A 144,179-nucleotide genomic window follows, 5' to 3' on the forward strand; every position below is an offset into this window, starting at 1 on the left:
AATTCAAACAGATGAGCCCATGGAAGTCGTTTCTTGTTCAAGGTAGCACGCACCTTGGATTATTATTTTTTTTTCTCCTTTTTGTTAACCTGACACAAATTAGAGTCACTGGGAAGGGGGAAGTTCATTTGAGGAAATGCTCTATCAGTCTGTGGGCGTTCCACGGGGACATCTTGCTGATTGAAGCGTGAGGGCCCAGTCCACTGTTGAGCTTGGGCTGTATGAGAAAGGTAACTGAGCAAGCCAGGGAAAGCAAGCCAGTGAACAGCGACCTTCTGTTTCTCTGCACCAGTTCCTGCCTCCAGGTTCCTGCTCTAGCTCCCTAGATGACGGATTGTACAAATAAACTCCTTCCCCGTTCCCCACCCCGCTCCCCAAGTTGCTTTGGTCAGAGTGTTTTATCATGGCCACACAGAAGCAGACTATTCCATCCTTCCACTGTGTCTCTGATTCCAGCTGGGGATAAGCGGGGGTCCACCTAAATACCCAGGACATATTTCTTACATTAAAGCAACTTAAAAACATTTGAAAAAAAATCTTCTTTTTTGCCAGTTAATATAGAATAATATAGGATATTTTTTGTTTGTTTGGTTGGTTTTGGTTTTTGATTTTTCGAGACAGGATTTCTCTCTGTTTTCCTGGCTGTCCTGTAACTCTGTAAACAGGACTGGCCTCGAACTCACAGAGATATGCCTGCCTTTGCCTCCTGGGATTAAAGGCCTGTGCCATCACCATCCGGCTAAAATTTTTTTTTTTTTTTAATCAAAATCCTTAACCTTATTAACAAGTTCTTTTTTACCAGGAATTGAGGTATGGACATCTTTGGAGGGGCATACTTGCTGCCACACTGTTTTCATTTCATACATTATTTGAAGATTTATCCTTATCATTGTGTGTATCAGTAGTTCATCTTTTTTTTTCTTGCTGAGTAGGATGCCTTTATAAAGACATACCACAGACTTTCCAGTCAGTGGATATTTGTGTTTCTAGTTTTTGTCTGTACTGATGAGGTTACAGCTGTGCAGCATTCTTAAACCTCTGTGTGATGCACATTTTAAGTTCTTTTGCACATGTGCAGAGAAATAAATTGGTTTGGTCACGTGGGTAAGAGTATATCTAACTTTAGAAGAAAATGTTAACCAATTTTCCAACATGACTTTGCCATTTCACATATCTACCAACAACACATGAGAATTCTTATTGTTCTGAACAGTGATTGTGAATATTAAAAGATTTTATTTCAGTGAAGCTCAGTTTCTTTTTTTTTTCTTTCTCTTAGGGTTGGTATATCTAAGGAATCAGCAACTAACCCAGATTCACTAGGAGTTTTACCTTTCATGAGCTTCTAAATTTATTAGACTTTTATCTTTAAGTTAAAGGTCTATGATCTAATTTGACTGAAATTTTGCGTATTACATGAAAGTAACATTTTATTTGCATTATAGGGACATCCAATCACTTCAGCAGCAGATGTTATGAACAGCATCCCTTCCCTTGGCACACCCTGATGAGCACTCTGTGGACCACTTGGATCTGAACGGCTTTCCGACTTCCCTTTTCTGATTCATTGAGCACGCGTCTGCCTGTGCCAGCCTACATGTCTTTGATGATTGTAACTTTTAATGCGTATGTCATCCAATTTAATCCCTTTCTCCTTTCTTTCCTTTAATTTTTAAACAATTGTTTGGCTTTTTCACATGTATTTTAATCAGCTTAGCCATCTCTATCAAAGAACCTGCTGCATTTTGACTGGGATTGCATTGACTCTTGACTCTATAAATTGCTCTCGGAAGAACTAACTCATTAATATTGAGCCTACAAAGCCAGGGTATTGTTTGTATCTCCATTGAGTTAGGCCCTTTGAAGTCTCTTTCATCAATGTGTTGTTAATGTTTTATTAAATTTTTTCCTGCATGTGTCACACTTTTGAATGTTTGCAAATGGCTTTATTTTCTTAGTGTCAATTTTGTTTTTTTAAACCACTGATGTCTTGATTAAACTTTTAAATTTTAGAGTTAATTCACAAAATTGCGATTTCATGTCCATTTTACAAGGTTGTCATGAAGGGTAATTAAAGTTATTTAACTGAAATCACCAACATTTAAAAATTATTCTAGAAACATGCTTCAGAAAAGTGTCTCATTTAAACCTCAAGGCGTCCTTCTCAGGAGACCCCAGGGAGTGAAATGGCGGGTCCCAAAGATGTGTCACACTGAGACACACATGTCCCGTGCATGTGACCTTAGTTGAAAAAATCAGTCTTTACAGATGTAATTAAGAGTTTTAAAATGACATGGTCCTGATTAGTCCAGGCAGTCCCTAAATCCAATGACAAGTGTCCTTATGAGGAAGACACAGAAGAAGTGAGTGAGTAGGAAGAGAAGTGGCAGAGAGTGGAACAGTAGATGGATCCACAGGAAGCCTGAGGTAAGACTTCTCTCCTTGAGGCTTCTGAGGACCATGCATGATCCACTGACTCTCGATTTCAGGATTGTGGCCTCCAGATCTGTAAGAAAATAGCTCTCAGTTCTTTTAAACTAAGAAGCTTCAGGTAACGGTTATGGTGGCTTTAGAATATCAAGGACCATTATTCCATGTTGCCGGCAGGCAAACTGGCACCTTCCCGCTGCTCTTTCTGGTGGCCTCTTCTCAGCATGCACACTTGGAGATGAGGAGAGGGGAGGGGAGGGAAAGGGGAAAGGGGAGGGAAGGAGAGGGGAGGGAAGTTGAAGGGAGGGGGGGGAGTGGGGAAAGGTAAGGGGAGGGAAGGGGAGGGAAGGGGAGGGGAGGGGAGGGGGAAGGGAGGAGAGGGGAGGGAAGAGGAAAAGGGGAGGAGAGGAGAGAGGAGGGGAGGGGAAGGGAGGGGAGAGGAGAAAGGGGAGGGGAGAGGAGAGGAGGGAAGAGAAGAGAGAGGGAGGGAAGGGAGGGGAGGGGAGAGGAGAGGAAAGAGAGCTGTTTCTTTATAAGGACATCAATCCTATAAAAATCATAACCACTAATTGGTGAGTAAACAAGACATGTTAAATCTTCCATCTTTCTGTTTTTCCCTATCTGGTATTTGTTACTTTTTTTGTTAGTTTGTTTGCTTCCAAATAGGAATAATTTTTGAATTGGGGTTTTATTGGCTTTTATTTTATTCTTTTTTTTCAGCTATATGTATGTGTGTGAATCTATGTGTGGATATGTGCACATGAGTGTAGGTGCCTTTGGAGATCAGAAGAGGGCATTGGAGCTGGAGTAGGGGATGGGAATTAATTTCTGATCCTCTGCAAGAGCAGTGTGCACACCTCCCCTAAAGCGTCTCTCCAGTCCCATTTGATTTTTACCCATGCTTCTGTGTTTTCATTGGTTTATATTCGCTGTGTGAAATGGTGGGTTCCATCATCACGTGTTCACATGCACACTATGTCTTTGATCACATTCATACTTCCCACTCCCCTCCCCGGCTCTCCCCCAGACTCTGTCATTCCCTGCAGAACTCATGCTAACAACCCCGCCATTCCAATTTAGTGTTAGTGCTGCTACCATGAGCAATTTCCTAGTGGCCACTTTGGGGTGCAGTTCACTTTCCTTGAGAGACCCTATTTTCAGACAGGGCATTCTCGGAAACTTCCAGCAACGTGTTTGCACCCCACCCTACCTGTGTGCTACAGCTACACACATGTCAATCCTGCGTGCATTATAAACTCTACAGTGCTTCGTCACTTTTAACAGTTGTATTTTTTTTTTAACAGTTGTATTTTAAAGAGACTTAAAACTAGAAAAACATATTTACTCACACATTCACCATACTGGTGCTTTTCATTCATTCATAAAATCCAAGTTTTTATCCAGAATCACTTTTCTTAGCCTGACTTCCTTTTCATTTCTTATAGTACTGGTTTTATGATTAAATATTATCTAAAATTTTATGTGTATGAAAAATCTTAAAAAAAAAAAAAAACTGCACCAGGTTCTGCCCTTCGTTGTTTTTATGTGAAGTCTGCCTCTCATCTTCCCATGGCTGATAGAGCTCTGCCCTCCCCCAAGCCCACATAAACGATATAGTGAAGTCCCAAAGCCAACGTGACTGTTTTTGGACATGGAGTTTGGGGAGAGTATTTGGGCTTAAATAACCTGATGAGGTTTGGGATCTGATTGTCTAGGACTGGTGGCCCTAAAGGAGGGGAACTCATGCCCGTGTGTGTCTCCACGAGTGCGTACTGAGATGGGAGAGCAGCCCAGCACAAGCCAGAAGACAGTCCCACCAGAGCCCAGCTCTGCTAAACCCTGTGACTTCAGCCTCCAAAGGAGACTAATCTCTTGTCTTGGTCACCCAGTGTGGTGCTTTATTATGGCAACCTTAGAAGGCTACTGCGCATTATTTTTCTATCTCACACATTCTTGTCTCCTCTGACAGTGCCTAAGATATTTGCACTTCATTATTTCTAGTGTGTTTACTATAGCATGATGTCATAGTTAACTTCAGCTGCCAACTTGACACAATCATCTCGTCACCCAGGAGGAGGGAACCTCTGTAGCTGGAGTTTTCTCCAGGCCTGCCTGGCCCACGGTCAGGACAAATCTCTCTCACCCTCCAGTCCCGCAGCCGCTCAGACCCAACCAAGTAAACACACAGAGACTTACATTGTTTACAAGCTGTATGGCCATGGCAGGCTTCTTGTTATCTAGTTCTTCTATCTTAAATTAACCCATTTCTGTTCATCTATATGTCGCCACATGTTCCATAGCTTTACCTGCTGCCTTTACATGCTGCTCCCTGGACAGCAGACTTGTGTCTCCTCTCTCCACCTTCCTGTTCCCCCCAATTCTCCTCTCTGCTAGTCCCGCCTATACTTCCTGCCTGGCTACTGGCCAATTAGCGTTTTATTTATCAGTCAATCATAGCAACATATTTTTACAGCATACAGGACATCCCACAGCAAACCTCAACTGAAGAACTGCTCAGATTGGCCTGTGAGCATGTTAGTGGAGAATTTTCTTTTTTTAAAAAATATTTTATTATTATTGAGATTATAATTACACCATTTCTTCCTTCCCCTCCCCCAAAGCCTTACTGTATAACTCTCCTTGCTCTCTTTAAAATTGATGGCTTCTTTTTTTACTAATTGGTACACATACACACATACACACACACACCACACACACACACACACACACACACACACACACACACACACACACTACTCCTAAATACATGAATACAGCCTGCTCAATCTGTGTGTTACATGTATATGTTTTCAGGGCTGACCATTTGGTGTTGGATAGCTGTGCTCTTCCCTGGGGAAGGCTCTTTCTCCTACTCTCAGCCTTCCTTAGTGCCTTCTAGTTCTTTGTGTATGGCTGAGGCCTGTGGGCTTTCCCTTGTCCACTTCAGCATGTCTAGTGTTGTCCTTGTTTAGGTCATGTTTAGGCAGTTAAGTTATGAGACTTTATGTGTATAGCTTCTGACATTACCAGGAGACATAATCTCACAGTAAACTCCTATTTCTCTGGCTCTTAAAATCATTCTGTCTGTCTCTTCCACAGTGATACCTGAGCCTTAGGGTCAAGAGTTGTTTTGTGGATGTATCCACTGGGCTCCACAGCTCTACATTTTGATTGGTTGTGGTTTTCTGAAATGCTATCTATTACACAAAGAAGTTTCCTTGATGTGGGATGAGGACCACACTCATCCGTGGGTGTAAGGACAAATATTTAGAATGCAATTAGGGATTGTGCTGGTTTAGTAAAGTGGTGGTTATAGGCTCTCCTCCCCATGGCTTCACTAGCCCTGGGCAGTTGTCTAGATTTCTAGTACCCACGCATGGTTTCCTTTTTGTTGAGTGGGCCCTAAGTCCAGTTAGAAAACTATTGGCTACTGCTGAGATATACGTGCAACTACTTCACCCTTAGGGTTATGCCATGCTGGTGGTTGGTGTGGTTCCTAGGTGCCACTGCTGGGTAGGACTGTTGGTTGCTTCCCTCCCTTGGAAGCTGGCATAGTGCCTTCTTGTACCATGAAAGCTAGTCCTTGGGGAAGAGGCCTTTAGATCAGTTCCAGCTTGGGGCCTCTGGGTACTGTGTCTAAAGTGCATGTGTCTTCAGCAATAGGGACTCACCTTCCACCTCTTTGAGGCAACCAAGAACAATGGTCATAGCCTGTAATGTTTGGGGAGACTCTTGGCTAACCCTGACCAACAACTCCAAAGAGGGCTTTGAAAATGGGGTGTTTTCTTAAGTGTTTATTGATACAGAGTGCCTATCCACTGTGGGTGGTGTCATTCCTAGGCAGGTGGGCCTCCGCTAGGCAAGGAAGAGAGAGCAAGCCAGTGTGCAATGATCCTCCATCTGGCTTCTGTTTCAGGGTTTGTGTTCAGGCTCTTGCCTTGAGCTTCTGCCCTGACCTCCCTCAATGACGAACTGAACCTATATGATGAAAAACCCTTTCCTCCCCAAGTTGCTTTTGGCCGTGGTGTTTATCACAGCAACGAGAAACAAGCTAGACGTGTGCCTTTAAAAGTTTCCTTCATGTTTTCTGCTTGGGTCTCGGTGAGTTTCTTGAATCTGAGTTTATAGTTTCCATCAAATTTAGAAATCTTTTAAAGTAAATTTTAGGAAAATTTTTTAAATTTGTTATTTTATTTTTATCTGATTATTATTTTTTAAATAGAATTTCTGTTCACCCTTTAACCTAGACTGTTTTTTAGAGAGGAAGAGGAATTGCAATTTCAAGTGTGTTGGGCAGCATGACCTCATTCTACAGTTACTGACATTCTGTTCATATCCTTCCTCTTTTTTCTGTCTTATGTGAATGATTTCCAATGCCAAGCTTCAAGTCCACTATTTTTTTAAAAAAACAATAGATCTTTATTTTCTCATTCTGGAGGCTAGAACTCTGAGATCAAGGTGCCTGGAGGTCTGGTGTCTTCTCCTTGCCTTGTGCAAAGCTGTCTTATCCCCATGTGCTCCCGTTGTCCCTCTGCATCTCTGTCCTTGGGGTCCCCTCGTATGGCCAGATTTCTTCAGCTTATAAGGACACCAGTCAGACTGGACTAGGACCCATGAAATATCCTTATTTTAAACAATTATCTGTTAAAATATCCTGTATCAAAATTCAGTCACATTCTGAGGTCTTGGGGGGTGGGGTCAGGACAGGAGTGTTTGGACTGAGAGGAACCCAGCCCCAGAAATGACCATCTCATTTGTGCTGAGACTGAGGTCGTCATACAGGGTCCTTTGATTTTGCTTATGCTTCAGATCTTTCCTGCTGGTTCAATTTCTGTTTTTCTTTTTCTTATTCTTCTTACCCTGATTGGTCAGCTTTTGTTTGTAATTCCACTCTTTTCTCCTTCCTGAAGATCCCACCTATCAATTATTAAGGGTCTCTTTCCCATTTCTCCCTGCTTACCAGCTCAGGGCTACATCATCAGTAAGAAATCCCCCAAATTTAATACTTTATCTTTCTCCTTCATTATAGCCTACAGGAGATATTTTGGCTTTTTTTTTTCTTTTTCTTTTTTTTCCAGATAAGGAATCAAGCTACCCCAGGATAACCTGGAATTCACTAAGCATCCTAGCCTTGAACTTGTGATTTTCCGTACATGAAGTATTTTAATAGATGGTTTAGTGTTTCTTACCAATCTTATTGGCCTACATAATTATTTTTATGGTTACATTTTTGTCCAGTTTCACATTTCTTTAAAATTAGGAGGCATATCTGATTCTTATAATTAATTCCATTGTGTTAAGAAACCAAAGTCTTTAATGTTGCCAGGACAAAGAGTTATTTGCCATAGAGTCTCAAGGGAATGATCAACAATTGATCACCTAGTGAAATATGAAAACCTATCATCAAATTCATCCTAAAATGGGGGAAACGGTTCTTTGGCATAATTAGACAAAATATATGATCCTATCAGTAGACAGAAAAACTGTCTCTTAAAAGCAGTAACATTTTGGTTATCTGTTTTTCTTCTGCTCTGGCACACACCACAGTTACTAGCCCCCATAGTTTCCCAGGTGTGTGCTTACACCTGTCTGAAGGGGTTTCACTGTCAACTGGCTTGGAGTCAGAGCTTCACTTGCACATGCCTAACATAGCTTCTGGAACGGCACGGATAGCATTTCTTATCTCTGGTTAGTATCTAGTAAGTACTCAATACTTGCAGGCATATTCCAAATTGTTCAGTGAAAGGGGAGCTGCAAGCATCTTCTCTTTTGCGTAAAACCTTATCATTTGGTTACTTGAGATGGAAATATTTGTGTATCGCTTGCTTGAAGCCACCTCCTTTAAGGAAGAGAATGCGTCTTGTGTGTAGCCAGAAACTATGTTGCAAATATTTGTAGAAACACGAGCAGTGGTGGCTGTTTATGTTCAGGATGACCAGACGTTCCCGGATCACTTATTGGAATCTCTAGAGCACAAATGTCTCTAAATCCCTGCACACTTAGCTGAGCATCGGAGGATGCAAAGCCAGTCAAAATGACAAAGGACAACCTGAGGCCAACGCGTCATCAGGGACCCGTCAGCAATGCTTGTTAAAGTCCAGATGCACCATCTGAAAAGGGAAGGGCTTCTGGCAAAAGACTAGCTTCCCTGAGGTGAACTCTTTTACATGAAAGTTAGCATCAACTGTAGGATGGGTTCTCATGATGCACAAAATAACTCACCCAAATTAAGATTGCATTCCATAAGCAGGTCTTTCTTATATGTTTTGTGATTTTATATTTCATTTTGGCCACTTAAAATGTTCACTAAGTCTAAATCTGATTGTCACCATTTGATTATTGCTGTGTCTTCAGTGTTTTATGACCACACACCAAGTCTGAGAGGAAATGACAAATGTTCAGTTAAGTTTTTTTTTCTCTCTGTGTGTGTGCACCACCGCCCGGCCTATAGTTGTATTATTGAGGATTACTAGTAAATGGCTGTGGGGAGTGGATAAAGCCCTGAGCAAATGTGCATTGCTGACTTGAGCGTGCCTGTGTGCATGCGTGCCTGTGTGCGTGCGTGCCTGCCTACCTGCCTGCCTGCCTTCCAAAGACATCAAACACTGACATCGTTTACTGGTGGTCATTTTTTCTTGTTAGGGTTTCAGAGTCATCACAAGAAAAATGAATCCTATGTGAGCTATTTGAAAAATAGTTTACAACAAAGAACTCTAATGTTCCAAATTTAACAGGAGCTAGGCCTTACCTGTAGGCAAAACATGTGTTGTATGCTTCATGGAAAAGAAGAATGATGCTGTTAGCTGTGTATCTCTGAGCAATTGCACCAAAGTGCTAGCTGTGGTTCTGATGAATTCTTGGTCCCGGGATAAGTGAGCAGAATAACTGCTGCATTCAGTTTGCTGTAGATTCTATGTAATTTGCATTGTCTTATTTTAAAACAGAGATGACCTGCAGTGAACTTAAACACTATATTTAAATGGATAGCTTCTTTTTCCTGACAGGATAATTATCTTTATAAATGCTGAGGTTATCTATGTAATTTTTTTCAAAGCATTCTTTTGACAATACTCACTTCATTAATATTGGGGTACCAATTTCAATGGGAAAACATACATATTATTATTTAAAATAAAAGGCAAAGCCCTTGCCATGAAAATACTGTGTTACTTTCTCACAGCACCAGTGTAATTTGACTTAAAAACAAAACAAAAGGAGTTTACACTTAGCCTATAAAAAACCCAAAACAAACAAACAAACAAGCAAGCAAAAATCCCATTGAGACAGGTGATGATACATGGAGACTTTTAAAATGACAGACAAATCAGAGGATATGCTCTTTTGTCCCTCTCTGGTCATACAGCACATCCATTGAGAACACAGGTACCTCGATACTCAGTCCTTCTTGTGATACAGAAATAAATTTATGAGTTATTCTTATAATTAACTTTGAACTTATCACCTCAGATTGCTTTATTATTATTATTATTTTGGTTTTTCGAGACAGGGCTTCTCTGTGTTATAGTCCTGGCTATCCTGGAACTCACTTTGGAGACTAAGCTTGGCCTCGAACTCAGAGAAATCTGCCTGCCTCTGCCTCCTGAGTGCTGGGACTAAATGCGTGCGTCACCACCGCCCGGCCTATAGTTGTATTATTGAGGATTACTAGTAAATGGCTGTGGGGAGTGGATAAAGCCCTGAGCAAATGTGCATTGCTGACATGAGCATAGCCATGTCAAGGCCATCAATGCCTCAGACTCACAGGGATGGCCCAGCCTTCCTGGGGTCAGGCTCAGAGGAATGGCAAGAACTTCCCCTGTATGGATGTTGATGAACAGTAGACCCTCACCTAAAACGAGCATGTGCAGAGAGCGCTGCCCCAGCTTCCTCCTCCTGGATGACTGCAGCTTGAGACCGTTCCTCTACAAAGATCACCCACTGATATCAGCTAACCTACCTCCTTGCCTCTGTGGTAGAGGATAAATTTGCTGAGTTTCTAGGCTGCTGCCGGCAGACTCCACCTGAGCACACAGACTACCCAGTCCTAGCTTTATGTTCCCTATGTCTGTCGTTTCTTCATTCCCTGTTGCTCCAGTCAGATCAAGTCCAAAGCTGTGCAACAAATAGTTATTTCTCCTTTTCAGCAGACAGTTACATTAGTGAAAAGTGCATGATGACTAAACAAGCATACATTTACTTAAAAGATTTCAGGTTAGCATCAAAGACACGTAGCCATATTTTAAGGTTGGGATCTTGGATGGCACCCAAAACCATATGCTAAAGGCTTGTTCTCCAGCCTCTGGTGCCATTGGGAAGCAATGCAATCTTTAGGAGGGAAGGACTAGTGGAAGGAAGGTGTGTCATGTGTGTTTGCCTCTGAAGAGAGCATTAGGACCCTGGCCTCTTCCTTTCCTTGTCTTTGTGTTCCAGACACTCTGAGAGAAACAGCACCCCCCTGCGATGTTCTGACCTGCATAGCCCCAAAAGCAGTGGAGTCAACTGACCACAGGATGAAACCATTATTGTAGTAGAATATTATTTTAAGGTATGTTATTTTGTTTATGTTGCATTTGCTTAACTCTGTGAAGCTGTATTACTATGCCTGTGTAAAACACCTGATAGTCTAAGAAAGAACTGAACAGCCTGTAGCAAGGCAGGAGAAAGGATAGGCAGGGTTGGGGGCCAGAGAATATATATAGAGGGAAAAATCTGGGGAGAAAAAAAAGAGATGGAGAGTAAAAAGATCTAGCAGCCAGGGAAGGAGGAGGACTCCAGGGGCCAGCTACCCAGCTACACAACCAGCAAACCATGGAGTAAGAGTAAGATTTACAGAAGCAAGAGAATGGGAAATGCCCAGCAGCAAAAGGTAGATGTGATAATTTAAGTTAAGGAAAGCTGGCTAGAAACTAAGTCAAGCTAAGGCCAGGTATTCATAAGTGATAATAAGCCTCTGTGTGTGATTTATTTGGGAGCTGGGTGGCACACACACACACACACACACACCCAAAAAGGAGTAAAAAACAATGATCCAACAATTTGATGCCCCACATTGGGTGCCAACATTGTCCTTTTTAAAATGTTTGCTGCCTTTTAAGCCACAGCTGTCTGGATCAGCAACTGCAACTCCACCACTCCCAGCAGTGGTCAGGCCACAAGGGCCATAGCTGGAGGGAAATCTGCTCCCTCCGGCTCCAACTCTTGCAAAGCTACGAAGGGAACTTAACTAAACCTCTCTCCCTCTAAAGAACTCAAGATTCAAAGGGTAAGGTGGAATTCTGCTCTTCAGAGACTGAATAGCAAGTAGCTCAGCTCCTCTCCTTGCTCACATCCTCCAAAAAGCCCTCATGCTTCTCCTAGCCCCTCCTTAAAAACCCTTTCTCACCTGGCTCCTCCCTACCACTTCCTGTCAGCTAGTTGCTGACTCAGCCTCCTGACCTCAGGTGAATTTTATTTAATCAACACATCTTTGCATCATTAAACAAACATTCCAGAGCATAAACAAAAGTAACACACCTTGAAATAATATTCCACAACACACTGTCTCAGATCATGAGCCAAATCAAGTCTTTTCTCCTTTTAAGGTACTTATATCAGGTATAACAGCAGTTGCCATAGACATGCCATAGGGTAAAAAGCAGTCTGAAGTAATGTCTGTATGGGCAAAACTGCCCACAGAGAAGCTTAAAGGATGCCACTATTGAATTATTACTTGAAATGCAGGTAGGATTAAGGCCAAATAAGCCGAGTCTGCAGCAAAACAAGTTTGATAATTCTCCAGTAATAAGATTTTGTTCAAATTAGTGATTGAACAAAAGTGACTGAACACTTATTTCAAATGATGGCTACTTCATTTAATATTTTTTGGCATGCTTCCTTTGAAATCAAAGTTGCCATGAAAATCAATAGATGTGATTTAGTCAAAGGCATCTAGAAAATGTTATAAGACAGGAGCTTTAAGAGGCAGCTCATTGCAACCTCAGAGCAACCCACCCTAGGGAAGTAGCATCACCTTCATTCTACAGATAACAGGACTTCATTCCAGAAAGGTGACTTCCCATAGCCATCAGTGAGCTTTATCCTGCCTTGTCAATGTGCCACACAGCACCAAATACATGCAAGCCATGGCAATGTGGAAGCGAGATACTTACCTTCTTAGTCAGGGTTGCTATTGCTGTGATAAAACACCATGACCAAAAGCAAGTTGAAGGGAAAGGGGCGGATTTGGCTTACACACCCACTTTATCATCAAAGGAAGTCAGGACAGGAACTCAAATGGTGGGAACCTGGAGTCAGGAACTAATGCAGAGGCCATGGAGGGGTGCTGCTTACTGGCTTGCTCATCATGACTTGCTCAGCCTGCTTTCTTATAGAACCCAGGGCCACCACCACAGGAATGTCACCACCCACAATGGCTGGGGCTCCCCATCAATCATCTAATTAAGAAACTGTCCCACATGTTTGCCTACAACTGGATCTTCTGGAGGCATTTTCTCTATTGAGGTTCCCTTCTCTCAGATGACTACAGATAGCGTCAAAGTGATATAAAAGTACCCAGAACACTCACCTTCTTTGTCAGGCTGAGACTATTTAATTTCTTAGAGATTGATTTCTTGCATGTGTATAAGTGTTTTGCCTACATGTATGTATGTATCTGCACCATGTGCATGCCTGGTGCCCTCTGAGATCAGAAGAGGTGCTAGGTTCCCCGGAACTGGATTTACAAATGGTTGTGAGCAGCCACGTGGGTGCTGGGAACCAAATCAGGGTCCTTTGCAAGAGCAGCAAGTCCTCTTAACTGCTGAGTGAATTCTCTAGCTCCAGGCTTGAAATATTTAAAACACCGTTCTTGAAGGCAGAAGAAATCCAGTTTATGGCACAAAACCAGGCCGACATAATCCTAATTGTACATCAAACTGCCCTTTGTTTTTTCTGTTTTGAGGTAGACTATATTTGCCTTTTGTTTCTAATGTTTTTTACCATATCCAGTGGCACAGCACAGGTGAAAGTTAATTTTTCTTCTTTTACAAATAGTTGGATATAAGAGAAGAACACCAGGATAAAAAGTATTTTTAGCATATTAAAAATGCAGGGAACTAATTCATTACAATTGTGTTGAGACAGGTAATTAGACTTAAACAGTTCATGTGAGAGCCGGCCCTCTGGAAGTTGAAGATACTGGACCACCTGATGGTTTCATGTTGCTCTTGATACACCAGTGAATAATTGTAGCCTTCTAAGTAACATGCAGAAACAAACTTAATGAAACAAAAAATAGCCTTATTGTCCGGCATGGTGGTATACACCTATAAACCTAGCACTTCAGATGCTAACACACGAGAGCCATGAACTTGAGGCCAGTCTTAGCTACTTATGAGACCCTGAGAGCTGAGGACATAGCCAAGTGCAAGGTCTTGCAAGATCTTGGGTTCAGTCCCCAGTCCTATACGACAAACAAAAAACTGCTTTATGGAAGTGTAGTTAACATACAATTACCCACACCTGCTTACAGTATGAAATTTGATAAATGGACATACTTCCCTCTGTGGAATCATGAGCACAATCAAGACAATGAACTTAGAGGCTGTAGAGATGATTCTGTAACGTGCCTGGTGTGCAGATGTGAAGACGTTCATCCCCACTGCCCCAGCGAGGTCAACCCCGACGGTGTGCGGGTCGCGGCTGTGAGGGTCGCGGCGGGTGACCATCTTTTCATGTTTGTTTCTGCTTTGTCATCTGTATACTTTTTCGGTTGTATGCCTCAAGTTTATTAAATCCTCTGCCTCCTCTTTCATTTGGTTCTGGTAGTTTTTTTCTACTTGATCTGATAGCTTTCTATTCATTCTGTGCAAGTCCTTCATCAGATGTCAGAGCCCACAGAGAAGTCTACAACTTAGTCCCGAGAACCTGGGCCCATGTTATCTTTCATGGCAAAAGGGACTTTGCTTGTGTGCACATATGTATTTTGGTCCTGGGAATGGAACTTGGAGTTTCCCAGATGTTAAGCAAACTCGCTGTCACTGAGCTATATCCTCCACATCCTGACAATTCTAATTTTTAAAAGTCTGCTAAGATTTTGGTTGGCGTTGATTGAGTCAATAGAGAAATTTCAGAACTAATATCTTTAAAATATTGAGTGTTTTTTTTTTAAGATTTATTTATTTATTTATTATGTATACAGTGTTCTGCCTGCATGCCAGAAGAGGGCACCAGATCTCATTACAGATGGTTGTGAGCCACCATGTGGTTGCTGGGAATTGAACTCAGGACCTCTGGAAGAACAGCCAGTGCTCTTAACCGCTGAGCCATCTCTCCAGCCCTAAAATATTGAGGTTTTTTTTTTATTTCTGAACATTCCTTCTAGTTTGTAAGTGTTATACAGTTTTATTGTTTAGCAATGTTTTACAAGCTTTTTGTTTGTTTGTTTGTTTTTGTTTTTTTTACAAGCTCATGATTTTATTGTCTTCATAACAAGATCAGCTTAGAACTGATCACCCGGCCCTCTCTCCTCTTGTCGCCTCCCAGTTCAAAGTGCTTGCATCTCTTAATAGTCAGCATCCTCTTCGACCTGCAGTTGGGCTCAACACTCAAGTCTCAGCACAGTCTTCTTTGTAGTTTTAGCCTTTTTGTGGAAAATAGGCTTAGTCTGCCCACCGTAGCCACTCTGTTTCCTGTCATAGCGCTGCTTTCCCTGGGCATACAAAGAACCCTCGTCCTTCTTGTCCTGGGTCACATTGTGGGGTCGGTGCTTGCCACATTTCTTGCAGAACATCAGGCAGGTCTTAGAAACGTTCACCATGTTGGCAGGAGCGATATCGGCCTACAAGTTTTTGACATAAGGTGTAGCTCTGACTAGCCTGGAACTCTTTATATAGACAAGGCTGGCCTTGAACTCACAGAGATCCACCTGCTTCTGGGAATACAGGCGTATGCCACCATGACTGGCACCTAATGTTTTATAGTGTATAGGACTTAGATGAGTCGTTTGATATGGAACCCTAAGTGTTCACATTGTTTAATGCTGTAATGAACAATATTTTACAAATTTTAATATCTAATTGTTCATTTCTTGTATGTGGAAAGAAAGTTAAGTTATTTACATTCATATCACATCTTTCAAGCTTGTTAAATCACTCATTAGTTCTGTGTAAACAATGTCTTCTTCAAATGGGGGACACATCAGCTTCTTCCTTTACAATCTAGATACCTTTTTAAAAATCGATTTATGAAATTGATTTTAAACATTCAATATAATGTTAATTAGTGAGAGTAGATATCCTTGACTTATTCATGATTTTAAGGGGGAAAGTATTAATAATTTTACAATTAAGAATTATACTAGCTGGACAGTGGTGGCCCACACCTTTAATCCCAGCACTCAGGAGGCAGAGGCAGGCAGATCTCCTAGTTCAAGGCCAGCCTGGTCTACAGAGTGAATTCCAGGACAGCCAGAGTTACACAGACAAACCCTGTCTCTGTAGATTTTTTATAGATTTTCTTTATCAAACTGAGAAAATGTACTCCTATTTCTGTTTGCTTAGAACCGTTTTATAATTAGAAATGTATGTAGAATTCTTTAAAATGTTTTTCTATGCAAACAGAAATGATTTTTGTTTGTCTGTTAATGCAATATGTTAACTGATTTTAAGAGACCATTTACTTTTACGTGCATTTGTGTGTGTGTGTGTGTGTGTGTGTGTGTGTGTGTGTGTGTGTGTGTGCCCAAGATTTCTCCATAGCCCAGGAGAGATTTTCCTAAGCAACAGTACTTTACATCTCGTGTGTGTGACTCCTGGATGAGGCTTTCTCCCCAGGTCTAAGTGGATACATTGTAGAGAAAGACTCTATCAGCTCAGCTGAGAGCTAGGTCGGTAGTACAGGTAACAGTGCGTGCTATTTTCTTAGCAGAGTGTTTTTCTGTTAAGATGTGTCATTTTAAAAAAAAATTATATTTATTTAATTTATGTATGTGGGTATTTTGTCTGCATATCTATCTGCGTACCATGTGTGTGCCTGGTACCTGTGGAGGCCAGAAAAGGACACTGGATCCCCTGCAACTAGAGTTACAGACAGTTGTGAGCTGCCATGCAGGTGCTGGGAATCGAACCCAGATCCTCTGGAAGAGCAGTCAGATCTCTCCAGCCCTAAGATGTGTCATTTTTTATAATAATGTTGCCAGGCGGTGGTGGCGCATGTCTTCAATCCCAGCACTCACCAGGCAGAGGCAGGTGGATCTCTGTGAGTTCGAGGCCAGCCTGGTCTACAGAGTGAGTTCCAGGACAGCCAAGGCTATACAAAGAAACTCTGCCTCGAAAAACCAAAACCAGGGGAAAAAAAAAGTAAAAATGTTATATAAATAAAAAAAAGAAAGAAAGAAAAGAACACTGGATTCATAGAAATGCAGTGCTGCTGTTTTAGAAACATCTCTGTTTATGGACGACTTCTTCAGGAACGCAGGAGGAGCCTCAGCTGTCCCATGTCTGCGTGGCTTGCAGACACCCAGAGCAAGGTTAGATGGCATCGGAAAACAATGGGCCTATGATTTGCCCACAGACACAAAAAGCTGACATTTTAGTTAAACACTAGAAAATGAAGAAAGAGAACAATTTCACCTCTTGGCCTGTACTCTTTGAGAAATATGGCCTCTTCTGAGAGCCACAAATTGCCTTGCTCCCACTACCAGGCTTGGCTCACCTGTGTTAGGAAACACCTGTCTACCTGCGGGGCAGTCTCTTTCTGAACACTTGGTACAAATTAAAATTTGCCTCCAGGGATTCCAAAGGTTCTTCTGTGTCAAAAGTTAAGAGAGAGGCCGGAACCTGTGATGAATGCTAAGCATTTAAATGTGTGTGCAGCATAATTGCTAAGGAGCCATCGGCAGTCCATGGCTGCCGGGGAAGGGAGAGTCGCTTTTCTCTGGGGGATGGCTACTGGAGGGTCTCCCAGGTCCTAGGGATGGCCCCACACTTGCACACACAGGTAGCACTAACTGGACCCAATGGGTCATTTAAAAATTAAAAGCTCAGCCGGGCGGTGGTGGCGCACGCCTTTAATCCCAGCACTCGGGAGGCAGAGCCAGGCGGATCTCTGTGAGTTCGAGGCCAGCCTGGACTACCAAGTGAGTTCCAGGAAAGGCGCAAAGCTACACAGAGAAACCCTGTCTCGAAAAACCAAAAAAAAAAAAAATTAAAAGCTCATTAAGTTGGAGATGTGATGGTAGGGGCTGACGGCGGGGATTGGAGAATTGGAATTGGGAGTGAATCAAGACGTGATGTATGCATGTGTGAAAATCTCAGAGAATAAGTTCAGCAAACTTGTGCTTGTCTCCCATCACCAAGAAATTCACTGGGGTGGTCACGAGGCTTAGATATAACAGCACAACTTCCCTCTTCCTATGGGCCACAGTCAGGACACAGAGTGCCCCTATCAGGGAAGGGGACGCCTATGCAAATCCCTGACTGTTTGCAAAGCTGCCTCTCCTTTTGACTGACCAATTAAGAAAAGATGCCTTCTCTAGGCCAGGTGTTTGGATCCCCAGGCGAGCAAAGGGAAGACTAGAATTTGGCTTTTTACTTACACCCGAGTGGAACATCTACATACAGAATCTGAAGCTTGTTCTTGCCTCTGTCCTGCAAGAACATTCTAGTGTTAACCAATAGGATTTTCCCCCCATTGGTGGAAGCAGGGCTCCACTGGGTCAAGCTGTGACTATGACTTTCTAACAAAACCCCTGACGAATCTAGATTCCAGTGTTGGTGCTGCACTCAGTATTTACACACACACACACACACACACACACACACACACACACACACACACACACACACTTTCCCCACATATTATCAGATAGATGGCAGAAGATCTGAGGGACTTGTCTGTCATAAGAAGCCCTGGGCAGCTGGAGTCATTTTTGCCAGTACCTGCATTTCAGAGCCATAACTTATGGGCAGAGACAGGAAGGTGACAGTACCTTTGAGAAAAACACAACCCTCCAGTGACCCCTCTGGCAATACATCAGAGGTTCTGCAATCCACCTTCAGGCAACAAATTGGGCCAGGCAGAAATGACTGGAGAGCCTGTGCCTGGCTCGACTAAAACCTGCAGCATAGAGCATGACAGCTGGCTTCTACGTACGTGCATCGAGGCCTCTAAACTGCGTCTGGTTCACAGTCTGGCTGGACTGTCCCTGGGAGCATGCACGGGAGAGCCTGCTTGTTGCAAAACTTTCTTTTGAATCAGGATTGTCTGCAAGGTGTTCCTGGGAGTGGCTCCAGATAAGTGAGAGTCTTCCCAAGCCCGGTTGTAAGTCATCTGAGGCTTGCTGGGACAAATGCTGGGTCGTGCTGTCACCATCGTTGGTAAGAAAACAACCACATTTCTAACTCTTCTTCAGGGTTATTATCAACAGCTGTTTGGAAAGCACAGGACTTGGACCCTCTCTTATCTGTCCTCATTTACCGAAAGTTCACTGAATAAGTAATATTCTCAACAAACGAGAAGGATGATCTAGGTTCCTAGGAAAGACAAAGTACGTTGATCTCTCCCTCCCTTCCTCCCTCCCTCCCTCCCTTCCTTTCGTTCCTTTTTAAAAAACCTTCTCTGAAGTGCTTGTTAGGGTGGGGAGCTGGGGATAAGCACAGATTCTCTTATTGATAGTGGATGTAGATCAAGGAATCTTATTCAGTGGATAGAAACAACGGCTTAGAAACAAGGCCGAACTCAGTGACAGAATGTTTGCCTGGTCAAGGGCTCAGTCCCCAGCCCTGCAGTAAACAAACCAAAAGTGCAACATAACCACACCCAAGGCTCAGGGACAGTGGCAGAAGAGGGGGCGGAGAGACTGTAAGAGAGAGAACAGGAAGACTGAGAGTGTGTCTCTCAGAAATGTCAGAAACTACACCCATGAAGTCTCACCACATGGCTACCTCGGCATGACCTAAACAAGGACACCAGTGGACAACCCAAGCCTCAACCCTACATAAAGAACTACAGGCAACCAAGGAGAGCGAAGAGTGGGAGGAACAGCTTCCCCGGCGAAGAGCCTACCTATCAGATATCCAATCCCAATGGTCAGCCCTGAAAGCACATGCATGTGAGTAACATTATATGGACTAAGGGGGTGATACTTACATATTTAAGAATATATATACATATATACACATACGTTTCTAACAGCAATAATTAATGAAAAAGAGGCGAAAATTTGAAAGAGAGGGGGTGGGTGGGGTAATACATGGTAGAGCTTTGGGGGAAGAAAGGAGGAGAAATGATGTAATTTTATCATAATCTCAAAGATAAAATATTATTTAAAAAAGGAGAAAAGTGTAAAAAGAAATGGACAAGAGAAGGCAAAGTTAGGTGTACCAGGAGGAGAGGACAGATGTGTAAGTGGGATCATTGCCTGAGCTAGCCCTCCAGCCCAGCCACCGTAGATGTTAACACTGTTGCACCACAGATCTTGGCTCACCATCCTGTTCCAGGGGCGGCAGCAACAACAGTAGCAGACTTCTGCCTTTCTCCCCCAGGGAGCCTGGGGGCGCTGGCCTTTAGGGGCCTGTATTTAACAGCCTTTAAGATCAGAAAGAAAGGCTTAAGAAACATTACTTTCAAGTCCAGGTGAGCTACAACTCCCTCTACAACTCCCTACACCATCTTCCTCTAAATCCACCTCGGGAGCCTCATGTGATAGGTCCAAACGGTGATGGGAAGTGGGAGGAACGTCCGGTCCAGGCCTCAGTGAGCTCAGACCCACACACTGGGAGAAAAGAACAGGAGAGCAGAAGAGCGAGCAAGTAGAAGGAAGCTGACAGGAGCTGCGAGGAGGTTTGGCACAGGGGGAGAGTGACATTCGTGAGAGCGTCTGAAGAAAGCTCCTACAGGGCACAGCTCCACTGCTCTTTACAGGAATGGCAACATGATGGGTTTCAAGGCGAATGTGTTGAGAGTCTAAAAAAGGGACTGTTGAGCCGAGTTTCAAAAGAAGAAAGTGACACTGCACGGTAGAGGAGTTTGGGTTAGAACTCGCGTGAGGGTGTGTTTTGAACTGGCACGAGAAAAGCAGCCCAACAGTTAGGCTCAGGAGAGACTCTGAAAGAGTTTGAGCCCCAGACGGAGGGCTTAGAGTTCCACCAGAAGAACAGCATTCCTCTTCCAGTACATCTGTATGCACCAAGATCCATCATGGCATCCACCTCTCAGAGTTCCTGGAGTTCTGCATGTGGTACTGAGAGCAACCCCAAAACAAGGAAGTTAAGATGAAGATTGAGAATGACTCTTCCTGCTCAGTAGGTAAAGGAGACATCACAACTGAATGCTAGCCAGCATGCCTGGCACAGTGCCATAGCTCAGTTGTTAAAAGTCTTCTAGTGATTAGACTTGGAGAGATGATCAGTGGTTAAGCACACTGGCTGCTCTTCCTGAGGTCCCGTTTGGCTCCCCGCACCCACATCAGGTGGCTCACAACTGCCCATAACTCCATCTCTTAGGAATCTGATGCCCCTTCTGGACTCCACAAGCACCTGCACACATGTGACATCACACACATATCCACACTAAAAAAAGACCTAGGTAATGTCCAACAAATGTGCAGAACAATGATACAGACCATTAGGGAATCCCATAAAAGACAGTAGTCATCAGGCCTCCATAGTGAAGGAGATGTGAGACTAGCCCCACAACATGGGGCCTTGCCATTGTCTAGAAGTAATGGAACACTGGAATAACTCTTTATAGGAACAGCTTCAGTGCTAGCTATGAGGCACTAATATGGAGGAATTGGGGACTTCTTTTCAGATATAGAAAATGCGCTCAGTCAGGGAGCTACAGTATTTTTGCGGTAGGCGGAGCACATGAAAACCAGTAGTCCGATCCATTGTTATTCTCATTGACAATGTGTCTCTCTCTTCTCTAGCTCTGGGCCCCATAGACTCAGGGCCCCACTCTTTCCAGGACACACAGCACAGTCACTAGGGGATCCTAAGCCTTGACTGCTCCACGGCTCTCCTAGTGACTCCTGGTGACTTCTGGTGAATATGGACTGACGGGAGATGTCAGTGTCATGGCTAGGATAATTGACCATGTGAGGGAAAGAATCATGAGAACCTTGCTTGCTTCAACCTAAAAAATGATCTATTCTGTTTAGTTAACTCTTTCAACAAAATGGACAATAGTCACATCAGACAGTTTTCCTGGCTGAACATTATTTTGAGACTAATTCCACTCCAAGTCATTTAGGTTTTGTAGGGGAAAAAAATACAAACTCATGTGGATTGGATTGTGGGATATTATTAGTAGTTTAGAAATTAAATAAATTAAAATTAGACAACCAAAGTACAGTCAAAAGTTAAAATTAAAGTAAAAACACAGACTTGATGATACTGACTATCAAAACATGTACATTTCAAAACCGTAGACTAAAAACCAGGTATGTCGGTGTGCACCTGTAACCCCAGCCCCAGGAACTGGATGCAGGAGGTCATTCTTAACTACATAGCCAGCTTGATCCTTGGTTGTATGAAACCCTGCTCAGAAAAACAAAACAAAACAGAAATAGTTTGGGGAATGAGAATAAAATGAGCATGTGGGGAAGTACAACAGAAAAAAGTGCAGAGTGGAAACAAATCCAGAGAACGCCCAACTAATAATCCAGAAGCAGAGCAGAGCAAGGTTGCAGACGGAGATCATAAGTACAGAGCAGAAAGGGTCATGGAGCCACGCTTAATTTGAAAACACTAAGAAACAAATCTCATAACACTGAGCAGGAAGTGGTGGGTTAATGAACAAAGTTGTTCCAGTAGAAAGGAGGGGGGTATAAACAGCACAGCTGACATATTTGAAAATAGAAAGTGCATTTTTTAAAATTAAAATTAGAAAAAATAGTAACATGTTAAATGTAACTCAAAATGTATCTATCTATACATGCTCAACCTTTACCAATGTTAGGAAATGAAAAACTTGGGAATACATCCTATGGGGCAGTTCAACTTTGATGCTGAACCAAAAACAGAAAGGTTCAAGAAAAGAGATCATCAAAAGAAAAGGCAATCAAATTTAGAAATATGATGCAAATTTCTAAATAAAATATTAGCAAACCAAATCTAACATGTCCAAAAAATACATCATGACTGAGTTGTATGCTTATCCCAGGAATGCATGAATTATTATTAGAAAATACATAAATATAAATTACCCAAAAATGTATTAAGGAGGGAAACAATGTGATCATTTCAACAGATGTCGAATAAAAATTTATTAATAAATTATGTAGATCCTCATGCTTACACAACAAGCATTTTTTACCACTGAGCCATCTCACTAGGCTCCCTAAAATATCATTTTAAATGGAAAATATTGAAAATATCTCTTTCAAAATTAGGAACAATACAAAAATATTCCCTCTTATTCATCCAAAGCCAGCACAATAAACCAAGAGTAAAGAGTAACAGAGACAAGGATGGAAAGGACCAACGTCATTTTCATAAATGACGTACATACATAAAAACTCTAAAAAAGAAAAGCCATACTGAAATTACTGAAATCAATAGTTTGGAAAGGTGGTAAAACACAAAAATCTTACTTATTCATATAGACCAACCACAAAGGGAAGATGGCCACTCGATGGCCATTTATACCTCTCTGCGCTTGCAGCCCCTGTGGCCAGACCTGGAAATGATCTGCTTGGCTCTGCCCTGTCTTCCCTCAACCTTCCCCAGGTGCCTAACTCTCTGCCACATCCTGAGACCTTCTCTCGGCATGTGATGATCTGTTCTCTTCAGCTTTGTTCCCAGTTCACCCTGTGCCGTACCCCATCTCAGGGATCTCCCCCAGGTCCTAGTAAAAGAACAATTCACTTTGGCTCAGCACCTTCAGGATTCCCTGAACACCCAGCCCACTGCCCTGCTTAGCAACTCTGACCTTGGAGGCTAAGAACTCACAGCAAAAGATCCAATCAACGACCTAAAAAAGATGTCATGATGCCATCTCAAAAGAGACACAAAAAGAAGATGATATGTCTCCACTGAAATGACTATTTCCGTAGCAATGATCTCTGATGGGAACGATTTAGGTAAAATTCAAGACACAGAATTCAAAATAACAATTACAAAACTATTAAAGAACTCAAACGGGATATAAACAACTTCTTTAAAGACAAGAACAAAGAGCTGGTTGAAGTCCAAGAAAACAAATGAACAGCTAAATGCAATAAGAGATCTTCATTGAACACTTAATTCAATGAAGAAAGAGAAATACTGAAGAAAACTCAGACTAAAATTAAGCTGAAAATGAAAAATTCAGCAAGTCTAATTAAAAGCTCAGGGGAAGCCTCCCCAACAGAATGGATCACATAAAAAATAGAACATGCTGGGTAGTGGTGGTGCCTGCCTTTAATCCCAGCATTTAGGAGGCAGAGGCAGGCAGATCTCTATGAGTTTAAGGCCAGCCTGGTCTATGGAGCAACTTCCAGGACAGGTTTCAAAGTTACACAGAGAAACCCTGTCTCAAAAAAAAACAAAAACTAAAACCAGCAACATTAACAAAAGAAAAAACAAAAACAAAAACAAAACAAAAACAAAAACAAAAAAACCCAGAACTTTAGAGCCTGAAGGCAGAGTAGAAGAACTGGCTCACTCCATTGAAGAAAATGATACATTTTTAAAACCTGCATATGGGGTATACAAGAACTTTAGTACATCAGGGAAAGACCAAATTTTTGAGTTATGGGCATAAAAGAAGGAGAAGGATTCCAGATCAAAAGCATAGGAAATATTTCCAGTAAAATCATAGAAGAAACTTCCTAAGTCTAAAGAAAAAGATGCCCATATATATATGAAGTACACCAAACACCAAATAGACAGGTCTAGAAAATAGGTGACCGCATTATACCATAGTTAAAAGACTAAACAATGCAGAACAAAGAGATGGGATTGAAAGCAGCAATGGAGAAGACTCAAGTCACACAGAAGGCAGATCCATTAGAATATGTCTGGTTTCTCAGTGAAAAGCTTAAAAGCCAGAAGTCTGGAACAACATGGTTCAGGCTCTAAGAGACCATAGATCTGACTGAACCCAACGTACATTACCTGACAGAACTGTCCACCATCACTGAAGGACAAGGAAAGGTTTTCATGATAGACACAGGCTAAGAGAGTTTATGAGTGACAAGCCAGCTCTACAGAGAATCCTGGAAGGAATAGTTCACACAGAAGAAAAGAATAGCTGTTATGCAAAGCGGGCTAAGAAAGCAAACACCACAAAATCAACCACAGGACAGCAGTGAACAGACTCCTCTCAGTAAGAATGCTGACTGTTAGTGGCTTCAATTTCCTAGTCAAAAGACAAAGCTAGCTGATAGCTTAGGAAACAGGCTGGAGGGCTGGCAAGGCGGCTCAGCAGCTAAGAGGGCTTGCTGTCAAGCCTGAAGCGAGCATCTACTTCCTATGCTTTCTTCTCCGACTTCCACAGATGTGCTGCAGCATGTGTGTGCACACACAAATGGCACACATTCATATACACACATGCACATATATATGCACAAGTAAATAAATAAATAACTGTAATTAAAAAAAAGGAAACAGGCTCATTTTTTTTGGTCATTTGCAAAAACCACACATCACTGTTAAGGATAAGCACTACCTTAGAACAAAGGGATAGAAAAAGTATTCCAAGCAAATGGGGCCAGGAAATAAGCAGGCTGCATCAATCTAACATCTGGTAAAATAGATAAAACTAATCAGAAGAAATAAAAAGGTCACTTTATTCTGATCAAGAAAACATTTCATCAAGAGAACATTACAATTCTAAACTTATACTCACTAAACTCAAATGATGACTTGAATATTCAACTTTTGTCAATGAGTAGATCATCCAGAAAATAATTAATAGAGAAACATTAGAGCTAGATAAATCATAGACAACAAACCCAAAAGATACCTACAGAATATTCTACCCAAACACTACAGAAGGCACGTCTGAGAAACCCACGGAAGTTTCTCTAAAGTAGACTACGTACTGGGACACAAAGAAAATCTCCCCAAATTAGAAAAATTGAGATGACTTCATGTATTCTATCTGATCACCGTGTAATAAAGCTTAAAATAAACAGAAAAAGAAACTCCATGAAATACACAAACTCATGGAGATAAACAACACACTACTAAATGGGACATTGAAGAAATCAAGAAAGAAATTTTAAAAAAGTACACAATATACAAACCTCTTGGATACAGTGAAAACAGTCCTATAAGGGAACGTGTACCTCTACGTTTCTACATTTAAAAGTATCAGAAAGAGCGCAAATAAACAACCTAATGATGTGCTTCAAGAAGAATCTCAACCTAAAACAGAGGATGGGAAGAAATAATCAAAGCATCAGTGAAAATTAATGAAATGAAAGCAAACACGATAATACAAAGAATTAATAAAATGAAGAATTAGCTCTTTTAAACTATATACAAGACTGTCAAACCCTTAATCAAATTAACCAAAGGAAGGAAAGAAAGATTCAGGCTAATAAAATTAGAGATGATTAGGGAGACATCACAACAGATACCAAGGAAATGAAGAAAAATCCCAAGGGCATACTTTAAAAATCTATATTTCAATAAGTTGCTAAACCTGAAAGAAATAGATTAATTTCTAGATTCATCTGACTGACTCATGAAAGTTAAATCAAGATGACATCAACAGTTTAAACAGACCTACAACAAGAGAGGGAATTGAAGCAATCATAAAAAGAATCTACTGGGGCTGGAAAGATGGCTCAATGGTTTAGAGCACTCTCTGCTCTTGTAGAGGATCCAGGTTTGATTCTTAGCACCTGTACAGTGGCTCACAACCATCTGTTACTTCAGTTCCAGGGGATCCAACCCCCTTTTCTGGCCTCTGAGAACATAAAGTTTGCAAGTGATGCATATACATATAAGCAGGCAAAACATTCATACATATAAAATAAAGTTTCAAAATCTTAAAAATAATCTACTAACTCAAAAAGCTCAGGTACAGGTAGATTCACATCAAAATTCTACCAGAACTTTAGAGAAGAGCTACACCAGAGCTTCTGAAAGTGTCCTACAAAATAGAAACAGAAGGGGTACTCTAAACTCCTTCTATGAAGCCATTACTACCCCAACACTAAAAATAGATAAACACACAGCAATACAAGAGAGAGCTATAGACCAATACCCCTCATAAACAAAAATCCAAAAATTCTCAACAAAATAATTGCAAACCAAATACAAGAACACATGGAAAAAATCATTCACCATAATCAAGTTAACTTTATTCCAGAGAAGCAAGAATAGTTCAGCCTGTCCAAGTGGCTAAAATAATAAATAATATAGATGGAAATAAAGACAAAAATCACATGATCATCTTAATAGATGCAAAAACAACCTTTGACAAAAATCCAGCATCCCTTCATAATAAAAGTCCTAGAAAGACTAGTGTTGGAGGAAACATACTTCAACACAGTAAAGGCTATATACAACCAACTCATGGCCAATATCATGCTAAATGGAGAAAACCTCAAAGAAGTAACATTGTCCTCTCTTTTCCATGTAAGACAAGAGAAGGACATAAAAGGGATACAAATAAGAATATAAGTCAAATTATCTTTGTTTGCAGATGATATGATCATAAGAAACCCTAAAAACTCCACAAGAAAACTCCTAGAACTTTCAGCAAACTGACAGGATACAAAATTAACATACAAAATGTTGTTTTTCTGTTGGCTTAGTGGCTACACCCGAATCTACTGATATTTTAACTATTGCTCTGCAATCAGATGTTGGGGTGAAAAAACCTGATAACTCAGAAGGGCTGAGAAGCAACCAGTTGACCTTCCTTTTGGCCAGAGACCCAGCAAGAGAACGTCTCTCCATGTGTCCCAAATCAAAAAGACTGCAAATCTCTAAGTCCTTCCCTACTCCTTCCTGTGTGTCTCTATCCTTCTTCCTGGGTCCTCAGACTCTCTATGGTTAATTCTTGTCTTCTAGTTGCAGGCTCCACCCCCTAATCCAAGGTTGGTTTTATTAACAAAGTCTCCATGTTTCATAGTGAGATCAAATATCCTGCAACAAAAAAAAAAATAAAATAAAATGAGAAAGATAATAGGAAACAATCTCATTGGCAGTAGCTTTGAAAAATATCTTTGAGTTAATCTAGCCAAGGAGGTGAAAGACCTCTATAATGAAAACTTTAAAACTCTTCAGAAAGAAATAGAAACAATATAGAAAAGCCTCCCATGCTCATGGGTTGGTAGAATTAATATTGTGGAAATGACCATACTACCAAAAGCATTACACAGATTTGATATAATCCCAATCAAAATTCCTGTGTCATTCTTCAAAGAAAAAAATTATCTTAAAATTCATATGGAAACACAAAAGACCCTGGATAACTAAAGCAATCCAATGCAAAAAGAATAACACTAGAGGCATTACAATACCCAGTCTCAAGATATACTACAGACCATAATAACATAAACACCATAGTAACTGGCATAAAAACGGAAATGTAGTGGACTAGAACAGAAGACCCAGACTTACATCCATACAAGTACAGCCACATTTAACAAGGATGCCAAAAACATGCAATGGAAAAAAGACATCTTCACCAGTGTTGGAAAAACTGGATGTGGACATGTAGAAGAATGAAACTAGATCCTTAGCTCCCAGCCTTATCAAAAAATCAACTCCAAAGCCCTCAACATACACCAAAAACTTGGAAACTGCTGGAAGGGAAGGTAGAGAGTGCCTCACAAGATATAGACATAGATAAGGACTTTCTAAATAAGACTGCCACCCAGGAAATAAGGCAAACAGTTGACAAATGGGACCTCGTGGAACTGAAAAGCTTCTGTCCAGAAAGCAATCAGTCACTCAAGTAAGACAGCCCACAGAATGTGAGAAAATCTTTACAAGCTACGTATCCAACAGAGGATTTATAGCTAGAAAACACAAGAACTCAAAAAGCAATCTATCAAGAAACAGACAGTATGACCAAATTATGAGCTAGAGATCTGAACAGAATTCTCAAAAGGCTTTGTTAGTCTATGTGCCTAAGTCACCACAGAACATGTTGTGTTGACTAGTATGCACTATAACATGACCTTGGATTGGGAAGCACAATCTGTATGTTGCAGTATATCACATGTGATTATTTTACTTTAATTGATTCTTTAATTTTACTGTATTACCTAGTGATATTCTTAGAAAATAAAGTCACAATTTTTGTTCTTTTTATTGATTTGGATAGAATGTATGAATTATGAGAAAGCAGATTGATTAAAAAATTGAAAATGAAAACTTTTTAAAATCCATTTATAACAACAATTAAAATGTATTTAAGAATAAATCTCACAAAAGTGCAAAACTTTCATGGCTATCCTATAAAATTGTATTGTAAAATGTTGAAGAAAATCTCAATGCATTGTGACTGATCCCATGTTCAAGAAAAGGAAGTACAGTTCATCTTGACTATCAGCTTGATTAGATTGAAAGGCCTGGGAGATCAGTTCAGCAGTGTTGGGTGTGTCTGTGATGATGTGTCCAGAGATGGGGGGGGGGGGGGCTGCCCTGAATGTAGGTGGCACTATCCAGTAAACTGGGTGATGGAAAGGTGAAGGGGAGGCCCACTAGCACAGGTGTCCTTTCTTGCCATGGTCCTGATTGCCACAATGTGGACAGCTTTATACCACTCCACTGTTTTGCCTCAAACAATAAAGCCAGACGTCCATGAATAGATCTCCATAAACATGAGCTGAAATTAATCTTTCTTCCCTGAAACTGTTATCCTAGATGTTGGGTTACAGAGACAAAAAGCCAGGCTAACACAAGACAACAATGGTTTAAATATATTAACACTCTCCAAATTGATCTACAGTTTCAATGTAGCATAATTGAAACCCCCATGATGCTTTTGGTGGTTCTTGGCAACTAATTCCAATACCTGCTCAGAAGAATCACCAGTATGCTCTCTGCCCCTGTGTGTGTTGTATGTGTGTCTGTGTTGCATATTTGTACAAAGGTATGATGGGGGAGGCATGAATCAGTACACGTGTGTGCACAGGAGTGGATATCAGAGGTTACCACTGAGTGTCTTCCTCTATTGTCCATCATATGTTTTGAGACAGGGTCTCTCACTGAACCTAGAACTCACTGATTTGACTCCAATGGCTGGCCAGTGAGCCCTGGCATCTATCTGTCTCTGCCTCCACAGTGCTGGGGTTGTAGACGTGTAATGATGCCCCTGGGTTTTACGTGGGTTCTGGGGATCTGGTCTCAGGTCCCAATGTTTGTGCAACAAACACTTTACCCATGGAGCCATCTCCCCAGAACCAAGAGCCATCAGTAGTACCGATAAAGAATAAATCAGATACATTTCCCATTTGGTGCTAAAGCATTGAAGATTCTAGCAACTGGGATAGTGTCGTTTTAGTGTAAGAGTCAACGTATTGATCAGTGGGCTAGAATAGAGAGCTCAGAAACCAGAGAAGTGAGGTATGGCAGAGGCTGCATTGCAGAAAAATAAGACCATTGATTCAGCTGGACTTGGTGGCACACACTTTTAATACCAGCATTCTGGAGACAGAGGCAGATGGATCTCTGTGAGTTGGAAAGTAGCCTGATCCATAAAGTGAATTCCAGGCCAGCAAGAGTTACATATTCAGACCCTGTCTCAGAACAAAAACAAAACCAATTAGTATACTGGTTATCCACCAATAAAGTTGGAGTATTGCTGCATAAATATTCTAGAGCTGCAATAATTCTGTATTATAAGCCAGATTTCTTAAATGTTATACATTTATTTTCTCACAGTTCTGGAGGCTAGAAGTGCAAGATCCAGGTGCTAGCAGGGTCCATTTCCAGAGACCCTTCCAGCCTCGGCTTGCAGATGGCCATTGAGCTCAAAGCACCTTGCCTCTGTACACATACATCAGTGATGTGTTACTTTCTTCTTAAAGACCAAGCATCCCTGGATCAGGTACCTGCCCTGATGACCTCATTTGACCTTAGTTTCCTCTTTATGCCCAGCTCCAAATCCAGTCACAATGGGAGAGAAGTCCCATTCATAACCCCTATTGTGTACCAATTCAAAGGAAAAATGCATTCCAGATCACCCAAGGATTCAGAGTTAAACACAATACTTTAAGACACTGAACATAAGGTGACATGGGACAGCAATCTCTGAGAAATTATCAGGGTAAGTCCCAGGATGATCACAGTTTAGAAGTTGCCAGGCTGGAGTACCGGACGAAAACAGCCCGGTGGCTCCTGGAGTTGAGGAGACACAGATGGGCATGCAGGCAGCCAGAATCTGTAGGCTCACGTACCAGACAGGTGGTTACTCAGACAGAGTTTGAGATATCTGCAGAGGGGATCCCATGAGTTTTCAGTGAATTACTGATCTGTTCATGCTTATGCTGAGAGCCACAGAAAGGGCCACCAGAGCTCTGATGAAATGGCTTGGGTGGTTTTAAAGGCACCTGCTGAGCCTGATGATTTGAGCTTGATCTTCAGGACCCACATGGTGGAAGGAGAGAAATGACTTTTGCAAGCTGTCCTCTGACCTCCAAACATGTACCATGGTGCACACACACACACACACACACACACACACACACACAGACATGCACTCACACATACACATATGTGTCATGGAATAATCTTTTTGTACACTGTGAAGATTTGTCATTTGGATTGGTTTAATAAAAAGCTGAATGACCAATAGCTAGATATGACTTTTAGGGCAGAGAGGATGCTGAGAAGAAGAAGGGCAGAGACACAGAGAGAAGCCATCCAGAGGCAGAATGAGTTAGACACACAGATGGGATAGAGGTAAAAGCCATGTGAGAGAATGTAGATCAACAGAAATGGGTTGGTTTAAGTTATAATAACTAGTTAGAAACAGTCCTAGGCTATTGGCCAAGCTTTCATAATTAATAATAAGTCTCCATGTGGTTATTTGGGAGCTGGCTGACAGGACAGAAAAAGTCCAACTACACATGTGTGTGAGTAAATAAATAAATAACTTTTTAAAGTCACTAGAAAGGAACAGAGAATTCCCCACAGATCACACACAGTGGTACAACCTGCACAAGGCACTCAATAGAGTATTTGAAAAAGCTTCAGTAACAGGGCCAAACTGGCCCTAAAGTCTGTTTTGGCCCTACCTAAGAAATCTTAACATTAAGCTCTGGAAACTGTCAGCCTGTCTCCTGGTGCTTAAATGAATTCTAGAACAGTGTCTGAGAATATTTGAAGAAATACCCAGAGTACAGCAACAGGAAATTCATAATGCCTCGTATGCCATCAAAATTTCCAGAAGAAAATAGCTCAAAGACAAGTACGACCTACAATGTGGAGGAGAACTGGAGGCTGAGGGTGCTAGGGTGGCACAGCAATGCTCTCCATATGTTCTAGAAGGAAAAAACAGCGAACAAAAACAAAAAGCATTTTTAGAACAGACATGAACAGTAAAGATCCAAACAGAGCAAAGATAAGAAATAAAAAGGTTGAGATGAAAAATGCATTCCTGAGATTGAAAGAAGAGTGGAAACTACAGAAAAACTCATAAATTTAAAACGTAGGAGCAGAAACTGTTCAAAAAGAAACACAAGTGAAGGAGAATGGTGTGAGGTTGACTGGAAGAGGAGAAGAAAAGGGAATATATAAAACACAGACGATCACAGAACATGTAAAAACACAGAAGATCACAGAACATGTAAAAACACAGAAGATCACAAACAGCTGGAACAACTAAGCAGGCAGAATACTGTTGCAATTATCATAACACCTGGCGGCTGGCAGTGTCAAAAATGGATAGTGGGAAAAGACCCTGCTCAACAAATTGTTTCAGCAAAACTAGATATCTACCTACCAAAGAATGAAATTAGGTCCACATCTTTAATCCTGCACAAAAATCAATTCAAAGTGGACCAAGGACCTTGATTTAAAACCTGAAACACTGAAATTGCTACAGATAAGCGTAGAAAACAGGGAAGACCTTTCTGAACAGGATTCCAATGGCACAGGAAATACCTCAAAATCAGCAAATGAGACTACATGAAATGAAAACCTTTGTGCACAGCAAAAGGAACTATCAGCAAGGTGAACAGACGTCCCACAATGTGGAAGAAAATCAGATAGGTGACTAATATATAGAATATTTATATAAAGAACTGCAAATTTAAACATCACTCTTCCACTAAAACTGCCAATCAACAACAGGCTAATAAAATGAACAGTTTTTCAAAAGAATAAATACAAATGGCCAATAAGTGTTTTAAAAAGTGTTCAACATTAAGAAAATGCAAATCCAGAGACCTCAAATGAGACTAATGATTCTTTGCAATGAACACTTGCAAGTATACATGGACGGGGGGTTTACTGTGTGACTCACTGTGTCATACTGCAGCTCCCATGACGAGATTTTTAATTTTTTCCTTTTCTTTTTTTCTCTTAAATTTTCTTTAATTTTTTTTGGGAGGGTGTTGCAGGGCAGAGGGCAGACGCAAAGGGACAGGGAAATGAATGGGATTAAGATGCATGATGTGACACATTGAATAAATAAGAAGAAAGTTTTAAAAAATGCAAATTAAAATACTTTGCAATTCCATCTCATGCCAGTTAAATAGCTAGCTAGCATCCAGAACTCTAACAGCAAGTGCTGTTGAGATCTGGGGACATGGAAACATGTATCACTACTGGTGGGATTGTAAACTAATACCCATTACAGGAACCAGTACTGAGAGAGCTGGAGAGATGGCTCAGTGCTTAAAAGCACCTCTTGCTCTTCCAGAGGACCCATGTTCAGTTCCCAGCACCCATATCACAAATATGTGTAGCTCCAACTCTGGGGCATCTGATGCCTCTGGCCTCTGTGGACACCTGCACACACATGAACACACAATTTTGAAATATAATAGAAATCATTTTTAAAAATCATTATGAAGTTTCCACAAAAATTTAAATTAGAACAACAGTATGACCCAGCTGCCCCATTTCCGGGTATATACCCAAAGGACTTGCATCCTGCCACAGAGGTGCTTGCCCGGCCGTGCCTATTGCTGCTCTGTTCACAGTGGCAAGAAAATGGAACAGCCTGGAAGTACATCAACAGATGAATAGATAATGAAAAGGTTGTATTTATTTAGCTATAAAGAAAAATAAATTATGAAATTTGAAGGAAAATTGTATCTTAAGCAGAGTTATCCAAACCCAGAAAGATAAAAACTGAATGTTCGTTCTCATCTGCAGACCATTGAGTCATGGGGAAAGGCTGAAAAACAAAAGAGCTAAAAAGTGGTCAAGAAGGAAAAAGGTGCTGGGGAGGGGAGGGGACAAAAGCCATGTGATGTGAACGTGGAAAAAGAGAGGCCAAGGAAAATCGACTAAGAATGTTCTGTTTGAAAAGGCCATCATGAAAGCTAATGCTCTGTCCTTTGGTTTAACACAAACAAGAAAACATAAATAAATCCTGCAGTCAAACAGCAGGGCGATGAATGAGCTTAGAACAGAGAAGGAAGAGGCGGGGACAGATCCTTGGAGGAATCCACAGGGCACTGGAGGAAAAATGACCCGCATGTCACCTCTCTGGCCCCCAAGTGCACGAACACTAGTAGAAATAGATGTAAGGAGGAGGCTGTGGCTGTGACAAGCTGACTTTGAAATAAAATCGCAGCCATGACAAGCAGCCAGCTAGCCGGCATTTCGAAACTCCAGAGGTGAGTTCATGTCAGACAGGTGAAGTCAACATGTTTACAGTCCTGGGAGCTGAAGACATCCTCCAGGGAGATCCCGGAGCAGATAGAAGGAATGGAAGGACAAAAGCCCCCTGGGCAGCCCTGGGATAAAGGAGACTCCTGAAGGCAGAGGAAGGACCAGGATGTTGCAACAGCTCAAGAGAGCAAGAATGTTTGTCAAAGAAGAGGTCATTGTAGCCAGGAGGCTACAGAGTGAGAGGCTGATAGAATGTCTGTGTGGAAGGTTTGCCTCAGGACCTCAGAGGGGGTTCTATCCTAGTGGAGGATGAGTCAGGCCACAGGGCTAAGGAATGAGTGTGGGCTCAGTAACTCCAAAAAGACACTAAGTGGCAGGTGAGTAGAATATCTTTGTACTTTGGAATTACTTTTTTAAAGATTTATTTTATTTATTTATTTATTTTTATTTTATTTTTGAGACGGGATTTCTCTGTGTAGTTTTTGGTGCCTGTCCTGGATCTTGCTCTGTAGACCAGGCTGGCCTCGAACTCACAGAGATCCACCTGGCTCTGCCTTCCGGGTGCTGGGATTAAAGGCGTGTGCCACCACTGCCTGGCAAGACTTATTTTCTTTTTAAGTGATCTGTATTGTGTGGGTACGTGCACATGTGGGTGCCCTTGGAGGTCAGAACAGGGTTTCAGATCCCCTAATTATGAGTCGCCCAACATGGCTTCTGGCAAGCAAGTCTGAGTCCTCTGCATTGGTAGTATGCTCTCTTAACCACTGAGGATTTCTCTAGCTTCCTAGAATTTCTTACTGTGCACAAACTTCTTTCATAATCTTTAAGCATGTAAGGTTTTCAATAAAAACAATGTAAGTGTCAAGTGATGGATGAGGTAAAGAGAATCCAGTAATAAACACGATGAAAATCTGTTTAGCTACAAGAAAGGATGAAATCCTTGAGTTTGTGAGAACATGAATGGAATTGGAAGATGCTGTGTTAAGTGAAATAAGCCTTACACAGAAGGACAAACAGTCCATGATCTCACCAATATGAAATCTTGAAACATTGGTTGTCCAGGACTCAACAGTAGAATATTGTTAGTAGAGGCTTGGGAGGGAGGACAAGTTCTCTTAAGAATAGTGCTTCATTGAAGCGAAACAGTTAAGAGCCCTCCATGCCCTGGAAACATCGGGCAGAGAGACAATCCTTCCCTGTGAGCATTTGTGTGTAGGTGTCCATGTTCCCGACTGTTCTTGTTGGTAAGAAATGTCACCTTTCCCTGTGTATGTGTGCATTTGTATGACTCCTGGCAGGATGTGCCTGTGTGGCCCAAGATACTAAGACAGATGAAACCAGTTTTTAATGGGAATGGTGTTTTCCAGCATGACATACTGTAGCTGGTTCTTTTCTAGCCTTGGCCCAACTGGTAAAGTGCTAAGCATTATGGGGAATGACCGAGCACGTACAATTTAAAACGGATGTGGCCTCAGAGCTCAAGTGATGGCATGGGAGGCATGGTAGAAAACAAACTGAGTCCAGTACCCAGGAGCAAATGCCCTTAGCATTGGAATGTTTGGGGTCCATCTTTAACTTCTGGTGGCAAAGACACTTTCGTTTTCTCTCTCTTCCTGGCTCTCTGTAGCAAGACTGGGATCCTTCGAACTCAGTAAGCTGTAGGATGGTGGATGAGGGGACTTCCTGTCACTCAGGGCAGGTGGGTGCTCAAACACTAAAAAGTGGAGTACTGTGTTTGCATTGAAAGCTAGTAAAGATCATTCCAGACACATGGGTGACAATGAATCTCTGCAGTGAGTCATCCCCTCACGGCCTCCGCTGAGTTTTCTTAGATGTACTCTCTCAACACCTGCATGCAGTTCATTCTGTACATATTTCCTGCACGTGGGGAGGAGGTGACGAAAAGAAAGCACACCATTCATCTGTGAGAAGTGGACCCAGAGGAGAGGCGTGGGAGTCCTTGGAAGAAGCAGTCTTGTGCAATCCGGCTCTTCAAGGTGCTTTTTCCAACACTAGCAGGCTGCCTCTTGGGAACCACCTCCCCAGGTATTCCTGGGATCCACAGGACATCACTTCCACGGAAGCAGGAGTCTTGGCGTGGCTTGTTCACCTACAGCAGGCCTTGTAGATGCTGTAAGTATTCACTGGACGAAAAAGTGATCCACTGAGTTAGTGGATGTGAAAGCATCCAAGCAAGACAGAGGGGATTGAAGATGAATGCTGCTTCATTTCTGCTCACTAAGAATCTCCCTGGGGAGTGAGAAGCAGGAGCACATTGGTACACATGCTCTGGGAAGAAGGCCTGTGTGGCAGAGGGCTTCTGTCCAGGTCCCGTGAGCTAAACTGAAGCAAAGAGAATTCTCCCACGGAGGAGTATCCCCACAGAGAGGAAGTGAAACTTTCGAAGGAGAGGAAGTCGATCTTGATTTTCTGGGCCTGATGCCAGACATTCTAGCACATTAACCACAACGTACAACAGAAGAGGCGTCCTAAGACTCATTCCAGACCACGTTGCCCTTCATTTGTGGGTTAGCCGGTGTTGACTGACCTAAGCCCAGGATTCTATAGTTGTAGGGCCAGCACTAGGAGACACACTTGAGTTAGTCGACCTGCTGCTGAGGAGGGAGGAGCAGGAGGCTCCAGGTAAAGGAAGCGGCCAAGGGTGCTTCTGATCTCAGGAAGCCTGCACTGAAAATTCACTATCGTTTTTATTTCACCAAAGAGTAACTGAAAGAGGCAGGGTTGCCCATACTTACTGAGAAGGAAGACTATTTATTAGAGATGGAGAGAAGGACTCACACCGTAACATGTCTGTGGAGGCCAGAGGACAACGTTTAGGAGTCAATTCTCTCCTTCTACCCTTGAGTCTCACCTGGGAATCGAACTTGGGTCATCAGGTATAGAAGCAAGTGCCTCTACCTGCTGAGTCATTTTGCCTGTGTGAAGGAATGCATTTTATTTGATTTTAAAAAAAAAAAAAGATTGTTGTATTGTGGGAAAGCATATTGATAGGGGTTTTCTGGGAATCCTTATCACATTTTCTTATTTTGACATTTATCATCATATAATAAACCTAAATAAATAAATAAAGTAGTCAGAAATAGTTCTTGCTATTTGGTATGTGGAAGAGTTTTGAAAGAGTGGAATTTTAAAAAGCCACAGCACCTCTCTTGGCTAAAATGTTTATACCTTGAGATGGTGCATACCTATATTCCAGTACTTTGGAACCCGAGGCAGGAGGATCACAGGTTTGAGGCCAGCCTGGGATGCATAGGAGACCATATTTAAAAGACAAAAACATTTATATCTAATTCAGGAAAGAAAAAACGAAAAACAACAACAACAAAAATCAACTGGAGGCCTTTAAGTAGGGGGATTTCAAAGCACAGGCATTTGGGAAGCTGAGAAAATTGATACCCTGCAAAGATCTTGTGCTAAGATGTTTTGAATACATTGCTGTCCTCAGGTAGCTCATAGGGAGGAGACACCACACGCAAAGGCAATTCAAAACAATGGCAAAGGGTGTCTGGGAATTACATACGTGCTAGTTTAGCGTTGGCTCCCAGTGTTACCCATCTGTATGAATTGTCCTGTGTGTGAGACTCCTCCCTGTGAGCTGCTGGAGGATAGCAACGTGTTCAAAACACCGTGCACAGTTAGAGTTGCTCTGGTTTCCTTTCTGCTGCTGTGATAAGACACTCTGACCAAAAGCAAGTTAGCAGAGGAAAGGGCTTATTTTAGCGTACAGGTCACAGTCCATCATTGCGGGAAGTCAGGGCAGAAACTCAAGGAGGAACCTGAAGCAGAAACCATGGAGGAATAGTGCTTGCTGGTTCCCCCGCAGGCTGGCTAATAGTTAACTTTCTAAGGCAGTTTAAGCCCACCTGTCCAGGGGATGGTGCTGCCCACAGTGGACTGTGCCCTCCTACATTAAGCAGAAATCACTCCCCCAACATACACAGGCAGACAGACAGACATGCCCACACACCAATCAGACCTGGACAATCCCTCAAGTGAGATTTCCTTCTCAGATGACTCTAGGCTATGTCAAGTTGACAGTTAAAGACAGTGCTCAATAAAAATTTGTGAATGAATCAATGTCTTTGTTGTTGGTTTAAATTCAAATAAAATTCAAATGAGTAGGACTCAGGTTTTTGTTGCAAATTATGTAACTTATTGTTAATGTAGTGTATGTGTGTAATATATACATATATTACACATACACAAGAGTATGTTGAATACATATCATAATTTGGTTGACTTTATTCTGTCTGCATTTCCTCCATATTAACTATGCTGTTATATAAAACTCTTCCTTTTGGCACAGTGCTTTTCAGACATCCAAATGGTCTTCCACTAACAAGGAAATCCATATAAATTGTAAACATCATTACCTGCTAAGTGTTGTTCCTGCTTTTGCACTCATGACAACCCAGCCCGGCATATATAAATCTCCGAACTTCTCAGAAGCTTGTGACGTGGGGGGCTAAGAATTCTACAGATGAAGCAAAGAGTGCAAGCTTGTGGATAAAACTCCCATGGCTCGTCTGGCTCCAGAGTCCTGGAAATGTCCCAATCATGGTTTGTAACAATGTTAAAATAATTAGTTTTGTCTTATATTTTATTACAATTTAAAATTCAAAATGTCAAGTATTATTAATGATGTGACTATGGAAAATAGTCTTTCTTCCTTCCTTCCTTCCTCTTTCTTTCTTTTCTTTCCTTCTTTTCCAGTTCTCTTTGTCCTTAGATTATATCCTACTAAAGAATTAAATCAGGTAACTATATCTTTTTTGTTGTTGCTTGGTTTTTGGTTTTTTGAGACATGATCTCATAGCTTTGTCTGTCCGGGAACTTTATGTGTAGACCAGGCTGGCCTCAAACTCACAGAGATCTGCCAGCTTCTGTCTCCCAAGTGATGGGACTGAAAGTGTGTACTTCCATGCCTAGCAAGGTGACTGTATTTTCATAAGACACTTAAAATAATTCCCCTCTGTGTCACAGGCTGCATCCACAGGTTGATTTGTTTCATTTTTATTTTTATTTTTTACTTCTTCAAAAGAATACTTTTGCTTTATGATTGTGTAAACTATAACCATGGTTCAACATTACATTCACAGAACATGTTATAATCAGAAAAGTTCAGTTTCCATTCTATTTCTCTCTTTTTCAAACCTATGCAACTTTTAAATATGTTCTGGTTTATTCTTTCACTATCCTTTAAATTGAGGGCAAATGTTTATATCTTCACAGGCCACAAGCTTTTGTGAAGATTTGTTTTATTTGCGTGTGTATCTGTGCATGCATGCATGTGTGCAAGCACGCAAGCATGCGTGTAACAGCAGAGACCAGAGGAGAGAGTCTGACTCCCTAGAGCTGGAGTTACAGATTGTCGTGAACCGCCCAACACGGGAGCTGAGAGCGGAACGTGGTGCCTCTGAAAGGGCAGCAAGCACTCCTAACCACTGAACCATCTTTTCAACTCCAGCCCTCCACCTTTTAAAGATAAACAATCTCATAGTATACACATTTTCCCACTTTACTTTCTTCACTTGATATACCCTGTAGCATAGAAACAATTTTAATTCCTTATCATGCCTCCAAAATACTCAGTTTGTTAACTAGTCCTCTAGGAATGAACAGATGATTTAATTCCAGTGTTTTAAAAAGCCAAACTTTCTGACTGTGAAAGAAGGATTAATGTATAGAGAATCTGGACCATTCAGCAAAACGAAGACTGAAAAGTCTGAATTCAGATTTGGCGGTATGGAGGCCTAGGACATTGTAGCCAAGGATAACTGTACACAGAGTCCATCCAGCGGGGTGCAGTGCCTGGCTCCTTAAGAGTACTCAAGCAGCATGGCATAAACAGAAGCCGGGTTATCAATGGTGCTGAGGAGATGGGTGTCTTCCTTAGTTTTCTTGCTGTGATGAAATGCCTGGCAGAAGCAGCTTGAGGAAATCAAGGTCTATCTTGACTCACAGTATAAGAAGGGATGTGGTTCATCATGGTGGGGAAGGGCATGTGGCGTCTGTTTGCTGTGTAACAGTGTCCTCAGAGATTAAAACATTCCATCTTAAACCGGGCGGTGGTGGCGCACGCCTTTAATCCCAGCACTCGGGAGGCAGAGCCAGGCGGATCTCTGTGAGTTCGAGGCCAGCCTGGTCTACAGCGCGAGATCCAGGAAAGGCGCAAAGCTACACAGAGAAACCCTGTCTTGAAAAACCAAAAAAAAAAAAAACCAAAAAAAAAAAAAACATTCCATCTTGTAGGAAGCTCCTTAAGCAGGAAGGTAAACAGCTCAAAACAGCTTAAGGAAGTCCCTGAAAGTGACCAGATTCACTAGACCCCTCCCTGTCAGAGTAAGCAATAAAAGCTGACATTCTCAGACAAGAAAACCCTGAGACCAGACCAGCTGTCTGGAAGAAGCAGGAATTAGACCAGCTGCCTGGAAGAGGTTTAGACCAACTGAGGCACCTGGAGCGGACACTCTCCAGCCTGTGGAGCTGCCTTCAGAGTGTACAGTGTGCACGAGGTTCCCAGCTCTGTGAGCTGTCATCCATGCTGGAGTGGGCTTTGGTGACGCAGCTGCCTTTGAGTTATTTCCTCATGTAAGTCACCCCTCATCCATATTCCTGAAAGTAACCCCAAGAAAACTCACTGGTTCACCAAGTTGGACTCTGGTGGTATCTGTACTTTGATCTGTGGTGGGATCCTTAACTGGGATGAACAAATGTGTGTGTGGTGTCCCCGCAGGAAAACCTTGTCACACGACAATGTGCAGGTAGAAAACATAGAGCAGGAGGTAAGTGGGAGCCTCGAGGTGCAGACTGTATTTTTATAATGTTTTATGTCTGTATTTTTAATATGGAAGACATTGGAGCATGTTTATTGCTTATTCTTCATTTTCCAGTTGTGGAAAGAGTGACTGGGAAATGTGAAATGTGAGATGAACCTCTCTCAATGCTACCTGTCCTGGGGCCAGTGAGATGACTCAGTGGATTAAAGGGTTTGCTGCTCAGTCTGACGACCTGGGCTTGACCTTGGGAAGGACCTACGTGGTTGGAGAGAGCAGACTCAATCCAGTACCTCAATCTCTGACCTTCACACACTGGCCACAGCATGGGAGTACTCTAAATAATAATGAAAATAAAATAATAAAAACGACCTTGCCTAACTGCAGTCCAGCTGAAGTTCTCATTAATCTACTCGCAGTGCCCTACTGTTTTGACCCACAGCCCCTGCCCAAAGCACCTCCTGTTTGTGACCACCAAGCACTGGCCCACCCGAGTGTGACGGCTAATATTGTGAACTGGATAGAATCTAGAGACCTAGGAGATAATGTCCAGTGTCTATCTGTGCAGGAGTTTCTAGATTAGGTTAACTGGGTGGGAAGAAACACTTAAGTGTAGGGGCATCATGCAAGGCGGGGTGTCAGTGATGAGTGATCAGGAGAATGGGGGCTTCCTGATGGCAGACGCCACGTGACCCGTTGCCTCCCTCTCTGGCCTCCAGGCCTTCCTCACCTTCACGGACTGTACCCTCAAACTGTGAGCAGCACAGACCTTCTCTCCCTTCTGTAGCTTCAACAGTATTTGATCACACTGATGACAAAAGGGACTGCTGAGACATGCACTGCTGTCTGTGGTAGCCTGTCTACCCACTGTCTCTCTCTCTTGTGGGTTTACATAAAGCACTCAAATTTAACAGCCATGGCCTTTGAGAGTCAATGCAATTTTTTGGTAGTTCTTATTTTTCTATTAAGGATCCTGGAGAAATAATCCCAGTCCTTCTTTCCCTGGTATGATAATTTCCCATCATGCTTAGAATAACATCCGAAGTCCTAGTAAGGGTTCAGGCAGGATCTGTAGCTTGTTCGGTATCTGCATTGTCCATACCTCAGCTCAGAGGCCTCAGAGAGGTCTTTCTCACCATCTGCTAAAACAGACCCCCACCCAGCCTCTGACATCCCTATTCCTCACTGTGTGATTTTTCTTGACATTTAAAGGACCACATCTTAACCTATGTCCTTTGTTCATGTGTCCCCAGAGGTGACACAACTCCCAGTCCAAAATGAAGCCTCTGTACGTCATCGACAGTCCAAGGCCGTGTGTCCAGCGGGCAGCAGACACTCAGCAAGTGCTCACTAGATAGATCTTTTCCTCTCTCTCTTACCAGGATTTCCTATAATAACTTTTCCATCTATTCTTTCTCTCATTTAATATAGATGGCTATTGTGGTGATACAACTATAGTAAGTTTAATGTTTGAGCTTCTAAAAATCCAAACTTTAGAGAGTTCATTCCCTCGGTTCATCTGGGGGAAAAACACAACTAAACTAACCTGCTAAGTTTGTCTCAGATGGAAAAGTGCAGTGGTAGCCTGTGCTAGCCTGTACCAGCCTGTGCTAGCCTTCCTCCAGGGAGATGAGGCACTCAGTGGGAAATCCTGGAGGAAGACAAGAGACGGACACTATCCTGTGAGGGAGGTCCTGCTTTCCCAACCACACAGGAAGTAGCCTGTCCCTCTGCTCTAACCTACTGCAGGGGAACTGCTGGAGATGGAACTCTGCTGACTGTACCTGGGGGCATGACAGGTGGGCCAAGCTGGCCACAGAGCTAACTAAGGCCACATCTTCAAGACACCACATAGGTGACAGTCTCATTTAGACGGCCACCTTAGCTTTCTGATTTGACTTTACACTTAGGAGAGCAAGCAAATGTATGTATGCATGTTTGCTTTTTAAAATTTTATTATGAAAACCTTGATAATATAATAATCGTATTGTGCATGGAAATTAACAGAACTGGCATTTGGAACGGCAGCCGTGGAGCCTCACATTAAGCCTTACATCTTTAACCTGGAGTAACTATAGAAGCCAGGAAAGTCAAAAGGGCCATTGTGGGGGGTAGGGGAGCAATGGGGGCCATCGAGGGGTTTAGGGGGATCATTGTGGGGGCTGGGGGCAAAAGGGTAACATTACTGCAGTGTTAGGGGAGCAATGGGGGGCCATGGGGGATCTAGGGGGACCATTGTGGGGGCTGGGGGGCAAAAGGGTAACATTATTGCAGGGGCTAGGGGAGCAATGGGGGGCCATGGGGAGTCTAGGGGGACCATTGTGGGGCTAGGGGGCAAAAGGGGGTAGCAGGGCACATGTAATCTGAAGTAGAAAATGGGAACAACAGAGTAGAGCTCTAATTAGGGACAGGGTCAGGGTAGGGGTAAGATAACAATAAGGATGTCTGAAAAAGTCAGGAGGAATCAAACTATTAACTAGCTACCTAAAAATACCAAAACTACCTGTAAACCAGTATATAGATATACATATATAGTTTAAATGAAATTTTCCCATCTGTGCTGAAAATGTTCCCACCAAGAGCCAAATACCCCAACAGCAGGCATGACAAGTCTCCTTTTGAGTTTTTGGTCAGGATTGTCCAACAGACTCCCCAAACATGATAGACTGTTGCTGTTGCCCTTAGTTGCTCCCAGAGGTGGAAGGTAAGTCCCTATGCGGAAGACAGCATGCACTTCTGACGTGGGCCCAGAGGCCCTGAGCTGGAACTGACCTGAACGCCTCCTCCCTGAACGCTAACTTTCATGGAGCCAGAAAACAGACAAACAAACAACAGCAGCAGTCGTTGTCTTCTTCTTATTACCAAGATGAAACAATAGCACTTCAAACAACTTCTTTTTCCACACAGATTTGTGTGTGAGTATGTGTGTGAGTGTGTATGTGTGTGTATGTGTATGAGTGTGTGTGTGTGTATGTGTATGAGTGTGTGTGTGTGTATGTGTGAGTGTGTATGTGTGAGTGCGTGTGTGTGTGTGTACGTGCGTGCGTGCGTGTGTGTGTGTGTGTGTGTGTGTGTGTGTGTGTGTGTGTGACGGGGTCTGACTGTAGATGTAACCAACGGTCTTATAAAATAAGAAACACAGAGCCAATTCAGAGAAGAAAGCCAAGAGGTCAGAGCTAAGAGCCTCACCCTTCCTGATTCAGGGATCCTCTCCAGCCAAGAGAGCTCTCCGAAAAGGACCTACTTCCTGTGTGTCTGTCTTTAAAGTCTTCCTGTTCTGCCTTCTCATTGGTTGTAAACCCAAACATGTGACTGCCTCGTCACTGCCTGAATGTACCGCCCTCCAGGTCCTTAAAGGCGTGCGCCACCGCCGCCACGCACTTGCTATGACTCTAATAGCTCTGACCCCCAGACAACTTTATTTATTAACATACAATTAAAATCACATTTCAGTACGAGTAAAATACCACCACATCTGACTATGTGGCTCTGGTTGGCCTCGAACTCACAGAGCTCTGCCTGCCTCTGCTCCAAAGTGCTGGGGTAAAGGCGTGCACCACCAGGCCCAGTGCACAGCATGGGACTAATTTTGAAAGCAGGAATTATTTTACAGCGAGTGGCATGCTTGAGTCAGATTATCCCTTAGAAAAGTGGATTGTCTTAGTGACAGCTGGAATATAAAAATCAGAGACTGTTTCTGAACATGTCCAAATCTTACTAGACTAATATTTAAAGTCAGGATATTTAAAAATAAGACTTGAACAGAAATGTCAGCAGCTTTCCAACCCACTAGCAGAGAATGCTGCACACCCTCTAAGGGAAGGGTAGGAGCGAATGTAAATGGGTGAGCCTAGAACCACTATGGAAGGAAGAAGTGGGAAGTTATTATGGCGAGCACTGAAAATTTTACCTGCTTAATCATTAATAAATTTGACTCATGAGTCAGAAATAACTGAGGAAGGTAAGGAGGGGGAAAGGCCTCTCGTAGCAGGAAGTCCTGGTTGCTCGCCCGATTCTGGTGTACTGGTAAATGTTTAACAACTGGCTTTCCACAGAGAGAGGGAAGGGCCTCAGCTCGTGGTGTTCGTCCAATTTTGCTGTAGTTGTTGCAGATACTCCCACCATGAGTAACTTCCACACGCACGTGTTAAATAAGTCTGCAAAAAATCTTGAAAACTGGGCCTGGGAGATGTGTTGGTGGGTAATGGTGCTTGCTGTACAAGAGGATTCGAGTTTGAATTCCGGTATCCATTTAAAGCAGGGCATGGCTGTACATACAGGTGACCACAGCACTAGGGGTGGTGGTGGGGTGCAGAACCAGGTGGAGCCCAAGAGCTTGCTGGCCAGCCAACACAGCTGAAACGTTCAGTGAGAAAAACCGTCTCAAAACACAAGGCTAACAGTGAGTTTCCTGGAAGCACATTTGAACACAAACATGTGCACACATCACACACAACCACCCTTTCCCCATAAAGTCCTCCAGGGCTCATGAGCCAGTGCAAGCCATCCGAGCTTGCTGCCTTCACCCTTATCTTCTTCCTCACAGGGACATGTAGCCAGATTAGAAAGGACATTCTCCAGCCTTGCTTGCAGATAGGAAAGACCATGGGGGACTGTCATCAGTGAGTGCTCGCAGAGGCTCTAAGAGTGGTGACGTCAGTCACCTGCTGCCTGCGGTACTGGTAAGCAGTGTCCTGCTTAAAGGGGCTTCAGGCTCAGATCAGCTCTTCTACAGAGGCTGCAGCAGCTAATTTGTAACTAGCCATGAAGGAAAAGCCAAGAAAAATGGCAGAGGACTTTGTTTTAATGCCTTGAGTTGTCCTGCAGTCCGAGAATCCCCCCTGGGCTCTTCTTCAAGCCATGGCTTATTTAGGTTTTATGTTAAAAGCAGGCAAAGTCATTCTTCTGGTGTGGGGATACAAACCTACCAAAAGCAGATTGCTACTAGAAGTAAAACTATTGAAAAAAATTTTTAAAAATCATACAGTCACTTTCAAAAATTCATTGTTCCTTTGATGTGAATTAACTTAAAACTCTTGGCCTGGAGACAGAAACTGTGAATATTTGGGGGAAAGAACATGGCCTACTTGTAGTGCATCTGCTATAGGTAGAGGCCATGCTGAATACCAGAGGCATCAACACACTTGTGTGAGCAGCAGCTAGTCACTTAGCAGTTGGCACCTTAGTGTCTCATATGAAAAACAGAAATAATGTCATCCATACTAAAAAAGATTTATTTTTATTGTTAATTACATGTGTGGAGGTGGGAGGGTACATAGACTTGCATGTAGATGCCTGTGGAGGCCAGAAGAGGGCATCTAATTCCCTGGAGTTGGAATTACAGGAAGCTATAAACTACCAATGTGAGTGCTGGGAACCCCACACAGGTCCTCTGCAAGGTAGTACGTGCTCCTAACTGTGAGCCAACTTTCCGGCTCCTTATTGTGTTGTTTTGAGGGGCTAAGGGGTTAATAACTGTGTGGAGGGCTCGGAACAAGGGCAGGCAACCAGCAAACACAAGCTCTCCTCCTCCTCCTCCTCCTCCTCCTCCTCCTCCTCCTCCTCCTCCTCCTCCTCCTCCCCCCCCTCCTCCTCACAAACCCTAATCAAATGGGTTTTGGTGTCATCTAAAGATGATGAGGATGGCTTGTACCTCATGCGGGATGCTTTCAGAGCTCAGTCCTGCGCCTCCATGCTTAGTAAGCAGCCCTTTCTCAAACTGCTTTCCAGCATTGAGAATGCTCCTCAACTCTAGAAATTCACAAAGCCCACTGGACTCTGCCAATCCTCTGACCTTACTATCTTCCCGACATCTGGTGATCTCTCCTCGATCCTCACCACCCGGTTCCATGTGGCCACTCCCTTGTCTATGCCTTCTAGTGTCTGCTCTTCTATCCTCTCCATCACACTCACCTGTAGAGTCCCTGCTTCTGTGAAGCCCAGCTCAGCCTCCTTTGGTCAACTGAAACTGGCTGACTGGGTTTGCTTCAAAGTTATGATTGCTAACCTCAAATGGGGACTTAGCAGTGTGGCCTGGCACTCCTACCACATTTCCATACTTCAGATGCTTCCTGACTCTCAGAAGATGAGTGTTTAGAATACTCTTCTCTCTTCTACCCTCTAGCCTCCTGGCTACCCTCTCCCATTCTCAGGAAGCATTCCTGGGACAGTTCATAGAGAGTAGAAAACAGCACAAAGAGACCTCCCTGGGGCTCACATCCCTGCAGCTACCAGCTTGGGTGCATCCAAGCCTCCCTGCCGTCCCTGGTGGCCCTGGTTTCAACCTGTACCACTGCTCTAGCTTCTGATCTTCCAAGAGTCTATGGAGCAGACGTGCCCTTTCCTCTGCTGGGAGGGTTGGAAACCATATTAGTCAAGGTTTTCTAGCAGAAAGGAATAGGATGAATATGCGTTATGAAAGGAATGTATTAGATTGGCTTATATGAAGGGCTTGGGTAATCCAGCCGTGGTCATCAGCACAACAGAGTCCAGTAGCTGCCGGTTCATGAGGCTGGATGCCTCAGCACAGTCAGTCTGCTGCTGAGACCCGGAGGATGCTGGCTTTCAGTCCACACTGGAAGGGCCAAAGCCGCTAGATTCTGGTGGCATTGAGTAGCGGAAGCAGGCAAAATAAACAAACAAGAGCCCACTTGGTTAGCTAAGATATTTATTACAGGACAGAGGGATGACAGCTCCAGATAGTGATAACCAATGTGTGAGTGTGGAGTTGAGAGCTGCAGGAGGTTCAGGCACGGAGCAGGGGAGGCCTCTACATGATGTGAGTGAAGACACACAGGGTGGGGAAAGCTTTGTGGACACCTCTGGGCAGGGCTTTCCAGGGAGGTAATGGCGCTGTATTAGAATTGAGGTAGAGCCCCGTCCATCGGGAAGATGGAGGTGGCCAGGGTGATGTGAGGAAGAGAGAAAACCAGGTTGGAGGGGAAAGGATGGTAGAGAAGGTAGATCATCCAGGGCCTCTACATGTGCTATGAGATTTTATTCTGAGTGAAACGGGAATCCAAGTGGTTTGGGTTTTTTTTGTTTTTTTGTTTTTTTAATAAATGAAATGACTTTAATAGTGAGGTTAGTCAGAATTTACAACTGTCTCAAAAATTACCTTTTTGAAAGACTATCCAAATTTTTATTACCACTTAAAGAAATAACTTGTACAGGGTCAGATAAAAATTAATAGTGTATAAAATATTAATAATTATCATTTACGGATACCAGAACTACACTAAGAAAGGCTATCTGTAATATTACAAATTACTTTAATGGACAATATATCTCTCTTCTAGGATTTTTTACTTCATTTTTATTATATGTGTATAGGTGTTTTTGCTGACATGTGTGTCTGTGTATCACATGCATGTCTGGTGCACTTGGAGGCCAGAAGAGAGTGTTGGATCTCCTGGAACTGAAGTTATAGTTTTGAGCTGCCCTGTGGGTGCTGGGAATTGAACCCAGGTTCTTTGGAAGAGCAGCCAGTACTCTTAACTGCTAAGCTGTCTCTCCACCCCTCCCTTTAGGATTTAATCAAGAACCATTCACTGCCTTTGGTTCTCTGTCTTTAAAAAACAAAAAACAAAAAAACCCCCAGCTTTTCATAGGGATAAAATTCACAATCATATAAGGCAGTCATTCAAAATATAAAATTCTATGACTTTTACTATATCCATACAGTTACATAACCATCAGATTTTTATTATTTTAGAATCCTTTTACTACCCTGTAACCTTTAGTGATCATCCCAGGTCCCTCAATTCTGCACCCCAACACCCAATCCCAGGCAACTTTCTGTCCCTGTGGATTTGTCTACTATGAACATCTCACACAAATGAAGCAAATAAAGTATGGTCTTTCCTTCTCCGTCTGGTAGAATGCCTTGTTGTTTGGCTGCTTTTGTTTTGTTTTTGAGACGGTCTCACGCAAGCCAAGATGGCCTTGAAGTTACTATACAGCCAAGGATGACCTTGAACTGTTCATCTTTGTGTTGAGATAGCAAGTAAGCGCTATCACACCTGTCTGAATTGGTGCTGAGTACTCCATTCCTTTTCTGTGGCTGAATAATGTTCCTGTGTATGGAATTACCTCATTCTTTTCATCAAAAGAGGTTCTGTAGGAGGTGGGGAACGACGGAGTGGCATTAACTAGGCTCACACAGCTGTGGCACAAGGGACTAGAGAGCAACCAACTACGTCAAACGCTGCTTTTAAGGAAAATAAGATGAGATCCAAGAATTGACCAGTAAGTGCTCAAATAGTTTAATGAAGAAAGAAATTTAATTAGCAGAAATATTCTTATGTATAATTTATAAATGGCATTTTATGGGTTTATGGGATTTGTTGCATTTCCTTTGAATAATTAAATATGGAATACAGATATAATACTTAAATAATTAATAAGAATTTTAAGTGGAATGCTAAGCATGTAAAGGTACAGGAATAATTGGAGAGTACCATTAATTTGTAGTGGCCTTTGGTATTTTCTTTATATTGCTGGCAATGATTTTTTTTCTTTTTTTGGTTTGTGGGGCATTTACTCCTACAATAGTTCTTCTCTGAACATAACTCAACATTATGATAAATGTCCAAGATTTCATGCCAGCTTCCAGAAACTGACCGAGAGAGAAGTGGATTGTTTAAAGAATGTATTTTTGGTGTCTGAACAGATCAGGAAGATGTGAGCTCCTTTGTGCTGTTGTTGCTGTTTGTGGGGAGCAGAGGCAATACTCTATGTCATCTAAAAGATTGCACCAAAAATTTACAGCACTAAGAGGATACTTCCCACTTCAAGGCCAGCCTGGGCTATGCAGAGAAACCCTGTCTGTTGCACAGCAAGCAAGCAAGTAAGCAAGCAAACAAAACAGCTGCGGTGAAGCTCAGCTGTAAGGTGCTTGCCAGGCAGGTATGAGGCCATGGGTGTGATCCCAGAACCTTATAAATAAAAGCATGTGGTCGTGTGGCACTCAGGATGAGGGGCAGAAGTTCAAGGTCTTCTCCTACAAAGCGAGTTCGAGGTTATTCTGGGCTACAAGAGACCTTGTATTAAACATACAAATGGCTTCTGTCATTTGACGCAGCAAGGGTATGTACTAGCAACAAATGCATCTACCCAGCGCGAGGTTAGTGTAAGCCATAGCAGGACTTAACAGGTCACCCAATCTGGAGCACATGCCACTCGAGGGCCTGTAAATCACTGGGTCAGTGCTTGTAGGGCCATTAAAAGGCGTTTGTAGGACGATTGGGTGGGTTCGGTAGTCGTGTTCGAGAACATTTCGGAAAATAAACACAGGCTTTGGAACTTGACTGGCAGCTAGGCAGGGACCGCAGAGTCGGAGGCAGGCGCGGGCCGGGAATTTGGAGAGGATCCCTAGGCGGCAGCGGGCGCGCGCGGTGCGCGTGTGAGCGAGGGCGAGCGGCGGGCGGGCGGGTTGTGAGCCGGGTATTGGCAGGCGGGCTGTGGAGGCTGGGCGGTTCCGACTGCCTGACGCCAGCGCGACCAGATCAATCCAGGCTCTGGGAGCGAGCGGGCGCACCACGGCGAGGCCAGGGCCGAGGCTGGGGACGGCGGCCGGGAGCGGAGAGGAGCGGAGCGGAGCGCGGGACCCGGCGCCCGGTCTCGTGCGTCCCCGCCGATGGGCGCGCCGCCGAGCCGGTAAAGCCGAGCGTACCCGAGCTGACTCGAGAGGGACTAGTCCTGCGCCGCGCGGGGCGCACCGGGACGGGGACCAGCTCCAGGGGGATCCGGGACGGGCTCCGGGGGGCGATCCGGGACGGGCTCCGGGGAGGATCCCGGACAGACTCGGGGACCCGCTCTGGGGGGATCTGGGACGAGCTCCTGGACGCGGTTCCCCCCCCCCCCCCCATGATGGCGCCTTGCGGCCGCGAACCTGCCGCCGGACCTCCTCTCCTGTCTCCCCGCGTCTTTGTCGGGCGTGCCCAGCTCTCCGGGGACCCCGTTCCGCATCGGGCCGCAGCCCCATTGTGTCCCCGCCCCGGCCTGCAGACCCTCGCTGGGACAGCGCTGCGCTCCGCTCGGGTCTCCCTGGATGGGTGCGCGCGCCCCTCGGGGTCCCCACGCAGCCTGTTTTGGGGGTCGGGGTGAAGGAAAGTTCGCAGCACAGTTCCCTCTGATTTATTCAAAGGTCTGGCAGCCTCGCGTCGTTCTCCCCCCTCCTCCTTCCGCCTACACCCCCTGCGTCGCCCAGTGTCGCCTCATTCCTTTCCCTTTACCGGATTCGATTGCTTCACTGCGCGTTCCGAGAGCCGGGAACAACTGTTCTCGTCCCGAGCGTCTTTGTTAGTGTTTCTGTCCGGGGTGGGGGCGGTGGGCGTGAGAGCGCGGGCCTGTGCGGCCGCTCTGCGGACTGCCAGCGAGCCAGGGCTGCGGGGACAGCGTCTCCCCGAGGTGCTCTGGGGAGCCGGGAGGGACCAGCGGCGGCCACATCTCGGTACTGTGGTCGTCGCGGCTTTTGTTTATTCGGAGGCGCATGCAGTTTTTCTAAATGCCCGGCACAACAGAATCCAGCCCAGAGCCTTCGGTCTGCAAACCCCAGCCCCGGCCACAGCCATGCAAGAGAGCATCGTGTTGTCACCCGGCCTCTCTCTTCCCCCTCTCCTGGGCTCTTGGGTGACATCTGAAGTTTTCAGGGCACGGCTGGAAGGAGTTGCTTGGTCTGTGTAATGTCTTTCTGTTGCTGGAGCGAAATCACAGCGTGCCCTTTACAACATCTCTCCCTCCAAGGGCCTGTGGTGGATAACGTGCCTACACCTCAGCACAATAAGAAAACTGTTCCCTGACAGGTTCATTTTTCATCTTGTTTATAATTACCACTGTAAGTTGTACCGGAAGCAGATGAGCTGTGCTGGAACAATTCACAGAGTCGAGGCAGAGCCGATGTTCACTGCCTCGGTGTTTTCAATTAGTGCAAATCATTTTTTTTTTTTTCCCACCAGCGTTACTATGATGTAGGTGCCAGGCCTAAATCGGCTGTCCTGACTTAACGTGTTTACCCTCCCCTTCCCCGCGTTTCTCATTTTCAGTTATATGATATTTCTGTGAAGGTGGTGTGCTGTGTGTGTAATTTTGCATTTTTTAGGAAGCTGTAACCCCGAGTCTTGAGAGATGATTTTCTGGGGGTGGGATTCGAGAGGCTCCCAAGGAAGATGAGGTTTCTTCAGAGGCTAGGGATTTGTCCTTGATTTAGTTTTGACCCTTGCAACTGTAGGTGGTAACCAGATACATTCTTCCTTTGCAGTATCCCCCAGCTTTGTTCCTGTAGCGAGATGATGGACTTTACGTTGTGGAGGAATAACAGGTCTTTTTTTTTTTTTTTTTTTTTGGGAACTAAAAATGTGAACCTCTTGTTCATCTTGTCATTTAATTTTCCTTTTTTTCTGGTAAGTTCATGTGAGCATTAAGAGGAAGTAAATCTTAGTCCCAGCTACACATACTAGTTAAAAAACAAAATTTTGGCTTTTAATCTTGATTTCCAGCGATACTGGCCTCAAGATAAAATGCAGTAATGCGGTAGATTGGAAGAAGAGTAAACCCTGAGGTAATTAGATGAGCATATTTAAGCCTCGGTCGCCTCCATAATCAAGGCCAAGCTGTGTGTGTATAAAAGATCTCATCTGTGTGGTCTTACAAGGCTAATGGAGGCATCGCTGAGACTTTATAAATAATGTAAGTTGTGTATAATGTAGAGTCTCTAGGGAGGCAGAGAGAGCGTCATTACCAGCCTTTTCAACCTGCTTGAGATCTTAAATTGATTTACAGCACTGAACTGGTGCAAAATGATACATCAGGATGACATGGGGTCAGCCTGTAAAAGTCTATGATGTCAGCCTGTTAGTTCAGTCATCATAATTAAACCGTATTACAGGGGCAGCTAAGCAGGAGTCTGGCGTTATAGTTCAGATATGGGTGGTACATGGTTTTGTTTATAATGGAAAGGGGAGATGGCCAAGGACCCTAGTGTTTCTGAAAGCGGAAGCAGCATTCAGAACTGATTTCTGAGGGAGGAGACAAAGCAAATGGCAGAGATATTGCATCTCGGTGAAGAAGACGTGGCTTTTCAGTTGATGCTTTGGGGTGGGGATAGAGACCTTTGCAGTTCTGATCTGTGTATCAGAGCATGCTTATGTCAGTGTGAATTTAACTTGGACTTCTGGATCGTCTAAAATACCAGAGGATCACACACTTTGTTTCTGATCATTTATTAGCTCTGAGCTTTCACTGTATTGATATGTGAGTCAACATGTTATTGCTTTAACAGGTCTTAGTTACCAGGTTTCTACTGAAAACATAATAGCAAATCAAGGGGGAAAGATGCTCGCTTTTGCTAAGTTTTTATAAAACATATTCAATTTAGACATGCTGTCCAACAAGGTAGGAATAGCCTTGTCTGTATAACAAGTCATAACTTAAGATACCATGTTGTCTGCACCACCCATATTTCAGGTAACCTTATGTGACTGCCATGTTGAATGGAATGTGTATGGGACGACTTTATCCTCACAGAAATTTCTAGACTCCTGGAATCTAAAGAGTGACCCAGGACCTTCCTTTGTACAAATAACTGCTCTTCAGACAGGTAGATCTTATTTGTCATTGTGTCCATGATGGAGAGTCCTAAGTAGATGGATATTATTGTAGGGTTTTTTTCCTTTTTGAACTTTCTGAACTTTTACTGTGTGCCAGCAGTGTTTATAGTTAGTGGTTCTAAATTATTCAAGCCTGGGACCTCCGCCCACCCCCCATCTTAGAGGTAAAGAAACTGAGGCAGAGTGATTGTGTTGCTTCAGGCTGCACAGCTAACAAGTTGTGATTAATGTCTCGGCGGGGGTATGACCCAAGCTCCCTGCCTCCACCTGAGCTTCCTTCTTAACTGTTTTGTCTGTTCTCTGTTTAGAACAGGGCTTCTTCAACTCTCTTCCTCTCAAACTCCCTTCTCGCCCAAGAAGTTTATCTGTGACCCTGAGTGTACAGGTATATGAAATAGGTCTACAAATCAAATACTTACTGACAGTAAGTCATAGAGAGATGTGCATTATTAAAGGCCGGCAGGATGGTTCAGCATGTCCGTAAGGCTGGTGGCCTGAGTTTGATAGAAGGAAGGAGAGAACTCACTCTCACAAATTGCCCCTGACCCCCACCCTCCTTAAATAAATTAAATATAAAAAAATTTAAATTTATTTAAAGATAATTCTTAGGTATACATATAATTTTGCCACTTAACTAAAGAGGAAACTGAATTTTCTAATCAGATGAATGTGCTTGTTTATTTTGCATTAAAATTGGCTGGATATTTGATAGTACAGGACATGGAGCCTCTTTAGATTTTTTCAGCGGATCGATACTTTGATTTTATAATTGTCAATGCAAGAGTGCCACTTCAACCTAAATATGTGGTATAAAATGGCAGAAGTGTGTTTAGGGCTATTTTAGAAATTATTGGAAATTCTAGCCTAATCCCAAGTCAGATTCATTGAATGTTTTATAAAACCCAAGTCAGCCACTCAAACATCGATTTTTTAGAATCAAACATTCTAACACAACGCATTCCAGGGATACTGTTTTAATCCATGCCGAGAGGTGGTATAGGAAAACATTGAAAGTCTTTGTTTTCCCTAACTAAACTATTACTTTCAAAAAACCACGTATTTGTAAGTGTGTAGGGGCGCTCAACCTGTGAAGGTTAAGGGCGACCCGCTGAGTCTTCTTCACTTTATGGGCTCCAGGAACCAAACTCAGGCTGATCAGGCTGCAGGCACCTTTACCCGCTGAGCCCTCCTGCCGTACCAAGGCTTTGCAGTCCTGTAAGAGTTGAAAATTTGGTGTCTGTAGTAAAAAAAACAAAACAAAACAAAAACCCACTGCAGTTCTTAGCATATGCTAGTCCCCGGCCTGCTGACGTGTTGCCCTCTGTGTTACCGTGTGGCGTGAGAGCAGGAGCAGGCAGGTGTTGGTGTTCCAATTCAAAGCTCCGATGTCGTTCGCAGAGGCTGCCAGGAACACCCTGGGTCCCTTATGCCTTTGATTTTGAGTTTGGCTACGACATGTTGCCTGTTTCTTTTGGAGACCCTCGGCTTCAGTTAAGCTGGGATTTGGATACTCAATAGGCTTTGTCAGTGTGGACATGACTCTACTTCAGACAAATTCACTCTGTGTCGTGCTGTTTTGGGGGGTGCTTTCTCGTATCACCCCCGCTGAAAAGAGAGAGAAACTGAAGTTCATGCTTCTCTAAGCCAGCACATGACTTGAAGACGGGTTTGACAGTAAAGCCTCTTCAAGTCCAGTCAGTGGTGTCCTTGCGTTTCTGTAATTCCCGCTGCTTGCCCTCTGAGTGTCTGTAGCCAAGCCCAAGCTGACCATGCTGTGGAAGAGTCTAGTTCCTCTGTCTCCTCAGAACCGCTCTGCTCCCCCTGAGCAGTGAAACCCAGCAGCTGAGCTAAGAATGGTTCACTGCAGATTCCTTGGGGACTTATTTTTAAGGATGGTGTCAGCTTGTGTAGAAAGTCTCACAACTTACTTGCTCCTTCCTTTTTGAGGAAGGGTCAGAGCTGTTTGCAAATCTGATGGAAGCGTGGTTCTGACATCTTTTTACTCCCTTCTTCTGATCCAGAAATGCTGATATGTAGTTGTGAGTTTGTGTGCATAAGTCTATGTGCTCAGGCGAAGTCCACCATTGAGACTGTTTCGCCAAGGGCATCAGAGACTAAAGATGCTTATTGTTAAACATTACTTTAAAAGGTTTCTAATCCAATCGGTTCCTACCAAGTTGGGCAATCTGAGGCCAAGAGAAGTTACCTGGCTTGGTGATATTTCCCATCTATCTGATTGAAACCAAAAGCTAGACCTGGATCCTCTTGAGTATTGAGGGTTCATTTAGTTGTTTTTTTCCTATTATACTCAGTGCTCCTGAGGTATTGGACTGAGCACATCTTTGATCACTTGGGAAGGGGAAGAAAGAATTTTTTTGGAGGGGGGCATGATATTGATGTTTTTATACCTAACATTTTTTGAGCTAAGTAGCAATTAAATCTGACAACCATAGAGAAATGTTTGCTTTCTACAGATTAAAATTGATTTTTTTTCATTCTAGAAATTGAAAAGAAAAACCCCATGTCTGATTTAATCAACGAGATCTTATTAGAAATGGGTGGCCAAAGTTCAAATTAAATCAGACAGTTATGACATACTAAGAAATACATGTAATCCTTCTGTGGACCCTCCAGAACAGCATCCTTCCTCACCAGCTGAAGTTTAGGGTCTCTAGGGAGCTACGTGGGTAGTAGGGAGAGAGTTGGAAAGGTCTGGGAAGAAAGAGGGTAGTTCAACTATAGAAGGATGGAGGAAATTTAAGTCAAAATGATGTTGAGATTGGTGAAATGTCTTGGTATTTTTATATGTGGTCTTGTAATTTTGGTGCCAAGATTGTAGGCTGTGTTTGGTCATTTCACTCTGTATTCCTTTTTTGCCATTATCTAGTATAGAAATACTCTAATCTGGTCATCAGTGATCTGATCTGTAGGAAAAACACATGAAGTGTTTTCAGCACTCAATTCCGCGGTTGCTTCTCTAAGGAAAGCGATGGAGCTAAGAAGCATGATACTGTAACCATTCAGATCCAAACCGCTCATTTAGGCGTGTGCTGAGATGGGGCACAGCTGGTCCACAAAAGAGCATTGGAGGCTCTTGCTGGCCTGTTTGCAAAAATGAGCAGGATGTCCAGGGCATTCAGTTGCATAGGGGACGCTCTCTTTCCCTTGGGAAGAGCGAAAACTTTCCTGAACAGTTCAACCTCAGCAAGTACATCAGTTTGGAGGAGGCACTGGGAACTGCCATATTTGGACAGTGTAGCAGCTCAGCTTTGCAATTTCATTATAAACTGAAAACAGAGTTTGAGAAGGATTCCCTCCTGATAAGAAGCATCAGCCCTCTCAGGCTCCGGGAATCCTTGCCTGTTGACTCCCACATCTCATCTCTGTGTGGTTCCAAGTGTCTTAGAAGAAGCCTGTGTTTCTCTTTGAAGGACCCACATGTGTGGTGTGGGAGCTTGGTGGTGGCGTTGGTCTCCTCCTCCTCCTCCTCCTCCTCCTCCCCCTCCTCTTCCTCTCATTGTTGTTGTTGTTATTAGAGACACGCCTGCATGGAAGGAGAGAACACAACACAGAACCATCAATTAAACGTCCGTACGTCCTTAGACGTCCTTAGCTCGGGTGTCAGAGAATGGTCATGGTCATGTTTGGGAAAGAGAGAGAAAAGGGCTACTTGTTGACTCAGAAACATGCGATGATACCACATTTTGATGCTTTATTTACAGCTTTCTTTAATTTGAGGGCTCCTGTGCTCGGCTCCTTTTCTTACAATCTCAGATAGTTTCAGGGTATAGTCATCCAAACGATTCATTCTTCTTGTTTGTCTGTCTGTGCTTTCTCTATGCAGAGTACTGTACAGCTATTTTCCTTTCAGTTTCAAACACCACAGGAAAAAAAGGTTAGCTAATTATCTTCAACGACTATAATTAGGCATTAAATTAAGTTATTCATTTAGTTAAATGAAAGGGCTTTTATTTGTTTAGATTGGAAGAAAACTTTTTTAATGGAAGAGGGATATTTAAATAAGCCCCTTATTTGGTGATTTTTGGTGTAGTATTGTAGTCAGTGTATGCTTTATTCACCAGTGAATTTTTTTTTAGTTTTAAGAGTTACAGTAATTCATGAGAAGACACATAACAATGAAAGAAAAAATCAGTAACACTGTAAGAATTGTTACAGAGCAATCTAGGGTTTAGTCTCACAACTCATGGAGGACTCCTGTGGGGTAGAAGTACGTGGGGCTTGGATCCGTAGGGAGCATAGTGGATGAGCAGGAGTGAGTGATCCCGCAGCAGTCCTGTCCAGTGGAAATACTGCCATGGGGCAAGTGTCCTCTGTCTGCCACCAGAGCCATAGCCACAGGTGACTGCCCAGCGCTGACTGTGGCCTTTTTCGGATCAGCTGACTTGTGCTTCACTGTTTGCATTAGCAGTGTGTGGCTACAAAGTGAGTAGCACAGACTTACCCACTAGTGAGCTGACCCGCCTGACCTTGGTGGGCATTCCTGATGGAGCCCGAGATAGGATGGAGATGTGCGAAAGGTGACATGAACATCTTGAGGGCTTGTGTGCCAGAATGCAGAAGCATCAGGGAGTCACTGCAGAAACTGGGACTTGAGTTTGGAACCGGGGTCAGTAGATGCTGGATGCAGCTTTTTTTTCTTTTTTTTTTTTTAAGCTTTCTTTCATGTGATGATTAATCTTTGATGAAATTGATAAAGAACAACAACTAACTAACGAAGACTTGGCCATTACGTGGCTGTGGAATTACGAGAAAGATGCCAGAGGTGACCATGAACCTCTGGCTGGGAAACCGATGCACCACTGCGTCGTAGTGAGGCTGAGGCTTGTGCAGGTGGTAAGTTAGAACTGATGTGTTGGATTTCCAGTGAGATGCCTAGTTAGGTTGTGTAGGTAAGTTAGACATGCAGAGCTCAGCGCTTTGTGTGGGGTCTTTGTGCAGGATGAGGGAGGGGAGTGCTGGTGCCTCCAGCCACCTGCTGTGCGCCCAGAGGGAACCAGGTCGGGAGGCAGAGCACATAGGTTCAGTTTTCCATCCAAGCTCCCACCTAGAAGAAGCATGTCTGAAGTAATCAGAAGTGACTGTAAGAAAGACGTAGCGTCAGAGGAGCGAAGAAACCAGGACTCCATGCTAGAGTCCAAAGGAGGGTCGGAGAGAGGGCGCGCCTGTCGCTTGGGCTAAAGGGGAAAAGGCGTAATTAAGTGACTGTAGCTGTGGAGAGAATAAGCGTTTTGAGAAGTGAGAACTAGGTTCTTGGACTCCTGCTAGTCCCTTATTTTTTAATATGAGACTTTGTGTAGAGAGGTGGAAGAGACCAGGGTCAGCGATTCAAGACAGTGTGATTGCGATCTGAAGCACAGACGACAAAACCCTGACCCTGTAATGTCTGAGCGGGACTCAGGTCACAGGAGAAAGCACCACAGCAGCATGCACACGTCTGTGCTGACCCTCCCCGCGTGGCAGGGAGCTGGTTGCCTGGGTGTAAGATCATGCCCCAGACTTGCTCACATTGTAACTTTTGGAAAACTGCTGTGAGCTTGTGGTTCTGCCCCGCTAGAAGAGAAGGAAGAGACGACAGTCCAGCCCAGGGATTGCTATGAACATGAAATTCACGTTTTTGTATTTCATCTAGTTTAAGGCGTTACTTCATGTTCTACCGAGGAAAAGCACCTGTCGAGTTAAACACGGTGGTCTAGGAATCATACTCTTTGTGGCTTTAGAGATATTAAAGTAGTGTTAAAATGTAGGACTTTGTGGCTTTAGAGATATTAACATAGTGTTCAAATGTAGGAGTTGCGTCTTTCAGCGGCAAGTGCTGAGCACATGAAAGGTTCGGCGTGGGACCAGCCACCTCCTGAGCATTTAGCTGTGGTAACTGTTTATACAAATCAGTGTTTTTTGCAGTAGAGAATGTTAATGAGGACAGTATTGCATTCAGCCCAGATAAAGGGGTGCCGGGATGAGGAATCTAAAGAACTAAATGATTGCAGGATAGCAAGAGTAGACAGGAATCTTGGAGAAAGAAGTGGTGAGAACCAAGTCTGGGAATTTGTAAAGCATTTCCTGGACAGTTGCTGATGACGGTTTTTAGAAAGTATGGTAACTGAACTCAGGGATGAATCCCTTTAAAGAGCTAAGTTAAGTTATTTAAATTGCTCAAAGCCTTTAAACATTAGTATTCTGAGTTTATCCATGCCCTTTTTAATTGGCCTCCCACCCCAGTACTGGGATTAAATATCTGAGTCTTTGGTCTGTTTGCATCATTTGTTAGTGTTAAATTGTTGTCCACTCTGACAGAACAGAATCTTTCTGGCAAGGATTCTTCCCATGTTACAGGGCAAGAAGGTTGGCGTATGGCAGTCTGAGGGAACTGCAGAGCCCTCTGGATGTGGCTCCAAAGGACAAAACCAGAGCAGAAAAGCTTTGGATATGACAAATATCATGTCAGTGGGTGTGCACCAGATATGCAGATAACCTGACAGCAGGTCTCCACAGTGTTACTGTGGCCTGTAAGAACCTTCCAAACACAGCGAGAAGCAGTGCCCCGAGAGAAGAGCCAGCAATTCACTAACGGATGAAACACGGGCTGATGAAGGTGCCCTGCACCAGCTCATCACTGGGAGGCAGGGGAACAGTGTCTTGCCTTGGACCTTAGTGAGTTTCTCATTGTGAATCAGAATGTGTGTGTCTGGGAACACTGGGAACAAAGGGGCCCAGTATGTCAGAGCAACCTGCTGGAATCAGGAGTTGCAGGGGTGCAAGCTACTTGTAAACACACGTTTCCTCCACAGTAGCCTGCTTCCCTCCATGACAGGCCTTGGGGCCAGGGGTCACCTACCTAGAATTTAACATTTCTGGCCCTGTTAGGGCTCCTGCACATGCACATTGCTTAGTCAGCTGGCAAGATTAATAAGCCTTGAAGATACTCATCTTCCCTAGGACATTTTGAAATACCCACCCCTGTCTCCTGCCTGTGCCGTAGTGTTAGGTTTCACAGTGGCATTTACTCATTTATATGAGATACGTGATGTCTTGGAATATGGCTTTGATTATGGAGATGGACTGGTTTATGAAGAATCACAGTGAGAGAAGTGGCCCCGTGGAGTAAAACCTCTTCTGAAGTTAAAAAGGCATCCAGATTTAGTCCCCTGATTTCCTGTTACAGATAATAGTTAGTGGTCAGGGGTTCTAAAAGACTTTTCATACACTGCCCAGAAGGAGGTCTGATGATGATAGGTGAGATCCTGAACCAACTGAGTCAAATTCTGTCCTGCCTCAGCATTTGGTACGAGGCTCTTGCATAGCTACTAGACAGAACTTGTCTATCTCCTCACCATCGCCTTTCCTGTAAATTGCCTGGAAATATTTCCAGGTGGAGAGGAAGGCTTCCTATCTCACCTGAGGGCTCCTAGCTCCACCTGCAGCCCTCCCCTCCGAGTCCTTCAAGCCTCTTCCAGAGTGATAGGAGGAGGGACTCCGAATTGGTGTGCCACCCAAACACTTGGAGCTGAGTTGGACAGGAAGAATGAATGTTGAGATGTTAATTTTGGTAAATGTAGTGACTGTGTGTGTGTGTGTGTGTGTGTGTGTGTGTGTGTGTGTGTGTGTGTGTGTGTATGTAGGTCTGTGCACAGCTTTTGGGGATCAGTCCTCCTTGCTTCCTTGTTTGAAGCATTGATGTTCCTGTCTTTGCACTGCTTACTCCAATACGGTTGGTCTGTGAGCTTCCAGGAGATTGTGTCTCCACCTCTCAGCTCACCACTGGAGTGCCGGGATTACAGATGCGCTTGACCACAGCTGGCTTCTTACTTGGTTCTGGGGATCGAACTCAAATCATCAAGCTTGCCAGTGAGCATTTTTACCCGCCGCACCGTCTCCCTGGCCCGGTAGCTTTTCCTGATGGGAAATAAAATAGCTCTGTAGAAATTCGGCGTGGCCCCTTTTAAGAGCTCAGGACAGTGGTAGTGGGTACTTGCCGTCTCCTCTGTTCCGGCTTCCTGTTTTGTGGACAGCTCTCGCTGGCTTTGCAGTCTGGAGGGATTAATAAGAACCTCCTTGTTTTCCCTGTTGTCTTTAGTTAATTTCTGTTTAGTTTGTTCAAGCTTGAGAGAATGTTTGATAGGTTTTAAATGTTTTTTTTTTTTTTTTTGCTAACTGAAAAAAAAAATGAACTTATCATCTAGATGATTGGCACAAAAACTAGATGACCTTTATTTGTGCTTAAACAGGGAGTCATCAGATTGTATGGGATGAGATGTTCTGTGTTCCAGGAAAGCCTCCTTCTCAGAGGGCACGTCTGGTGTTGTGATTTTGGGTTTTAAGTCAGTATTAACCAACTCAACAAACACTGCATTTCTCCTTGGCATCCTGCACAAGACTGTGGTTTGGGAGGGACAGAAAAGTGTGTAGTTTCTACCTGAGGAGGCAATCTAGTTGGTACGATATGAAAGGCTGTATAATAGGCTGCTGTTAATATTATGGAGCTGAGTTTAAAAGCAGTTCATGTATGCTTGTGGTAGTCTCATAATCAAGGGGTTGGGAAGGAAGTTTGATGCAATTGGTAGGGTGTTCTAGATTGATTATTTATTGCATGTGTATTTTCATGCATGTGTGCATACCGTGCTGTGCCTATGGAGGTCGGAGGACGACATGAAAGAGTTGGTTTTCTCCTTGGACTGTCTGGCTCCAGGGGATTGAACTCGGGTCATCAGGTACGGAGGCAAGCACCTGACCCATTTGAGCTCTCTTGCCTGTCTGGGAAAGTGATTCCTGCCAGCCTACCTTTCCCCTTAGCTAATTCTCTAGCAAGCTTCTGAATGCCTAAAATGTATATTTATACTTAATGCATATCTTACACAGTTTGATAAAGTTGGGATAAAGGATCATAAATATAGGACTTGGACTAAGGAGCTTGTGGCTCTGAGGAACAGCACAAACCTGCTTGTCGAGTCTAGCCTCTGTTGTAATACCTTTCATTTCAGTTATCATGTTAGCCTGAGTTCCTTGAGGGTATGCACGGTGTCTTCATGACCTCTGTGCAAAAGCACAGTGGTTCCCACCTGGCCTGCTCCTCAGAGTCCATCAACACCAGCAACACAGGACACCTGACTGTCCAGGGAGCCCGGTTACAGTCAGGTGTCGGCCTGGCACACTGGCCATGTCCTGAGTGCGTTTTTCCACGTTGATGTTTTTGAAAACATGTTAGGAATTCTACCATGTTATGTTGTAAGTGCCTTGTTGCTATGGACCATGAGTGGCTTTCCTGTTTGGGTGGCTTTCATGCTTGGGAGCCCTGGTAGAGTGTAGGGCTGTTGTAAGTGTTGAAGCACATCAGTTAGACGCTGAGGACTGTTGCTCTGTTTTTCTTTGAGGGAAGAACTAGAAAGGATATGGGGCAGGAAAGATGATTGCCCATCTGTTAAGAGCACTTACTGCTCTTGCAGAGGACCCACATTTGGTTCCTAGCACCTGCCTCAGGCAAGCCAGTCACCTGTAACTTCTACTCCAGGGGATCCAATGCCCTCTACAGGCCTTTTCAGGGATTGCACTCGTGTGCGCACACACATTCCCATAATTTAAAGAGAAAGGGTGTGTGTGTTGGACATCATTTGCTCTATTCCTAGCAGGAACCAGAGACCCCTCAAGTTGAAGAGTTAGCAATGCCACAAAGTAAAGCCACTGAGGCCTGAGGTGCTTAGATGGTGAAGAGAAAAGGAGGTGAGGTGTGGTGGAACCGAGCATGGTCCCCGGCCGTGTCTGGGAGGTTGTTTAGTCGTCACAGTCTGGAGGCCGGGCATGGGGACTGCATTCGGTTGTGGGAACCGAGGCCAGGGATGCGTCTAAACTGTTGTCATGCTGAGGTGGGAAAGGCTTGGAACAGAGCATGGAGGGGGGATCAGGAGGCAGGAGGAGAAGGGAAGTGACGTCACCGAGGGGGTGGGTCTGCCATACCGGCTTTGCCTTTCCCTCCACTCTCACCTTACTTCCTTCCGCCCCCCTTCAGAGTCCAGACAGCCTGGGACTTGCAGCTGTGTGCTAGGCTGTACAATGACTGTTGTAGTATTTTTATCTTGACTAAATTTTCTTCACCTCTATGCTTGCTCAGTTGGAAAAGTATTATCCCAAGATCAGGAAATGAGCCTCATAGTTTGTTTATGCACTGTTTATATTTTTAATAAAAGGTCTTGAAAATACAAAATTTTAATTCTGTTTATTCATTTATGTATGTATGTGTGTGTCGGTGGGTAAGTGCATGTGTGCCGTGGTGCACATTTGGAGGTCAGAGGACAACTTTCAGGAGTCACTTTTCTCCTTCTAGCATGTGGGTCCCAGGGATGCAACTCAGATTGTCATAATTGGCAGCAAGTGCCTCCACCTGCCAGCTCGTATTGTCAGAAAATGAATTTCTAAAAGAGAGTTTAGTATTCCACAGACAGCTAAGAGAGGGACACCAGGAGTGGGGCCTCCGTGCGGGCTGCTGGTGTGAAGCTCCCGTCCTGCTCCACTTTAGTCAAAGCTCTGTAGGTTAAAGTGAATTGAATTCTGTCATGGCCATCCTGACAAAACCTGTGACTTGTCCTTGTTCTAAGGTGGGGACATACCGAGGAGAACGGTAACCACAGAAGTAAGTTAGGAAGGGAAGGAGTCGGAGGCATTAAAATGAACTGCTGAACAAATCCTACGCTTTACGCAGCAAACAGAGTGGGTGGTGTTCAGGAAGCAGGGGGTGGCTGGGTGGCCTCAGCGAGTTCCCTCGGCCCGCTGGCCATTTGGGTCTTGGTTTACAGCCTCTAAAGTAGTGCAGACCTTACAGGATTCCCACTGGGGCGAGGGGAATTGGTGCCTGTGGCTGCTTCAGGGTTCCTTGACTTCTTTCGGATTTCCATTGTAAGGGAGCCATATAGCTTAGATACGCAGGAGAGGAATGGCCACAGAGAGCCGGCGTGGGCCATTCCACTCGCACGTGTGCTCATCTCCAGTTTCCTCACGGTGTGGCGCACGCTTCCTTCCCTCCATACTTACTCTGCAAGCTCGGTGGTGGTGGTGGTGGTGGTAGTGGTGGTGGTGGTAGTGGTGGTGGTGGTAACTCTTTTTCATACATGTGCCTTTCTTCTGTGCTTTTGGGTTGGTGGGGAGCCCTTCAAGAATTTGTTCAAGTATGGACCAGTGGGTGCTAGAGCTGTCCAATAATTGAGCAGGTACTAGGGGAATGGGTTCTCAAGCCTTCCTGAGAGCATTGCGTTGCATCTGTCTTTCTGACTGGTAAGTTTTACAGGGGGTTACTGGACAGGACTGGACTTGATCTGAGGCAGAAGAAAGGCCTTGGTTATGGGACAGGGAGGCCTTTTGGTCTATGCTTGCCTATATCTGAAGCTTAGTTTTGCTAAATATAGTGAAAAACGGCTTCTGTTAGCTCTCAGGTGGAGGGAACTCTTACTGACGGGACAAAAGCTACCACTCTGGCTTGAAGTGGCCACATGTGCAGTGGTCATCCAAGACTGGAAGGTTGACAGTAGGCTGCCATTGATTCTGTGGGACTCACTCAGTACCAGTTTCAGGGGTTCTCCAAAGTTCATCTCCACAAACTGGTTTTCCCAACTCACCTTTGCTGTTGAAGATGTTCGAGTAATAGAGAACAGTCCCCCCCTTTTTTGGGTAATAATTGTCTGTGTTGAGAATATTGGTGTTGGTGGAAAGAGGACTGAATGGGATACCGTTTCCTAAAATTGAATTTTTGATCATTTAGCAGAATCGCTTAAAAAAAGAATTTCATTTGCACCCATGTTCTGTTTATCTGGACAAGTCCTAGTTTCTAAACTGGGCACAGGGTTGCACTGTGCTTCTCTGAAGTTCCTGTTGAGTGGTGCCCAGTCCGTGCCAATGCCCCTTCAGTTCCTCTCCCCTTGATAGATGTAAAAAAATCAATCGTAGCACCTGTTGGTCACGATGCTGACTTCTGAGGCTCTGCAGAATGAACCTTTTACCTGCTTTCAGCTTTTATTGTTGGCTTTGAACCGTGAAAACAAGAATCTGGTGAAAGAAGTGGTTGACTCCCGCACTACCAGCTCCCAGCTCACACCGCCGCTCAGTTTTGCTTGTTTCTGACAGGGTCTGCAAAAACGCATCCTCTGCACAGAGACGGACGTTTCTTGGAGAGTTTTTGACGAGGTTTCATGGGAGAGACACTGATTTGTAGCATCTTTTAACTGAAGAGTGAAGGTTTTTTTTTTCTGTGACTCATGAATGTATCTCTTCTTTTTGCATTTTTAGGAATAACATGTTCTCCAATGGGTTTATACTGGTATTGTTAGATGTCTGTGTTCTCTAGAGCTGGGTATGAAGGTGGATCTTCCCTCGCGTTCCTGTGGTGATGCTGCTTTCTTTTAGTTTTCTGCTCTTGTCAATTTCTCTCAGCACCCTCTCAACCTTTGCTGCCTCCAGACCGCTCTCTACCTCCCCCCAAGAGCCAGCTCTCAGAGGCTCACTACTCCCTCCCTCCCCATCAGTCACTCACTGTGCGTTGGTCACCTCCCTCCTGTCTTAGGTTTGAGATCACCCCTCCAGGATTCAGTCTTTTGGTCACCATAATACTGGGATTCATACTCTTGAGAATTAAGTAGAATTCCCTATATTTAATTGTTTTCTCTGTTTGCACAAGCAGTGTTCTTTACCCATGACTTTCTTCTCAGGATACAGCCTTCCGGAGTCTGAACACTTCTGACTTACATGCTGGTCCAGACCTTTAACACCTGCGTCTCAACGGATGCCACTTTCAGTCTGTCACAGCCCAGCAGCCTGCAGTAATCCTGTTAAACTGCAAGTCAGATGTGTCTCCACTGAGCCCAGATCTTCAGCAGTTCCCACTCAGGCTGGTCCCTGCTTGCCTCTGCCCTCCGTCCATTCCCCACTCCAGCCATACTGGACTCCTGGCTCTCCGGGAACATGGCAGGCAGTTCTTGACAGCAAGCTGGCCTTTGCACTTATTCCTGTTTGCCGAGCTTCCTGGGTCTCCCTCCTTTCAGGGCGTGTCCTCCATGAGGTTTCCTTGACACCAGAATACAGGTCCATAGGTTCCGAACACTGTCCTTGTCTCGGTACTTACAATAATTCTTGGCACATCCTCGGTGTTTGTTGAGTGAATTAAATAACTGTGGTAGTTACCTTCTTTTTTTTAAGTATTAAAAAATAATGTTAAAACTTAATTAAGCAGAAAGGAAATGAGCAAGTTTCATTTTACATATATAAGCAGTATCCGAAGAGCGTCACTGGGCAAATGGTTCCAGTAACGGAATATGTTCAAGTGCTGCTGTTTCCAGACCAATCTTCTTATGTATTCACATTCAGTCCTTGTAACAACCCAGTCAGGTGGTGGTGGCAGAGTAACCAGGGTCCGAAGACACAGTGAGGAGCAGCAGCCGAGGCCCTTTCAAGTTAAGGACTCTTATTTTTTATTTAAAAACCATCATAAAACGGTTAAAAAAAAAAAAAAAGACTTCATTTGAAAGCCTGAAAAACAGGCCCTGGCTAACTTTGGTTTTAGTCTGCCTTTTGTTTCCATTTTGAAAACATAAAGTAAACGGTTAATGTTAAAATTCCTGACAGTGTCAAAGCAACAAGTTTTATTTCTCTCACCTGTGGAGGAAGTGGCCTCCGCCCAGCTTGACTGAATTAGGAGGGAAGTGATTTTTTCAAGTGATAAAAAGAAATAAAATTCCATGCTCTTCCCACAGGAGGGGTTCAACAATCGGGAGAGAGGCGTGAGACCGTATGTTGGTTTGCAAAAGGATATAACTCGTAAAGATGTTTCCTTTGATCCCGTGATGGACATGGATGTGTTTCCCTTCTAGAGGGTCCTGATTAAATTAAGCAATTAAGAACGGAGCTGAAGGATCTAAATATAGGGAGAGAGTTCATGCTGTCCTGCTCTGGGTACACCAGCATGCCCCACAGATGTGGCCGCTCTCACAAACAGCACCTGCAAGTTCAGAGAAACAGACTCGCGAGCCGTTCCAAACGATGCTAGGCAGCGGGAGTTGGAGGGGAGGGGATGGCTTTTCCTCCTGGGCTCAAATCCCACTGCATCTGGGGTTTTGCTGTTTGGATTACTTGTTTTTTAAAAACCTGATTCATAAACTTTTTTCCCTTTCTTGCGCTTTTTCGTTTTGTTTCTTGAGACAGGGTCTCACTATGTAAAATTGCTGTTCAAGATAACAATTCAAAGAGAATAGTGTTTTATTTTTGTTGTTGTTGTTGTTGAGATGACTAAGGCTCTCCTGTATTTCAGGAGTGAGGACCCTGGTGGGCTTTTTCAGGAGGTTGTGGGGACCTGGATCTGCCCAGCATCCCTTTATGCTGATTAAAGAACCCAGTAGAGTTTTGGGGAAATGTTAAGGAGATAAAGAAATTCCAAGTCTGGTGGTTGAAGTTGGGGACAGTAAGGAAACTTTGAATTGGGATAATTTCCTCAACCAAAGGAGTGATTATCTAAGGAAAAAAAAAATCCTGAAACTTGCAGTTCCTCAGGGAGTCTATTGACACGACCCAGCGCCCCGACCCAGCGCCCCGTCGTAGGGAAGAGGATTTGTGTGTGCGGAGGAGGAGGAGCTGTCTTCTAACAGGCGAGCCACACCGAGACACATACCTGAGCATCTAAGTGTAGAAACTGCAGTTGCATCCCGAGAGACCCTGTCGCTGTGACCAATTCTTTGGTTCCTTTTTATCAAGGGGACGTTACTTTTGATGACATCTGCAGTGTCGAGGCCCTCCTAGGCTTGTAAGTGGTGATCTGGGATTCACACCCTGCTGACCTCAGGTCTCCCACCTAATCAGCACTCCTCAGGGACCATATGGCAGCCAGCGCCCCAGCCTGTCACACCGAGACTGGAAAGGGCGTTGATGCTCACCCCTCAAAGGCTCCGGGTCCAGCTGAGCTCTCTCTCCCTCCTGGGCTCCCTCTTCTTTCATTGCCTGATACCCCTCCCGCACTCGGGAAAATCCAAACTCTGGAAAGGTGCATTTTTTTTTTAATGAAAACAAGGCAAACTAGATACTCTACCTCATCAGTCCATGAGTGACCCGGACCAGCGGAGAGTCCTGTGATCTCTGAGCATCTTCTTATTGTTTTCTTACATAGGAATTTTATAAAAATATTTTTTCCTGGGACTTGACTACAAGTTCATTTTAGCCTAACTTTCTAGCAATGAAATGAAGTCTTTTTAATGTGGATCGGGGGCCAGTAGGTAGAAGTGCTGGCCGACAAGCCCGACGGCCAGAGTCCCGCCCATGGTGGAAGGAGGGAACTGACTTCTGAAAGTGGTCCTCTGACCTCTGCATGAACAAGGTGGCACGTGTGTGTGTGTGTGTGCACAACAAATAAATGTAACTTCAAAAAATAGAAGACTATTGAGAGGTTGTATAACCTCCAATTTCCTCTTGTTCTAGGATTTTTCTTTCTCATTTTGGTTGGCAGGAAGTTTGATTCACCCCTGTTTTCCCCTCACTCTGATGGGCAATGCTGAGAGCTGACTGCTGATTAAAGTCGGAGCAGTGAGCAGGTAGTTCACCTGTTTCTGCCTGCAGAACGGACCCTCCGGTCACGTGGACCAGGTCACAGCATTTCAGTTAGAAGGTGTTTTTTTTTTTGGTTTCTCGAGACAGGGTTTCTCTGTGTAGCTTTGCGCCTTTTCCTGGAACTCACTTGGTAGCCCAGGCTGGCCTTGAACTCACAGAGATCCGCCTGGCTCTGCCTCCCGAGTGCTGGGATTAAAGGCGTGCGCCACCACCGCCCGGCAGAAGGTGTTTTTTGAGAACAGTGAGGCCCACCTTCATTTTCATGTTCGTGTAATGACCTTGAGTTGTATAGCAATTTTAACTTGTCCTTTCTTTCTCCTGCCTGCCTTACCATTTTCCTTAAGGAGAGTACTAACTTTCCCCACCCGACAGCTTTCTTCTGCTTGTTGGGGGAGGGGGACAAATACGCCAGACTTAATACACTCCACCCCTGTTTTGAGATAATATGTAGCCTTAGTTCAAACTCAGTATGTAGATTAGGCTGGCTTCGAACTCAGAGATTCACGCACTTCGGCCTACCAGAGTGCTGAGGTGAAAGGGGTGCATCACTGCCTAGCCGTTCCCCTCACCCTTTTAATCTGTCTCGGGCCCCAACCTATAGGAAGGGCTGCCCACAATCAGGGCAGGGCGCAGTTTATCTTCCCTGGAAAACTCCCTGATAGGCCCAGAGGTGTGGGTAGCTAATTTAGTTGACAGTCAAGGTTAATTTACCAAAGCCGGTGTCTGTCAGGCTGTGGGGGTGTAGCCATTTCTGGGAAGCCCCCGTGCGGGGCCGTTCCGTGAGAACTGAGAATTCTGCTGTCTGGCTGACTTTGTTGAAAGTTTTGAGCTCTTGGCCTTCTGAAGTTCTGGTTAATCCAGTAGCCTAATTTCATGTAGACCTAACAATTATAACGATGGGGTTTTTTTGTACCCATTTTTTTTACTTCCTCATCTTACTCTTACCAAAAAAAAAAAAAACAAAAAACAAAAAAAACCTCATTGTACTTCTTTACTGAATCACAGGATTTTTTGTTTTGTAAGGTATTACTGTCAGTAAGCTTGTGAAAGAGAAATTGTCCTTCGACTCCGCAGCATCTAGTCTTTTGTTCGCACGTTGTCTCCGTGAAGTGTGAGGAATTAAATATTTGTAATCCATCTTAGAGTAATGGAAGTTAGATCAGAGGCCCTGGTATGCTCCTCTTTGTTTCCTTCTGGATGTTCCAGTTTACATATTTCAGAGGAGGCAAGAATTCTCCTCCTTGGCTGGTGAGTTGGATGCTGGGGTAGGCTAGCTGTGCCTTTCTCTGAGGCCGATTCAGAACTCCACTGTTGACTCCAGACCAGTGGTTCTCAGCCTGTGGGTCAGGACCCCTGGGCGAATGACCCTTTCACAGGAGACCACCAGAAAACACATATTTGCATTACAATTCATAACAGTAGCAAAATGACAGCTATGAAGTAGCAGCGAAGTAGCTTTATGGTTGGTGTCACCACAGCGTGAGGAACTGTATTAGAGGGTCACAGCATAGGAAGGCTGAGAGCCACCGGTCTGTACGGTGCATCTCTCAGGCACGTATGCTGCTGTGACGTCCAGGGTCTGTGGCAAGATAGTTTTCTATATTAAAAATAACGAACGACGCAGGCCTTCCAGCCTCTCCGCAGATTTTGCTTGTTCCCTGTGTCCACAGGATCTGCCCATCTGTGTAAAACAGTGGCCATGATGTAGTCTGGAAACAGGCCCCAGTTGATTTATTGAGTTATTAGAAAAAACTTTCTTTAAAAGTATGGATCAAGGCCGGGCGGTGGTGGCGCACGCCTTTAATCCCAGCACTCGGGAGGCAGAGCCAGGCGGATCTCTGTGAGTTCGAGGCCAGCCTGGGCTACCAAGTGAGTTCCAGGAAAGGCGCAAAGCTACACAGAGAAACCCTGTCTCGAAAAACCAAAAAAAAAAAAAAAGTATGGATCAAGCCAGGCAGTGGTGGCACACGCCTTTAATCCCAGCAGAGCCAGGCGGATCTCTGTGAGTTCGAGGCCAGCCTGGTCTACAGGGAGAGTTCCAGGACAGGCACCAAAACTACACAGAGAAACCCTGTCTCAAAAAAACAAAAACAACAACAACAACAACAAAAAAAAGGTATGGCTCAAACAAAATCTTTGTGAAGTTTTTTTCACGAATAACCTGCTCAGCTGTTCCAAAGTTTCAAAGTAAAGTTAATTAATACCCTGTGCTTTTTGTTCAGCCCAGTCCTCTTGGTCGCTGGGCCCTGATAGTGTGCACTAGTTAAGGAATGGGTCAGAGATGGGCGGTCTGCCTCCTGCATGGCTGAGCACTTACCTGTCAGTTACTCTAAAGGTAGTGTGAGCCTTCGATTTTCTGAAACATTCTTCCTAGGAAATATAGTTGTCCCTCAGTACATGTGGAGTCATGCTTTCCATCTAGTCCACTGCTTTCCAGAGTTAGAACTGTCCAAGCCAAGGCTGAGTGTCTCATTTCTCTTCCTCTTATTAAAGGTCCATCAGGCCTTCCTACCTGTGGAGATGGACTCCGGGGCTCTGAGGAAACCTGCGGACCTCCGTAAGCTACATGTCTTCTGGTGCTGCTCAGTCTTTGGGTACCTGCAGCACCCAACTCAGTGGGGCTGCTTAGTAAAGAGTTCTGCCCTGCGGTTTAAGGAGAGTGTAAATGATACGCGCCGGTGCATTTTAAGGATGAGTGTGAGTGTGTGTGTGTGTAGGTTAGAGGACGGATTGCCAGGATTGTGGGCTATCTTGCCTGCCCAAGATCCATTTTCTTCAAACATCAGCTGTTGGTTGAGTTCACAGATACAGAACTCATGGATGTGGAGGATCAACTGTGTCTTCAGATACAAGCCAGTATGACTGTTAAAACTTTTCTGAAGGAATTCAGGGCATTGAACACAGAGACTCGTTTGCCGATATTTACACATTTGGGTAATGATGTGTTTCTTTACTAGGTGACGTGGAGATAAAGGAACTGTTCATCGTACAATCGGCTGGTTCTGTTTCCTCTAATACAAAGCAAATTATGCAGCAATTAAGAGCAGCTTAAATTTCACCCCTTTAATGATAAAGAACACCCCATAAATTTCAAAGTTAGCCATTTAAAGTTGAATATGCTGTCTGAATGGAAGTCCTGTGACTGAGAGTTTATAAGAAAAGGTATGAATTGAGAACCATTTTTAAATTATCCTTTTATTATTTCTGGAGCTGGGTCACACTGTCAGTCCGGTTATGTGTGTGGGGATGCATGTGAGAACGGGTACCCACAGAGGCTTGAGGCTAGAGACATTGGATCCCCTGGAACTGGAGTTGTCAGTTGTGAACCACTGAATGTGGGTGTTGGAAACCCAACTCTGGGTTCTGCAAAAATGGTACCAGCTCTTAACTACTGAGCTGTCTCCTGCCCCTCACATCATCTGACCTCTGAGTACATAATGCAGGCATCTTCAGCTCCTGGGGTGTGTGTGTGTGTGTGTGTGTGTGTGTGTGTGTGTGTGTGTGTGTGTGTGTGTGTGTGTGTCTATCATTGTTTAATTGGCAAATATTTGCATAGTGAAGTTTCAAGCCCTTTTTGTTTATAATTTTTTCAGTAGAGACTGCTTGGAAAGCTTGGGGAAGGGGGACATTTCTAGTCTGTAACCCCGACTGCTGCCGCTGTTACTGTTGGGCACACACGCTCACACAGTGCGTGCTCTGGACCCCTCTTGCTCTCATAGTGTCTGTTTCTCAGCAGGGGTTTGTGAGCATGGCTTCAGAGCTGATACAGTCCACACAGTGGATGTGTGTATAGTTAATTATTTTCCTATTAAGTAATTCTGATGAAAATCTTGGTGTGAATTTTTTTTCCTTTCCAGCTTAGGAATATTCTATGCTAATAAATTTAAACTTCTGATGAGGTGGCTGAGCGGCTGACTGGGGGTGTTCCTCACTGGATGATTTTTTTTTTTTTGGTCAGTGTGAAATGTTTGTATTTGCACAGGAGGGAAGGGAATCTCTGTGTGCTGACTCATGTTTTTATGTTGCATTTAAAATTGATAAGGCCACTTAGCTTCTGACATAAACTAAGGCAGGAAGTACAAAAAGGGACAGAAAATATCTGGTTGTGTTGCTGAGTCTGTGGAACTCATTTTTGAGTTCCTCACGTGAGGTGGGTTCCCTTTTAGACGTGCACCTGGAAAAGCCTCTCCTCTCGGAGGCAAATGTCAGTTGTCAGTCTGTATTTTTTTATGGCTGTTATCCTGATATTCCAAGGCTTGTGATCTTTTTGGTTTAATTATTGTGAGTGTCATCCAGACCTAGACTGCCCGTGCCCACTGTTGCCCCCAGCGTGGTGTGTGCAGAGGCCCCGCAGTCGTGAAGGGCTTGGCTTCCTTCCGTTCAGCCTCCTGCAGTCCACGGCCGAGAAGGGGCGGGCGGTGCTGTCCCACCCTGTCTTCACTGCTGCTGTGGCTGTTGTCACCTCCACGTGGGTTGACCCTTCAGGATTCCTGTCCCGTGTCTGCGTGCAGCTGTTTAGGACCCTGCCTTAACAGTCTGTGCAGTAGAGCTAGGGAAGGGGTTCCGCCTTGGTTCTTGCCTCTCACAGACATGGAGTGGAACAAAACATTTAACTTTTCACGGCTTTGCCTTCTCATGTCTAAAGTAAAGAAAATGGAAGCCTTTTTCAGAGTTCGTTGGTAGGATTAAACTGGGTGATAGGAAGTGCTCAGAGCGTCTGTTTTTGCCGAGTTCCACGTATCCTTCAGGGGCTGTCTAAGGCGTACTCTGGAAAAGCTTCCTGAAATCCTGGAGTTGACCCTTCACTTCTTTTTGTCTTTTCTACTCTGTATTGGTATTTGACTCTATTCAAGCATGTGTACCAGGCAGTACTGTAGCCGGTGATACCCCAAGACCAAGCCTGACAGTTGGGGGGCTTCCTCCAGTGCAGCATCTTCCCACAGCACCCCGAGAAGGGAGAAGGTAGGGAGAGTTTGGAATCTTTGTTCCTGTGACCAACCCCTCCCAGGGGCCACACCTAATACTATAAGGAGTTGGGGTTTCAACGTGAGACTTTGGGGACACACAGGCAAGTACCAGCCTGTACCCTTGCTTCTGTGTGTGTGACAACAGCCACCACACTGTGTTATCCTTGGGACTTTGTCAGCATTCCTTCTGGATAAGGCAGGCCCTGGAGTAGCAGAAGAGGACAACCAGTCCTGGGGGGCTGGCATTGGGTTAGCCATCTGCTCCGTGGAGCTACTTGGATGTTTGCACCCTGGTTCTTCCCTTCAGGGTGCTGGTCACCCCCACCCCAATGCCCTGGTTCCAGGCACTTGGGATAGCTGTTTTGAGGGGAATAAAGATCCAGAATCCTGGTTCTTAGGCATTGCCTTCCACCCCAACACACTCACTCCCTGTGGTAAATCCTCATCAGAAAATACCCTCAACTAATCTTGAGATAAATAAGCCCTCCTATATGAAAGTCAGTGGTTAAAATATTAAAAAGGTATTTTGGGGGTAAAAGAAAAGGGCTGGAAGAAACTCAGGGCTGCTCTAATTTCTTCTGGGGGTCTGGAAGGAAGCAGTCTTTCCAGTTCTGGGGGGAAAAGAAGAGTGAATTACCATATCAATAGGTGCGTGCTAAGCAAGTGTGACTTCTGATAATGGCTTAACTTTGTTTTCTCTTTTCTATTCTCTGAAGTGAAAACTTCAAAGTAACTAGTAAATTAGGGTGAAGCTCTTTCCGAAAGGACAAATAGCTCTCTGTTGAGTGAAGTTGAGCCTTTACCCTTGGAGGAACTCAGGGAGTGTGCACAGTCTTTTCATCTTAGTATAAGTCCTTCTGGAGCCCAGTCATCAAACATTTACTGAGAATCTGTCTGTACCAGGTACCATGCTATGCTCCAAAGACACAAACATTCTGTGATGGAGTGGCCAGATCATTTCCTCTAGTCAGGAAGACGGAAATTCAGATTATCCCAGTTTGCTACAGTGACCATTCATAATCATTTTTATTTTAAGATTGATGATCAGGAAGATTGTCCCCAATTTATTCCTATTGGTCATTTGTGCTTTTTCTAGTTTACTAATCAGTCTTGCTGAGAGATTATATAGTTTTATTAGTGTTTTGATTATATATGTTTTCTCTAGTATACTTTAAAAAAATAATTTCTCAATTCCTTGTATTTCTTTGGGCTTAGGTCATTGTCCACCTACCCAGACTTTTTTTTTCTCCCAGTAAGTGCATTTTAGCTATAAATTTCCATATGATTACGGCTTGTCACATCTTACTTTTTATTTATTTATTTTTGGTTTTTCAAGGCAGGGTTTCTCTGTGTAACCCTGGCTATCCTCTGTAGACAAGGCTGGCCTTGAACTCAGAGATTTGCCTCCTTCTGCCTGGGATTAAAGGTGTGTGACACCACTGCCCAGCTACATCTTACAATTTTTGATGTCATATTTTTATAATCATGCAGTTAAAAAATACTTGGTCTCCTCTGTAATTTCTTCATGACTCATGGCTAAAATGTGGTTATTTCTAATCACAAATTATTGCTGATGTCTTAGCTATACCAAGACAGAGAGATCTTAACCATTGTTGTTGCGTGTGGTTGTGCGTGTGGTTGTGCGTGTGGTTGTGCGTGTGGTTGTGCGTGTGGTTGTGCGCACACGCTGCGGCCGTCAAGAGCTGTCCACCTTGCTTGTTTTGTTCAATTTCGAGACGTGGAGCTCGCCAGCTGGTCTAGGCTGGCCAGGCAGCAAGTTCAGAGACCCACCCGTCCCCTCCTGGGGCTGGGGTTAAAAGCATGCACCACCACTCCTGGCTTTTAGTGTGGGCTCTGAGCACAGGCTTCTGGCTTCTGCAAGGCAAGCACTTTAGGCATTCAACCAGTGCCTTTGCCCCAGGTATCTCATATTCCCAAGGACTGTACCCCTTTCCAGGCTGGTTTTCCTATGAGTTGGGTCACACTTTCACACTTTGAATCTGTCTGCTCTTACTTCTCAGTTAACGTGCCCGTCTCCCGCCAGGGTTGTGGCTTGGAATCCTTGTTTTGCTTCTCGGCAGTTTTCTGCTCATGTCTGTTGAGGCTTATCACTCAACATGAGCATACACATTTGAGGTGGCGATATGCAGATTGCCTGAGTGGATAGCTGTGCCCGAAACACTCACATGACCTTTGTCCGGGGCATGGTGCTGCTCTAGCTGCCTGCTCTCTTCCTCTTGTAAAACCGCCAATCCTGTTGCCTTAAGGCCCCACCCTTACAATCTAATTTAGCCCTAGTGAGTTCCTTAGCGGCTCCAAGCCCGAGTGCAGAGGGTCTCCCTCCATGGGCACTTCGGCTTTAATGTATGAGTTTTAGGAGAACACAGTTCAATTGACATCATAGAGTACAAAGGCTCAGGAGCTTAGCAGCAAAGGCTTGCATCTGTCAAAGCCACGGAATTGTGAAGCTGGCTGAACAGTGTGAGCCGGGGACCACCTGTACAGAGAAAGACTTAAGTAATTAGTGCCTGGCACCTAGTAATTAGTTCACTGTGACGTGTCTGGAGGTGACTTTAAAGCCAGTTCCCTCTCCTTCCTTTTGCAGGTGCTAACTTTGGGTCCCCTTCTGGAACAGGAGGAACAGTGTTTTCTACTTTTCAGAACTGACCGAGGAACTCAAGAGAATCTATGTAAATAAGCTGAGATCTTCTGGCCTTCCCCCACTCTGGAGACGACCTCACCACCGCACTGTGTCTGAGGAGTGTGAAGAACTACGGCAGTCACTATGAATGTGACCAGTTTGTTTTCCTTCACAAGTCCAGCTGTGAAGAGACTGCTAGGGTGGAAACAAGGTGACGAAGAAGAAAAATGGGCAGAGAAAGCCGTGGACGCTTTGGTGAAAAAGCTGAAGAAAAAGAAAGGGGCCATGGAGGAGCTGGAGAAGGCCCTGAGCTGCCCCGGACAGCCGAGTAACTGTGTCACCATCCCCCGCTCCCTGGATGGCCGGCTGCAGGTGTCCCACCGGAAGGGATTGCCTCATGTCATTTATTGCCGAGTGTGGCGCTGGCCCGACCTGCAGAGCCACCATGAACTGAAGCCTCTGGAGTGTTGTGAGTTTCCTTTCGGCTCCAAGCAGAAGGAGGTCTGCATCAACCCCTACCACTATAAGCGAGTGGAGAGCCCTGGTGAGTGGCCTTGGTGTGCACGTGAGTCCTGGTGCACTTGGTGTGCCCGTGAGTCCTGTGAGATCAGAAAAAAACACCTTTCTGTCGTGGGCTGTAATTCCAAATATTTGGGGGAATTTTGTGTGTGTTCGTACATGCATGTGTAAAGAGAAAAAGCACAGTAACACTGTGTGTTGGTCAGCCTTTGCTTACTGTCATAAGTACCTGTAGCAGTCACTTGATAAAGAGAAAGGTTTCCTTTGGTTATGATTTTGAAAGTGTCAGTCCTCTGTCCCGTGGCACCTCAGCATCCTGGGGTGCAGTGGTGGCGGAGCTGGGGCCCCACTGTCCCTTCCAGTCACTGGGAGACTGCCCACTAGGCACCTGAACGTTTGGGGATGCATTCTGGTCCAAATTTCAGCAGCCCTGGAGTATTTCATACATGCTAACAGCCTCCCTCTCTGAGTGACCTTATTTCTTAGAATCGGCTTCTGAAGATTGAGTTTTGTGTCTGACTTTGCTTCGTACGGTCCACATTGGTTCTGTATATCTTTCCAGCAAGTTTAGCTGTGCAGGCTCTTGCGTGTGTGCTGAAGGAAGGGCCGTGTGGGGCAGCCACGAATCGTGCCACTTCATGCTTCACGGCAGCGCTTTTTGTCATCGTGTTCAAGTGTGCCGGGGTGTGTTCCCGTGGAACTTTGTTCTGCTGTGTGAGGATTTGATGCTGTTCCTTTAGATAGCTGTCTTTACGTGTATAGTCTTGGGCTGTGGTAGAGGCTGTAGTCGGCCTCTCACATCTGTGGATTCTGCATCCATACATAGAATCAGCTGTCGATGAAAATATTTAGAAAAGGAACTCTGTCTCTTTTGAGCAGACCAACTCTTCCTTCCTGATACTTTCTCTTTGGACTCCATTCCTCCTGGGGCTCAAGGTTCAGCAGCTCTTGGTGGGGTGGATCTGCTTCCTCTTCACCACCCCAGGCCTCTGACTACACACGAGGGCCACCACGTAGAGATGCTGAGGTCCTCAGACAGGTTGGCTTGCGTTGGCCTGATCTCAGCTTTGTGGCCACCATAGCTCTGCCTCGGTAATGGGCTCCACTCCCATAGTCTCGAGGTGAATCCGTCCATTGTGCTGGAAGGAGTCGAGGGCCTTGAGAGGTGACTGGGCGAGGTGCTGTATGGCCACCTATCCTCTTGATCAGGAACCTGGAGCAGTGCAGCCCACGTGACTAACCGTTGCAGATGCCTAGGCTCGGTGTCAGCAACTAGCGGAAGACAGAAGCCCCCTTATTCTCCAAGCAACCGAGTGACTGTCTGCGCAGCACTTCTGTCACGTTAGGCTTCGTTCAGAGCGGATTTAAAGTGGGGGACAGACAGATACAGGCCCCACACAAGTCCCGTGCCATGTTATATAAGGACTTGAACATCTGCAGATGAGGGTGTCCAAGGGAACTCTGGTGCCGGTCGTCCGTGGACTTCATTTTGAATTTACATAGTTTGCCCTTGAGTTTGGCTCCACGTCTGGACAGGCTGATCAATTGGCAGGTGTTTCTGTATTGAAGCATGAAATGCCGCACTGTGGTTCAGGATGATTTTGCTGGTGGATTGGTTCACTTAGCTGGTGGTTTCTGAGGGTCCCCAAATATGGATGGTGTCAGTTTCACGTGGCTTCCCTCCCTCCCTGTCCCTGCTCCTGGATGGCCAGGTGATTCTCCTCCCTCAGGAACTTCAGGCCCCGAGGGTAGAGGTGTTGTTTCAGTGATGGCAAACTTTCAGCTTGACATGCAGTAACGTTTTTGTTGCCAAAGGCATTTTGTATATTTGTGGAATATTCAAGTCAAGTAAAAAATAAAGACTAGGGAATAATTTTCTAATATTAGTGTCCACTGCCTAATGTAAGAAAGAGAGCATATAAACTAAAATCATGTGTTTCCTTCTGATTACATTTCTGTTTGTAACCACCATTCTGAATTTGACATTTATCTCCATGCATATTTTATACTAATACATTTGTCCATAAGAATACATATCATTTTGTGTATTTTCAAATATTGTATAATGACATTAGATTTTCCTGGACCCGATTGTCATGTTCATTCCGTATCATGCTGTGTGATTCTAGAATGTACATTTTTATGATTCCCTTGTCTAGTGCTGTGAAGGGCGCTCTCTCTTGGAATTTCATTTGGGAAGGATGGGTAGAATTAGGCCATCACACGTATTATTTAGTATTCTATAAGTTTTCACTGTACACGTCTTACATGGCTTTATATCTAGGTGACTTTTTATTGGCCCCTTTGAAAAGGACACTGTCACAGGTTGCTCTGGACTAAGACTACATTTTCCCCTTTCCCTAGCGACCTTGCTGGGTTCTTATTAGCTTCAGTATTAACATTCTTTACTGTTTGTAGGTTTTTGTTGTTCTTTACTTTTAGGAACAGCTCATATACAGACACATGGTTTTCTTTTAGCCCGAAACAGAAATGGAGATGGGAGTCTCAGAGAATGAAAAGAACTGTGCAAGAAATACATTCAAATTAGACTCTGGGTACATATGTTTCAGTCCACAGGGAAAATTTTAATGTCACTCAGGTAATGAAAGTAACTCCTCCGTGCCAAGGGACTTAGGTGTCAGACATCTGGAAAGCAGAGGGGTTTGAACACGAGAAGTTCTCTCACACCTGAGACCACTGTTAAGATGCTGTGGGTATGTGTCCTTTCCAACCACCTCGCTCTCCCTCTACGCCAGGCGGCCAGCATTTGCCCTTCGCTGCTGCAGCCCCCGCCTGGTGGGCGCTGTGACCTCTACAGCTCGTGACCTGTTAAATGTGGCCCTGATAGAAAGGCCCGTTGCTCATTAGTAGAGCTCTGGCACTTTTCCCACTTCCTTTTCCATTTTCTCCATGGCTCTGTGCTTGAGTTCTCTGCAGGCACTCAAGGCCTTTTCCTCTGTAACTCCCACCTCCTCTCTCATGGTCCAGCTCACTTCTCTGTCTACTTGAAGTCTAAACTTAGAGATCTGTATAGTTGGGACTCATCCTCGATCCCACCTCTTTCCTACCCCAGAGAGATTATGCCTTTCCCATAGCAACCCGAGCTTCTTCATAATGTGCTTCACAGTCAGGTGCTGTCCACCTAATCTCTGAGGGAAGAAAGTGTAGGGCAGGCACCCTACATCTAACATCTCTGTCTCGGCAGCTACCACACGACAGGGATTATTGCTGATCACTGAAAATGCTGTGACTAGCTAGTTTATTCATATGGCCATCTGCTCTCTAGCGATGAATTTTCAGCGTGTCTGAAGCCTTTGAAAACCGTCTTCTCCTCTTTGGTCGTTCCCTTGCTGATGTAAGATGAAAGGGACGCCATTCCCGGCGCAGTTCTAACGTAAAGGTTTGATAAGGTGGAGAGGCGAAGTATGACTCCAAGCTTCATGTTCTTTCTCCTCTTCAGCCAAGAATCTTACGAGGCATCCACGGGTCAGTTCTGGAGCTCCCTTGAGGGCAAGGCTGAGATATATTTGGTCTAAATATACCAGGGTTTTGACGCCTGTCTTTCATGCTGTGAAGTGGTATTGTGTCCTCTCAGAATCCGTGTGTGATCATGTGACAGCCATGTGTTGCTGGGACTCTGATTGATATTCATGCTAAGATTGCTGACCCCTGGTTGAATATCCAGGCCATTCAAGCCCCACTGTCCTGGTGAGGTTCTCCATTCACAAAGTGCTAGTGGATTAGTCTTTTTTAAGTCATTCAGCATTTGGAAGTTTTCTTGTTCTGATACAGATAGAAAATTGGCCTGCTCTTTCTAGATTTTTCCTTCAGGTAGTCATCAAGGTTATTGAGAGAAAGACAGTTAGTTGATTCTGTTTTCATTTGGCTCAGTGCAGATTTTGTCATTATTCCTTTGACGATCTTTGCTTTCTATTTCTTTGCCCCCAAATAATTCCATCAATTTAAGTGACTACAGTTTCTTGTTGACCTGTGGTATGTATTTTGTTACAGATAAAATAGTGTGAAAACGGGGGGCAGGGAAACCCCAGCACTTCAGAAACATTAACTCCGTGTTCACCACAGCTTTGGTGGCACGTGTGAGGCGGAGACCTTTCTGTGGCAAGGCTGTCCTCTGGCCATTATTGAAACATATATCTTGCAAGAACATGTTGGGTTTTTCTCCCCCACACATGGAGACACTTGCAGGAAGCAGAAAGTTCTCAGAGATCTGAGACCCTGAGCTTACCGCTGACGTAGCAGTCTGACTGTTTGCTCGGACTTTACTAGCCTTTGGAGTCGAATCTGCTTATTAGTGGTCAGATTAAATATTGCTTCTCTTTTTCTTTTCCCAAAGTAAGTGCTGACTGAGGCTGAGTAAGTCACCTAATTGTGGTATTGAGAAGACCATTCGGCTGCTGTCCGCTGCTCCCAATGTGCCTTGCTGGGGGTTTCCTGGCTGCTGGCCTCTTTTTTCCCTCACATGGTACTTTAAAATTATTTTTTTGCACTTTGAACTTCACCGTGGAAGTCTTTATCAAACCTGAGCTTAAAATTCTGAGATTGCCAGGTGTACCGTCACATACCTGTATTCCCAGCACTCAGGCTGAGGCAGAGTTGAGAGTTTGAGGCCACATAGTAACAGCCTGTCTCATAAGACCCCCTGAACAGATGAAGTCTGTTAAAGAATGTCGCTGGCTGCTTAAAATTGAAATATGCTGGAAATCCTCCCCGCCTGTTGGCTGAACATGGGCTCCAGCTCCAGCTGTCTGTTCATCCTGTAATTTGTGGCTTGGTAAATTTTACCTGGAAGAGGACATTTCAAACGTTATAGAACTGGAGAAAGATTCGTTATTGCTCAGCAGGAATAGGGCGGGGAATGGATGCAAGGAAGGAAGGCAGCAAACCAGGGCTCCTGAGGATATTTGACAGTATTGGTGCCAGACTCCGGTGGTCACATAAAGCTGCGTATGAATCTGTAATAATCTCAATTTAAAAAGTGTCCTGTGAGTGAGGCGGTGATGGTGCACGCCTTTAATCCCAACACTCCAGAGGCAGAGGCAGAGGCAGAGGCAGGTAGATCTCTGTGAGTTCAAGGCCTACCTGGTCTACAAAGTGAGTTCCTGGACAGCCAGGCTACGCAGAGAAACCCTGTCTCGAAAAACAAACAAATAAGCAAAAAATCCAACCAAAGAAGTAAAAGTGTTCTGTGAAAGATCATCAGTTTGTCTCACAACTCAGTCACTCAGGTGCTTCGCCCTAAGACATCCGGGACCCTATGTGATGGTGCGGAAATGATCTGCACCTAGTGACTCTTTCCTGGCCAGCAGTGTGCAGTGGGCACTAGGGATGGTGGGAGAAGTATGGAGTACCACTTCCAGTTAGACACACCATCTGTTGAAATTGCAAAGGGAGCTGACGTCCCCAGGGTGCCGCAGGGTGAGCTTTAGGGTAGGTAGCTTAGGCGAGAGTGCATTTTCAACGTAGAGTGTTTGGACCTCAGAGTTTATTGGGATGTAATCCCATCATTAAATCCCCAAGTGCCTGTATAGTAGGTTTGCTGGGTTGGGGGCAAGCATTGACTTTGCTTGAAGGTTTTGAGGTTATAAGGCAGATACCAAGATGTGTTCATTACAAAGATTTTGAAAATTGGAGGTAAATTAACTATACTAACAATAAAAATTAAGAGAGCGTGCACTGTGTTCCAGTACACCTAAATTTCTCTTCCTTCTGACATTTATAATAAACACAGGGCTGGCTCTACAGGAACTGTGCCCATCAAAAAAGACTGGTATGTGATTATAGTAGTGTATGCTAAACTGAATAACTCATAAACCTCAGAATAGCACTGACAAGACGACTTCCTCAATTGTGACACACCTGGACACCCTGTTCTAGTAACACTGGCCCATGGCGCAATGCAGAGATGTTCACGTGTGTCTGACATCCCAAGGACTTTTTTACGTGTATCTGTGCATTTGGAGGCCAGAGCTCAACCTTGGGTGCCATTCTCAGGAACACAGTCCACTTCCTTTGCCACAGTCTCTCACCGAGGTTGATAACCGCCAGCTTGACGATCTGTGCTGTGAGCTTCAGGGCTCCTCCTGTCCCTTCCTCCCCAGTGCCCAGAGGGGGATTATAAGCACGAGTCATTGTGCCTGGCATCACGTGGATTCTAGGGATGGAATTCGGGTCTGCGTGCTTGCAAGCCACACTTTCTACCAACAGAACCATCTCCCAGCCCTGGACAAAGGACTGTAGTCAGTTTTTAGGTAGAGAGAGAATAAAGTAAATGACTGTTATAATGAAGCAGGCCAAGGAGAACAAGTTAAAGGATTGGCTAAGAGCAGGGAGACGAGTGAACGTGTTCTCTGTAGGCCTTGCTGTCACACAGATGTGTCAGTCTGGGGGGGTGACAGCACCCTGTGCCCCTGCTGGTGGTGCCTAATGGAAGGCAGGTCACTGAGGATGTGCTCTTGAAGGGTGTTGGGACTGACTGACACCCTTCCTTGCTGGTTCCTGCCAACACACAGCTCCGCTCTGTGCTCCAGCTGTGGCGTGCTGTGTCACCACAGGCCTGCAGAGCCAAGCCAGCCAACCTAAAACCGCCGAACACCGTGAGCCTAAATAAGTAAGTAGAAATATCCCCCTTTTTCAGCTGATTTTCTGTGAAGTTTGTGTTAGCAGAAGAAGCCTAACAAACCATGAGATGACCTACAGACCTCCCGCTACACCCTGCCTCTGAAAGGTTCAGTCAGAAGGAGGCATAGGACGAGAATGTGAGGGGTTGGCACGTGTCCCAGCATCCATGCAGAGGTCAGAGGGTGACATCTCAGGAGTTAGTTCTCTCCTTCCACCTTGCTTTTGAGTCATAATCTTCCTTATGGTTTCTACAGCTGGAACCCATAGGTTTAGTTTGGTTTGGTTTTGTTTCTTTAAAGCCAAATGCCTTCAGGAAGCCCTTAAAAAAGCCCATGTCTGTAATCCCAGGAGTGCCATAAAAAGCCCATGTCTGTAATCCCAGGAGTGCCATAAAAAGCCCATGTCTGTAATCCCAGGAGTACCATGGTGAGCTAGGAGAACTGGTCGGAAGCTTGCATACACCACATGACAGCAGAAACAAGAAGCTGCCCCAGATTTGAGGCCATTTGATCAAGAAAGTCCTTAAAACAGAAATAGATTGTAAACTGTTGGTGGTGAGGGGTCAGAAATCCTCAAAGCTCACATGTAATTTCAGTGAGAGGGTATCGGCCCAGGTAGACGGTAGAGTGGAATCCCTTAGGAATTAGGACAGAAAAGGCCATGTAAAGAGATACCAATTTCCTTTAGTAAGGATGTGAAAACATGACAGGGGATGATCAGGCTTAGGCTTCCAGCTTGGGCAGTTTGACCATGGGCCACTGGCTTGTCGTCTTCCGAGGGCCACTCTCATGACTTCCTTGAGGGTTGAGATTGACCATCTCCTCAGGGTTGTGGGATGATGTTTTTAATCACAGTGTGTGACGAGGCCCCTGCATTAGCACATTCTTGAGAACAATGCAGCCTATGCGAGATGAGGAGAAACCTCCAAACCATCGTAGAATAACATGAAATTTTTGATGTGACCAAGTCCTCATGAAGCAAATGCCCCAGAAAACTGGTGGTAATTAGTACAATAAAAATAGTGACAGTGACTCTCAGTAGCCACATTTTGCACGACAGTGTTTACCACCACACATGTATTCTCCTTTACTTCTGACCTGAGGAGCAGGTGCCAAGGGCTGCTGAGATGGAGTATTGAACAACCTGAAACTGGAGAACTAGAATCCAAGTTCAAATCCGCCACTGAGCACTGGGTGGGACTGCTTCCCATGAACCAGGAAGCAGCTGACTTCTCTTTAATGAAGGAGCCAGACACCCAGTTACAAGCATTAGAGCATGTGATCTGAAATGCCTATGGGCAGCCAGCCTGTGGATTGGCTGAAAGAGGAGAGTTGGGAGCATGGGCACCTGCGGCGGCGGCTTGGGTGCTTAGGAAGTTGTGTCTGTGTTTAGTTCCCATCCATCATTACTCATCATTAGAAAACGGTGTCAGCTTCACAGAGCATATTTGCTGGGCTCCGATTTGAACTCAGAATAAGCTGAATATAGTTAAGTGAACTGTGGTTGTTCATCAAGCAAAGCCATTTGGGAGTTGTTGTGAACATGTCAGTGGACTGTTAGGTAGCCGAGCCAACTGCTCAGAAACTTCCTTAAGACTAAGGTGGTCCAGAGCTTCACTGTGGAGCCGGGTTGCCCAGGCTTGAACCCTGACCCACTGGATCTTAGCTATATAACCATAGGTAACCTAACTCCATTGGATGTTGTTCTTAGGCAAGTTACTTACTCCCCCTGCCCCTCCATTTCCGTTATCTTAAGATTTATTTTTACCCTTTTTGGAATCCCCTGTATGCAGATGTGTGTCTGCATGTGCATATGAGTGCAGATGCCCCCGGAGGCCAAATGCATTGGATCTCCCCTAGGTGAGCCACCAGATGAGGGTTGGGAGCCAAACTCTAGTCTTCTGCAAGGACAGTCCACACTCTTAAATGCTGAGCCAGCTCTCCAGCCCCTCAGTTTTCTTTTCTGTGAGGCAGGGGTAACATGGTAATGTGTAAGAAGGGCAGGGTTATTGGGGGATTTGATGAGTTAACACATGGTACAGCATGTCCTGTGTGGCGGAGAGAAGTGCCCTTGTTCCAGTTTCACTGTTAAAAGGAAAGGAGGTTTAATAAGCAAACCACCCCTGATACTTGTTCTAATAAATAGTTAAGCAAAATCCTAAGTTTTGGAAATCAAAAACGAACACCATATTGTTATCTCTCATGCATTGCCCACAATGGGTTGTTTTTTAAACTCCTGCCATGATAGTTTTGGCTTGTACGCTAAGATTTTTTTTCTACCGCAGACACTTCTGTAGTCGCTTATAACCTAGCACCTGTCGTCTGTGGAATTGAAGCAAACAGATGTTTAGTAAAGGAAAGGGCACTGGTCTAAGAGCAGGAAGAGAAGAGTCTGAGGAGCAGCACATTTGGAGAAGGCTGCACTCTAGTCATCGACTTAAACAGGCCAGGAATTGAAATAAAGCTCAAGCATATTCACTGAAAACACATTAAGGACCTTTCTGTATGTCAGACTCTGGGTGATACACAAGAAGGGACAAGAGTTCCACCCTCAGGGGCATGATGCTCTACCAGGTGGGGGTGTCAGATGAGTAGTAAAACATGGCAGTTGTCACCAGGAAAGCCTGTGCGGCCACAGTGGGGCACTGGGAGGAAGGGGTTCCTGCTGGGGTGGAGGGCGAGACAGAGAGGAGTGGAATTAGCTGGGAGACTGCAGAAGCCTGGGGCAGCTCTGTGGAGAGGGTGAGCTTACCCCAAAGACAGGTCAGAGCAGGGACCTCAGGCCTCCAGTCATAGCCAGCATCTGTGGGCACAGTCTCGTGGAGACACATTTCATGGGATCATCAGTGGTGGGCCAGAAATCACTGGCCTGCCATTCTCCAGGAAGTTGAGTTTTCAGCAGTTATATTTAGGCTATTTTTAAAGTAAATTGAATGTTTGGCTTTTATTTTTATTTTTTTTAAAGCTTGATACTGGTATTGAATGCAATTCATTTCTTTAGTTGTGCTGGAATTGTGTTTGCATTTTTGCCCTCTGTGAATATACTTCTTCAGAGTGATTGCTGCATTCCTACAGGTAAACGCTACAGTGTCTTCCTTGGTTAAAACAGTCTGGTGAAAATGTGGTTCTCAAAACCATGAGTGTGGGGAGATGGTTCAGTAAAGTGTTTGCTGCACAGACATGAAGACCTGAGTTCAGTCCTCAGCACACAGAAAAAACCTGGCGTGATGGCACATGGCTATAATCCCAGTACTGGGGAGGCGGGACGGGGGCGGGGACAGGGGCGGGGGCGGGGGCGGGGACAGGCAAGCATGGGGGCGGGGACGGGGGAGGGGGCGGGGACAGGCAAGCATGGGGACCGGGGGCGGGGCGGGGACAGGCAAGCATGGGGGCGGGGGCGGGGACAGGCAAGCATAGGGGCTGGGGCGGGGACAGGCAAGCATGAGGACCGGGGCGGGGGCGGGGACAGGCAAGCATGGGGGCGGGGCGGGGGCGGGGGACAGGCAAGCATGGGGGCGGGGACGGGGGCGGGGACAGGCAAGCATGGGGGCGGGGTGGGGGAGGGGGCGGGGCGGGGGCGGGGACAGGCAAGCATGAGGACCGGGGCGGGGGCGGGGACAGGCAAGCATGGGGGCCCGCTGGTCCAGCCAGTCTAACCAAAACAGTGAAGGTTGTGAAAGAGCCTGTCTCAAAAAAATAGAGAAACAATTGAGGGAAACAATTTCTCTCCCTCTTTTTTACACACACACACACGTGCACGCACGTGCACACACACAACTGGAAAGAGAATTTTTGAAGCGACTTCCACAAACCTGGCTATGAACAGGCTTTGGCTCAGGCCGTGGCCCCTCTTTGATCAGACACTAGGTCCAGCGTGATCTACGTAGCCAGGCTGAGCCTGCCAACCTGCGCAAGACAGATCGCAGATGTGAAGAATCGGTGTGGAAACACCCTGTGGTGGAGCCGAGCCCTCCCGTTGGCTTTTATTGCCCAGCTGGGGGGGGGGACCTTATCTATTATTTCAAACCCCGCCCACCCTCATCTCACCACCAGTGAGCAAACAGAAAGATAAAGGGTTTTTCGCTATTGTTTATTGCTGTTAAAATTTAACCTTGATTAAGATTTAGAGAACCATTTCTTCAGTCCCCAAGACGTATCTTGAAGTAAGGAATTTTATTTTATAAGCATACATACTATTAACTTGAAAAATTATCTTTCACCCCCACCCCTACATGAAAGGTTTCTGCCCACAAGGTCACCCAGTGTACTCTATCAGGGACATCTGTCTTAGGCAGCTGCTCTGACAACTTGCCCTTTTGGTAAGAACTGCTACAGGGCGGGTTGGGCCACCTCTCTGCTCTTAGGCAACCCCAGAGCAGTGTCCTGAGATGTTACCTGGATGGAGCTTTGCACGGCATACTGCTGAACTAGAGTTAGGTGTCCACAGGTCAGGGCCGCAGACGGACAGCGTCTGGAGTGGAGCTGCTGGAGCAGGCTCTTTTTATGGGAGGTGATGAGTGTGAAACCCCGAGAAGTCTGGTGGTTTGCTCAGAGCCCCAAAGGTAGTCACTCTGCTCAGGTCACTTAGCTGAACACCTCCTGCACTTGCAGGACTAGGCAGGAAGCATTTAGGTAATTTGATTGCCAGTCTGTCTTCGTGGACACACAGACAAGGCAGCCTCATCATGAGAACTCTCTTGTGTGTTAAAGCAGAAACCAGCTGCCTTTTGGAGAACATGTGGAGGGCCAGCACAGCTGAAGACTTGTCAGGGTAGACCAGAACACTTTGCCACTGACCATTCGGTGTAGAATTTCAGGCCATGCCTGCGTCTGGACAAAGCTGTAGTCCGGGGTGAACAGGAATGCTGTTGAGCGCTGCTGTATAATTTTAGCTGTTCCTGGTTGTCCCTTTCCCATGTGCCTTGGCGACGCAGAAAAGCAGAGTCCACAGCAGAATCACACATGTCTCTTCAGACTTCAGCATACTGCAGCTTTAGTCTTAGTTTGGTTTTCCTGTTGGCGGGAAAGGGATTTTAATTTTTCATGGAAGGAGATGCAGAGTTTGGAAAGCAGAGTCAACAGTGGCGAGGAAAGGAAGAATCTGACTCGGTCCTTCCAAAAGGTCAAGAGGAGAGCATCCTAAGACTTAAGCCAGGGGGCTGGAGAGAGGGTTCAGTGGCTAAGAGCACACACTGCTCTTACAGAGGATCCACGTACAATTCCCAGCACCCATATTGGGCAGCTTACGACTGCCTGTAATTCCAGCTTCAGGGAACCTGATGCCTCAGGCCTCAGAGGGCACCAGCACTAACATACATGTACAGATGTGTTCACAGATACACACATAACCATAAAGTAAATCGTCTTTGTCTTTAAAGACTTGGCAGAGAGATGGCTTCTCTCTTTCCTTAGTTGGCAAAGTACTTGTGCACAAGCCTGCAGACCTGAATTTAGGTCCCCAGTACTCCCACACAAAGCAGAGTTCCCAGGCAGCATGTGCCTGGAACCCCAGCGCTGGGGAGGTAGAGGGAGGAAGATCCCTATAGCTTGAGATCCAGCCAGTCCAGCCAAATGGGAGCTCCAGGCTGAGTAAGACCTTGTCTCAAAAGATAAAGTGGGAAAGTGATTGAGGAAAACTGCTGATGTCAACCTCTGGTCTCCATGTTTACATGAACCTACACCCCCCCACACACACACACATTCATTCACTCACTCACTCACTCACTCACTCAGGCGGTTGTCAGCTAGGTGAGAAAAGCCCCACTCAGCCAGGCCCCTGTTTCAGGAGGGGCCTAGAGCTCAAGCAGGTCAGGGTGTTAGTTCTCAGGGTTCTCTGAACACATGACCTGATCAGCTTTGAGATGAAGCTTAGGAAATCCATCTGGCTCCACATCCAAGGATAAACCTCAGGGCCGAAGCAAAAAGAACAGGTTACTGATAATGTTTAGGAAGCAAGTTTGGAATCTGGCTTCTCAGAGGTGTCTTGCAGAAAGAACTGCAAGGATTGCAGCAGTTCCCAACCAGGCATGCTGCCCTGAAGTGAAGTTAGGGACCCGAGACTCCGAAGGCACCTGTGCACCTGCACCTGCATGGACCAGGTTGTGTGTCCCTAAATTCATGTTGGAACGCTTACCCCAAGTACCACGGAATGTGGGTTTTAGAGACAGGGCCTTTAAGGAAAAGATAAACTGAGATGAAGGCATTGTGGGGAGTGCGGGGAGTGCTAATGTAGTCTGCTAGCATCCTTACAAGACAGGGCTAGGCTGTGCCGGGATGCACCGGGCGAGAAGGCCATTAGGAGCTAAGACAGAGGTCTCAGCCGAAGCCAGCTCACCACTGCCTTTATCTCGGATGTTTACCCCCCAGGGATCACAGGAAAATGAATTTCTGTTATTTCAGTCACCACTCTTTGGGATTTTATTACAGCTGCCCTAGGAAACTAATACAGACAGTGTCTACAGATCACAAAGCCACCATCGACGTGAACAGACCTTCATAGTGCTTTTGTTTGTTTTCCAGTCCTGGAGATGAAGCTGGCTCTCATGCATGCTAAGCTGTACTCATGGCTTCCCCTTTAACTGTGCACATGCATGCAGGAGACCAGAGTGCAGGAGAAGGATCGCTTGGAGCTGGAGTTATCCATGTGAGTGTAGGAACTGGAAGAGCAGTGTGCACTCTTGACCACTGGGCCGTCTCTCCAGCCTCTTCTTTTGTTGTTGAAGTCTCACTGAGTTGCCCAAGCTGGCCTAGCACTCATCCTGTAGCCCAGACTAGCTTTGCACTCAACAGCATCCTGCCTCCACCTCTTGTTCAGCTCTTCCTCATTCTAAAGAAGGCATTTCCGCACCAAGATACTGATCTTTACTGTTAACTTGTGAATGTGATGGCATCTCAATAAAGATTCAAGAACTGTTTTGTTTCCAGAAGGTCTCGGGTAGTGACTAAAGCTCTTTGGAAAGAGAAGCATGTAGCTAAACACAGGAGGAAAACCAACAGGGGCTGGCCTGTCAGGCATTGAAACCCTTTATTAATACGGTGGTGTGGGCCGGGTGGGGGTGGTGCGTGCCTGTAATCCCAGCACTCACGAGGAAGAGGCAGGAGCATCTCTGTGAGTTCACGGCCAGCCTGGCCTACAGAGTGAGTTCCAGGACAGCCAAGGTTACACAGAGAAACCCTGTCTTGAAAAACCAAATGCACACACGTGCATAGTTAACCAAAAGTAATTAAAAACACCACCACCAATAAAAACAGTGGCGTGGCCACAGACTAGAGCAGAATGGAATGTCTGAAAACAGAACAGACACAGGACACTATGGAAAGTTAGCGGCTCAGTCCCCAGGACAGAGATAGCCTCTTAATCAGTGGCATTTAAGGTGGCTGGCTAACCATTCAGAAAAAAGGTAAAATTAGATGCATTCCTCATACCACAAATAAAACCAGTGGATCAGAAACCTAAATAAATTGAGAAACTCTGCGTGTCCCAGAAGGGTACAGGGATAAATTCTTCCATTCAGCATGGGCATACAAGATTTTATAACTTCAAATTCATAACACACACACACATGCACACACGCACACAACACAAGAAGGATGACCAAACAGGAAGCTGGACAGCTACCCTGTGAGGAGGTTAGAAGAGGGAACTGAACAGAAGAGATGGGAGATGTATTGTTCTGACCTTCGGAACCATGTTAGTGTTTTCTGGATTTGGGAATGGGGGAATCAGTGAGGACTGACAATAAGTTGTGCCTGTAAGCCTAACCCTGAAAGTGGGAGTCATACCCAAACAAACTTTGAGCAAATGAAAATGAACCCACGTATTTTGCGCATAAAAATAAATTTGAAAAGAAAACAAATTCCTAGGTGTAGTTTATAAGCTGGTATGAATATAGTAGTTTTGAAGAAAATAGTGTATTTAAGGGAATTCATGAATGTATTGAAACTGGGCCAGGCATGTTGACCCATGCCTATAATAATCCCTGTGTGCGGGAAGTGGAGGCAGGAGGATCAGGAGTTCAAAGTCATCCTTGGCTACAAGTTTGAGGCTAACCTGGTCTATATGAGTCACTCTCAAAAGTTCCAAACGATTAACTACGTAATAATGAAGGAAGGGAAATACAACGTAGATGAGCTGGGTTGGACTTGGGGAGAGCATTGCATACAAAGTGCTTCTGCACACACCCCAATGTGCACACATACGGCTTAGAGTTAGTGTGACTTCAGAGTCTATGATGTTCCTCATTAAAAGGAACCAGGGACCCAGAGACGAAGAGGAGGAAGTGAGGCAGAAGCCAGAAGCACCGGGTTTCGAAAATCAGAGAGATGCTGACCCCATGCCCCTGAGGCGCAGCGGCTGCCATGGCCAAGTACCTGGCCCAGATCATTGTGATGGGTGTGCAGGTGGCGGGCAGAGCCTTTGCCCGGGCTCTGAGGCAGGAGTTTGCAGCAAGCCAGGCAGCCGCTGGTGCTCGGGGTCGTGCTGGGCACCAGTCTGCAGCTGCATCCAACCTCTCTGGCCTCAGCCTTCAAGAGGCCCAGCAGATTCTCAGCATCTCCACGCTGAACCCTGAGCGGGTCCAGAAGAATTATGAATACCTGTTTAAGGTGAACGAACGGTACGTCCGTGGGAGGCTCCTTCTACTTGAGTCAAAGGTTGCTCGTGTGAAGGAACGTCTAGATGAGGAACTCCAAATACAAGCCCAGGAAGAGAGAGAGAAAGGGCAGGTGCCCAAAACGGGACTGCTGGCCACTCCCACCGCACCCATTTATAGCTTGGTAATAAATGTCTTTTCCATGTTAAAAAAAAAATCTGGGATGCTTAAAGAGTGGTAGCATGTTTTAGAAGGCATAAAGAACAAGCAGCAGCCAATTGTAGGACACAGTGATCCACAAAAATAGACAAGAATAGGAACATTTCAGCCCATTTATCAAGAATTCACAAATGCATGCCAGTGGCTATTAGAGATGAGAAAGAGGCAGGAGATGGGGAAGCCCCTCCTCATGGTAGAATTCTGACTCCAAAATAAGAATAATGGAACGAAAGAAAAGTCATGTTACAACCATCTGAGCAAAGGTTGACTCAAGCAAAAATCTACATTCAGGGTTGATGAAGTCTGATGAGAAATGGAAAGTTTACTCAGTCTGGAGGGTCTGCCGACTGGTAATTACAAAAAGACGCAGTAGCTGTGGATGGTAGGTGAACTGGGCAATAGTCTAACCAAGCAGTTGAAAGGGAACAGGCAAATGATTGGCTTCTGGGTATGTACCTAGAGAAGGGCGTAACATCACCTGCATAGTATGGTAGCCTAGAACCACGGGGTTTAATTATAAAGAACTGTCAGAGGAACCCATGTTGAAAGGCAGTCTGTAAAATCACTGATAAATACATCAGTGGTTACTGTGTCAGTAATGGTCTCAGGTATGTGTAGAAGTCAGTCTGACTGTGTACCAGTTACTCTTGACTGTTGTGGAGTTAAGGAGCAGACAGTGTACAGTACCTGCTCTCAGAGTGTTTGGGGCGGGTGGGAAGTGTTTGGAGCAGAAGGGAAGAGAATGAATGACTTAGTAAATGTGGCAAACTTAAAATGGGATCAGGCAGGTGAGATGGCTCACTGGGTAATGGGGCTTGCCGTGCAGACTTGGAGACCTGAGTTCAACCCCAGAACCCATGAACCCATGTAAAGGTAGAAGGTCAGAACTGACTCCATGAAGTCCTGTGACCTCCACACGCTCTGCACACGGCACACCCCCCCACAATCATCATCTTAATGATGATGATAATGATAAGCTTTAAAGGTAAAAGAGAAAAATAAAAGTGGGTGAATCTGGCTACAGGGGATATACAAGAGTTAACTACTATGGGAGTTTATGTTAAAATAAGAAGTGACTGAAAAGAATGGTCACAGAAGCTTTAATACAGTGATCCCTTCCTAGAAACATCCCAGGTCATCTGTAGGTAAAACTGTATCATCAGATAAATTAAAGACACATAGAATAATTCATAAAACTGAGTGAATCTCACAAGTATAATGTTGAGCCAAAGATGAGTCAGGGGGTTATAACAATCTATTTATTTGAAGATTTGTGCATCTTACTATGGATTTAGAATAGCTTAGTTTACTAGAGGTGCCTGGGCCTCCATCAGCAGAGACAGAGTCTCTTAAAGTGTAGTTCAATGGTAATGCCCATGCTTAGTGTACACAAGGCACCAAGTCTGACCCACAGCACCATGAAAACATAAAACAGTCAGAGATGAGAAAAAGGCCACCTGTCACGTTCATCGATCTGGAGTGTCTTCGCTGTGCTTGATAGTTCATGTCCACGGTCATCTAAACACTGATTGATCTCTGTGATGTACTGGGTCCATCTCAGCACTGTGCCTTGATGCAGATCACTACCAAACAAGATGGCAGCAGGAAGTACAGTGCCCTTTCCTGTCATGAAGTCCGTTTTACCCCCCATGGCCACCGCCCCCTGCTGGCAGTAGGAGCAGTTAAGTTCCCCGTCCTGGAGCTGTTAGGCAATGAGGGCTGCCAAAGTAGGTGCCTTAGGAAGAAGAGTCCGCCTGATGTAAGGGGAACCTGCTAATGTTGCTTTGCTGCAAGTAGTTACTGGACCTCCAGCTGATGACCAGGAAAGGCAGGCTGGGCGAGTCCCAGCACCTGGGAGGTTCTTCTCAGCTGCCTAGCTCGTTCAAGGGCAGCATGGGCTCCATGAGGCCTAGTCACCAAAGGAAAGAAAAAGGGAGAAAAGAAGAGAAGGAACAAGTGATTGGGGTGGCCAGTTCAGAAGTGCTAACTCAGGCTGCAGCGGCTAAAAGACAAAGAATGTTTGTGTGTCCATCAGTAATTCAAGACACTAGGCTGTATGAGATGGGTCTCTGCTGGCAGTAGGAGGCCTTTACCAGGGGTTTCTTTGACACAGTGTCCACCTCAGTTAACTGTTGGAAGGTAGAAGTAGAAAATAATTCTTGCGCCGGGCGGTGGTGGCGCACGCTTTTAATCCCAGCACTCGGGAGGCAGAGCCAGGCGGATCTCTGTGAGTTCAAGGCCAGCCTGGGCTACCAAGTGAGTCCCAGGAAAGGCGCAAAGCTACACAGAGAAACCCTGTCTCGAAAAACCAAAAAAAAATAATAATAATAATTCTTGCTTTGCACAGATTCCATCACTATGCAAGAAATAAATTATATTTATTATACTCGAATAGCAAGGGGAATCCACAAGTGTTATCACTTTATAATAATTGACAAATGAGATGTAGTGTGAGGAATTTTAATACTTTCCCAAACCATTTTACCAAGTTGGCAGCTAAGTCAGTGACAGCCCATGTGTTGTGCATGCCTTCCAGTAGAAGCACTGTAGAGCAGGAACAAGGTTCCTGGAGAGCCAACTCCACATCTAATGTCACCAAACATTCCTTTAGGGAAGTGTGTCGGGGGTCCTGGCCACCATCCGCAGTAACCAATTTAAAATCTCCTTCCTTCTCTCATGTGGTTTTAACACATGTTGCTTCTCTCTACCGTTTGCAGACCACAAGAACAGGAGGGCTTCCCAAGGTCTTTGTCACTGAGCGGAGCCACCCCGTGACCCTGGAGGACACCTTGGGGTCTGGTGACATTCCCCAGGGTAGGGTTCTATAAGTCAACATTAGGCAGCCATCCCTCCTAGGGTGCCATATGGTGATGGCTCTGTCAGGATTTTCTGCGGTTAGCCGGGCTAGTTTCATCACCCAAGCTCTTAGCTTTCCGAAGACAGCTTTTTGCTTCTGTCTTAGTCTTGGGTCTTCAGCCGGCAAACGTAACTATACCCTCTGCATCCTCCTTGGTCCTGTTGTGTGGTGTTGAGGACCACGGAGAAGTGGGTGCATTCATCCAAGTCCTCACAGAAAGGATGCTTCTAAGTATGGCTGCCAGGACATCCCCGAACCTCAGAGGCTGTGTAACTGACTGCCTTCCCTGGGCTTCGGTGTCACATGCTCATTGTTTACTGCTTTTTATTTTAAAAGGAGTTAATGTGTCGATTACAACACTTAATGGTAAATAATACCATTCAATACATATCAACTCAGATTTGAGCAGACTGTTACATGAGAGTATCAGTGTCGATATGTACATATGTAAACAGAGTGGCCCAGGCTGGACTCCAACCTCGGATCCCTTTGCCTTAGCCTCCCTCCTGAGTACTGGGATTGTGAGTGTATGCCAGTGTGTGTGTGTGTGTGTGTGTGTGTGTGTGTGTGTGTGTGTGTGTGTGAAGGGGTACACATGCCACAGTGCACAAGCGGAGGTCAGAGACCAACCCTGTGGAATCGGTCTGTCCTTCCACCTTTACCTGAGTTCCAGGGATCAAATTCGGTCTCTTACTGTATGACAGACCCTTTTACCCATGAAGCCATCTGGCTAGCTGGTGATATATATTGTTAATTATGCTTTAGCTTTTTTGTGAATAGGAAAATTAAAAATGGAATAAAGCAACTAATTTTAATCTGAAACTGTCTTCCCAGTGGCGCTGCCTTTAGGCTGGGGTCCTGTGATCTAGGCTGTCCTCTGGAGCGGAGAGTCACTTTCCTCGGACAGCAGGGTGGAGGTCAGGTCATTTGCCCTCACCTACCATGAGGTAATGACTGGTTCTCACTTCTCTCACTTGTCCCTGTTCTCTTCCCGTGCCCAGTCCTTCCTCCAGTGCTGGTGCCCAGGCACAGCGAGTATAACCCTCAGCACAGCCTTCTGGCGCAGTTCCGCAACCTGGGACAAAACGAGCCTCACATGCCGCTGAACGCCACGTTTCCAGATTCCTTCCAGCAGCCCAGCAGCCACCCATTCCCCCACTCGCCCAACAGCAGCTACCCCAACTCTCCGGGCAGCAGCAGCAGCACCTACCCTCACTCCCCAACCAGCTCAGACCCAGGCAGCCCTTTCCAGATGCCAGGTAGGAGGGGGCATTCTGGGCCCTGCCTTGGGGAGGTGGGTGGGCGTGGCCTGCAGGGGGATGGGGGGTTGAGCCCTGGACAAGCCCCTTTGAGCCAGTGCTTCAGAATAACAGCATATCGCGGGGAGTCATACAGCCGGAGGAGAGGGTGGCCTGTTTGATTCCTGCTATATCTTCCCCTTGTTTTCAAAAGTTTTGAAACAGCTGCATCCTTCTGGGAGTGGCATGGTTGTCCCAGTCTCTGAAAGGGAAATGTCATGTTACACAGTGCTGTTCTGTGGCTTCGGCCAGCATTTCCCACGTTGAAGATCTCCCTTGCTATCGCTGCGGCCACAGAAGAGTTAGTTCCCGAGGGATCACACCCCCCATTTAATTAGATGCATTTAGCCGATGATGTAATCCCAAGAAATGTACTTTTAACAACAAGGAATTGCAACAGAAGGTGCTGGAGACCATCTGCTTGTTGAACTGAGCAAAGACAAAAACCAGTTTTTTTCCTGTCTTAGTCATAACGGATGGTGTAATAGTTATCAAAATAAGTGATTAATTAGAAGATTATATTTTTCAAATTACAGGTTAGTAAACAAGCATCTCAAATATTGGTGCCAGAGCTCATGCTAGTTGACATCAAGAAGGACATGATACATCATGAAATCTGTGAATATTTTTGTTAGGGAAAAGACTGGGCAGGCATGTTTACAGAGCCACTTAAAAGTGCTTTTAATTAAATTTTACTTCAACATCCATGTTGGACCTTCAGAAATTGATCCATGCTTTATTGCTTCTTCTTTCTTTTTAAACACTTGTTTTTCAGCCGGTTTAATTTGCATTTTTTTGTGTTTGGGATGAAGATGGGAGATAGATTATTTTAGTAGCCAAACTAATAACATTTGGTGGTTTCCTATCCACCCATTCCCTGGCAAGCCCATTGGGTCTGGTGGACTGGACGGGTTAGTGGGGAAAGGGTCCGTTTCAGAGGACTTTTGACAGGGGCAACCCCAGTGAAAAAATCAAAGACTGTCACTTGAATCCCGTCTTGTCCTGGACTGCCCGGGGTTAAAGTACAAGCCCAGGAAAGGAGAACAGAAGGGCTGTGCTCTGCAGGGATGGCAGAGCCCCATCAGCTACGATCTGCCTGGGGGAGCCCTGGTGGTGCCACGGGTCGCTAGTGAGATTTTCACCAGCCTGTTGGTGTAAATTCAGTGGGTTCTGCTGAGAAGAGGCTCCACCTCGCTGCTGCCTCCAGGCCAGCAGAGTTAACTTCACTGCGGCCGGCAGCAAGAAGCTGGAGTGAGGCGGGACAGTCTGAGAGGGTCCCAGGAGGCCCGCTGGCTCTCTGCTGGGTCGGAGGTGGGAGGAGTTGCCAGGGAGGCCTGAAGGAGCAGAGTTTGTTATTTGGGTTCCATGGTTGCTTCTGAGTATTTACCCAAGCATTCATGGCTCCCTGTGGTAAAATTGTGTTCTCCAGGCTCTGCTGTACACGCTGGGTGGGCTCACAAGCCAATGAGGAACTTGGTTTTCGAGAGCAGGAAAACGAATGCCCTGTGTTTCACAGTAAGAAAATGCCAGGCTTGCATTCGTCTGTGTGGTTTAAGTAATCGTATTATTTGCTGGAAACTGTTCGGAAGAGCCCTATGTAAATTCTCAAGCAGAAGACAGCTGAGATAAGCTGATTTATTGCCTAGTATTCTGTTATTGGGGGTTTTTGAGCTAGCTATTGCTCAAATGGTTGGGGCAGAGACTGCTTAAAGCCATGGGAAACCAAGTCTCAATCAGTAGGTTGTAGCAAGCCCAGAGAGCAAATTCCTGCCCGTAGTTTGCTGCTGGGGGCCTGAGAGAGCTTCTCCTCACCGATCCTGTCAGCCAGTTTTACACCAGTAAACCAAGCTTCCGGGTTCTCAGAGTCTGCTCATGACAGTGTGCTCCATGCTCTTCTCATGGACCTAAAGTGACCTGCTCCTAGGTAGGCAGGGGACTCCTGCGACCAACTTACGTTTTTTTCTTCTCACTGAAATGTCACTGGAAACAAAGTTTGGGGATACGATTGTTTTAAGAAACTATACCCTAAGTCCAGTGTCTTTAGCATCTAGCCTTTTTTGTGAGGCAGGGCCTGACGTAGTCAAGGTTGGCCTTGACCTCTGCATCTTCTTGCCTCCATTTCCTAGCTACTAGGATAGCAGGCAGGTGCCACCATAGAGGTAAGGAGGTGGCTTCAACGTGAGTGATTAGTAATCTCAGCACAGGGAGGCAGGGACAGGGAGATCCCTGGGGCTCACTGGCCAAGCAGCCTAGACTGCCTATAGAGCTCCAGGCCATGAGAGACCTTGCTTCCCCCACCCCACCCCCAAAAAGTGAGGGCTGGCCAGATGGCTCAGTGGGCAGAGGCACTTGCTGCCATCGTGGAAACCTGAAGTCAGCCTCTGGAACCCACATGGTGGAGAGACCTAATTCCCGAAGCTATGCTCTGACCCCTACACACATGTGCACACACATGCATCCGCATATACGTGCACGGGTATAAGCATACACCTGTTTATATTTCAAAGCATGTCATTTTTTTTTTCAAACTGTAGCGGACACCCCCCCACCTGCTTACCTGCCTCCTGAAGACCCCATGGCCCAGGATGGCTCTCAGCCAATGGACACGAATATGATGGCACCTTCACTGCCCTCGGAAGTCAACAGAGGAGGTAAGAGAAGTTGCTGCTCACTCCCTTTTTAGTTTGTTGTCCCTATGTCCAAATGTGACTTTCATTCACATAGACCTTAAAAAGGTCGTTATTTGAGAAACATGGAAAACAGGTTTTCTGTTGTTGTTTTAAGCTTAATGGAAAGAATTCTCTAGAACCCATCTTTTTACTTAAACTCTGTCACAATTCCATATGAGATCTCAGAATGAATGTGGAGGTCTCAGATTTTCACTGGTCTCTGAAATGGCCTTAAGCAGCATTCTGCCATTTTTGTACTACATAGTTAGGTGAAGTTAACCTCAGCTTTAGTGGTTAGGAAACCGAACTGTCAGTCAACTCTGAGGACAATGGGAGATGCTGTGTGTTGAGTCTTCAGACAAGACTTGTTGTTTATGTAAAAATAAACAAGCATGTCTATGTCATTAGCACGCTAATTCGCTTTCACCTTCAGTAAATGGCTAACTGATATATATTATCATATATACATACATACCAAATAACTGTTTAAAATGCATTTACCTATGACTCATTACCCATAAGTGTGGGTTTGTATAGCTGTCCCACATACCTGTGCATCCATGAGGTTGTTAGAGATCTCTTGAGCATGCAGAGACGGTGGGGAGGAGACGGTTGAGTCCTCTTTTACATAACAAACATGTCTGTTATTTAGATGGTCATGTGTTCAGGTCTTCAGTAATTAATAACTTGAGATCCATGCTGCAAGAAGTGTCTTTAAATGGGCCGAGAGGAACAGGCCGTCTATAGAAGTGCAAAGCCGACTCCCGTGGGTGATCCGTACAGCAGGGTTTCCCAGCAGCACCTTTGGGTCAGAGTAGACTCGCATGTGCCTCGTCTGTTTTATGGTCCTTATCTGTCACTGAAACAAGTAGTGACATTTGTTTTCTTCTTTCTGGACTTGTGCCTAACTTAATTACAAAAAAAGAAAAGAAAAACAAGAAAATTAGAGGATGGAATTTTACCTCCCTTCCCTCCAAGAGCTTACAAGTAGAACTGAAGTTCATGTTCCCTCTCTGGGGAGGAGGAGCTGGTCTTCACCGTCGGCCCGTTTCAGCCGGGGAGTGACTTGGTGTGTGGATGACTCCACCTGCTTCCCAGAGCCACAATGGCAAGCTGAGTCAGCTTAAGGGAACAGAGAATCAGATACTGACACCCTACCACCACCGCCAAACACACACTAGCCCTGCCGTACAGTGCCATGCTGCTCTGGCAAGATAGGCTCCCGGTCAGTAACTTCGGGAGGAGACCTCCCCCAAGTGCTCAGCCTGGGTGTGAAGCAATTGAAATTAAAAAGCAGTGTGCCTGCTGAATTTGTCTTATTTTGTTCTTACCCCCATTTTTAGCGAATGGGAGGTAGCTCAGACGTTGTCAGAGCTGCTGATGCTTGTTAAGGATTTCAATGTGATGCTGCCTGTCTGCCAGTGTAATAACAACAGCAGCAGGCCCTGCTCACCTGTGACTGTAACAGCAAGAACAAGCCCTAGTGCGGACTCTGGGTTTGGGATGGTGATGTAGCAGCTCTTGAGTTATACTGAATGTACCACTCTGATGGGGGATCTTGGTGGTGAGAGGGCATATGGGAAGTCCCTGCATGACCCTAACTGCCCCAAAAATAAATTTTAAAAATGATGATAATAATCTAAAAGAAACTTAGTTGTACGATTAAGTAAATTAGAACATACAACTTTTAAATCAGTGATTTTGTTTTGGAGTTTTCTTTATAGGCTCTCTATATTTTACGGGTCTTGGTCATCGTTAGATGCTGGGAGTCAAAAAGTAGAGGCGTCTGATTGAGAGAACAGCCAGCCCCATCTGACCCATTTTTGGAATTTTTATTTGGGGAGCAAGATACCCTGTGTGGACCCTATAATGGTACTGATGAGATTAGCTCTATGACTTACTTTTAAGATCTCCTTCTTTTTAAATAGCCTTAAAATGTTCCCTGTTAGAGCCAATTTAAAAACCACCTAGTATTTTCAAAGGAAAAAATGTTGGCTTTTCTCCTGTTGTTACCTGTGGTGGTTTTCCCAGAGCATGGGTCAGCAAATTACAACCCACAGACAGATCAGCCCACTGTCTGTTTTTGTAAATAAAGCTTTATTAGAACACAATTGTGCCCATTTGTTACATATGATCTATGGCTAGATTTTTTGTTTGTTTGTTTGTTTCTGTTGTTACAAAGGTAGAGTGGAATAGTTATGATAAAGACCGTATGTCCCACAAAATCTTTCTGGCCTTTTATAGGAAAAGAACGTGTCCACATGTAAGCTAGATGAATAATAGCATTTTTAACAACACTGATAGCTGATAAAAGGCCTCTGTGACCAATGGCACAGCCTTCTTTGGGGTTTGGCGCTTGTGAATGACTGAAGCTTTGCTCCTTGAAGAACAGCAAAGGGGTGACAGGGAAGGGTTGTCTAGAAGACAAGAGAAGTAGTAGTGTATTTTCAGCCAGCCTACTTCAGTATGTCGAGCAAATAACAGGCGGTAATGCTAAGAGCATCAAAGTCCTTCTGTCTTCACCAAGCCTGGTGGATTTTCTTTCCATTTCTCACATTTGTACACCGAGGCCCTGAGGTTCAGATCAGTAATAATTAAGTTGGCGATGGTGTGATTTGTATCCCTGGGGTCTCAAAAGCATGCTCTCAGAGGTTTTGCTGCAGAGGGTTCATTTCCCAGCCTTTTGGTTGAAAGTGTTGAGAAGCATTTTCTGTTTGGAGATTCATCAGTCTTAAGAGATTGGGCCTAACAAGCTGCATCCTGTCAGTAAAGCTGGGTAGTTTCCATTGTTGGCCCATTCTGGGAAGGGAGAGACAAACACACCTGCTCGGCTTGAAGCAAATATAAGGAAGTTAGTGTGGAGTCTGGATGAGAGAGATATGATTCATTCAGGGGGAATGGCCAGCTGGCACGATTTCTTCCTGAGCTATAGCAAAACTGGAGCTGCGGCCAGCACTGGCTCCTGTGTAGCCAAACAGCTTCTTCACGATAGGGAGAAGCTAATTTTCAGTGCTTTGAGAAAGCAGAGGTCTACCAAGGCTTTGCCAAAAGCGGTTCCTTTCTTCACCGGCCCCATCGGCACATCTCCGGGCCCCTCTTGTTCCTGTACCACTTGCTTTTTCACTGGTCACTTGTATTTCTTGTAGGTAGTGTGCCAGCAGGAGTGATTTCTATTATTTCTGTATGTTAATGAGCCAGTAATAAGTCATTAGTATTCAGCAAATGCTATTGCAGGGCTTGCTGAGCTGGTATTCCGGATTTCTGCCAGTCACTGGAGAAGACTGCTCCCCAATTAAAGGGGAATGCCACCCTTACCAAGAAGTACTTCAGATCTCACAGAAGGTGATCCACGTGATCACCGTAGCTGCCCCTGCCTGTCTTCATTCCACAGTGCTCAGCCAGTTTACAATGCGGTTTCGGGTTGGGGGTGCTCCAGGCGCAACCCGTGAGCCAACAGAACCTTTTTCCCCCCTCTCACAGATGTGCAAGCTGTTGCTTACGAGGAACCAAAACACTGGTGCTCTATTGTGTACTATGAGCTCAACAACCGCGTGGGCGAAGCGTTCCACGCCTCCTCCACAAGCGTGTTGGTGGACGGTTTCACCGATCCTTCCAACAATAAGAACCGCTTCTGCCTTGGGCTGCTCTCCAACGTTAACCGGAACTCCACTATTGAAAACACCAGGCGACATATTGGAAAAGGTGAGCTTCTCTTTACCCCTCTTGCAAGCGTTCATCTCTTGTTCCTCCATAAGTGACTCCGTCATTCCTGTGGCACACGCCAAATGTTCAGATGCTGCTGTCTGGAAATTTTTCTAATCGATGATCTTAGTGGTTTTCCAATTCTCGTGATATTGATAGGTACCAGCTGACATTGACTTGTTATTGTGGGGCACTATGCTATCTTAAATTTTTGTTAGTGGTAGATTAAAACAGTTCTGTAACGTTTACATGTATTTATTATATGATTAAGTCAGTGACTAACTGTGTGGGTAGTGCTCAGAGCTGAGTTTTCCCTGTGGAGTAAGGAACATGCCACCAAGAAGGGGTATGGCATTCCTTGGAAAATGTCAGTATAAAATCATAATTTAATGACATGACCTGTGTTGATGTGCTTTTGTGCATATGTCCTTATACAAGCCTGTGTATGCACCCTCAGACTGCATACTGAAAAGGCAAAGAGACAAAATAACAATATGCATATCTAGTGTCCAGATCATCGCTGCTGTCTATCCCCAGTGAGGGAAACTGTGGCTGCCTCCAAAGCTGGGACGGGCTGAGCCTGGCGCATCTCACGTGACCGAAAGTGAGGAAAAGCTGGAAGTGGTGCTGCTTCTCGGAATCTAGCTCCCACCACACAGCTCTGGACAATTTCAGTACCGAAGTCCAGCTGTCCATGGGAACTAAAATCCGTGGGTGCTCAGTTTCCTCATCTAAAACTGTAGTGTATCGTGGAACTCACACACCTCACCTTTCAGGTGCCCTTTGAGTCACACTCTGCAGAATCCGCATCATGTAAATAGTTGTACTGTTGAGTGACGCCCGAGAAGGCAAACCTGTGCATGTTAATGTTGGTGCTATTAAAAACTCATTTTTGATCTGTGCACAGTTGAAACTGGATTCCAGATCCAGAGATAATGAAGAGCAACTGTAATTAACTGCAGTAGTGGATCTTAAGATACTGCTGGGTGTGGGTGAGCATTACCTGGAATGCCGTCACTTGGGAGGCCTGAAGCAGAAAATCAAGAATCCACAGCCAGGGTGGACTACATGCGTAGTGAGATTCTGTCCAATAAGTAGATTCTAAGTGATACAGCCATACTAATAGAGAAATGAGTTAATTGGGAAGTCCAGTAGTTAAACAGACAGTGCTCGAGTACAGACGTCATCATTGCGTAACTGTTGTAGTAAGTAAGGATCACGTAAGAGTCATCTGTTTAGGGCTGGTGAGATGGCTCAGGGGGTAAAGGGGCTTGCACCATGCCTTATGAGCTTAGTTCAGTCCTCAGGACCGCATGGTAGGAGAAAGCCAACTCCTGCACGTTATCTTCTGACGCATACACACACACACACACACACACACACACACACACACACACACACACACACACGACAGCACATGCCTCAAACGCATCATGCACACACATAGAACAAGTAAATCTAATAAAAACAAAGGACCATTGATGCGTGCAAAATACAAAGAGAGATTTTGAGAATCGAGGTGTTTACATGTTTTAAAGTGTTTCTCCACAAACTATTTTAATTGCAAATAAAAATTAGTTGCAGAATAAAAATTAATTATACAGTGGATAAGTCTGCATGGTCAGTAAGTTTATCAGTCCCCCATCTTGACATCACCAGTGAGAGGTGTATGGGTAGCATATGCTGGGGAAGCAGAGGCAGGCAGATCTCTTGAGTTCCAGACCAGCTAGGACTACATAATGAGACCCTGTCTCTAAACAAATAAATAAAGTAAAAATAAAAGAATCAACATCTACAGCAGTGGATCAGGTAAAGTAGTTTTAATAGGTGCTTAAGAGACATTTGCAGCCGGGCGGTGGTGACGCACGCCTTTAAATCCCAGCACTCGGGAGGCAGAGCCAGGCGGATCTCTGTGAGTTCGAGGCCAGCCTGGGCTACAGAGCGAGTTCCAGGACAGGCACCAAAACTACACAGAGAAACCCTGTCTCAAAAAAACAAAACAAAAAAAAAATGAGAGAGAGAGACATTTGAAAAGATTTTTAAGATTTATTCTTAGATTCAAAGAGGAAACCTAATAACTGTCGAACTCGGCAAGCATTTCTTAGTGTGACCAAAGCAAGAAAAGATAGAAATGACAACCTGAGGTGAAATGGACTTAGGTTTCTAGCACAGATGGGCGTTCCTGCACCTGTAGACTGCTGACGTTTTCTGTCAAGACATTTAGGATGGAGAAGTGTGTATTTCATTACATTTTAATGGGACACTCCCCCAAAGTAGTAAAAAGCTGAATGGTAGAATTTCCTCTTTAAGAAGTTAGGAGGGAAGGGAGCACTTGAAGTCGTCCCAAATGCCTGACTAGTGGACAGTGTTGAATTAGGGATGATGAAGAAGCCAAGATTCTCGTGAAGGAAGCTAAGGTGGCATGGAGACATCATGACCAATTGGTAATATTCAAAATGAAGCTAGTAGGTCAGAAGGTCTTGGTTACGTACTTTTGAGAAAGTTCCTATGAACTTATACCTCCCACTAGACACGATGTGTGCTGTTTCCCCTCACTCTGGACAGCTCATGGATGGACTTCACGTCTGTCAGGTCGTTCTGTTTACCTCGACGTCTGTATAACCACTTCCCCTGACCTGTTACTGTGACAAAACACCACAAGCAAAACAACTCAAAGAAGAAAGAGTTCATTTTTGTCCATGGTTCCATCATGGCAGGGCAGCGTGGCGGCAGCGGGGGCATGGTAGCAGGGGCAGAAGCCGGGCTCACATCTTGAACCACAAGGACAAAACAGAGAGAGTGAACTAGTAGTGGCTCAGGACTTTAGACTCTCAAAGCCCACTTCTAGTGACATTTCCTCCCACAGGGCTATACTAAGAGAGAGAGAAAAATTGCACATATAGGCAGCCTTTGCTCATTAAAGGGATGGCTTGATTCTGTGGGAACATTTCAAGCAGATGGTAGTTCTTCCTATAATTTTTTTTTTTTTTAAGATTTATTTATTATGTTGTATACAGTATTCTGTCTGCACATATCCCTGCAGGCCAGAGGAGGGCACCAGATCTCATTTCATTACAGATGGTTGTGAGCCACCATGTGGTTGCTGGGAATTGAACTCAGGACCTTTGGAAGAACAAGCAGTGCTCTTAACCTCTGAGCCATCTCTCCAGCCCTCTTCCTATAATTTTGTGAAAACATTTCAAGTGGACACTAAGTCCTTCTGTATTATTTTGTGACTTAGAACAAGTTAGGTTACGGTGTGATGTTTGGTGGAAGCTGTACAGTGTGATGCCAATGTTACTTGAAAGGGTGAATAAGAAGAGTTAAAAACTTTAATGGACGAGTAAAGAAAAATTGTGACATCAGGGCTAAAAAGATATTGTAAAACTACAAGTAAATCAGTCAGTGTGTAGACAAAACAGTGAAGTAAAATTACTCATGCTCTACTGACGTGAGAGGGCAGTTTCGTGACGGCATCAGGTCAGTAGCTTCTCCTGAAGGGCCTGAGTGTATAGCACACGTGTGAGTGATTAGTGAGTAGCCGTAAAAAGCAAACAGTTTAAAAGATGGATGAAAATATATTTGATCTTATGAAAATTCATAAGAAATTCAAAATTCATAAGAAGTTAAGTATTTTAAACTCCTCTAGGTTGAAACATACATCTAAATCTATCAATCTGTCTGTCTATGTATCTGTCTCTCTACACATACAAACTTCTCTAGGTTGAATCATATCTAAATCTATTTATCTGTGTATCTATCTACACATACACATATAAAATGACTAAAATTGAAAGATAAAGGAGTAACTGGAAAATACAGAATAAATTATTTATATCTACCCCTAAATGCACAACTCATAAAAAATGATTAAAACCCTACAATCCAGTCAGTGCGATAAATGGGTGAGTCGTCAAGACACTGAGTGCACAGGAGACACCCAGACGGCCACTAACGCGAGCGTTTGCCCAGCTCCATGTACAAGTTACAGCAATTCTGTTATTTTCCAGCAGTGAACACTGCTTTTGTTCAAGCTCAGGATCAGGGCTGGTGTGGGTCAGATCCTCACGGCACTCACACAGTGCTGATGTGGGTGTGAACCAGCATTCTGGAAAGTCGTTTGGCAAAGTGATTCAAAGGCCTTTGATCCAGCCATTTAAGTTCCAGGAATCTCTCTTAGGGATATTAGTAAAAACAGTTCAGTGACATTTGTCATGAATGCGATAATAGAAAATTAGTGTCAACACTGTCCGCTGAGGGAGCCTGGTTAAACAGTTACAGCAGCAGTCATACAGAAATGTGAAAGTGTGCACACGAAGCTTTATGATTGGGGAAGCGGGCACAGTGCTACACACTATTAATTAACAAGCGTTTTCCTCTGTCACTGAAGAAATGGTAATATTTTCCACATCTTTATATTTTCATATATTGCCTTAATTTTCTAAAATGAAAAGTCATCATTTTTATTATTAGGGAAAGGGTTTGTTTTTTTCCCCCCTCTTATAGTTTTCTCTATATTTTTTCTTGTAAATATATTTCTCTATATCTCTAAACAAAATGGATTTCTGTCCCAGTGGATAGAGCTGGTACTGGAGTCTTAGCTCTATGTGTCTGTAGAAATGCCACATGGTGTGTCCTCAGACAGTCACGTGCCAGGGTCACCTGCAGGGCTTGAAGCTGCACCACCTGCCTGTTTGCTGGGCGCTTGTTACCACCTTGTGAGGCTTAGCCAGAGGGTCCTTCTTCCCTTTTAAAGACTTGTTTTGTTTATTTTGTGAGTGGATAGCAGGGCATGAGAGGACAGCTTTGCAGAATTGATTCTCTCCTCCTTCAGCTTTACTGGGAGGGCATCCAGGTCTGCCCCCTTCTGCCTGTGGAGGCAGGGCGTTGCCTAGACTCCAGGCATTCTAAGTTGTAAGAAGTTTTCAATTATTATCTTTAGTAGTTATTTTGGCGAGCTCTTATTTCACAGTGCATTTTTTTTCCTACTTAAAAGGCTTTTGTTTTTAACTAGACCTCATGTCGTACAGCTCCCAGCAGTAATTCTTCACCCCGCTTTCATTCCTCTGTGTTTATTGGTCATCCCTTCTCTCTCTCTGAAGTTTTCTGAACAATTTAGCCCTGGCATACAGGCAGGAGACTTGAGACTGGAGGTTACCCCAGTGAACTACAGGTTTTATTGCACTCTATTTTTGGAGTGCAGATATACTTTCAACTCTGGCCAAGTGGGACATTAAATACTTACCAAAATGAAAGTGTTATGCTTTATTATTTTTGAGAGACTTTGTTATTTCCTGAACGTAGTGGTTGACACAGGGGTGAGTGACATGGTTACCTAGGTGTTTGTCTGAAGGCCTGTGTGAGTATCCCACCTTGACTCCGCCTGTGACTGACGCGGTCTGCCCTCTACAGGAGTCCACCTTTATTACGTTGGAGGAGAGGTGTATGCCGAATGCCTCAGTGACAGCAGCATCTTCGTGCAGAGTCGGAACTGCAACTACCATCACGGGTTCCACCCCACCACTGTCTGCAAGATCCCCAGCGGGTGCAGCTTGAAAATCTTCAACAACCAAGAGTTTGCTCAGCTCCTGGCACAATCTGTGAACCATGGTTTCGAGACAGTGTACGAACTCACCAAAATGTGCACTATTCGAATGAGCTTCGTGAAGGTGAGCCACGCCCACCGTCTCATTCAGGCTAGACCCACCCCCCTGCTTTCTCACAGTGTATAAATTCCTGTCAGCATCTAACAAAGGTGTCAGTGTCCAAGAGGTTGTCATGGGAACATAGACTATGTCCTCTCCTCCCACCGTGCAGGTCCCAGAGATGGAACTCAGGTCTCCAGCTTGTGGCAGACGCCTTTATTCCCTGCCACCCCGAGCCATCTTGCTGTTCCTGCTCAAACTGAGGGTCTAGTGTAGTCCAGTCGGGCCTCTGGCTGGCTGAGGACGAGTTTGAAATCCTGATGTATCAGCTCTACATTTGCCTCCACTACCCCTTTGTAGGGTCTCTAGTGTGTTAGGCCACTGTCCCACCCACTGCGCTGTCCCCGGCCCTGTAGCTACCATAATGCCATAGAAAATGGTATGTATTTAAATGTAGCTTAAATACATCGTCATCCTGAGATGAGCTGAATAAATGCATCTTTGTCCTTCTCCTTTGCTTTCAGTGTGGCCAGGATGCCAGCACGTATCAGTTATGGTTCAGCAGTCCTTGGATGATCTTTTAGGGCCTGTAAGGTGGCTCAGTGGGACCCATGTGATGGAAAGACAGAACCAAGCCCCTCAAGCTGTCCTTTGCCCCCATGTGTATATACACAGTCACACACAGGGAAGGGAGGGGATAGATGTAACAAAAGAAGTAAGGGGAAAAGTTAATCACACTGGAAATTATTTTTAGTTGGTCAGATTTTTTTTTAAGTATTTCTAGTAAATCTTGTGCTGGTGTATAATTCAAAAGTCAGCAAGGCCTTTGCCGTTCTCTCGGAGCGTTCTGTAGTATCAAAGAAAGGAGAACATCCAAGTCGTTGCTCATCTCTGTCTCTTCTGCCGCTAAGTAATGAAAGTGTTAAAGATGCCGTTGAAAAATAACTTTTTAAATGTGTATCTGGGACAGCACAGTCTAGTAACTGACTTGTCTCTGAAGTCTCGAAGATAGCCATTTATCCCGCTTTACCTTGAGGAAGAGTGCTGATCACACACCTGGGTGAGGCAGCCCTCTTTCATGGCTGGCTGACTTCTCGTTAGGCCTGTTTAGTGATGTGTTCATCACTGGGGTGATTCCGGAGCCTTGTTCATCATCGTACAGATCAAAGGTGTCTTCCCCGCTTCTGGCCGAATGTGGCCCCTCTTCAGCACTAAGGGAGGCCTTTCTTTACCCCTTAAAGAAGTTGGCCTGTCTGTTGTGTGCAAATGTGACCAGAGTTTCTTCTTGTTCATTATTCACAAGTGCCATTTAATTTTCCACTTAGCATTTGGGCTCAGACAATTTTCAAAATGAGGCCAGCAACTTGCCCAAGTGTCTTTTGTTTGGAAGGAAGAACATCTCCTAAGTGGCTGTTGACTGGCTGAAGTACAGGGACTTTCTCAGACCTTCTGCTCTTGGTCTGTGAAATGGGGCCAGGTGGAATTGGGACCTTGCTAACTTGAGCTCCCTGATGGGGCTGTGATTAGTGATTTTTGAGCAGCTTTGACTCCTGTGCTCCAGTAAGCTTTCTCCTCGCTTTGTTTCCTATTGATTACACAACTAACAGGTAACCGTTACTTTTGTGTAGCTAAAAACAGCCTTCACTTTAATATAAGGTATTTAAAGATTTATTCTTTTACTCTTGTCTGTGTGTGTGTGTGTGTGTGTGTGTGTGTGTGTGTGTGTGTGTGCCCATGGAGGCCAGAAGAGGGTGTCAGCTCTCTTGTGGCAGGATTTACAAGCAGTTGTGAGCACTTGTGGGTTCCTAGAACCAAACGCAGGACCTCTGGAACAGCAGCAGGTACTCCTAACCAATAAGCCATCTCTCCAGCCCCAAGCCACACATTCACAATGTATTGACATCATTCTTTCAGCAAATACTTTACTACTATTCCAAAAGACGGTACAAGAGAAAAAAAAAAAATGCATCTAAAGTCTCTAGCTTCAAGATGCATGTGGCTCCCGATGGGTTTAATATTAACACAGCATAAAAAATTTAGCAGGCACTGGCATGGAGGGCTAGTCAAGGTGTGATGGATGTGGCTGGGGATTTAGGATAGACAAATCCTACTAGAAAAGTGGTGGGCCGGAGAGACGGCTCAGCAGTTAAGAGCGTTTGCTGCTCTTACAGAGGACCGGAATCCTTTTTCAGCACCCACATCAGGCAGCTCATAATTGCCTCCCAAAATCTGACACCTTCTTTTGTCCTCCATGGGTACCTGCACACACAAGCACATAGATGCACACATGCACACATAATAATAAATCTTTTTTAAAGCTCAGTGACTGTAACGTAACAATCATCACACAACAAATCATATTTTGGCAACAAAAGCTTTGCACACTTAATGTAGCAATGTTGTCTGCCGTGAGGGAGCCTCGGTTTACCTCAGTGTCTCAGAGAAACGACACAGGTCATCTTACTGACATTAAAAGGCAATCTTGTGTTATTTTTGAGATGATTTTTGGTGTTAATATAAAATTTATGAATGTAAAAAAACAAATCTTCCCTATCTGAAAAACCTAAATTTGGCCCAGAAAGTTTTTGTAGAGCTACTGCCTCATGCTGGTGACCATCCTGGATGCTGGAGGTCAGATGTTAGGCCTCCAGCTTCAAAGAACTCACTGTCTAAAGAGACAAACCTGTCTGTTGAATATCCCAGGTTAGCCTCCAACTCAGTGTAGCGCAGACTGACCTTGAAGTCGTCATCATCCTCCTGCCTCAACCTCCCACTAGTGCTGAGATTACAGGTATATACTACCACCTGGCTTCCCTGGTGACTTCTGTGAAGCATCATTGTCCTAACTGGTCATTCTGAAGCCATCTAGCAAACCACCATCTTGGCCTGATGAATGACAGAACATATTCTTTCAAGGCAGCGACTAGGTGTCAGGAAGAACTCTGAGAATGTGTAACTCTTCTCCTGTCAGCTTCACGTGAGACTGAAACATCAAGAGATCTGTGGTGTTGATGGGTCGGAGAATGACAGTCCGTCTGACATCACCGTTACTGTATTTACTGAGGGGAAAGGGGGAATTTGAAGATAGCTTTAACAGGGCTGGGATGTCACTCGGTGGTGGAGTGTGTTGCTTCGCATGTGAGAGGCCTTGGGTTTCATTCCCAGTGTCACAGAAATGGGGAGAAGGGAAGCAAGCATAATCCACACCTGTAATCCCAGCACATGGGAGGTTGAGGCCGGAGGATTGCCACAGCTTTGCAGCCAAATGGGACTATGTAGTGAATTTCAGGCCAGCTGGGCTACAGAGTAAAACCCTGTCTGAAAATAAAAAACAGGGGCTGAGGAGATTGTTCAGCGAAATGCCTCCTGTGCATCCATAAGGTCCTGAATTTGGATCCCCAGTACCCATTCCATAGGAAAAAAAAAATGCCAAGAGGGCTAGTGAGTGGGTAAAGGCTCTTACTGCACAGCCTGGCAGTCCAGGTTCAGTCCCTGTGAGGCATGCTGTATGACACTGTACTTGGGGCGACATGGACAAATGTCTACTCACCCCAGATAGGGAACCAGTGACAGACCAGAGTGTGGATACCACTGAAGTCCAGCTTGGTGAACCATTGGGCTTTATTGGGGTTACTTAGAGGAACAGAAATGACTCAAAGACAGCTCTGTGTCCCCAAAAGCCTACCCCAGCACAGATGGCAGCTCACAGAAGCTGAGAACCTGGAGCTCATTACGTAATACGCAGGCAGCTTAACAGGCTGGAGCATGACTTTTCCCAGCTCAGCCGGTCTGAGCCTCTTCTAGGCAGCTCGCCTTGCCTGTCTCCCAGGCAGCGTAGCTGGTCTAGTGTCTCAGCCGTCCTTACTGCTTTTATCATAGCTTGGGGGGTGGGGGGTGGGAAGGGAACTAGTGAATCTTGTCAGTTTCAGGGACTTCCTAAAGCTTTTGAGTTGTTTGCTTCCTGAGTTTTCAAGAGTTTGCCTATAGGGTGGAATGTTTCACCTCCCTATAGAACATTTGGCAATTAAGGAGCTTCCCTCTAAGATGGAAGGTTTTATCTTTGAAGAAATTGCTACACAACATGTGTAAAGGTGGAAAGAGAAAACTGACTTCACAGAGCTGTTCTCTGAGTTCCACATGTACATTGTGGTGCATGCACACACAAAAATGCAACAGCAACAAAAAGCTGGGTGCATGCTGTGTGTAATTCCTGCATAGGGACAGGTGGGATCCCCTAGGCCTGCTGGCTGGCCAGTCTAGCCTGACTGGGGACAGGTGGGATCCCTTAGGCCTGCTGGCTGGCCAGTCTAGCCTGACTGGGGACAGGTGGGATCCCTTAGGCCTGCTGGCTGGCCAGTCTAGCCTGATTGGCAAAAAGCCCCAGGTTCAGCCAGAGACCTCATCTCAAAGAATACAGTGGAGTGGGATTGAAGAAGACAGCCAGTGTTGATCTGTGTCCTCCCGAGGCATGGGCACACAGATAAAGGGCAAGGGATTGCTCAGTTAAGGGTTTAGTGCTCTCACAGAGGTCCTGGGTTCAGTTCCCAGCATCCAGCTGGGGTGGCCCACAACAGCCTGTAACTCCAGCTCAAGGACCCAACACCTTCAAGACTCCACAGGTATAACGTTCATAGATAAATCCATACTCAAACACATACATATATACATGATTTTTAAAAATAAAATATTAAAAAATAAATAAAGGTAGGCTTGATGGCACATGCATTTAATTCCAGTGTTCAGGGATAAGACAGGTAAGCTCTGAGTTCAAGGCTAGTCTGGTCTAAATAGGGAGTTCAGGCCAGCCAGGACTACATAGTAAGAACATGTCTTAAAAAATAAAATGTAAATAAAGTTTTAACATAACAATAATGTAATGGGAAATGAATATTTAAAATATCTTTATTCAAACAACTATTGAATGTATTTTAAAACTTTAATTATCCAAGACTAGTAATTTTTATTTATTTGAAACAAGGTCTCATTCTGTACCTACTGGCCTGGAACTCACACAATTGTGCCTGCTCCTGCCCTCCCAAATGCTAGGATTAAAGACGTGTACCATCACACCGGACAAAATGGGTGATCTGGGGTCCTTGGATGGACTTTCAGTGACCAATGTCCATCCCCAAAAGTTACCCACCAAATTACCCATGCATTTGTGGTGTGTTTGTTTTCTATGTTTGGACATAGCCACAAGTCCAAACAACTATATGAACTGATGGTATGATCTTTTTATTTCAGAGGCTGAGTCCCTGAGATGAGGGAGTTAAATGACTCTGTTTTCTTTTTCCTAGGGCTGGGGAGCTGAGTACCACAGGCAGGATGTTACTAGCACCCCCTGCTGGATTGAAATACATCTGCATGGCCCGCTGCAGTGGCTGGATAAAGTCCTTACCCAGATGGGTTCTCCCCACAATCCTATTTCATCGGTGTCTTAAAGGGCCAGGCTTCGGTCTCTGGCACACCGTTGAGCCTTGCATGTACTTGAAGGATGGATGTGTCGGACAAGAGGAGGTCTGACAAAGGAGTCTTGATAATACTTGACCTCTGTGACCAACTGTTGGATTGAGAAATTGACAAACCTTGGTAACATGCTGGTGATATCAAGAACCTGTTTAGTTTACATTGTGACATTCTATTGTATAATCAACTAAAATGCTGACTTTTAGCAGGACTTTTGTGTATAGTTAAAAAAAGAGATGGCCAAGCCAGAGACAAATTATCTATTAGAAGAAGAAGAAAAAAAAAAGAAAAAGAATGATCCTAAGCAACCCTTTTGCCTGGAGTGTCTGGCAGAGTGTTATGTTAACAGTCTTTCCGAGTGTGCTTCTCATCAGGTTCCGAGCCCACACTGAATCATCTTCTCATGGGTGTTCATAGTATTTTAAAACTATTCGTTTAGAAATGAATGGGGTTTTTTGTTTGTTTTCAAAGTAAAGGTTAATCTTTATGACATGCATAGTAATCTTTCTAAAACTGTATGCTGACTGTACTGCTGTCAGAATGATGTCAGGCATATGCTCTTTGCTAAATATGTATATACAGAATATTTGGAGGTTATGAATAGTCTAACTGGCTAGTGGATCTAGGAAGTATCTGAGGGGTGGGGTGGGGGGAAGGAGATGAAAACCGCAAACGTAGACTATACCATAAAGTTCAGTTTGCTGCCTTAAGTGAACAAGCTGGTGTCTGAATTTGCTGTGTTCCAGTTTTTTAGAGTTTTATCTGACTTTTTTCCTTTCTTTTCTTCTATCTCATCCACTCTACAAGGCAGTTAAGCAGCTGGTTAATTCCTGTAACTGTGAGAGCAAATGAATAATTCCTCTTATTTGCAAATCGACTGGCTTTGTGTTTCAGTGCCCAGCATGGAAAGCTTGAATTTCATGAGCAGTTTTTATGGAGTTTACAATACAGACACAGGCTTTAATTTCCAAATAAATTGTTTGCCACACCTAGTAGCTCTGCCCATCATTCACAGGTTTAAAGAAGATCCCGATTGGACTCCATTCAAATATTTTTATTTTGTTTTGTTTTTTGTACTGTTTGGTTTTGTTTTCTTCTGTTAATTTTTTCTATTCTCCTCTGCTCTTATACATTGAGTACTTTTATTCCAACACTAGCAGGTTTTCTCTACTGGAAAATTTTGAATAAACCTGTCATCATTGCTTACTTTGATTAAAAATGTGTCATTTTCTTTCTTTGCATGTTAAAATTTTGGATCAGTAAGATGTGGTGCTCTTTTGAGTACTCTCTACCAGATACACAAAGCTCAATTAGTAGAACGAAGACATAGAACCTGACTTGCTAAAAGAACAGAGTGATTTAAAATCAGAAGAGAAAGGATCCATAAAACTTGGGGGAGAAATTAAGAAAAAAATAGGGTTTTTTTGTTTGTTTGTTTGTTTGTTTGTTTTGATTTTTCAAGACAGGGTTTCTCTGTGTAGTTTTGGTGCCTGTCCTGGATCTCACTGTAGACCAGGCTGGCCTCGAACTCATAGAGATCCACTTGGCTCTGCCTCCTGAGTGCTGGGATTAAAGGTGCGTGCCACCGCTGCCTGGCCAAAAAATAGTAAAATTTAAATGTGTAAACTTAAACAATTTTTTGAGGGAGGAGTGTATACCATGGTGCACCTGTACAGGTTAGAGGTTACCTGGTGGAGCTGGTCCCTCCATGATGTGAGTTTCAAAGATCAAACAGGTCATCGGGCTTGGCGGCAAGCACCGTTATCCACTGAGCCATCTCGCCAGCCCTCAGATGTGGAGACGTTTTACTGTGAGGAACTTTGGCAGCATAGTTACCAGTGGATGCCCGGAGTTAACCGGAAGCATAGATTCCCAAACTGAAGTTGCATGCATAGGGTAACCGTGGGAGAATGTAGCCAATGTGGGCCGAGACCTGAGACCGCCCTGGAGGAAATGATGACCATTGTGCGGGTCTTATTGGGATGGGGATGATCTCTCCTCTCCCACCAAGGGGATTTTTTAAAATTTGTTTGAAAAAGAAACAATTTGAGGTCATCATAAATGCCACTGTTTTGTCTCATATTCTTTCCTAGACTTGGTACACAGCTGCTGTGGGATGTCTTTGTGTACACTGTGAACATGTGTTGCTCTCATTGGTTGATAAATAAAGCTGTTTGGCCAACGGTGAGGCAGAAGAAGGTTAGGAAGGACATTCCATCTGGAGAGAGAGGAGAAGAAAGGAGAGTGGGGCAGACCTGCGAGCTGCCACAGGGAGAAGCGAGATGTGAAAGTACCGGGAAGCCACGTGGCCACGTGGCAATGCATAGATTAGTAGAAATGGGCTGAGTTAAGTTGTAAGAGCTAGCTAGTAAGAAACCTGATAGGCTATAGAATTTGCAATTAATATTAAGCCTCTGATTATTTTACAAGTGGCTGCAGGACCGTGGGGCTGGGTGGGACCGGAGAAACGTCTGTCTACACACAACCACAAAATTTAAGGATCTATGGCCCCCCACCACTTGAAATCCACTTTAAAAGAAAACAATGTCTTACTCGCCACCCACTGAAACTACAAAATGTATCCCCATATAAACAATGACCAGGCCCAAATTTCTGCTTATTGTTGCCTCCAGGAACATCAGTGGCCAGCAAAGAAAGCCTGGGCCAGGAGACCTGCACTGTGACAGTCTCCTGTGGTGATGCTTTATTTGTATTAAAATGTTATTTGTACGTTAATAAATAAAGTTGCCCGGGGGTCAGAGCTATTAGCAAGCCATAGGAAAGCAGGGCAGTGGTGGCGTATGCTTGTAATCCCAGCACTTGGTAGGCAGAGCTAGGTAAGTCTCTGTGTGTTCAGGGATACAGCCAGTATTGGATACACATGCCTTTAATGTCAATACCAATCATAGAAAACCTGGAGGTCTATACAGACAGGCCGTGATGAGGCAGTCATGTGGTTGGGTTTACAACCAATAAGAAGGTTGTTTACATCTACACTCCTGTCCATCTTTGCTGGGCCACTTAGATCCCGTGGACCTCTCCATGCTCATTGAGTAAGTGGAGATGATGTCATCGCACACTTGTCGGGGATCATTCAGCTAAGGTTTTGAATGCCCTAGAAATGTGTCACAGATACAGGAGCCGCCTTTCTTGAACCTTCTATAGTCCGTGTTTTCCATCAGCCTGTATCATTCCTTGTGCCAGTGAACAGGATCATTGGGTGACAGGTAAGACAGTTTTTTTGGTTTGTTTTTATTATTACTAAAACTGGAGTGGGGAGAGGGCACAGCAGGTAAAGGGTGAGTGTGGAGATCAGAGTTTACACCCTACAACCCACATAAGTGTGGGAGCCCACCTGCAATTCCAGCCTGAGAAGGTAGAGACAGGATTGTCCTGAGCACATTGGCTATGGAGACCAGCCATATACATGAGCTCTAGGTTTGACTGAGAGAACCTGCCTCAAAGAATAAGGGAGAGGAGCCATCAAAAATGATTCCTGACATCAACCTTGGACCTCCGCATTCATATCACACACACACACACACACACACACACACACGCACACACATACACCATACACCCATGGAAATGGCAAATGGGAATAAATAAAATTACCGTTAAGAATAACGTATAACTGGAGATTGTCTAAAAATAAAAAGCTCAGGTCAGTTGTTCTCCCCTTTCCTGTGGAAAACCGCTTTTGCTGTTCTTGAGTTCTTTGTTGGTTGCTGGGCAGTTAACGAGTGGGGTATTGCGCTATTAATGCCTTGGAGATGTGCTAGATAAAGCACAAAGATCATCCCACCCATTGAGACCTACTAGATGGAGTCCCTGGGGTGTGCCACGTGATGTGTAAAAAGGCCTTTTGTGCTTAAGGGCAATTACATGAATTCTAGTAAAATATTAATGAAAACGCATTCTCATCTGCTATGGGAGGTTAATGAGCAAGTGTTTGGGGACCATTCTGTAAAAGGAATGAGAAAAATCAAAGCAACTATTTGTCTAGATAACAAGAAAACAAACGAAGCTCAAGAAAATGGCAAAGGGGATGTGGACTGTTGTCTGAGACAGTAGCTGGATGACTAGAAATGGAGAGTCCTGGCCCTACTGCCTGGCGTTTGACAGAACTGGAACTCTAGCCCTGACCTCACCAGCAAATTCCCTACGTTTCTTGCACATGTCCCCTTGTCTGTGAAATGGAGATGGTAAAGCTAACCTCAGGGGGTCATCTAGAGATGCAAAGCACATAGAACTCCTCGGTAAATGATTAAATCTGGTTAAGTCTGCCTGGGAAAGAGCTTTGATTCAGCTGCATTTGGAGAAGACTCTTGCCTTCAAAGGCATAAGCGGTCAGATCCTGTCCACAGAAGCTTGTGGACTGAGGGAGGGTGCTGGTGGTTTGTGAATGCCCAGGTCTCTGCCATAGGCACCAAGCCAGCGGCTTCCCCATATCATTTCTCTCTTCCTCACAACAACATAGGAGACGCTACTCCATCCCCAGCTCTTGTTATCCCTTGCTGAAATAAATGATTAAGATGGCCGTGTATAAAGAGAAACAGTTTATTCTTAGCTCACAGTGTGGAGGTAATTCAAGACTTGACGAGGCAGACCCATTGCTTTCAGACCTCTGTAAGGGACAAAGAGGGGGCAGCACATCATTACAGGAGCATGGGGCAGAAATGAGCTAACTGCTCACCTCATGGCTGAGCAGCAAGGGGGGTGTGAGGTTGGTGTCTCCCACTATCCCCTTTGAAAGCATGCCCCAGTGGCCCAAAGACCTCCAACTAATTCCCACCTCTCAGAGACCTCCCCATCTCCTGATAGCACAATTCTGCAAGCTAAGCCTTTGACACAATAGACCACTAAGTGACCATTCTGAAATGCTGTCGGATAACAGCTGTTACCACCTTTAGCAGAACAGCTCAGATTGCCTGCAAGAAACTCTCAAAGTCAGGTCTGTGATGTTCTCTCCTAGGGAGTGAAGAGTCCTCAGAGCCTCTCCTAGGAATCTAGCCGCTCCTCCCCGCTATAGGCAATTCTGCCCAAGTTGCATGTGGTCTTGGTTACTGCTTGAGTAGGGATAGAGTGTGGAAGGCTAACTGAGGTAGAGTGACCTCATCTACACAGCCACGGGAGCCGTTCACCCTGGGGTGAGGCTTCAGTGATGCAGCTGTTTGCTGGTTACCCATGCTTCTCTAAGTAACTTCGCACTATTCTGTAAGTAAGCACAGTGGACTCACCACTTCACCAGACTTGATGTGGCTACAGTCATTTTGCCTGTCTTTGGTTTCCTAGTGGAGGTAAGGAGACTTGTGTGCTCACTTCCCCAGGAAAGAGTCATACAACAGTGATGTTTAAGATCAAAACTACACATCATTTTTAATATAAATAAATCAGCCCAGAAGCTGTCTTGTCCAAAGTCACTTAGTATAAACATAAACACTGCAAAATACGGAGAAAACAACGAGAAGAAATCATGTTGGATTTTGTTGAAGGGCGATGGATAAAGGTTTTACAGATGAAGTGGCATTTAAGGTTGAACATATGGATAATTGGAGACGTGTCTAGGTAGAAGCGTTGGATGAAAAGTACCTGTGATGTGCCCATTGTTTGGTTTGACCTCTGGAAATGCACCCAGTCCTTGAAGATGATGCTCCTGCAGTGTCTGCATGCTAACTATACCGACAAAAGACTGGTGAGGGAAAGTATGTATACCAGGCCAACAATGGAAAGGTACAAGTAGGAGATCTGGGTAAGTGTCGGGCAGTTAGACAGGAGCCACACCATCGACAATCTTGGGTACATTAGACCAAAGGATGTTTTTTTTTTCCTCCTGAGATTATAGCCCCTTGATTGACCTGATCACTTGAGGATTGAACATACACCCACGATGCAACTCCATGAAGGATACCAGAAAGGAAGAGAGAAGCATCACCGAAAGCAGGGTTTCTGTGAGCAAGGTTTGATTTACAGAAGGGCCGACAAGACAGAAGGGCGTGTGAGGCCTGAGAATAGACAGGAATTACAAAGCCATTGCTGACCTGTGTTTGGGGGTATGTTTGCTTCTTTTCCCATTGCTGTAATAAGACACACTGACAAAATAACATGGAAGAAAGATCTTATTTTAACTCACAGTCCAAGGAATCCATCATTTTGAGGAAGTCAAGGCCGAGCTTGTAACTGCTGGTCACATGGCATCCACAGTCAGGAACAGAGGGCGATCTATGCGATGCTGTGGCTCCATTTCTCCATTTATACAATCCAGGAGCTCAGCAGGGAATGAAGCTGCCCACAGTGGGCGTGTCTTCCTGCCTCAAAGATCATAATCAACATAATCCTCTACAGGCGTGCTCGTGTGCCCATCTCCCGGGTGATTTTAGATTTTGTGAGGTTGACAACTAACCATTGGGGACAGGGCAGCGGTGGGACATAAAGCCAGCAGGTGAAGGTTTGGAAGTCTGAGCGGAAAGGAGTGGAAGCAGTCTATTTGAGTTCTAGAAAAGTTTTCTGGTGAGGAGGAGACAAAGTTAGAGAACAGAGCTGGAAAATGAGTAAACAGGAAGGAAGGTTGTGCTGGGACAGGAGGTGTGAGCACAGCTGTGAGATACCTGTCTCCCTGGTGAGTCGTCCACAGAAAGGGCTGTGTCTGGGCTGAAGATGGGAAAGTCAGAGCAGCTGCAGTGAGAGGCAGGTAACCACCAGTTAACAAACCAGGCCCCTCAGGAAGTGTTGTGGCATCGCTGAGGTGGGCAGTAGGCCTGCTGTTGCTCCGTTTCCACAGCTGAAACAGCCAGAGAAGAAGAGTGTGGTCAAGTTCCCAGAGCTGAAGTTGATAAAGCAGTCCTGGGAAACTCTAGCCAACAACGACATCCTGGGGGTGATACCTGCGCGGCTGTGCAGCTCGTGGGGGGATACCTGCGCGGCTGTGCAGCTCGTGGGGGGATACCTGCGCGGCTGTGCAGCTCGTGGGGGTGAGACCTGCGCGGCTGTGCAGCTCTGAGGGTGATACCTGCGCGGCTGTGCAGCTCGTGGGGGGATACCTGCGCAGCTGTGCAGCTCGTGGGGGGATACCTGCACGGCTGTGCAGCTCGTGGGGTGAGACCTGCGCGGCTGTGCAGCTCTGAGGGTGATACCTGCGCAGCTGTGCAGCTTGTGGGGGGGATATCTGCGCAGCTGTGCAGCTCGTGGGGGGGATACCTGCGCAGCTGTGCAGCTCGTGGGGGGGATACCTGCGCGGCTGTGCAGCTAGTGGGGTGAGACCTGCGCGGCTGTGCAGCTCTGAGGGTGATACCTGCGCGGCTGTGCAGCTCGTGGGGGGGATATCTGCGCAGCTGTGCAGCTCGTGGGGGGGATACCTGCGCGGCTGTGCAGCTCGTGGGGTGAGACCTGCGCGGCTGTGCAGCTCTGAGGGTGAGACCTGCGCGGCTGTGCAGCTCTGAGGGTGATACCTGCGCGGCTATGCAGCTCTGAGGGTGATACCTGCGCGGCTGTGCAGCTCGTGGGGTGAGACCTGCGCGGCTGTGCAGCTCGTCTTCATCATGCTGTCACCATGCCTGTCTTAGTCACTCGTCTCATTGCTGTGGTCAAAACCTGCCAAAAGCAGCTTGAGAAAGGACAGGTTTGGGCTCACAGCTGCAAGTCATAGTCTACCACGGTGTGGTATGGGAAGGTGTGGCGGCGGGACCCTGGGGCGGCTGCTCACACTGCAGTCAGAAAGCTGAGAGCCATGAATGCCGGGGCTCTGCTGGCTTTCTCCTCGTTCAGTTGAGGACTGCAGCCCATGGAATGCTGCTGTCCACATTTAGGGTGGGTCTTCCTACTTCCTTCACAGGCATGCACAGAGATTTGTTGCCATGGTGATTCTAAATCTCATTAAGTTGAAAATAAAGATTAAGTATTAACAACTCCCAAAATAATTTTTTTTTAAACAGTGAGTTATATATTGCAGAAGACTGGCCACAAACTCACTGTGTGGCTAAAGATGACCTTGAACTTCCGATCCTCCTGTCTCCTCCACCTTCCAAATGCTGGGGTTACAGATGTGTGCCACAATTCCATTTTTATGGTTTAGGGGATGAAAGTCTGGCCTTGTGAATGCTAGGGAGGATTCCTGGGCTGTGTTCTGTCTTGATGGGCACTCCACTAGGCCCTGTACTCCCAACCCTCGCTATCAGCTTCAGAGTCAACCAGGCACGCCCACAGAACTGAAGCCTCTTGGGCTCCCACTCATTTCCTCACCTCACTGGACTTGCAGTTTACAGCCTGTGTATCACCTCCACCATTCCTTAAGCCATTCATTCCCCTGCAGGTCTGCGGCCCAAGTTCTCACTCTCCCTTTGTAGGCAAGGGTTTATTTTGGTTGTGCAATCCAACCTCCTCTGGTCAGGAAGTGGAAGTCTTCTATTCTACTCCTGGAAGTGTATGATCCGTAACTAGGTGATCTGGCAGCCGCTTTGCCATGGGTGAGCGCCTAAATACACAGCACACTCTACTGTCACCAGTCATCATATATAAATAACCACGTGTACCTAGTGAGATCCATTAACTTGTCCCTACCAAAGCTCGTATCCCATCATGGACGGGGCTCTTGCCTAAACAGAGTTAGAAACTTAAGTCAGCATAGGTCATGCTTTCTTGGAGGAAGGAGACAACGTAAGTGGATTTAACGTTTATAGGCTGTGTAATTCTGCTTTAGTGTAAGCATTAAGTGTAACATCACTCAGACATTTCTTTAAAGCTAATCTGTGTATGACAGTAAAGTGCTTTAAAGTTCAAACCAGCATGACTCTAGTATCAATGAATTGTGGCGTTAATCTATCTTCAGAGTGGGGGAAGGCTCTATATTTACTCCAGACTCCAGCTTCCATCTCTTAGGAGACTGAGCAGAATGTGTAAGGGAGGAGAAAAGGCTTGAGGACTGAGACCTGCATCAGATCCCGGCTCCTTCCTGCACTTCCTCCTGAGTACTGTCTGGAAAGTTCTCCAGATCTATTACAGCTGTGTTTTCTATATGAAGGGGGGAGCTACCCTTCATGAATGTTGTAGAGATTAGGAATAATTAAATCCTGTTGACCATGCCTAGTACCTGCTCAATAGATATTAAATAGTAGCTATATTACTATGTTTGGTTATGCTGGTGTGGTAAAAGATTCTGTGTGTGTGTGTGTGTGTGTGTGTGTGTGTGTGTGTGTGTGTGTGTTTGGAAATTTACTATAATTGCTTTCAAGTTCGGATATTAAGGTTGCGTGTACAGTGTGGAAGTTATACTTAAATTTAAGTTTGTGGATTTTCTCTGACTTACGAAATGGAATCCATCAAATTCCTTAGAAAATATGAAAGTGACTTTTAAATTGAGAAACTCCAGTCCTGCGCTGCAGCAGGTGACCGATAAATATTGACTGCTGAGTCTCAACTGCCACCTTTCAGGAGAACATGAGCCCAAGACCGCCCGCCTTTCTGCAGGCTGCCCTTAATGCAAACATTAATTACTACTTTTATAGCATACTATTATTATGATATCCATACTCTGCATTGGGAAGTAGTTGGAAATACATAAAGGAATACATCCTCGTGCTTTGATAAATGAGTATAATTAGTTCCAAAGTTTTTACCCATAAGCCAAAACTAGTGTCATCAATCATTAAGTATTCCCATTAAAATTAATGTGTGAAATGTCAGTGTTCCTCTTAATGGAATAATTAATAGAGAAGTGCTTTGTTTAATATTATAGGGTCCCCAAGGCTCTGTCCTGACTGCCCTTCTCTACTCCATCCACCTGCTCTCCCACTGTGACCTGCAATCTTCAATCAATCCCAGGGCTTGCAACGCCTCCCATGTACCGCTGCTCCTTGGCGGCGTCTCCAGCCAGGCACCTTTCAGGAACTTATAGCTCTAACTTGACGTTTCTCTCCTGACCTATGTCACCTCAAACTTAACTTGAGTACTGCTGAAGTCTTGAGTCCCATATCACTCTGCCACCCACAGCGTGATCTTCCCTTTCTCGGTCACTATTAATCAGTGTCATTTACCCAGTTGATATAGAAACTCACCCCACATCAAAACCATCAGAAAGTCCCTCTGCCTCCACCCTTAACCCATCCTCAGTGCCTCCGTTTCTTTTCAGATCTACCTCTCCCACCCTGGCTAAGGTGGCGGCATCTCGCACCCCCCGCCATAGCTTCTTAAATTGTGGGTCTCTACCATATAGGTAGTCACATGACTGAATGGGGAGGTTACAAAAATTGGCGTCAATAAAGGGTTTGTAAATGTGCAATGACCAAAACTTAGTTCAAAGTGGAATGCGTAATGAGTCCGAGGCGTTTCTGGCGATGCTCACCCCTGCTGCATCGTGTAACTTCACTGCAGTCTTGGTTCAGACCACAAAACACTCACACTTCGCACAGTATGTGCCATGGTGCTGCTGCCAACAGACCCTACCCGAAACACCTAAGCTCAGATTCAAGACGATTGTGCAGTGTCATTAATTAACTTTGCTTTTACTCTACAGTTTTCTGCTCTTACAGAAACATAATGGTTTAATTACAGAAAACAAGCACTAAACATTTTCCTATTGGCATTCCAATGTAAGTATTGAACAAGTGTGTGTGTGTGTGTTGTATAAGAATGTTTGATTTTAAACATGGCTGTTTGAGATGCTAAGTCCTATAGAAATAATTGTTCAATAAATTTGGCTTGAGATTATGACAGGATGTACAAATTCCAGAATGCTCTAAATATATTCCTCTATCTTGTACTACGTATTTATACAAAGTGGTTCTCAGACTTGGCTATTATAAAAGCAAAATTGAAAACCTTTGAAGATATTCCACACCCAACAATATCGAATATTTAAATTACTTAAAGATTTAATTCTTTTTTTTTAAGATTTATTTATTTATTATATGTACAACATATGTGACTGCAGGCCAGAAGAGGGCACCAGATCTCATTACAGATGGTTGTGAGCCACCATGTGGTTGCTGGGAATTGAACTCAGGACCTCTGGAAGAGCAGTCAGTGCTCTTAACCTCTGAGCCATCTCTCCAGCCCAAAGATTTAATTCTTTAAGTAAAAATAAATAAGCACATTTCTCATTAGTATGCAAATTTGCCTTTGTCATCAATAAACAGTAAAAATAGGGACACTAAAGAATGGTTTTAAAATGAATTTCTTTTATCAGTAAATATTTGATTTGTAGGCCTTATTTCATATACCTGCTTACCTAGAGGACCATGAGAATTTCTCAGGTGCTAAGGATGTAGGCAGAACAGTTGAAAGCCTGGCCTGATCTTTACTGGAATCTAGGCTGCCTCCCTGTGTGCTTCCCTCAACTACACTTAAATCTTCACATGAAACCAGTGTGTGGTGCACACTTTTAATGCAGCACTCAGGACGCAGAGGCAGGCAGATCTCTGAGTTCAAGGCCAGCCTGGTCTACAGAATTCTAGGACAGTCAGAGCTACACAGTAAGACCCTGTCTCAAAACAAACAAACTCTTTACATAATCTCCTGGGCAATGTGACAGTGTTAATTGGGGCTTGAGGATGGCTCAGCAGTGATTACAGCTCTAAAGTGTGGATGGGAGTTCATGTCCTCCAATCCCATAACAGTGCTGGGTGTGTGAGGTAGCTGGCCAGAATCTTCAGTGTAGGAAGACAAGGGCTCCCTAAAACAAGCTAGCTAGTGAGATCAGTGTTTTGGTGAGCTTTGAGTTTGATAAGGAGATAGAAAAGTGATTCAGAGTACATGTCAACTTCTGGTCACTGTGCATGCACACACACATGTGTGCACACACACCACATACACACCATATACATACACACACAAACACACATGTATACACACACACAAGCATACACATGTACACATACACACATGTGGAACATTACTATGACTAGGCAAAGATGTGTTACATTTGTTTATGCTGCAGAATAGTACTTTAACTATCTAAAGCTGTGTTACGTTTGTTTTGCTGCATTTAACAATGTAAGGATATGTGTTTAATTATGTAAAGATGTATTGCATTTGTTTCACCTTGCCTGCCTAAGGCACCTGATTAGTCTAATAAAAAGCCGAGCAGTCAATAGCTAGGAAGAGAAAGGATAGGCAGGGCTAGTGGACAGAAAGACTAAGGAGGAGAAATCTAGGCTCGAGAGGAGGGGGGGGGGAAGAGAGGGACACACGTAGGGCCAGAAGCCAGGCAGCCTCCAGCCAGACATGAGAAGCAGGAAAAGTAGGACACAGAGAAGGAAAGAAAGGTAAAAAGCCCTGAGGCAAATATGTAGATGAAGAGAAACAGGTCAAGTTAAAAGAGCTAGCCAGAAACGGGCCTAAGCTAAGGCCAAGCATTCATAACCATGAATAAGTCTCCATGTCATGATTTGGGAGCTGGTTGATGGCCCAAAAGAAAAAGCCTGCTACACATACATACATACATATTATATACACACATAAACACACACATACATGTACACACATATACACATATACATACTACACACACACACACACACACACACACACGTGAAAGTGAAGAAAAGGGAAGCGAATCATCTATTTTGCTTTCCAGAAGAAAAGCTTTCTGTGGCTTTCCAGGGCACTTAGAACAAAATTTCAGACTCTTTCCTAAGGTGCATAGAGCCTCCCCCTAGAGCTTCTCATTCCTAGGAAGAGAACAAAATCTTATGGGAGCATTTCCTAGGAGGATCATGATTGAGATGGGGTGGGGTGGGGTGGGACAGGTGTGCTCCTAGCATTTATCAGGCACAGTAAAGAATGCTGAGTGTTGTCCCTCACCTGCAGGATGACCCTCTGCTGTGCCTGTTAATCATTGGGAAAGCCTGGGCCCTGCTCAGTGTTTTATAGCAAAGGCACTAACATATGATCTTCAGGGATTCAAATACTGTGTCCATGTAGAAATAGATATACTTAGTTTTGTTCTAAACTCTGTGTAGTTTCCATTTCAGAAAATCACTCCCCCTTTACAGAGGCCACAAACTGTCTCGTTCACTATCAAAATGCATATACACCCACAAACTCTCTCTCTCTCTCTCTCTCTCTCTCTCTCTCTCTCTCTCTCTCTCTCTCTCTCTCTCTCTCTCTCTCCCCCACATACACACACACACACACACACACACACACACACACACACACACACACTCACTGGTTCTCCCTAAATGGCCGATCATATGCTGGAGAGAGATGGGAAACTTGTTATCTGTTCAGTCCATGAGGCCGGATGGCTTAGCATTCTCAATCTGGTGATAAACCCTAAGAGGATTCCTGGAGAACTGTGGGTCTTTAGTACATGTTGGAAGGCCAGAGAAACTGACAGCAGCAGCAGAGTAGATGCACTCACCAGTAGGGAGAAAAGGGAGGCAAGCAAAAACCAATAGCTTTTGCCTTGGACCTCTTTATATCTATGCCTTCATTAGAAGGTTTCCCCATCTCTGGAGGAGAGTCTTCACTCAGTTAACCCTTCCAGGACATACCCTTCCCGACCCACCCAGAGGTGCATCTCTTAGTTGATCCAATCAAGTCACAGCCAAAATTAATCATTACAGAACATAACACTATCTCAGGAAATAAATATGCCTAGTGTGATTTCCTAGTCCCAGCCCCCAACTCTACTAGTTATAGTCTGAATGAAAGACCATATCTCACTCCCATCAGGGATCCAGAGCCTGAAGATGACAAGTCCTCTCCATAAATGCTTGTGTGAACAGACAAATGAACCAGCCAGTGCTTAACAGTGCTTTCCACAAAGGAACTCACTGTGATGGTTAATCTTTCTGTCAGCTCGGCTGGACTTGGAATCACCTACCCTACAAAATGCAACTCTAGATGAGTCTGTGAGGAGATTTCCAGAGGTTCAACTGAGACACGAAGTCCCTCCCGGAATATGAATAGCCCCAAACTATGGGCAGCCAAAGGAAAAAGCAAAAAGCAAAAGAGGGGCTGAGCACCAGCATCCACCACTCTTCCTCCTACCTGGGAGCAGTGTGAGCAGCTGCCTCGATCTCCTGCTTGCTGGCTGTAACCGTTCCTGCTGCCCTGCTTCCCAGCCACAGGGAACTTGCAGCTGCAAACCCTGAGCCCAATGACCCTTCTTTCCCTACTTTGCTCCTTGTCAGGAATTTGGCCATAGCATTGAGGAAAATATCTATGACAACTGAACATTGCTGCTTTAAGACTGGTCTTTTATCTTTTAGAAGTTGACCATGGAGCTAGAGAGATGGCTCAGTGGTTAAGGGTGCTTTACTACTCTTCCAGAGGAACCAAGTTCAGTTCCTAGCACCAACATATGTTAGGAAGTTCATAACCCCGTGGCTGTCCAGCTCCTGGATCTGGTGCCTTCTTCTGGCCTGTTTGGAAAGATGAACATTACTCCCTTTTCCACAGAGAGAGAGCTTATGCAGCTTGAACATACAGCTTTATCCTTCCTTTGGATCATTGGGCTCTACCTCTTCAGAGTGCTGTTTGATAAAACCGAGGAGATGTGAAGGCAGGTGAAGAGCATGCAATTAAAAACTGCTAGATTTTATTGAAGATAATTGTGAACATACCATTGTAATGAGGTTGCCCCACCTGGTTCACAATTAAGCTGAGACAGCTCAGCTTTGGGCACAGGAAAGCTTGAGGGACCAGGCAGATGATGCATCCTGTCAGTCCTTGGATAGTCTACAGGCAGTGTCAGCCAACTCAGAAGTTGACTATACAATGTTTTGTGAAAGTACCAATGTGCATTTCCCCGAAAAGGTGGGGCAAACGGGCCCCTTGCTTTCATTAGACTCTCAAAACCGTCTACGGCTGATAAAAGCTTACACTCTGTCCTAACAGTCATCCTCTTCCTTAGTGGACAAATGGAGTCTAACCAATCAGGGTGTTTGCCTGAGCCCCAGAGCATCTCAGTACTTGTGTGAGTTGATTACCCTTCAGTGACAGGTGCCTTGTGCTCAGCATCTTCTCTGTAACTTTAAGCTGCTCCTGCTCCTGGCCTCATCCACCACATTTGTATCTTTTTGTGCTGTTTCTGCGCTCTACTTTCTGCTTAGAATCCATATGTAAAACCGACTAGAGGCTGTGATGAACAACCATGCCAGAGCCTGCTTGCTATGCTGTCTGGAAATTTACTCTGCTAAACAAATTAGTCTGTCACTGTTGATTCAACCTCACTACAGTTCTCAGGACACTAGTAAGATGTGAGTGGAAAGTAACAGAACGGTTAGCTCTGTTCACTCTGAAGCCTCATGAGTCCCCTGCTTACTATCCTGTTGTTGGATTTTTTTCTCTTTTTTACTCTTTTGGGAGTCCTGCCACCCAGCTCCCAAACATTCACACATGAAGACTTATTCTTAATTATAAATGCCCAGCCTTAGCTTGGTTTGTTTCTTTCCAGCTTTCCTTAGCTTAACTTATCCCATCTACCTCTGGGCTTTTCCTGTAAATCTTATTCCATGACTTGCTGTGCAGCTGGGTGGCTGGCCTCTCCTCCTTCTTTGGCTACTTCTATTTTTTCCTCCCAGATTTCTCCTTCTATATATTCTCTCTGCTTGCCAGCCCCGCCTATCTCTCTCTCCTGCCTTGCTATTGGCCGTTCAGTTCTTTATTAGACCATCAGGTGTTTTAGACAGTCAAAGTAACACAGCTTCACAGAGTTAAACAAATGCGACATAAACAAAAGTAACACACCTTAAAATAATATTCTATGACACTATCCACATTCCATAGGCAGTCTGGTTTTCCACATTCCCGCGGTTTGGCTGTTCAGCTTTGCTTATAGCGTTCTGTAAGACAACACCTCTAACTGTTCCATATTCCTCCCATAAGCTAGTTCTAAAGGTCTGAGTAGAACATGGTCAGCATATCATAGAAACAGCCCTATTTCTCAGTACTAGTATTCTCTATTTGCTACTTTCCTATCATTGCAACCACGTACCTGACAAAACACTTACAGTGAGTGGGAAGGATTCCATTGGCTCAGCTTGGAGGGTGCAGCCTGTCATGGAGGGAAAGTGGATGGTGTGGCAGAAGCAGCTGGGACTGCAGCGGCAGGAACGTGGCTGCATTTCTAGATCTCAACAGAGAGAGTGGGGCTGTAAATCTTAAGACTCTACCCCCAGAGACTCACTTCCTCCAGAAAGGTCCCCACTTCCCAACGATTCCACAACTTCCAAAAACAGTGCCACTAGCTGGCGACAAGTCATTAAACACATGAATCTGTGGAGGACAGTTTATATTCAAATCACAACGACTTCGTAAATTGTTGGCCGTGTTCTATGTATCCTAAATTAGATGTAACATTTAAAACAGGGGGAAACAGTATGCTTGCTACGTCGACTGATGCCCATTCCACACCAGATGATGTAACCGCGCTGTAATACTTGGAGTTTTCTTCCCCCACAATGCTGTGGGTACTCTTTCCAATTCCATTTACATTGTCAAAATGCAAAATGTGTAATGAAATTACTGGGCTCTGTTTGAGCTTTTAAAATCATAGTTTCATAGGCTCTTCATTTCCAAAATAAATATGACTTGCTTTATTTATGCACCAGCCAAGCCATTTTAACTCCTAAAGGGTCTATGCATTTTATTATTGGTTTGCATGGTAGAAAATGACAATCCAAAGTTCTTGGAAGATTCTTGTTGCAGTGTCCCATGTTTATGTTTGGGAATAAAAGTGTCCTGTATTTTAGTCTAATACAGAAAAGAAGAAGCTGTGTGATTATGTTGATGGCGAATGGGGACTGTTTAGTGCCATGACTTGGTACACTTGCTGAAGAGTGTGACTAACATGGCCCACCATCCAGTGATCTGTCTTCATGGCATTTATTTATGTGTGTATGTGTTGGTGTGTATGTGCATGCATTGTGTGGAGGCTAGAGGTTGACAATGCATGCCTTTCTCAGTAACTTCTTGAATTTTTCAGCCCCCTCCCCCTGTGCCGGGTTTCCCCACTTAACCTGGAACTCATTGTTTATTATTTTGACAGGACCAGTTGGCCACTGAGTCCCACAAAGTTTCCTTCCTCATCTGCCCAGGGCTGGGATTGCAAGCAAGCACTGTAGTACCTAACTCCTTACATGGGTACTGGGGATCTGAACTCAGGTCCTCAGGCTATGCAGCAAGCACTTTCCTGACTGAACCATCCCTCCACCCTATTTCTTTTGCTTTTGAATAATACTGTAGGATAATAGAAAGTGCTTCCCAGGGTATGCACCTCTCTATAGTGAAGCTGTGGCCTGTTCTAAAAGCTGGGGCAGGAACAGAGAGAGAGGGGGTGGTTCAGATTGAGATATTTGCCTAAGATTCTAGGCTGTTGCCAAAGAAAGAATTCAGAAACAAAGTAAGGAATTGGGAGGAAGTTTCATCAGAGTGGAAGTGCAGCAGGGAATCGTAGGCAGGGAGAGGAGCAGCAAGAGAACGCCTGCTGGCTGCTTCCCAGCACCATTTGGGACACACGAGTATCTACGTCAGCTCCCTCTGGTACAAACAGCATGAACCATGGCTGTTAACATCCTTCCTGATGTAGGCAGCAAGTGCCTCCCATATTGGGGCCCCTTGGGGACAGTAGAACATCAACATCCTCTGGCTTGAATAGCCTAGTGGATGATCTGAAAACCCCTTTCCAAATGGCTTGGTTAGTGGCCCGAGAGTACCCTTTTGATGTGGGCAGCAGGTGCTTCCCTTGGCCAGACCTTTGGTAAGAAACAAATTCTGTTTTACAACCTATGACCAGCTTAGAGCCAGAATTTGGAAAGAAACATGATGCACCTGCAGATGTGACAAGAAAACAGGATGCGTAAGTAACCCCTTAAGTAGGTATGGGCTTATACACTCCAGAAGCACCCCCCCCCCAAGCCATCACAAGCAAATCGACTTCGAAACCTCAAATTCTGAGTTCTAGCTTAGAAAGCGTTTCTCCTCCTCCTTGTTCCCTTCTCCTGACACTAGCCAATATCCTGTGCCTGCTCGCCTGAGGCTTCCTGGCATGCTGGGCTCTCTCACCCCCTCCAAAGGCTGTCTCACCGTGCAGTGAGACTCACAGACTTGTATTCATGTACCTGCCAGCTGTATTGACCTCCAGCTCGGAGAGCTTTCTTTCTCTCCCTTTGCCATCTCTCTTATCCAGGAAGCTGCTGGAATCTCCAGCTTGTGCTGCTGATTTCTCTCCCCAGCCCCCAAGGAAATCCTTCAGTTCTTCTCAGAATCCATTCTTTAATTCTTTCTTCTATGAGACCGTGGAACTGCAAAAGAGCTATATGTCTGCTGACGGCAAAATTTGGCATTCTAAGAGAAAGTAGCCCTCCCTGGGAAATGGAGCGTCTATCTCACAGGCAGTCTTAATGATGAGAGGATTATTTATGAACTAAAGTGGGGACAGGTAGAGGAATTCTGGGAAGAGTCAAATCTGTGTAGAACAGAGCTTGTTTTCCTCTCTGTCCCTGTGTGGGGTTTTGGGGTAATTGTGGCCTCAGATGCATGATGGAAATGGTCAGTTCTGACAATATGGAGATGCCCTGAGTGTGGAGCAATGAACATTTCACTGTGGATCATCTTCATGGGGCATTGTTGGTCCCAGCTGGTTGGTAGTCTTGATTTTCAGTGTTTGAGTGGTCATGTTGTGATTCTGGCCAGCCTGCCTCAGTTCTACTCACAGCTGGCTTTATTGCTGAAAACTTACTCAAACGGGGCAAGGGAGGGAGACAAAGTGCCCAACTTCTGAAGAGTTCTGTTATTATGAGAAGCCAGGGTGTGGGGGGGAAGAGTTCTGTTATTATGAAGAAGTCTAGGGGCAGGAGGGAGAGTTCTGTTACTATGAAAGAGCCGGGGTGGGGGGAGGAGGCATTCATTCCCCTTCTCAAGAATTCTTTATGCAAAAGATTTTGAAGAAACAAAAGCCAGAAGAAAAATGGATCTGAGCATTATGCAAATGTGGTAAAATAAAACATTAGCATTATACATATATAAGGGACAAATGCATGCAAATTGCAAATGCAGAGTAGAGCAGAGGACTTGGCCAGGGATGGTCAGGCAAAACCCCAACCCAGAAGAAATGGGGGAGGAGGGAATGGGGTGGGGGTTGAGGATATGGGAAGCCTGGGAGGATGATAAGAGGCCTCTTCTCCTTATCTCTTGGACGTACAAGTGTTTCTTCGATACATCCATACCGAGACCCCCTGCCAAGAGGAAAGATTTCATTTAACGCTGGAGCAGGCCTGCCAGGAAATTACAGGGAGGGAGTAAAGCCTGGAAGAAGTCCAGCAAAAGCCTCGGTCACCTGCAGTGTGTGGTCATATTCAGAAGCAGGGTCCCTGGTAAAATGATCCCATTCACTCAGGGTTCCTCACACATCTGTCAAGCTGTAGGGGAAGTGGTGAAGGGCACAGATGGGCCCCAACTCGGGGTCAAATGCTTTTTTATTATCGCCTGATCCTTGCATAGCTAGCCAGCATCCTTCCCAGGGTCCAGGCCTGCCATGTCATGCCGGACTGACCTGCTCCACCGGTCTCCAGGCACGACCCTTGGGAGTTCGCTGCAGATGTAGTGAGGAGGAAGGAAGCTAAATGACCACCACGGACGTCCTTGGTAATCAGATAATTGTCCCACGTGCTCTTGTGCCTCATTTCATCCTTGACACATCATGAGTGGCTCTGGTTTTGTTTAGTACTTTTTAGTTTTTAAAATACATTTATTTAAAAATTGTAGTGGAGTGACATTCGTTTGACTAATTAGCAACTAAGTATTACAGAAAGACATCATTCTGTACAATCCTGGGCTCCATTGCCCCCTCTTTAAACTTTGCTTCCCAAGGGTGAGCCATGGCCAGCCTTGTTATTGTTTTCCTCTGGGTTTCTAACTCCTCGGCTCTAGATAATAAGCTTCTCCATCTATTTCTGGTTTACTAACTGCAGCCCTTATTTACTGATTTCCGCCTGTGACAGGGGACTTAGCTGACTTCCCCCACATCCTCTTCCTGCTTGCTCCTTGACTCTCCTTCCCTTCCTATCTTCCAACTGTAATGCACCCTTTCCCTACCACCCCCTGCACGTGGCTTCTTTTACCTGGCCCCACTGTGAACGAAGATACAAAGTTTACGCCTGGCCCGGGAACCAGGACTTCCCATGTGTGGTATCCAGGCTGATGGCATTTTCTCCACCTTCCTTTTATTACGCCAGTTCTCAGTTATTTGTCCACAGGTGGACACTAAGATTCCCAAGGCAAAAAATAATATTTATGTTATCTAGTTATGTCAAATGCCCATCTGGGGCCAGGCAGTGAGCTCTAGGTAACTCTCCCTTCTCCTATCTGGCTCCAAGATCCACCCACTGAACCCTTTAATGGAAAATGTTTCCAAAGCTGAGTTCAAATACTTTTTCATATTGTCATTTCAGTTTAGTCTGTATTCAGACCACAATGCCTGACAGGGACACACCTGTAATCCTAGCACTTCAGAGTGGAGGCAAGAGGATTCGGAGTTCAAGGTCTGTTGGTTATTTTATTATTATTATTATTATTATTATTATTATTATTATTATTATTACTATTATTTTACTTTTTTGGCTCTTTGCTCTTTTGGAGGGGCCCACCACCCAGCTACCAAATAAATACACACACAGAGGCTTATTCTTACTTATGAATGCCTGGCCTTAGCTTGGTTTATTTCTAGCCAGCTTTTCTTAAATTATCCCATCTATCTTTTGCCTCTGGACTTTTACCTTTCTCTATTTCTGTATATCCTTTCTTTACTTCTCACTCCACATCTTGCTGAGTAGCTGGGTGGCTGGCCCCTGGAGTCCTCCTCCTTTTTTTCACTCCTCGATTCCTTTCTCTCTCTCTGTCTCCTCCTATTTATCCTCTCTGCCTACCAGCTCCACCTATTTCTCTCTCTAGTCTTGCTATTGGCCATTCAGCTCCTTGTTAGACCATCAGGTGTTTTAGACAGGCAAAGAATCAGAGCTTCACAGAGTTAAACAAATGCAACATAAAAGAATGCAACACATCTTTGCATCATTAAATAAATGTTCCACAGCATAAACAAATGTAACACATCTGAAAATAATATTCTACAACAAAGGTCGGTTTTGACTATATAGTAAGTTGGAAGATGGCCTGGGCTACTTAAGACCCTGCCTCAAACACAACCTCCTGGCAAAATGGCTCAGTAAGGGTGCTTGCCACCAAGCTGACAACCTGCTTTGAATTCCTAAAGACCCACAAAGTGGAAAGGGGGACTGACCCCTGTAAGTCATCCCCTGTCCTTCACATGTGTACTGTAGCGTGCATGTGTGCACACATGCACATGCTTAAACACACAGACACAAGTAAATGTAATAAAATTAATTAATTTTATTATTAAATTAAATGAAACATCAATAAACTGTAACTTACTGATGATGGGATTCCCCATGCAGTTCTAGATTCCTTTTTTAATTCATTTTCTTTGTTTGCTTCGGACAGTCTCAGTAGGTAATCCAGGCTGACCTCAAACTCACAAGCCTCCTGCTTCAGTTTCCATAATGCTGGAATTATAAGAGCATGCCACTACACTCAGTTTCTGATTCCCTTTCTTTCTCTCTCTCATATGATGGCTCTTTTGATCTGTCAACTTGGCTAACGTAGAGTCCTCAGTTATTCAGACACAAAGACTTTGCCTGTAAAGTCTCTAGTCAACTGAATCTAAATAAAGGAAACTGACTCAATCCTTTAAGAAAGAGCGTAAGCTTCTCTAAGAGACAAGAGGACGTCTGTGAACAGTGGCTCCAGCGTGTGTCGTCATTTCTCACTGGCCATGAGTTTCCATTCTCGAAGACAGGCCTTAAGCCTGTCTGTCTGTCTGTCAATCATTGGTCTTCTACCTTATTCTTATGTGTCTGTCCTCTGTTATCTGTCTGTCTACTTATCTTCTGGTTTTCTATCTGCCTTCCCAGTCTTTCATCATCTCCTATTGGTTCCTTTCTTTCTTTGTGAACCTTAACGGATGCATTTTCCCTCTACCCCTGTAGAGCACCTTTGGTTTCCTGATCTTTTGAGCCTTCTATACCTATTCTCTGGAACCCACTTGCGTTATTTTCTAAAGCAAACAGACAGATTCCCTGCACCTCCTCCTGCAATCACATGAACCTCTGGAAAATAGCATCGCTTTGCAGGAGCCTGGGGTGAGAGCAAGTGCCTCCCCAGACTCAAGTGGAGAAGAATGTATCTGTGTGACTGGACTGAAGAAGAGCATAGATCAATGAATGCTCTTGTATATTTTATGTGTGTGTACACGTCATTGTTGCAAAAGGTAGGCCTGATCAGGAGTATACCAGAGGCACAATCAGGAAGCCTGGAGGTTGGTGGTCTTTTCAGTCAGCTCTGAACACCAAGCCCATGTGACCCCAGGCAGTTCCACTCAGCTCCTTGGAGAGGTGGAAGGAGTATTTTATTTTTTTCTGTAAAATAAAGAAGCTGGGTGAATGATCTGTTAGGTAATTTTCAAATTTAAAGCTACCTTTCAAAATATGTATGTGTGCATTAAAAGTCAAATTTGCATTCTCTCTCTATATATATATATCTCCATGTTTACACACATACATGTACTTTCTGTTCTAAAATACAGTTTCTCTGAAAAACATTTTGATCATTATTTAATCATATGTATACACAGAAGGGAAGAGAGAGAACAGTTAAGCATGTACATATAAAATAAAAATAATTTCCCTTTTCACTTAAAATGACTTGACATGAGCAAACACATGTTTCATTCTTTCTAGAAGTCATTTTGATTAGTTTTTAACATGAAATATTCCCACAGGACTTGGGATCCTGGGTTATTCCAAACTTGAAAATGTCTACCGTATTAAGATGGCAGTGCTAACTTTGCTGTGGAAACATTGCTGGATGAGTCTGTACATGCTGCTTTTAGCAACAAAAGACTCTTTGGGAATTACAAGATGATTTTCTGTTCAGTCCTCAGAAATGGTGACTTAGGTTGTCCAGATGATCTGACAAATTGAAAGAAGAAATTTGTCTTGATCAAGAGACTGCAACAAAAGCTGAGGTGGAGCACCAGACCCTGGGTTTGAGCCCTGGAGCTGCAAAATCAACAACACATAAAATCCACTTGTAGAACTGGACCAGCTGTATGATTTTTAACCCTTTGTTCTTTGGTGGGTCTTCTGCTGTGGAATATTATTTTAAGATGTGTTACATTTGTTTATGTTGTGGAACATTTGTTTAATGATGCAAAGATGGGTTGCATTCTTTTACGTTGCATTTGTTTAACTCTGTGAAGCTGTGTTACTGTGCCTGTCTAAAACACCTGATGGTCTAATAAAGAACTGAACAGCCAATAGCAAGGCAGGAGAAAGGATAGGTGGGGCTGGCAGGCAGAGAGGATAAATAGGAGGAGAAAAAGAGAGAAAGAGGGTCAAGGAGTAAGAACAAGGAGAGGAGAACACTAAGGGCCAGCCACACAGCCAGCCACACAGCCAGCCACACAGCCAGCCACACAGCCACACAGCCACACAGCCACACAGCCACACAGCCAGTCATGGAGTAAGAGTGAAAGTAAGATTTACAGAAGTAAGAGAAAGGTAAAAGCCCAGAGGCAAAAGGTAGATTGGATAATTTAAGTTAAAGAAAGCAGGCTAGAAATAAGCCAAGCTAAGGCCAGGCATTTATAAGAAAAAATAGCCTCTGTGTGTGTATTTATTTGGTAGCTGGGTGGCGGGCCCCCCAAAAAAGTAAAGAGACAAAAAAAAAACTTCATTTTGGCATACCCACATGAGGCACTTAAATTTCCATGCAGAGCCTGAGAAAGCTGACAAAAATAAAAAGTAAAAGGAAGCAGCTCCTTTAAGAGGTGCTGCTGCTCAGCCAGCAGGGCAGCTGTGAGACCCACAGAGGCTTCCTAGTGAGAACTTATTCAGGCTCTGAGAATCTGAGCATGCTTTACCCAGCAGGGCTGCATAAGGGGATGATTTGACCACAGTGTGGTTAACAGGTGTGTGGAAGGGTCTGCACTTGGCTGTGCAGTATGCTTTGATCTAGCAAGGGGAAGGTCCTGGCCTCACCACTCAGCAGACAAAAAAGATTAGAGATATGTAGTAAATGACATCCAGATGGAAAAAAAAAAACTCTAAACAGGTTCCAATGTGTTTTACAATGTGTGTAGGCTTAAGAAAGAAAAGAAAATGGATATAGGCAGTTGTAGAAAGAAATAAGTAGTTTAAAGATAATAAAATAAAGTCTTTAAAGAGAATAAAATTAATATAAAAGACAAATGCCACACATGATGGGAAATACACAGGGTGTTTGGAGCCTGTATGTTGCTGTGTTGATTTTGAATTTTTGATTGCTGATAAGCAAAGGACAGCTGCTAAGAGACATGGAATTGAAAGAGGGACTATTGAAATAAACCAGCCTATATACTTTAGGAATGCCTTAACTTTAAAGAGGAAGTCAAAAAATGTATCTGTAAAATGGAACTTAAAAGATTCATTGCTTTGGAGAAGAGGTTTTGCTTTTGTTTTCACAGGAAATGAGAGGCTGTGGTTTCCTTCCAGATTAATATGGATTATGTTTGATTGATTGGTGGAGACCTCCTGAATCTTGACAGGTGATATATATATCTCAACAAAGGTTATAGCTGGTCTCCCCAGGACTTGGCAATTATCTCCATTTTTCTCAGGAACCCCTAAAAATGCTTTTGCCCACAGACAGCAGGAAGCAGTTTGGAGAACACAATGCCCACATTCCCAAGAGGGTTGTGGGAGGCTGTTGGTTATTTGGTGAGTTATGGATGTTTGTTATCATTTAGGGGAATATAGTATTTAAAGTTATTTTTGTTATACTGTATATATGTTTCTACTCTTGTTTGATACAGTTTATTTTAAAATGTAAGGTAAAATTCTAGTTTTTTAAAGCTATTATTATAAACTATTTAGGATAATCAAGAAACATAGGTTAGTAGTTAGTCATCTATAACAATCAAATTTGTAGATATATTAGGCATGTTTTCAAGATAACCTAACTTCAAAGACCTAGAGAATATGACATTTAAAATGTTTTGTTAACCTAAGGTAACACATCTGTTCCTGGCAGCACCAATTTACTTCAGAGATGATGATGGGCACTGAAGAACCTCCTTATGGGGTTTCCTTTCATTGTGGCAAGGTTATCCTTGGGCAAAGAAACTGCTCTTGCCTTTGACTGCTGACAATGTGCTGTGCAGACTGGACATGCAGGACACATAGGAAAGTGATTGATGAACTTTGCCAATACAAGGTGGGACAGTCCTTCAAATTTCCTGTTTCACTGACAAGTCTGCCAGATACTCTAGAGTTGTAGGCTGAAGATGGATGCCCCAATGTTGCAAAGGAACTTTGGGTGAGTGTCCAGGCAGTCAGATATCTCTGTCATTTCTAGAGTATTGGAAGTTGCTTACAATGCACTTCCTGTTTACTTAGGTAATATTACATCCTTCTGAGGGTCTTTGATGGAGTTGATGACTAGACAGTTATAGTTTTAGTTTTCCTTAGATATGATAAAAAGTAAATTGGGTGTAAAACTTTGGATTCACTAAGATAGGATAGATAATGCATTATTTTCTCTGAATATGCTGAATACAAATGTACTGAATATTGTAAATGTAATTCTTACTTGATAACTGTTTTTGTTGTGTATAATTTTACTATGTTAAAGTTAAAACCTTTCTTTTTTTTAGACAAAAGGGGAAAATGTTGTGAATATTGTTTTAAGATGTGTCACATTTGTTTATGCTATGGAATAGTTGTTTAATGATGCAAAGATGTGTTGTATTCCTTTATGTTGCATTTGTTTAACTCTGTGAAGCTGTGTTACTGTGCTGGTCTAAAACACCCGATTGGTCTAACAAAGAGCTGAACAGCCCATAGTGAGGCAAGAGAAAGGATAGGCAGGACTAGAAGGCAGAGAGAATAAATAGAAGGGGAAATCTGGGAGGAGAAGAAAGAAGAAGAAGAAAACAGGAGAGGCGGATGCCAGGGGCCAGCTACCCAACCACACAGCCACACAACCACACAGCCAGCCACATAGTAAGAGTGAAAGTAAGATTTACAGAAGTAAGAGAAAGTTAAAAGCCCAGAGGCAAAAGGTAGACTGGATCATTTAAGTTAAGGAAAGCTGGCTAGAAATGAGCCAAGCTAAGGTTGGCCATTTATAAGAAAGAATAAACCTCTGTGTGTGTTTATTTGGGAGCTGGGTAACAAGCTCCCCAAAAGAGTAAAGAGTAAGAAAAAAAAAAAAAAACAAGTACAATTTTCCTCACCCCGCATTAGTAATATGCACCATTTGGAGACAGAGCTTTGAATAGATTAATTGTCCATGTACTTTTAAGTGAAGATATGCACTTTTGTCTTCTTAGATATTCTCAAGATGCCTTTGGTTATATCCATACTTTTGGTTTTTTCTTAATATTTTATTTGTGGTACTGGGATCAAGCCCAGGGCCTCTTGCCTACTAGGCCAGCACTCTGCCACAACACTGTGCTCCTAGCCCCTCATAATTTAATTCCTCACTGGTACTAAGCCCTCTCTCTTCAGGAGTTTCAAGTTAGTAACTCACGTGGCCATGTATTTTAAGTGAGTCCATTGTTTCTCCCAAGCGGCAAGGCCAACCGACCTGTCACAATCCGTTGTGCTTTAGCTGAAGTCCATAGAAGATGTGACTGCTGGTTCCTTTAAGTGGCTTCGAGACAGAAAACAAAGATGAAACACCCCTGAGGGGTGGCTGGAACAAGCCCTGGAACAAGGGCTGGATGTTCCCTCTCTTACAGCCCACATTCCTTCCTGCCTGGGAAGCAATGCCTCCTCCAGTAGAAGGAGGCCCTCTATCTCTTTGGCTCTCCCAGGGACATTTGACAGGTGAGCAGAATTGCAAATGGAGTTTGAAGTGTACGTGGAAGTATTTAGACAGGATGGTCCTTAGAAAATGGTGTTCTTTGCACATCTCAATTCAGAGGCCCAGTTACTTGGTGTGCATTAGTTACTTTTCTGTTGCTATGATGAAACACCATGACTAAGGCAGCTGCAGAAGGAAGGGTTTATTTGAGCTCATGGTTCTAGATGGGTGAGTCCATCGTGGCAGGGAAGCAAGGCAGCAAGTAGCAAGAGTGGTGGCAGGAGCAGGAAGCTGAGTGTCCACACCCTCAACCATAAGTGTTGAACAGAGAGAGCACACTGGAAGTGCCTCCAGGCTTTTAATCTCAAAGTCCACCCCCAGTAATGTACTTCCTCCAGCAAGATGCACCACCTAAACCTCTTTGGACAGTACTACCAACTGGAGACCAAGTATTCAAATGTCTGAGCCTGTGGGGGGCATTCTCATCCCAACCACTACAATGTGTGTCTTGTTTTTTTTCCAATTCCTTGTCTTGAGCTTTGCATGTCAGCTGATGTGGCAGTTTGAATGTAATTGGCCCCCATAATCTCACAGGGAGTGGCATAATTAGGACATATGGCCTTGCTGAAGTGGGTATGGCCTTGCTGAGGAAGTGTGTCACTGTAGGGGTGGGCTTTGAGGTTTCCTGTGCTCAGGATACCACCCAGTGTCTCAGTTGACTTCCTGTTGCCTGCAAGATGTAGAATTCTTTAGCTAATACTCCAGCACCACATCTGCCTGCACACTGCTATGCTCCCTGACATGATGATAATGGACTGAACCTCTGAAACTATAAGTGAGCCCCAATTAAATGTTTTCTTTATACGAGTTGCTGTGGTCATGGTGTTTCTTCACAGCAATGGAAACCCAAACTAAGACAGCTGCCAATTGCCATTTGCAGTTCAGTGTACAATGAGACAATGATCTGCTTGAATAAAGTCATGTAAACTGCTAGGAGATGTCTCACAAATGAGTCTTTTTCAAATATTTCTCAAAGAAATATTTTGTAAAGCCAAGGTATGGGGCTGGAGAGATAGCTAAGCAGTTAAGAACACTGACTTCTCTTCTAGAGGACCTGGGTTCAGTTCCCAGGGCCCATGTGGTGGCTTACAACCACATGTAATTCCAGTTCCAGGAGATCTGATGTCTTACTCTGGCCTCTGAGGTTATTGCATACATGGGATGCACAGACATACAAGTAGGCGAAATTCTCATACACATAAAATAAAAATGAACAAATCTTACTAAAAAGACAAGCCAATGTGTTATCACTATGTATAGCATCCATCAGCTGTAGCCACATCTAATTAGCAAAGATACAGTCATGGAGGGATGGGAAGGGTTGATGAGATCCTCTCATGAAATATACATGCAGGAGCAACATGGTGAGGGTGAATAGACATTTGTGCATTTCCTGAACCTGTGCATCTGAGCAGACAGTCAGCTCTGCATGTTAAAGTTATGTTTGCTTATAAATATACAAATTTTAACATTTAAAACACTGTGGCTAGGCATGGTGCCACAGACCTGTAAACCTAGCACTTGGAAAGAAGAGCTAATAGGATGGCTGCAAGTTCAAAGCTAGCCTGGTCTACACAGCAAGTTCCAGGCCACATAGCCAGGGCTGCATAGCAAGACTTTGGCTTAAAGGAAAAAAACACATTATACTGTTAATGCAGGGAGAAGTTTATGGGGACAGATAGCTTAAAATTCAGGCTGGAACAGTGTGTACCGAACGGTGGCACTGGTGCGTACAAACGTTTAGCAAAAGGAGAGATGAAGTGGTAGCAACTGTGGCTAATGGTGACCACCTCTCGGTAGGGAGTGAGTCGTGGGCGCGTTATTTCACTCTTTGCAGATTTTTGTTGCCTATGTTCTTCAAGGTTTCATTGCTTTCAGAATAATACACAAGTATCAGTCTCCCTGTTTTAGATGACCTGACCATAGCAGAGCCTCTAGCATTTGCAGAGATCACAGAAAAGCTAGATGACGAGACACTCGTAACAATACAAGTCAACCTTTTCCAAAATGTGTTCCCAAACAGTTCACACTTATGGGATGAGATGGGGAAGTGGCTTGGGTGGAGATCTCACTGTCACGTACAAGGCCCTAGTTTGGATTCTTAACATCCTTCACCAGGAACACTGATAGATAGGATTCCAAACCCCTTCGCCAATCTAAAATATATTCTGAAAAGTTCCACAGTGGAAATTGTTGCAGCAGTTACTTAACCACAGACCATTTTGGTGGAACCATAGGAAATGCGATCTTCAGGTAAGGTCCATGGAGATCCTCTACCTTGGCAATCAGTTGCAAAGGCATCTTGTCTTGACTACCTGCCTGTGGGAGGGGCCTCCTTTCACTTTTCCCCAGGGTACTCTTGAGGAGGGTGAAGTGAGAAACATTTAGAAGGATAGAGGGGAGAAAAACAGATAGAAACGCAGGGTAGCCACGAAGGGCCTGTCTCTTCTGAAGGGCTTTTTATAGGAATGCCAAGGGGTGGAGCAAAGACCTCCCCCTGGCTCAGCCAAGTGTAGACCCTTCCAATCACTTTGTAAGCATGCCCATGGTCAAACAGTCCTCTAATGCAGCCCTGCTGGGCAAAGCAAGCTCAGATCTCACTAGGAACCTTTGTGGGCCCCGCACCTTACTTAAACAAGAAACTGCACCCAGATTCTCACATCAAGGTCCTCACTGAAGTAAAGTGCAGCACAAATGCCCCAAAGAGCAACAAACATGCGTCTCTCCACAGCCAGCCAGGTCTGTCACAGGCCTCTCCTCAGTGAGGAGGGCACTAGAGCCCTTTGTTGAGCATTGTCACAGGCTCTGCAGACAGGAGGGAGGTCCACTGCACAGAGCAGTGTGCAGCAAGGCCACGTGTAAGTAAGTACATGTGGGGGCTAGCAGGCCTCTCAGAAGTGTCCACAG

At 44.7% G+C, this 144,179-nt stretch overlaps 2 protein-coding genes and 1 pseudogene across 4 annotated transcripts; 2 read left to right on the forward strand and 1 right to left on the reverse strand.

The window, feature by feature from the left end:
• Window positions 1-14,892: 14,892 nt before the first annotated feature.
• On the reverse strand, window positions 14,893-15,226 carry LOC128104613 (60S ribosomal protein L36a-like; annotated as a pseudogene).
• Window positions 15,227-50,454: 35,228 nt separating this feature from the next.
• Smad1 (SMAD family member 1) lies at window positions 50,455-115,556 on the forward strand. Of its 3 annotated transcripts, XM_052727119.1 has the most exons (9): window positions 50,455-50,599; window positions 71,632-71,695; window positions 72,096-72,300; window positions 76,711-77,290; window positions 96,572-96,829; window positions 99,403-99,519; window positions 103,018-103,239; window positions 108,652-108,908; window positions 114,182-115,556. In XM_052727119.1, exons 4-9 carry the CDS (start codon window positions 76,891-76,893, stop codon window positions 114,323-114,325), a joined length of 1,398 nt encoding a protein of 465 aa, XP_052583079.1. In that variant the 5' UTR covers window positions 50,455-50,599; window positions 71,632-71,695; window positions 72,096-72,300; window positions 76,711-76,890; the 3' UTR covers window positions 114,326-115,556. The 3 variants fall into 3 exon arrangements, with proteins under 3 accessions (XP_052583079.1, XP_052583080.1, XP_052583078.1); XM_052727120.1 differs by lacking the exon at window positions 72,096-72,300; XM_052727118.1 differs by lacking the exons at window positions 71,632-71,695; window positions 72,096-72,300.
• Window positions 87,529-96,565, forward strand: LOC128103051 (mitochondrial import inner membrane translocase subunit TIM16-like). The gene has a single exon (XM_052727122.1). It carries the CDS (start codon window positions 92,262-92,264, stop codon window positions 92,733-92,735), a length of 474 nt encoding a protein of 157 aa, XP_052583082.1. The 5' UTR covers window positions 87,529-92,261; the 3' UTR covers window positions 92,736-96,565.
• Window positions 115,557-144,179: the final 28,623 nt, after the last annotated feature.

The sequence above is a fragment of the Peromyscus californicus genome, unplaced genomic scaffold, assembly GCF_007827085.1.
Source record: "Peromyscus californicus insignis strain IS unplaced genomic scaffold, ASM782708v3 Scaffold_8__1_contigs__length_139910024, whole genome shotgun sequence".
Classification (NCBI taxonomy): Eukaryota; Metazoa; Chordata; class Mammalia; order Rodentia; family Cricetidae; genus Peromyscus; species Peromyscus californicus.

Excerpts from the sequence above, each read along its gene's own strand:
- Smad1 (XM_052727119.1), top strand. The coding sequence starts at position 76,891 with ATGAATGTGACCAGTTTGTTTTCCTTCACAAGTCCAGCTGTGAAGAGA. Across the intron at positions 103,240-108,651 it reads CAGGCGACATATTGGAAAAG|GAGTCCACCTTTATTACGTT; the intron begins GTGAGCTTCTCT and ends TGCCCTCTACAG. Across the intron at positions 108,909-114,181 it reads TTCGAATGAGCTTCGTGAAG|GGCTGGGGAGCTGAGTACCA; the intron begins GTGAGCCACGCC and ends TCTTTTTCCTAG.
- LOC128103051 (XM_052727122.1), top strand. The coding sequence starts at position 92,262 with ATGGCCAAGTACCTGGCCCAGATCATTGTGATGGGTGTGCAGGTGGCG.